At 47.1% G+C, this 103772-nt stretch overlaps 1 protein-coding gene across 1 annotated transcript; it reads left to right on the top strand.

The window, feature by feature from the left end:
- Positions 1-22388: 22388 nt before the first annotated feature.
- On the top strand, positions 22389-84345 carry CCN4 (cellular communication network factor 4). The gene is made up of 5 exons (XM_074985607.1): positions 22389-22581; positions 72080-72359; positions 75692-75949; positions 80332-80525; positions 82895-84345. The coding sequence occupies exons 1-5, from the start codon at positions 22534-22536 to the stop codon at positions 83192-83194; spliced, it is 1080 nt and encodes a 359-aa protein (XP_074841708.1). The 5' UTR covers positions 22389-22533; the 3' UTR covers positions 83195-84345.
- Positions 84346-103772: the final 19427 nt, after the last annotated feature.

The following is a 103772-nucleotide window of genomic DNA, read 5'->3' as shown; positions in this document are numbered from 1 at the left end:
AGAAGGTCACCAACAAGGAATTATACAGGAAGATAGAACCTACTGCAGAAAGTTATACAATTCAAGTTACAGCTACTTGGGCATATCTGCAGAATGAATGCAAAATCAAGACCCTGGTATCTGGCATAAAGGATGGTTCGAATAGGAGAGACAGACCCCCACAGAGAATGGGTAGATGATATAGTAGATCGGTGTGGAGCTAGTCTACAGAAACAAAGCCATTCCATAGTGGACAGGGAAAGATGGAAGGAAATAGTGAGAGAGACATCGGACACCAACCGGCACTGAGTCCATGGATGACTTCAACCAATGGGCTGCTGCTGTATCTCCTCTCTGCACTCCTGCTCCTGAATCTCCACTGGGTCCTCCTGGGCCATGCAGTTTTGGCTCAGTACCCTGACACCAGCAGCCTGTTCACAGCAAATGCCTCATCCTGGCTACACTAGGAGCCCTTTCAGTCCTGAGTCTCTCTGAAGCCCTTTTTTCCAGACCTGTCCAGTCCCTCTCACTGGACACTCACAGGAGTTATTAAATTCACTGCCTACAAAGCAGCAGAGTATCCACCGGCCTTGTTGTTTAGCTGAAGATCTCAGCTTCTGTTTTATGCAACTTGGAGATGATTTTGTGAAAAAACAGGAAAGGAGGCTTAAATGATTGTAAGTCACAGTAAAGAAAGGTGCAGTTACAAGTGAAACAAAACAAAGCACTCTTTCTAGTAACCCAAATGTAACTTCAGCAAGTTACAGTGTTTGGCAGGTAACTGGCTGAAACCCCAAAGCATGAGATTTTAGGAACTGTAGTCGGGCAGCAGCCCCACTCCTCAAAGATGGGGTTCATGGAGGCTGGAGGGAGCCTGTGCAGCACCCCAGCCAATTAGAAATGGACTTGGAAGCAGCCAATGAGAAGTCAGCTTGCTGGAGCAGCCGTAAGTATAAGAAGCTGCTCAGCAGAGCTGAGTTGTTTGGGTTCTGGCTGAGGAAGGTGCAGGACTAGCTCCCAATACGTGTCTGTACCTGAGGTAGAGCAGTGCTGGACAGGCTCAGAGGAGCCAGGGAGAGACTGCAGCCTGACATCTGCCAGGCTTCTGGTGCCAATATAGAGACAGAAAGGTGCAAGAGGCCACAGGGGAAGTGGCCCAGGAAGTAAGAGGTACTAGAGTGCAGGAGGGCAGGACAAAGCTGCTGCCAGAGGGCCCCTGGGCTGGGACTCAGAAGTGGGTGGGCCTGAGTCCCTCTCCTTCCCCTTTGTACCACATCTAAGAGTTGTCAGTATTAACTGTGGCCTGCCCCTGTGATGTGGAGCTAGATGGAGGTTGCAGCTGGCCACAGTGGTGAGCCCATTGGAAGGGGGTGAGGAACTGTAGTGGGTACTGCAGGAGGGCAGGGTCTTGAAGGGGACACTGCAATCCTAGAGTGATAGGGGTTCGGAGATCAGAGTGTGGAGAGAGCAGGAAGGAGGACACAGCAGCCAGAAGGGGGAGCCCTGGTGAGGACCAAGCTAATTCCCTGAGCAACTGGCGGAGGCACCATGGTGGTGAGTTTGCCCTGTGACAGGAACATAAGACACAAACCAGAAAGTACCTCCTCCTTGCCCCCCAGGGCAGCCAACCACTCCCCCCTCCCACATCACAAGCAAGCCCATGCTATAAAATGCTCCTGGCCCCAGACAGACAGCTACCCAACAAACAAATTCAGCCCTGTGATGCAGAGCTGGTCCAAAATCAACTCATTGTCTACATCCCCAATAACCTGAGGACTCTCTATTGCAAGGAGCTCAGTGACATCCAGGTGATGCTGGCTGAGGGCACTTAGCAATTCTCAAAAAGGGCTTAGTTCCTGGCCAGGATGGGCCATCTGGCCCACTAAACATTTCAGTGGGTGATGCTACAAGTGTTATGAGGAAAGGATGCAGAGTCTTCAGCTACAGCAATTTCATTGCAAAACTCATGATAAGTGGGGGTTTTCTTAAAAATACAGGTGAATCAGGTGATTGAGGGCTTCTGTGCTTTCCATGAAAATAAATATACGTCTCTAGCCCTCATGTTTGTGAAGAGAAACTTCAAAACATAAGCCTTAAAAGCCCCAAAACAGAAGGCAAATGAAAAGCCCCTGAAATACTGGGGGTCTGAAGGGGACTGGTTTATTTAGTTTTAACATCTAATGAATTTTAAGCCAGTCTCATGATGTGTTTGGGCCGCACACACAGGCTTTTCAGAATGTTGGGCTTGCAGTTCTGAGGGGATCACAGGGAAACAAGAGTGCCATCCATGAAAGATTCTGGGGTGGGCCTGTTGTGAGGTATACATTCACAAGTGCTTCTTGGAATTTCTGATCCAAATAAGTGAATGTTAAAATGTGAATGAGGCCTGTGGTACAGAGCAATAATGGAGCAATATTTAGCTTTTTAGGCCTGACAGCCATCCTTCTGATATGTGTCTGCACAGTGCCTAGCATGCTCAGGTCTAGGACTGATGCTATTACGCAGGCTAGCGCAACACAAATAATAATTCGTAATAACTGAGCAAAAGGAATTCTCAGGGGGATAGGAAGGAGGAATTCCTGCTCCACAAACCAGAAAGAAAATAGTCCTGCTTTGGTCTGAAAAAACCTTCCCCTGAAAGGGTGTCAGTGAAATAACAAGCTCCGTAATTTGCCCAAATAAATCCAAAAATGGGAGCAATAAGATACGCCACATCCCACACCCACCAAACTATAATCTCACAACAACAAAAGGAAACAAAAGCTGATCGTTAGCTTGTGTGAAGGTTGAGCTAAAGCGGCAATGTGAAAGAGTGTTGGTGGTACCTCCCAGGCTGGGGTTAGTATCCATTGTTCCCAGTGGCTACTCTGAGAAATGCCACTTGTTCACTTTGGGTATAAATACACAGGCAAATGTGCCTCTAAAATGTCACTGATATTGAAAGGCATCGCTCATTTTAGTCTCCTCAGTTTTACTTTAAATGTCAGAAATGCTAACTCAGGCTGAGCTTGTTGGAAGAGTTATTTACAAGGAATGAATCTCACTGAATTCTACATTTTCTGCATTTTTGTTCTCCCTTTTGGTCGGTTGTGACACGTTCCATCCCACTCACAGGCATGCGTGTCTTGGAGGTATGAACACAATCCTTGGGTTCTTTGTGAGCACTGCATGCTTTGTCAGGCAGCTTTAAACCTAATTTGTCAGTCAAAACTCTTTTCACTTTGGAAGGTGCTAAGCACATAGGCCCTGAGCCTGAAAAACATGCAGTTTGTGCACATATCTACTCCGGCTGATTTCAGCTGGGGCTGTACATGCACTTCAAGTTAAGCATGTGTTTGAAGTGTTCTGTTGGTCAGGTCAGTGCTGGAACAAGCCCTTATGGGCTACTTATTTGTAACACCTCTTTACAGTCCAGAATGCAGGATCTCAAACCACGTGATACAGCCAGGCTGCAAAAGGATGTTCAAAGTTTATTACATATGCTGCTGATTTCACTGGTATGATCTGGTTTGGCTTCTTTTAGCCCTTAAAAGGGATGGAAACCTTGCCATAAAATGCCAGTTGAGTAAGAGTAAATATCTTGAAGTACAGTCTCTGGATGTTTGCTGGCCCTTTAAAAAAAAGAAAAAAAGCCTGTAGATTAAGCACAGCCCAGAGCTGAGCTGAGATCAGGCATTCTGGGGACTGTAGTCTGAAGGAAGTAGGGGCAAGTGTAGGCCAGGGGACATGTAACTGAGTGCAGGACTTCATGATGCTCATGTTGAGAGAAGGAAAAGCTAGATAAGGCTTAAGTAGATCGGAAAAAGGGTCTGTAAGGAAGCTGGGGTGAAGGGAGAGCACCCTATGGAGAGCTGAAAGGGACCTGATTGGGGAGCTTGGAAGGAGAGGGAGAATTTTAATATGCAATACTAGGAAGTGACTTAGCAACTGTCAGGCAGGGAAGTCTCGGGTCTAGGATGGGATCCTAAAGTACAGGAGTGCCCTAGGCACCCCTATGATGTTGCCAAGCATGGCCAGATGGAAGGATTGCCTGACTACTTACCCCAGGGTAGATAAACTAGATCACGTGGCAGCCTGGGCTCAAAGAGGTGAAGACGGTCGCTTGGGGTGGACCAAGGAAGGGTGTGGAGACTGGCGAGGGCCAATAACAGAATGATTAAGGAGATGTTTTTTTGTTAGGATGTTGGTGGTACTCTGTAGGCAATAGTCTTTGGCTAGGCTGGAGAGCCAAATGACCACAGAGGGAGAGTAGGACCTGGAAGCAAAACTGAGCGCCAGTGAGGAGACACCAGGGAGCTCAGAGCTCCATTACAAACCCCAGTTCAGGTTTTATTTTTTCATAGTATGTAAATTGAAAGGACAGTGCGCTCTGTTCTATCCGGTGTGCAACAACCGGCATTCTCAATTAACTGGCACTCCATTCCGCCCCAGCCGTCCTTCCGACTCGGGCGGCCGTTAAGCGTGTGTGCGGCTGGCAGCTCCTCTGCTTTCCCACACAGTGTCCGCCACCCAGAGCAGCAGCGTGGCAGTGGCTCCCCAAACTGTGGCATGGCAGCCGTTCCCCACCCACTGCCCACCTCCAGCAGCGGCTCCTCATGCAGCACAGCCATGCCTGAGCCCTGCAAGCAGCTCCCTGCCATCCCCTCCCATCCGCCAGCAACGTAATGGGCCAGCAGTTGAGCAGGAGCCGGCGGTTGGGTGGGCGCGAGGGAGCTGAACTTTGTTATCCGGCATATTTAAACATGCGTCAACCTCCCAGTCCCAGGGCTGCCAGATTTGAAAGAGTTTATTGTAGATCCCCGCCTGCGGCACTTGATGTTCTGTTAGCTCTGCCTCGACGGCTGCAGAACAGAAACATGATTCTGTCACCAGAGCTGTGCTAGTACTTTAGAGCAGAGGCTTGCAACCTTTCCAGACTACCGCACATGCCCCTTTCAGGAGCCCTCCCAAGTTTCACCTCACTTAAAACGTCCTTGCTTACAATATCAAACATGACAATGCAAAAGGTGTTGCAGCACACAGAAAAATTGCCTACTTTTGGGTTTTAGCGTATAATTATAAAATCCATTGGGACATAAATATTGTACTTACCTGTCAGTGTGTAATATATAAAGCAGTGTGAACGAGTCAGTGTCTGTATGAAATATTAGTTTGCGCTGACTTTGCTAGTGTCTCTTATGTAGCCTGTTTGTAAAATGAGGCAAATCTGCGAATGAGGGTTTGTACCCCCGGGAGACCTCCAGAGGTCTGTACCTCTGACTGAGAACCACTGCTTTAGAGCACTTCAAAAATCCAGGCTGAGATTTGACACTTGCAAACAGCCCTGATCTTTTACGTTGACCCGACTCCAGAGCCCATCGCCGAAACCCACTTCCACGGGAAGATCTTAACCATGGTTTCCCACACTGGTGCACGTGCCCCCCTGGGGGATGCGTGAAGAAATTCCAGGGGGGTGCAAGACAACCCAGCCCCCTCCCCGTCATTCCCTCACCCCAAGAAAGAGCTGGCCTTTGCTCTCAGCCCCTGCCATCTCACTTGGGCAGCCCAGTGCAGCTGCTATAAAAAGCAGGCAGGTGGCAAAGGCCCACATGGAGTTAGCTGCCTTCTGCAAAGGTGAGTGAGTGTGGGTTGGGTGGGGGAGGATGGGGTTAGAAGTGGGGCTGGTGGTGTCTGGCTTTGGGAGAAAGGAGGGGCTTGGGCAGGTGGCTCACGGCTGGCAGCTGGGCTGTTTGGGCATCTGGTGGGAGGGCAGGTGGCTAGCCCCAACAGCATGGGATTTTGGTCAGGTTGCTTGGGCAGCTGGCCCCAACAGCACAGGGGCTTGGTCAGGCATTTGGCCCCAGTAGCATGGGGGCTTGGGTGGCTGGCCTGCAGCTTGGTCAGGCAACTACAACAGCACAGGGCTTGGGCAAGCATCTCTGGCAGTGTGGGACTTGGGCGGGTGGTCCAAGCAACATGGGGCTCAGGCAGCTGGCCAGCTTGGGCTGCATCAGGCACCCACAAGGCGGGGCCTGTGCTATAGTCCTGGGTGGACCATAGCCAGTTTTCTAGGATATCCCAGTTTATGAAGAAAATGCAGCAGCATCTTTCACATTAAATTTATTTGTTTCTGTTGTTTTTGGTGTTAAATTTCATTTTTATTAAATTTTTGGGCCAAGAAAAATTACTTGTGCTTATTTTTAATTTTAAATATTTTATGTCAATATTTTGTGTTTATTTTAAATTATGAATTGATTTTCTTTGTTAAAAGGGGGGTTGCCTGATGGTAAAGAAGAAGTGGGGGGGTGTGAGGGTTTCTCAGATATCAAAAGGGGGGCCTGATGCTGAAAAGTTTGGGAACCACTGATCCTAAACAATTGAAGTTGACGTTATATAAGAAAGACCTTATTCAGTACAAAACTCTGGGTGGTTTCCTCCCACAGCTGGGTCTTCCCGTAGGAGCCAAGGACATTTATTAAATTTTGCTCTGAAAGATGATCCCCACAATGTAAAATGTGTCAGCACTGCAAGCTTCACTGTAGGCAGAATATAAATGGAGATTGTCCCCTGTTTGGGAAACAGCTGTGAAATGTTTAAAAATGACAGTTCCATAAAGCTACGCTCCACAGACTAGCTCTGAGCCAATGCTCAGGCCTCTCTTTCAACTCAACAGACCTTCCTTCCTCCTTCTGAGAATAGTTTCCAAAGCCCTTTGCTAAAGAATGAAGAGGGAAAGAGAAGAAAATAGTTTACAAATATGCTGGGGTTGGTAGCTACAAAGGAAGAACTTGAATTACACATTCTGAGCTGCACCATCTTCTCGGTGGCTTTCCTGAGTGACGCACTCTTTTACACCCCTCATTGGATCTGCTGTTGGCCAGCTGCCTTCCATTTGTCATACATCTTGTAAATATGCAGCCCTTGGATTCCTATAGAATGACATTTGGTTTCTGACAAAATGAGCTTCCTGGATTCACAAGCGTCTGTGTCTCCCCTGACCCTTTTGAGTCAAGTCTCTGATGAAAATCACAGAATCACAGGGCTGGAAGAGACCTCGGGAGGTCATCTAGTCCAGCCCCCTGCTTCAAGCAGGATCAACCCCTACTAAGTCATCCCTGCCAGGACCTTGTCCAGCCGGGACTTAAAAACCTCAAGGGATGGAGAATCCACCACCTCTCTAGGCAACGCATTCCAATGCTTCACCACCCACCTGGTGAACTAGTTTTTGCTAATATCTAACCTACACCTCTCCCTCTTCAACTGCAGACCATTAGTCCTTGTTCTGCCATCTGACACCACTGAGAACAGTTTCTCACCCTCCTTTTTAGAGCTCCCTTTCAGGAAGTTGAAGGCTGCTATTAAATCACCTCTAAGTCTTCTCTTCTGTAAACTAAAAACTGAGACAGTGGATAGACTTTGGGCACAGTGAGGATGCTTAAAATTAGGCTTGGGAGTAGGGTCTGGAGGTAGTGTTTGGAGGTGTGTATGATGTGATGGTTCGGCTACTAGAGCGAGAGAGAGAGAGAGAGAGAGACCCCGTTTGTCTAAAAACAAATCTCTGTGGGTATTGCCTAACGCAGTCTCTTCCTGTGGTGTGATGTAGCCTTTGTTTGTTTATTAATCATTTTATTAGTGGGGTACTATAGCTTGAATAAGAGATCAGAGCCTAACAAAACTTAGACGTGGAAGGGACATATTCATGAACTCCGTTTTTTGGTGTGAGTATCAGAAAGGCTCCTATGGTGTCTTTGCCAGTGCTTTTACCAAAGAAGGGCAATGTGTCTCATTAACCATTCAAACGTCTCTCTGTGTAGCGAATGATGTCCTAGAAACCTCCCATCAAGTGCCCTGCTTTCCAAGAAGAACTTGCCTTACCCAAAAGCACACTGGAAATAATACAGGTTGAACCTCTCTAATCCAGAATACTCACCCGGCAACATCCATAGTCTGGCATGATTTCAGTTAGTTGGATGACCACTTATGGGTCTAGTTAAGTTTCCTGCGGTGCCATAATGTTTGTTTATAGCCACCAGTCCTGGCTCTGAGTGTTCTGTGCTGTTCTTTAGCTGTAATTTTCCCCTAAATATCTTTACCAATACTTCCAAGGTTTACTGGGTTTGGAGATTGCCTAGACAATACTGACTTCCCACGGTCTGGCAAACTTTCTTGTTTGGCGATGGTCAGGTCCCAAGGGTGCTGGAGAAGAGATGTTTGACCTGGAGAAAGGTCCATACTCCTGCCGAAAGCAGGCTGCCAATCTAAGGTGTTATATTTTGAGGCCAGAAAGCTGTAGGACACTACCTTTCAACACTCCACTTGGGATAACACATAAAGGCTAGGGTTAAACTGACCCGAACCACCACCAGCAGTATGCAAATGGCTGCTCATTTGCATATTTCCTCACCAGCAGACACTGCAGCTGGGAGAAAAATGCTGTGCAAATGTGGTTCTGCTGGCCAATCCTCCACTTTGTCAGCAGCCTATTGTGCCTGATTTTTTCCGAAGGGGGTGGTTTCGCTGGCAGAACCATGTTTACACGCCTATTGTTAGCATTGGCAGCAGCATTTGCTGGTGAGTAAATATGCAAATGAGCAGCCATTTGTATTTTTGAGACCACCCATTTATATACTGCTGCTGGCGGTTCAGGTCAGTGTAACCACAGCCAAAGAGTTCTTCTCTTGTTAGTATTTGACCAGAGTTATGGGTGAGGACCCGATTTTGCTGGGAGCTGTATAATACAGAACACAAGGATGGCCGCTGAGCTATAGAGCTTGCAAATGAAGGTAAGGTACATCCTGCTTTTATCAGCCTGATCTGATACTGATTGGGGGAAATGAAAAGATTCCCCTATAAATATCATATTGAGGAAAACACACTCTGGGTACTTGTACTGCTCCTGTTACCAGCACCTCATAATCCCTGAGTTTATATTCATAACATCCCTATAGGCAGAGAAGCATCATCATTCCCATTTTGTGGAACTGAGGCAGGAAGACTGTGCATATGTCTACATGGCAGCTGGGAGCATGGTTCCCAGGGGGAGCAGACAGATGCCTTAACTCTGCTTGATCTAGCACCCCTAAAATAGCAGGGTGACGTGGGGTAGCATGGACAGCTGCTCAAGCAAGCTGCTTGAAGTACAACCTGCCCAGACCTGAACTTGGGTAGCTCACCCAAGAGCAGAGGGGAGCACATGGCAGAGCTACACATTCAATCCATGGAACCTATGTTCCCATCCAATGCCTTAACCAAGAGACCATCATCTTTTCTCTCATTATCTAACCAGTGAGACAAACAACCAAAAAAGGGCCAAATAAATTCACTAAATAACTTCCCCTCTTTATCCCTTCTCCTTTGCTATTTTTAATATCACAACTAAAACAAACTCAGTTTAAACCACACAAAAAGCAGTGTTCAAAGAGCATGAAGGGTTTGATGTAAACCCACAGGAGTAATAAAACTTGGGATGTTAAGATTAACTCTGCTCTTAACTGGCTTTCAAGCAGAGAGTAAGGGCAAAATCCTCTCAAAGACCACAATAAAGCAGTAGATCTTTCAGCAAGGTTTTATATTCATCCTTGTTGGGATCACCATGACCCTAGACACCCAGGAACTTTTAACTTTAGGTCTCATCCCTTCCTCCCAGAATGTTCTCATTTTTTTTTATTCCAATTCCTGATGTCGGCTTTGTGTCCATTCCGCCTTTTGGCGTAGGGCTTGTCCACTGTACACAGCAGAAGTGCATTGCTGGCACATTATGGCGCATGTCACATTGGTGGAAGTGCAGATATATGAGCCTCTGATGGTGTGGCTGACTTGGTTTGGTCCAGTGATGGTGTCTCTAGTATAGCTATGTGGACAGAGTTGGCAACAAGGTTTGTTGCAAGGAAAGGTTCCCGAGTTAGTATGTTTAGTGTGTTAGTATGTTCCAGAGTTAGTATGTTAGTGTGTGGCTGCTAGTGACTATTTTCTTGAGGATGGGTAGCAGTCTGTAGGAAGAACAGGCCTGTCACCCAGGGTACATGAGAATGAGTGACGATGTTCCAGTATAGGGGTTGTCAATATTGCGCTGAAGGGGTGTAAGTTAGGGCTTATAGGTGATGACCAAGTGGTGTTCTGCTCTTTTTCCTCTTGCGCCCACCTCTCTCTCACATGGCCTGGGTGATAGAGCTGTTCTTTCCAAAGGATGAATGGATACAAATCAGACATCAGGAATTTGAATACACACAAACCTGTAAGAAGTAGGTCTGTCCCACAAAAGCTCACCTAATAAATTATTTTGTTAGTCTTTAAAGTGCTACTTGACTGCTTTTCTGTTTTGACAGTACATAGACTAGCATGTCTCTCTCTGTCTGTTACTATTCAAACCTGTAAGTGAGCACTTCAGTCTCACAGGACACTCTATAAAGGGCCTTAAGGTATGTGCTTTACTACAAAGAGATTTTAACACCAGATTACAAAGGGGGTCATCTGAACTGGAATTCATTTGCCAGTGTGATACCTTTAACCTGGGACTCAGCAGGGATCTCAATTATCATACTCATTACAAGAACAACAAGAAGTCCTGTGGCACCTTATAACTAGCTGTTAGTCTATAAGGTGCCACAGCACTTCTTGTTGGTTTTTGAAGACACAGACTAACTCCGCTACCTCTCTGATACTCATTACAAGGACAACTTCGCTGCCTTTGATATCCTCAGGAATGGCTCAGATCCCACTTAATTTACTCCCTCCACAGGCCCTGTTAATGATAGGTGACTTCCCCTCTCCCCATGTTCTTTTCTCCCTTCTTCCTACCCCACCTCCTGATATAGGCTCTATATTATCATTTTTGTTCCAGATCTAGTGAAGTGGGTCTTACCCACAAAAGCTCATTGCCTAATAAATAAAATGTTAGTCTTTTAAGGTGCTACAGAACAGCTTGTTTTTGTTTTACCCTAATGCCACCTTGGTCCCTGTCTACAGTAGTGTTTCCAGTGCCAAAGTTCATCTAATGATAAACATTTCTCACTTTGGCTGTTGGAAAAAATTCAAGTTAGATGTCGTCATAAGGTCAGACAGATTGTACAGTGGACAGATGTTTGCACCCACGTGCAGCCCTATGGAAAATGATGAGATTCTATGTATTTAAGGATTCTCCTCCCATGCTAAGGGTAAGGACCTTAGTGAGAACACTCCTCTGAGCAGTTGGGGTCTTAATGAGAGTGGCAAATGAAACATTTCTTATATGCCTGCATAAGCAGCACAAAAGCCTATGCTCACTGAGTCTGCAGCTCAGCAAAACACTCGAGCAAATTTATAAGTCCTGCTCAAGACACAAGCTCATACTGAATGAAATACCTTGCTGAATTTGGGCCTTGCATTTTACAAAGTTTCCATGATGTCACCTTTTGTTTTCCGATGAAAAGTGTTTATGCAAAAGATGCAAAAGAGATCTCTGCATCTCAGCAATTTCTATCCCACTTCTCTGTTAATCTGGATGTCTGGGTAGTCTTGGGAATGATGGCCAAGGTTCTTGCCAATAGCATGACAATATGATGTAGTACATTTTTCTGTGGTTCTAACGTGCTAATGCACATGCTATGCAGTCATGCCATTTTTGTGGGAGAATAACCATGCATTAATCCTTCCTATGCTGGAAGTGTTTTACAGCTCGTGCTGAGGTCCAAGTTCTTACTACATCTTTCAAGCAGTGTTTCTCTAACCTCATGATTATTAGGGGGAACTGCTGCAAGGAATGATTAGGGTTTATAGCCACTAGTACCAAAACATTCATCCTGTTAAACGTGGCAGCCAAACTGCATATAAAGTAGGTCTAAAAATAAATGGATAATTCCCATTCAAATACAGGATTTGCCCTACTCGATCAGATCTTTAGTTTATCTAGTGTGGTTTCTCACCTCTGACTCTTCCTTCTATAGGATACTGCAGCAAGCTGCCAACCTTCTCTCCCCAAAATCAGGTCAATCGGACAAGGAAGGAAATGAGTGTTAATGACGGAAACTTCTGTGTTTAGATTTTTTCCTCTAGCCAGCTCGTGTTCTGAAATGAGTGATATTTTTTATTACCTTCATTAACTTAACTTGCACAGCTGCAAAAAACATACTGCATGTACATGTAATTGTAGAGATAGATGGAAGAGGGGATTATACCGCAAATCAGCATGGCTATGTCTACCCTAGCCCCAGAACTTCGAAAGGGGCATGATAATGAACTTAATCCAAAGATGCCAATGAGGTGCTTCCATGAATATGCAGTGCCTCATTAGCATAACAGCAGCTGCAGCACTTTGAAAGTGCCGCGTTCAATAGCCTTTCCAAAAGGACCCCGTGTAGACGAGCCGTGCGCGATTGAACGCAGCACTTTCGAAGTGCTGTGGCTGCTATTATGCTAATGAGGCACTGCATATTCAGACATATTCAGTTGTGTACAGACAATGTTGCAGGGGCAAATCATTTGCATGCCATGATTTTTATGCATTTTGTGCAAAATGTAGTTGCTGGCCAGATTCAGCAGGGTATTCTAGCTACTTGGCGCTGCTCTGACATAAAGCAACTGCAAGTGCAGTTTAATGGGCCACTTAAACAATCTTTCTATGTCACTCAAGCAGTGTTGCTGGTACACAGCGATGGCTATGGGCTCGCATGTCCCAAACACTCACAAATAGATTTTGCAAGAGTGAATACTGCTGGGTGTGAATAATACACACAAACATTCAAACACATGAAACTACCATGATTTGGACCCATGGTACAGAGACTCTAGAAGAATTCCACAGAGACTCTAACAATCTGCACCCCACCATCAACTTATGCCTCGATTACTCCACACAAGAGATACATTTCCTGGACACTACAGTACAAATCAAGGGTGGCCTGATCAGTACCACACTGGACCAGAAACCCACTGATCGCTATACTTACCTACACCCTTCTAGCTTCCATCCTGCACAAATAACTAGATCCATTGTTTATAGTCAAGCTCTTAGATACAATCACATTTGCTCTGATCCAACTGACAGAGACCAAAAACTACACCATTTTTACCAAATATTCATAAACCTGAATTACCCACCAGGAGAAGTAAAAAAAACAAATTGACAGGGCCAGACGAATACCCAGAGACCAGCTACTCCAAGATCGGCCCAAAAAAGCCAAGAACAGAACACCACTGGTCATCACCCGCAGCCCCCAACTCAAACCACTGCAACAAATTATTAAAGATTTACAGCCTAGCCTTAATCAGGATGCCACACTCCAGAAGGCCCTGGGTGACATGCCTGTTCTCTCCTACAGGCAACCTCCCAACTATATGAGGATCCTCACCAACAGCCACAGTCTATACCCCAGGAATACCAGTCCTGGAACCTTTTCTTGCAACAAAGCCCACTTCCAGCTTTGTCCACATATCTTCTCTGGAAATACCATCACTGGACCTAACCTGGTTATTCACAGAATCACAGGCATATTCTCATGCTCCTCAACTATCATATATGCCATCATGTGTCAACAATGCCAAGATGCTTTGTATAATGGATAGACTTCTAACTCCCTTAGACAAAGGGTTAAAGTGCACAAAACAGACATCAAAACACTCCAGATCCACAAACCAGTTAGTCAACATTTCAATGGAGTGGGCCATTCTGTTCATGACTTACGAGTATGCGTTACTGAAAAAAAAATTTTGCACCAGTATTGAAAGGGAAACAGCTGAGCTGTCTTTTATATTCAAATTCAGCACATTAACACATGGTTTGAACTGGGATGGGAATTTTCTGAGTCACTATAGGGGCTCGTTTGCATACTTAGTTTAATCTAATTCTTGACCTTCTCCCCCCACCCCTCCACTCTCTGATTTGCTCACCTTGATCCTTTTTTTTTCTGATTTGTCCTCCTTGCTTACTGTTTTTGGTTCTCTGTGCCTTAAATATGGAGTCTGTTCTGGTCTGGCTATGGTCTGAAGAAGTGGGTCTGTCCCATGAAAGCTCACCTAATAAATTATTTTGCTAGTCTTTTAAGTGCTACTTGACTACTTTTTGTTATGAAACTACCAGTAATTCAATGCTGAGTGCTTAGATGGCCATGGAAGGAGTCAAACGGTGTGGGAATTTATTTTTGACATGTAAATTTTCCAAATAATTTGCCAAATGTCTCACTTTTTGCTAAGGATGGGTAAACAAATGTGGGGTGTGTGGCGGGGGGGGGCATGGAAAGATTCACATATGTGCAGTTTAAAGGTCATGCTCTGGAACAAATTATCTCACCAGGGCTAGATTTGGGGCCTGTATGCCCAGTACAACTTCTTGTTCCATCTGGTATTTGGATCTTACATTTTGTTGCCAGCCCACGAAGGACTGAGAAATGTTCACGCAAGCGAAACATCCTTCATCATAGTAGCTCACAATAGGTAACCTACTCAGGCTCAATCCTGGCTGCTATTGGGAGCAGGGAAATATACTGGCATTGACATCTCTTCAGTATCCTATAATATCCCAGGAGCACTGGGGGGATCCAGGGCTGTACCGCAGAAGTACACACACTGGGCACAGTGGTGAAGCTACTATCCATTTTGATGTGTGATGGAGCTGCGCTGCTGCATGAGAATCCATGGGGGTAAGAGACACGAGAGCTGAAGGCAACTAAATAAACAGAAGGGTCAGTTTCAGCACAGCAATTATTTCTATTGCAGTACTGGCTTAAAGCCCTGATAAAGAATTCAGGAGCCAGCAGGGCGCTGACAGACCCGGTCTGTTGGGCAAGGTGGGCGGGAGAGGGGAGAGCTCTGTTCCTAGAAGGGGATGTGGCCTCTGGCAGAAGGGGTGGGGCTAGGACAGCTAGCCTTCAGTGCCACCCTGAGTGCATTGTCTCTCTCTTTCTCAGTCTCTCTCCCTTGCCCTCATAGCCACCCAGAGCTCACTGCATAGAGCTCCAGCAGCGATTTCAAGGCCCCCATGCTCTGGCAGCTGCTGCTCCTGTAGCAGCTGGGAGCCCCAGGTCCTTTAGAAGCAGTGGACCCTAGGGTAACTGCCCCCTTTACCCCACCCTGGCTGTGTCTACACGTGCCCCAAACTTCGAAATGGCCATGCAAATGGCCATTTCGAAGTTTACTAATGAAGCGCTGAAATGCATATTCAGCGCTTCATTAGCATGCGGGCGGCAACAGCGCTTCGAAATTGACGAGCCTTGCCGCCGCGCGTCGCGTCCAGACGGGGCTCCTTTTCGAAAGGACGCCACCTTCTTCGAAGCCCCCTTATTAAGTCCCCTTATTATTCGTCAATTTCGAAGCGCCGCTGCCGCCCGCATGCTAATGAAGCGCTGAATATGCATTTCAGCGCTTCATTAGTAAACTTCGAAATGGCCATGCAAATGGCCATTTCGAAGTTTGGGGCACGTGTAGACACAGCCCCTGTTGGCAGGCCTGGGTCCCATTGTGCTGGGTGCTCTACAAACAGATAGTAGTTCCTGGCCCAAAGAGTTTTTCATCATTACATATGACGTGAGAGCAGCAGGTGGAGAAAACAAAGGCATGGAGGACCTGATAATCAGTGAAACAATCCAAATTAATGGAAGAAGTTGGTGTCAGGATATCAAATGACCAGGCAGCAGGGAGAGGGTCATGGATGCCATGACAAAGGTGCACTTTAAACAGGCATTTGAAAGAGGCTGAGGTAATGGCTTTGCAAACTTTTTAGAGTTGTTTGGCTCCTTCCTCCTCAGGTATTACAGTAAAGGAGTCATGACCGGCTTCTTTGCAGCTATTTTATGAACATGAGAGGGTTTTCTAAATCCAGAGCATGGCGGAAGGTGGGGCGGGGCGGGGCTGTCATTGTGCAATCAGTTCCATCAAACTGGGAACTTGCATAGACTGGTTTATGTGCAATTTAGTTTTATCCCATTTTATTAACTTTTAAAGGAAAAAAAATGACAAATTACATTCTCTGCAACTGGAATGATTTCAGCGTCATGCCTCAGCATCAGTGCTTGAGCCCTAGACTTTCAACATTGCAACACTTCAGCTACAGAACTTGCAATGTTAGGTATTAATGGTAGAAGGCTGTTATTTCCGAAATGAGGAAGTGGAATGCTGGGTCTGCAATTGCTGCAGGTTGTGAGGGAGGCAAGAATTTCCCTTCCGCATGAATTTAGTGCCTGAGAATAGGCAGTGCTGAAAGCACTGCCAAGAGACAAGCACAGGGTAGGCAGGGGTTCGTATCTTTCATAGCCTGTGGCGGGGGGGGGGGATTGTACCTGAATCATCACCAGCAACAGCCTAGGAATCCAATCTCCTCTATTCCATTTGTACCGAATACTGTGAAGGGTTACCCATTGCTAGGGGACACTCATTTAGAAATGATTAAAGGGAGACAGACTGAAGCCAGGTTTCCATCAAACAGTAGAACTGCTGCCAGACCCAGTGACCCAGATTTTCCACTTCCGAGCTGTGAAAATGACCATTGCCTGCTCTTGCAAAGAAATCTGCCTGTGGCCATGAGCCGACTTTCCTTCTGAGAGACTCTGCTTCTGGAAGGATTCCAGTTTGTCCATTTCTTCCCCATCGTTGCCTCAGATTGAAAATAAACACCAGGGCCTTCTGCTCCCTTCTGCTTCAAGTGCTGGTGGGAGGAAAGGAAAGGAAAAATACTTCCAATGGGAAGTGTGGTGCTTCCTTGCCCTGCACTGCTTACTCCCTGAGAGACTGTGGAAACTTCTCTTGCCGGGACAAGGCTCCACATGCCGAGTAGGAGGCTGGCAGGCCAGGAGGCGTTAGGGCTGGAGAGCAGCCAGCCATCCTTTGGTTCGCCTCATGCTAGCCAGGGAGACGTTCAGATGGGACTGTTAGCTCTCTCAGACCCTAGTTCTACCACACACCACGTGAGAGGTAGCACGGCCCGGAGACCAGACGTTTCACTCCACTTCTAGTCATCTTGGAGTCTCCCTCAGCGCTCCCCATGATCTGATGTGAGACCATGAACATGTCACTTTGCCACTCTTTTTACCTTTGTTCCCTTCCTCACCCTCACTATGTAATTATACGGTGCCTAACACAACAAAGCCCCAGAATGAATCAGGCTGCCAAGGTGCTACCACAAGGCAAAATCATTCATCTGAATAGACATGGTGCTCGGCACTGAACAAAGCACAGAAAAGTGCCGTCTTCGTTCTCACCTAATTAAAGAGAAATACATGTAACTATTAAGCACTGGTGGTAGAAAGCTTCCCAGACTCCCCTTTGCTTAGGGTGATGTTGTATGGCATTTAACCAGTGGAATGATGCCCAAATAACAAGAGGTTAGAGTTCAGAGTAGGTGAGTCCTTTTTGCGTGCCAGGTCCCACAAGGCAATCTCTGGACTGGAAGGTGGAGCTCATGGTTGAGCGCCTAACCTGGGATTCAGACTTCAATTCCCGGTGCTGTTGTAACTCTTTCTGTGCCCTGATCCTGCCATGTAAGCCCAGATCCAAAAGGATGTTGATGTGCCCAACTGCTTTGACTGCTGAGATTTAGGTGTGTAAGCACTTCTGAAGATCAGGGCCCAAGTCTCTGTGCTTCACCTCTCCAGTTCTTGTCTTTCTACACCTTGTTTCTGTCTGTCTGCTCAGATTATTCCTTGTCCATAAAGAGAAGACATCTCAGTATGCCTTGCAGGACCCTAAGACAACAGGCCCCTTATCACAGGTGAGGCATCTAGGAGCTACTGCAGTATAAGGAAATAATTATACCCCTTGCCTGGTTTGTATGAATTTGCCTTCTGGTGGCAAAACCAAAGCACATCCCCTGAGAGATGTCCGTTTATTCCTTCATTTTTAAAAGACATCAAGTAATAATGTGCTGACTCTGCCTGGCTGCATTACATCATGTTCAGCAGCCACAACTGTTTGCATTTGTACAATTTTTGCTTTTTCTTTCTCAGCCATTGCATGAAAATAGAGGCTTTTGCTTTATTTGCTTCTACAACCAGAACTAAATTCAATACCCATGTTGATAAGGATGGGCTATTAAAAAGAGATTATGCAGATTAGGGGGTGTTTTGATGTAGCATGCAGATAAGACAGCTGCACTAGGGGCAGGGGCACTTACTGGAAAAGAAGGTACCAGAACTAGAAGGTAGAACTGGAACAATGAATTGCAGCACATCCTGGAAGGGTGAATAGGTAGGGAAAGGGAATAGTCACTGAATAATCACACTTAAAATTGAGGTGGATTATCTCTGGGTTCCTCTTCCAGTTCTGATGAGCAATCCAATGGGAAGGCTATAATGTTGCTTGCATTCCACTGTGTTATGTTACTTTGAAGATATGTAGCTACAAAGCTTTTTTTGGCATATTGTCCCTTTACCATTCTAAGAATTCCCTTAATTTGCTGAAAACTCCAATTTGTTGTAACCTTTCAGAGGAAACATACACACTGTGCTCTCGTGCACATTTTGCATTTCTTACTTATCTTCCTTAATACACAAAATGACACATCATTTTAGATAAGGGCATGCGTGCTCTTTGCATACGAAACTAAAACACAAGTAATAATGATATTTTTCTATTTTATAGGGCTTGTCATCAGTAGACCTCCATTATCCCCATCTTCCAGATATGGAAACTGAAGCACAGAGAGGCAATACGATTTACCCGAGATTATTGACAGCATCAGAGTCCCAATCCAGGCTCAATCCACTAGGTTACATTGCCTCACAGTAAGCTCTGTGAGATCACAGCTTGCTTTTGCTGTTTCTTCCAGCCCTAGTTTTTCTACTCTGTGATGGAGTATCCAGCCCACATAAGCCCCGGGTGGATTAATGTGGGCCAGGAGGGACCTATTTGCCTTATGTCCTGCACATAAAGTGGAACTAGAGATTGGTGGGGCTTAATGGTGGGTCAAATCCACCTGGAATAAGCATAAAACCCTGGAAATGAGAGCAGGAAGGGACTGCAGAGAAGTTATAAGTCACCAACGAGAGGGAAAGGGAGTTGGTCAGAGACAGGGAGGAAAGTGAGCCCATAGACTTGAATCAGCATGGTGCTGCCCTGTCTTTGACTGGACTGGGGAGTCTTACAAAAGGCCTTGAAGAGTGAAGTAGCTGCAGGGAGCAGAAGTGGGATGTGAAGGAGCCCAGAAAAGTATCAACAGGGTGTGAGACTGAGCAGACCTAAATTGTTAGACACTGAGCAGAATCCAGAGTAGAGAACCTGGGCCCCTCTGCTACCAGACACTGGGAAGAGCCACAGAACCTGGTGATGTGGAGTGGGAGATCATCTAAGGTAGCATCTGCACAGCTCTGCCGGAGGGACCTTTTTAGCTTGGAAGGGGAGGGACTTCACAGTGGGAGAAAGAGAGGGGCACCAGATGGGGTGAGTGCTAATTCCCAGACCTACCTTCGAGAAGGCCCACCTGCAGCATGAGGACCCCTTCATATACTTTTTATGCTATTTTGCAGGCATTTCTTGGATAAAACTGCGTGGGAGATAATATTGTCTTTGTAGCTACACTGACAGACCTACCGACCAATCCTCATTTTGTCACAGCTGCATCTGTGATAATCACACCATAATACTGGGAAGCATTTGAAAACAGTGCCAGACTGATCACATCTGAGGTAAACCAGGAGCAATTGTGCTGAAGCCTGTAGAATTCTGCCAGTGTGGATGAGATCGTAGTTTTGTGGGATCAGAATCCAGCCTAGAGAACATTCCAAAGTTAGAGTCTGGGAAATGTAGGAAATGAACTAACACATTCTGTGGTTGCTGCTCTGCAAAATGGCTAATACCAGGGGATGTGTGTTACACATTCCAGACGATGACTTCACCCACACTGGGTGCCTTAGAATTTCTTTCTCAAGGGGAGTAGGATTCTGCAGTGTGATAGTATTTCTGTGGAGTGACCTGGCCCAGCCGTGGAAATGTGTGTCCATGGGCATTCTTCAGGCTCCCAGCTGAAAACACTCTATTAGTCCACGTTTTTTCCCTACCCTTTCATAGGAGAAGAGAAACAATTTCATAGGAGATAAACTCAAAGTGTAATTCCTGTCCCACATGTCTGATCTGTTGGGTTGAATTATTCATGAGGAATAATGGACCCAATCTTTAGGCGGTGTAAATAGAAGCCAGTGGAATGCCATCTGACAGGCTGTGTCCCTGTATGCCAGCTGAGGAGCTTACTCAATATTTCTGATAGAACTATTAGGTTAGATAGGACCACAAGAGTCATCTAGTCTAACCCCCTTCTAGTCCCTTTTTTGGCTAGTAAATACTCTGGCACTTAAATTGGAATATGCCAATTTTTTGCCTGAATTAACTAATTAAATAATGAGGGCCCAGTGACCATGAGGAGGGAATCAGGTCATGACTGGGTGGATAGGATTACTGATTCTAAGGCTGAATGCCCTCTCACCCTGTGGTGGGGTGGGGGTCAGGTGGCTGCTAAAATGAGCTTTGAGTGACAGCACTCTTCAGGTCTTCTGCAGGATGTACCATGGCCTTCCCGAAAAGAGAGGCAAGTGAGAATTTGATGTGGAAAAAACAAGTGGAACATTTTATTAAACAAAACCAAGCTTTGAGGCCATCATTGGACATGACAAAACACTCAAGGACAATGTGTGGCCTCCACGTACCATGGCAGTCCTGGACAAAATGCCTGGTAACTTCAATAGAATCAGGCTTTAAACATATATATTGCTTTAAAGTTCAGCTTTTCAGTAACAAGGTGCAGGCCATGAAGAGACCCCATGTGTTAGCCTGGGTTGGCAGGCATGAGTTCATGGTTAGCAGCCCATAAAACCATCTTGGCACCATTTTTTCCTCAAGAAATAGCTGCTTACAAGGCAGATGAGTCCTCATGCTATATTTCGCCTTTCTGTGGGACAAATTCTTATTGGCAGGGATCACGACTGGTCCTAGGGCGATTAAATGAATTATGTGCTAGAGCAGGGGTTTCTCTCAGGTCCTTTTGGCACCTCTAAGGGCAAGGGCTCATGTTACCCTGTTTGCCATTACATCATTATATTTGCCAGGACCCCTGCATTAATTAGCCTGGGACAAGCCTCTAGGATCCCCTTGTTGCTTCACTTCCAGCAGCCTGGAAGGAGATTGCACCACTCCCATCTCCAGGAACTTTATCTAGCTGCAAGAAATTCTCTGGCTGCTGCCTGCAGAGCTCAGTGCAGAAGTGAGGGCAGCAATCCTGTGACCATCCTACAAGAACTTGGCTACTCCCCGCACCACAGGACCCCCATGGTTACCACACCCTGCAGTTTCAGTTGCTAACATCTAAGATCATGAAACCAACCAATTTTCAAACCCTCCGTGAAACTGACCAAAATGATCCATTAATTTGGTAAGGCCCTAATCATAATGGCCTCTGCTGGCCTGAAGGTCTATGAAAGCTCTGAATGGCTCTTGGCAGCGAGTGACAAATTATGAACAGTTGCAGATTGTGTTTAAATGAGAACTTGAATTTCCTAATTATCTGTTTTTAATGGACAAACATAACCAGTCACTGTGCATGTTTACTAAACTAAGCATTCACACACAGAGAGCAGTATGTTGAAAATATTAACAAGAGGACTGGGTGCCCCAGGGAGTTTGCAGTGGGGCTACAGACCCACTCACCATCTCTAATCCTAGCCAAATCAATAGAGACTGAAAGCCATTACTGAACTGTGGTTACCACAGGGTGACCATCCACCAGGCCAAGGCTGCTGAGCTGTTGAGTGGACACGAGTCCCCATCACAAAAGTCTCAGCAGAGATACAAATTAATGAATGAGTGTGGAGGATGAAACGCTTGGGATGAATGGACAGAGATAAATGGAATGGCCAAATGCCCTGGAAAACCCAGGGTTCAGTGTCCAGGATCTGTCCTAACCAACTGGTTACATTTGCAAAAATGGACAGGCAATAAAATGACAGGTATAAACGGGGCCCAGATCACTGCTTGAAATCAATGAAGTGACACCAACATATAACCATGTGGAGGATCAGCCCTTGCCTCTCTTTTGCTTTCACACATGAGTTACTGTGCAGGGCAGTAGTCCCATCAAACTTGGCTGGTCTCCTCCCAGGTATGTCTGCTAGCTGGAAGACCAGAACTTCTGCTTGTCTCACAAATGAAAACAAACCCAATTTTTTTAAAAGGCATTTTACACTGGAAGGGGCCAGGGTTGGTTTACTGCAGTCAGTGAGACTGTGGTGCAGATGCTTATGGCCATCCCACCTCGCCTGCAAACCTGCAAAAGCCATAAAAATGATCCACCATTTAAACTCAGTGTTAACATAATAGCTAGATACACCACTGCATTGTAACTTTCCCTTTAAGAATCTTCTGGCTAAAGGCAATATAGTGAAATGCAGGAGGTGGGACAAAAAAAAAAAAAAGAAGACGACGTGAAGGCAAGGAAAGTTTCTTCAGAGGAAAAATGCAGGGTTTGTCCTCTGCCCTGACGTCAGATCTGTCTTTAATAAAATCTCCGACGAGCCAAGAGAAAAAGGCAGATCTGCCTGAGCTAGGCTGCATTCCTAAGGTCGTGTTTTTGTTCAAAACAGCTGTTAATCTGGGTTCAATCAATGTATTTAATCCTGGCTTCCAGTGATGAGGTGGCTTCTGCCCTGGCTCCTAGCAGCAAGCAGCATTTTGCAGGTGAGTTGGCAAACTGGAGGACAGAAATGTCTCCTGCAAATTTATTATTGGGAAGACATTTGGGTTCATAAATTGGTGCATGCTGGAAAATACAAGAGCCACCTGATAAAGAAATTGGATAGATAGGATCTGAGAGTGTCAGGGGTGAAGGTGAAGTGAGGCAGGAGAGGAAATATCTAGAGAAGAACAGTGTTGTCCATCTGACCCTAATCTTTCACCCCAAAATTTGGGACCAGTTTTTGACGAAAGAAAAACCATAGCAAATGGAGATTGCTCAACCCTGTTGCACAGGATGAATGAATTCCTGTTGGACAGCTTACATGTGCCAGTGGAACATCATTATGCAAAGGAACTGGATCATTCAGCAGCCGGTTGAGAACTAAGATTTAGCTGAAAATGGGTCAGAGGGAATCTGTGTCTTTGGAGAGGTCCAGCAGCAGCATTTAAGGGGGTGGAGAGGAAGAGCCTGCAGAGTAAATAAACGGCTCAGAACACATCACACGTGGCAGCAGCTCCCTGCACACAGCAGAGCAGAAGAGATAGGGAACAGGGGGAGGGGGACCAGGACCAGACGGCAAGCCCTGCTGGAGGGGTGTGGGAGGTGGAAGGAGAGCCACTAGCAGAGATCATACAAGTTTGCAGAGCAGTGCAAAGTGCTTAAAGGTGCAGGGTCCGGCCTGTGCATTCCTCAAAAGCCACCTGCCTGGCAATGAGTGGGATAGACAACCACTGAGGGAGTGAGACGGCTTTGAAGGGCAGCCCTCGCTATTTACAGGTGTGCTGGGAGGGGATCTCATTCAAGTGTGTATCTGATCTCTTCAGCTGTTGGGTTGTTTTTAAGCATCTTTCCATACCTGGACAATCAGCTGACTTGCTCCCTCCCCTCCAGTGGGGCAGGGGGGAATTGAAAATGGCGTTTCTGTAGCTGCTTGTGGCATTGTCTGAAAAAGGCAGGGTTCTTCTTGTGTATTTGTAGTGGCTGATGGATCATCCCCACGAAAAGAGCAGTTGTGGTTACAAAGGTGAAAATTAAGGCTCCTGGGCACAGAGTGAATGGGTTCAGGTCTCGCCTGTCTCTTTACTTTCAGTATTTAGGCATGTTGAGCCCACAACCATCATCCTGCTTCTTCATTTCCATGTCCCAGAAGAGCAGGACCTGGAAGGTTGGTGGAGGGGAGAAAAGTGGGCTTGCAAGAAATCTCTATAGGGACCCTGAAAAGAATGGGGCAGGGGCAGGCCACGGAGGACTTTGGAATGGCTGAGTAACATGTATGAAGCAGTCACATAGAAGTGCTGTTGATACACAGAAAATCAGCCCCTCTGGTTATAGGGGTTTGTTTCTGTGAGGGACTAACCATACCCCTGGTTGGCGTATTAGTAATTGGGTTCAGTCTTCCAGTCTAGCAATGAATTGTGGAGGGAAAAGCAACATGTTACCTAGAGAAGAATACGGAAACAGAGGCTGGTGAGCTGCAAGTGGCTCTTTCATGTGTCTTCCACGGTTCTTTGCGATGCATGATATTAAAGTTATTAACCAATCAGGATGCTTTTGCAGTGTTAGCCAATTATGTTATCGACTTGCACTAAGTTGTTAACTTATTTGCTGTGAGAATAATGTAGAGATAAGAAGAATACATTCCTTCTGCCAGGCTATTGAAATAGGAATAGTGCTATAGTACATGAAACAATGGATTCACATGCCTGTTGTTCTTTGGGTAATGCAGATTGCTAATTGAGCTCTTGAAGGTGAGGTCTGAGTATCACTGATCCAGTGTGTCCATTGTGCCTATGAGACCACACACCAAAGTGATATGTGTGGTTTAAAAATGGGCTGATATGAGGTCCACCTTAGGAAAAAAAAATCCACTTGCGTATTTATCAAAGGCAAGTGACTTGTTCTGATGGGCAGGTGCCATAGCAATGTGGGTATTTCCACTCCCAGACTCATGGTAAATATGGCTGAGGACAATAGGTTTTCTACTTGCTCTAATCCACTTTCTTGATGTAGAAACGGGAGTGTGGAGCAGGCTGGTGATGAATGTGTGAATGCTGGCAGTGTGTTTGGGTCTGATTAGCCTGCAAAAGCAAAGCCAGTCCCTGGTCAGGAAATCTCCCTACTCAGTACTCCTGAGCCTTCCAGTCAGACACAGGCAAATGGAACCCATGTCTGTGGAGAGTTCCACCGAGATCTGTGGGACTCTATGTGGGTTTAATTGTGTGGCTCTGATTGGGCCCTAAAAGACAGACCCATCAAAGATAGTTCTTGTGGATAGTTCTCTGAAAACGTCCACGTACCGTGCAGTGGCAGTCAAAAAAGCAAATAGGATGCTAGGAATTATTTAAAAAGGGATAGAAAATAAGACAAAAACTTTTTTACTGCCCCTTTATAAAACTATGGTATGCCCACATCTTGAATACTGCATATGTTTTGGCATAAGAAAAGGTTCAGAAAAGGGCAACTGAAATGATTAGGGGTTTGGAATGTATCCCATATGAGGAGAGGTTAAAGAGACTGGGACTTTTCAGTTTAGAAAAGAGGAGACTGAGGGGGGATATGATAGAGGTGTATAAAATCATGAGCGGTGTGGAGAGGGTGATTAAGAAAAGTTATTTATTTGTTCTCATAATATAAGAGCTAGAGGACACCCAGTGAAATCAATAGTTAGCAGGTTTAAAACTAATAAAATAAGGTTTTTTCACACAGAGCATAGTCAACCTGTGGAACTCCTTGCCAGAGGAGGCCGTGAAGGCTAGGGCTATAAAAGAGTTCAAAGAAGAGCTAGATTAATTCATAGAGGTTAGGTCAATAAAAAGGTTTTAGCCAGGGGGTAGGATTCGTGTCCCTGGCCTCTGTTTGTCAGAGGCTGGAGACGGATGGCAGGAGACAAGTCTCTTGATCGTTGTCTTCGGTCCACCCCCTCTGGGTCACTGGCCACCGTCAGCAGACAAAATGTTGGGCTAGATGGACCTTTGGTCTGTCCCGGTAATGGCCATTCTTATGTTCTAAAGACACAGAAATCCAGAGTGAGGGAGGGACTCCTTTTCATCACTACTACTTTCACAATGGCTTTGGCTGTTGTGGGCCTTCTCCGCAGAGAGGGTCTCCAGCCAAAGAGGAAAGGGTATGGCAGAGTGTGACAAGAAAGATGTTCCCTGCATAGGGGCAGCCTGGTAAAATGCAAGGAGAGTAGTGAAACAGCAAGGCTGCATTGCTGACAAAGCACAGGACATGGGAGGGGACTAACGGGTTTTGAAGGAGTGGAGTGTTTAAAGGGGGAGACAGGGAGGTAGTTGGGGACGAGTGGGACATGGTCTGATCAGGCTAGAGAGGTGGCTGGTTCTGAAAGCTGGGCAGACTGGAGATGGTGGGATATGCAAATCAGTGTTATGTAAACATATGAGAATGCAGAGAATTATGTGGGGTTGCAATGGAGCGCTGATGGGCAGCGCCACTCAAGCCAGAAAGGCTGGCCCAAATGAGTTGTAATGAACCCATCACACTGCACCACCCTGGATCTTAGTACAGATTGACCCTCCCTGATCCAGCAACCTCTGGACCAGACCAGTGCTGAATGAGAGAATTTACCGGACCACAGGAGGTCAATCTCAGCTAGCAGCAGTACGAACGCTTCTCCTGCTTACTGGGCTCTTGGAAGACATTTGGGGGTAAATGGCAGCTAACTAACAGCACAGAATGCTGAGAGCCAGGACTTGTGGCTGTAAACAAACTTTATGGGACCATGGGAAGCTTGGCCACACCCATGATAAGTGATCATCCGGCTAACTAAAATCATGCCGGTTATGGATGTTGCCAGATGAAAAAGGTTCAACCCATATATTTTTACCACGGATGGTCAAGGTACATAAAGAAAGTAAGTCTTGGCCCCAAGTTACCTGCCGTGTAAGTTACTGGGCCTACAGGGTGGACTGCTGCACCCACATGCAGAACCTGATTGCTTTCACTAGCACCGTGCTGAAGACCAGCAGACTGTCCACATCTCAGTTGCAGGATGTGGCCTAAAGAATAGAGAGAGAGGTGCCCTGACAAAGCCCAAGGCAAGCATGACTTTGTTTTTAATCACCTGAACCAGACTAAATTTGCTTGTATTGGGCAGTGTGGAGAAGTGCTTCTAAGGACCGGCATCCCCTGCATGCCATGCGTAAGTCACAGTGGCTGTATTCAGTAGAATGTGATATATTTAGAGCATCTTATCAATGTTCTAGTGAGTTCTTTACATTGTATTGGGATTACCCTTTTTCCTGCTTCCACTCCTAAGATGAAACTGTCCTCATAGAGGAAAAAATGGGCTTCCTTCAACACTTCTAAGCATTTCCTAAAACCAATTTTTGTAGAAATAAGCTAAAACTTTGACGTATGATTAATGTCACCCCTTCCAGGCCTGGATGTAAATGCTGTGCATCTCACCAGTTGACCAAGCACCCTCCCTTTTCCCCCGTTCTAGCCCTGATGGGCCATGAGATTTGAAACTTGTCATTCCCACAGGGCTGAATATGTCCTGTCTTGGACCTTGCAGCAGGGTAATTTTGGCGGGGGGAGGAAGTTCCACACATAAGAAGAATTAAAGAAATCAAAATTTAAGGGGGAGAAGGAGAAAGCTCTTTGAAGTAGCTCAGAGGGTTGGAATGCTGAATGTGTTTTTTCTGGAGATGGGTAGCTGTCAAAGTGCAATAGAGTGTGGTCCTTGCAGTTGAATGTATGGATATCGCCACCAACTACAGGTGTGTATGCTTGGGTTTCCTTTCTCAAATCACATTGGTAAACACATCCTGCAGCAAAGAGTAACCAATGCATTGCCTGCTAAGCAAACAGGCAGTTATGCCAGCCGCAAAAATAAGAGGTGTGTTTTGTGTCATCCTCACTCACATCTGATGTGAACAGCAGAAAAAGCACTAACCAAACAATAGCTGTGTGGTTACTGTTTGTGGAGAGTGGATCTGTGTATGCTAATACAGACCAGAAAAATCTCCCTTTATTTTTTCTAGATCTACATAGCTAAGGGTGTCCTGAGACCTTTGGGTGGGATGGATTGAGAAGAATGAAGTTTAGCTTTTCCTTCTCCTTTTCATATGATTTACCACCAGGGGTTTGGGCCCAAAAAATTTTTATTTGTGAAATATTTGGAACCAGTGGCAGAAAAAACTGATTTTGATTTCTTTGACCCTTTCTCTGAAGGAAACCACATTTGTGACCAATCCTGAAAAAAAAAGCAACATGGATTTATTTTATTTTATTTTGTTTTGTTTAATTCACAGGCAGCTTGTCTGGTGTTCAAATATTTCATGAGTGCCAGGGACCTGGCGAAGCACAGATCTTAGCAGGTGAACTCAGGTTTGGTCACCAATAACTATGTGTCTGGAGCTTACAGTCTGATGGTTCCTGGGGCATGGATAATCCTGGGGAGTGTACATTCAAAGTGAGGGCAGTTTGACTTTCCTCATTCACTCCACTGACACTGTGTCAGGGACCATCGTTTGGTTTGTGTTTGTACAGCACCTCACACCGTCGTCTGCTAGGTATTGCTGCAGTGCAAATATTACTTCAACAAAATAATTCATTAGGGGATGAACTTTCGTGGGACAAACCCACCTCTTCAGATCATAGCCGTACCAGAACAGACTCAGTATTTAAGTATTGAGTCTGTTCTGATATGGCTATGATCTGAAGAAGTGGGTCTGTCCCATGAGAGCTCATCACCTAATAAACTATTTTGTTAGTCTTTGAAGTGCTACTGGACTGCTTTTTGTTTTGATAGTATATAGACTAGCACAGCTTTCTCCCTGTTACTACTTCAACAGTGACTGCTCCTTGGGGAAATATGGTAGTTCTGTGCCACCTCTTGACAATGGACCTTATTCTCAGTTGGTATAAACTGACAAAGCACCATTGGGAACTATGCTGATATACACCAGCCGAGAATCCACCCCAGTTTATTCAGCCACCTTTAAAACGTACATTCTATAGTGGAAACCTGGTAAACGACTTCCCAAAAGTACACCTGTCAACAGTCCTTTTTATTGCTTTGAATTAAATAGCTTTTGATTCAGGGTCTCTCAAGGCTATAACCTATGTCAGCATCATTTATGTCATTCAGGGCTGTGAATAAATCACACCCTCCCCCCATAAGCACCAGTGTGCGGCCAGTGCTGTGTTGACAGGAGAGTGTCTCCCACCAGCATATCTCTCAGGGGCTAGAGTCCTTAAGTTGATGGGTAAACTCTCTCCTGTCATCTTGAGCAGCGACATTAGAAAGCTTAGAGTGTTTGGTGCAGCTGCAGCACTGTACACCCTCAGGTGTCACAATAGCCTTTCACACTCCCCTTTTGCACACACACACATGCACAAGCAAGTACTTGCCCAGCCAAACACAAAGTCCTAGAAGTGTCACAATGTGGAGATGGTTCCTTGAAGCTCATTTAGGACCCACTCCTGTCACTACTGAGACCATTCACCAAACTCTGATTTCAGCAGTAGCATAGCTGCTTTGTACTTTTTATAACCTCTGCCATCCATCTCTACAGTTGGGCTTGTGCTGATTGCCTTCAGCTTTGTTCTGTAACAGCTGTATCTCTGAGAGAGGGTAGGGTGGCCTGGAAGCCAAGACTCCTTGGTTCTCCTCCCAGCTCTGCCTTTGACTCTTTGGACATGGTAAGTAACTTGTTTCCCAGGTGGTCATAATAGTCTCTGACAGGTACTGGGTGAGTGAGTGGTATTAGTAATCCTACTTATGCAGGGTGTTCATGGGAAGGTCTCAAGGGCATTTTCCTAGCTACGATGCCCATTTTACATGTGGGGTAACATGGTTGCAGAGAAGTTAAGGATAACAGCAATAGCAGTGGTTACTGATTTGGGGAGCCTCTGGCTTTGGGAGCCCACCCTGGGAGACGTGGAACAGAACTTTTTAAAGGGGCCTGTGGCTGGGGTCTAACTTTTTCGAGGGGGGAGGGGAGAAGGAAAAGAAACAAGCTCCCATTTAGGGATCCCAAAAAAAAGTCAGATTTTCCAAAAAACGGAAAACAAAAGCACTCAGCAATTTGAGCACTGATGTTATTGGAGAATCCATCTCTCCGTATCCAACGGGAGCAGTGGGGTACTGAGCATTCTTGTCTGGCTGTCCCTTATTTTGGCTTTGTCTACACTAGTACTTTTGTCAATAAAAATTTGGTAGTCAGGAACATGCAAACCCCCCCCCCCCCAACCAACATATTTCATCAACAAACAGTGTGGAGGGCTCTATATTAGTGGTAGACACTCTCCCACCAGCATAGCTCTCTCTTCTTGGTATGGGTGCTTTAATTACACTCGCAGGAGAGCTCTCCTGCTGGAGTAGAAGGGCTACCCAGGAGACCTTCCAGTGGCACAGCTGCAGTGGTGCGTTGTGCTGCTGGTAGGTCTGGAGTGTAGACATTGCCTTAGATACCTTCGGGGGGGCTGCACTCCTTTGCAAAAATTGGTACTGAGCACTTGAAAATCTATCCCCTGGGCCTGAATCTTTTCCAGGAAAGCTGAGCCCTCCCAGCTTCCATTACAGACAGGGGGTGTTCAGCACTTCTGAAAATCAGGCCCTCTCTGTAGTTTGCGCTCGGTGCACAAAACCGGGCTCCTGGGAGCGGGGGAAGTGCCTGTAAGTGCCTTGGCTCAGGTCATGCAGTGAGGCAGTAACAGGGCTAGGAATACAATGCCGGTCTCCTGAGACACAGCCTCTGCTTCCTGAAAGTACGCCTGGCTCTCCGCTTGCGCCCCCTGCCCCACTCCCTGCAGGTTTAACTTATAAGCAAAAATGGAAGGTCTGGGTGGTAGCCCATCATGGGTGACCTGTAAAGATACACTGCTGAGTGGGATTTATGAGCCACTGCTGCAATATCCAGGGGTGATTTGTTCTCCTGGCTAGTTTTGGGTTGATCCTGATCTATCCTCCCAGCCCCAAAACTATCAAAAAACCTCTGCCTCTACCTCTTGCAGATGCTGCCACCGCCGCCACCTCTACCTATTCAAAAGTCCTAGAAGTCTCCCCTTAGATGTGCTAGGTGCTGCTATTCCTGGTGTGGGGATAACACTTCCAGGGTTCTCTATCCCCCTTGTGCACTGTATTATTTTTACTAGACCCATGTTGGGATATTACTGAGTCTGAGCCTCACTTCTGTCCCAGGCACCAGGTAGGGAAGGAGGACTTCCAGATGTTAACAGTCTGTATGAATAGAAAGGGGAAGGGAGTGCTCTGGCTGGAACAACTTCAGGAGAAAAACTAATATTAAGGACCAGCTTTGCAACAGAAACAAAACACTGACAGTTGTATAATCAGGTTGTAAGTACATTTCAGCCCCATGTGGTCATTTGTATGTAAAGCTGATGGAGTCTGGTCACCAGCAGGTGGGGTTGAACCTTGGACCTTTGGGGTTGAAGACATCAGCATCTACTGGATGAATTAAAATCCAAATGCCTCTTACATACAGCTGAAAAACAGACTTGAGTCTCTGGTCTCCGTGCCCCTGGGTTACATGCACCTCAGTTCCTGCTGTTTCACTAGCTCTCCTCATTAGTCTGCATGACAGCTGCTCTTCTGTTAGGCTGGGTCTGGCATTATTCATAACCTAGAAGGAGAATGAAAATGGGAGATGAGTAGGGGAGGACGCCTATTATTCAACTCCCATGGGATGTCTTGTGGCAAGGCCAAAGAGCTACTCCAAAAGTGTGTGCAAAAAAACTACAGGCTCTCAAGTGCCTCAGGGACTGAGTCATCCCAGCACCCAAAGTCTCTCAATGTTGCACTGAGTCTGATGCAGGGTCCATGCCTGGCTTTTAACCTAAGAGCTTATTGTTTTGGAGAAGTCATACGAGAGAGTGATTTCCAGCCATTCAGTGCCAGGATGCATGGCAGAGCAATCCAATGCAATTTACATTCAAGTGGATGAGGTTTATAGCAACAGGAATGCTTTGTCTGGCTTTTGTAAGTAACAAGTTTCTGCTCCTGCCTTTCACTAAATTGCCACAAATATTATAGGTGAGGTTTGTCTTTATTTTCTTGGTTTAGAAGCCATTCATCACAGATTAAGAAACCAGAGTGGAGCAACCATGCAAATATATAACCTAGCTGTATTTGCCCAGTTAAGAATTCAATGTACAAGACGAATGCATACTGAATTTAATAAGTTACTTGGTGCTTAGATCTGTAGGAAACCCCTCAGAAAACATGTTCCTGGCTGCCAGGGGTGTTACAATTTAAGCAGACCAAACAATTTTGACACAAACTGCACTGAACGATTAGGAGTGGGTCAAATGTAACAACTTTTTAATGAGCCATGTATGTGAGACAGCACTTCTGCCTTCTCCAGCAGTTGCGTCAACAAATCAGACTTGATTTGCTCTTTTGTGTCAGGTCTTGATTCCTTTATGTACTGTACCACTATATGGATGCGCCTATTTATTTCATGTTTTCACAACACTCCTCTCTGAGTAAAAGTCTGTGTAGAGCTCGGAGAAAAGGGGTGAAGAAAATTTCTTCAAAATCTGAAAAAGGGTCCCCAGCTCTATGCCTAGAGGATTCTAGGGAAAAGGGAAAACACAATACCTGTCATGTGTAACTAGGTGGACAAAATTCCTCTTTGCTTGTCACTAAAATGATTGTGTAACAAGCTGGCTAACGTTTGTGTACCAACGCCTCAAATCAGAACTGCTCAACTGCAAGCCATCGTCCTATACAGCTGCTGACAACTAAGAAACAATCTGCTTTACCTTAAATGGTGGAGTTGTCTACATTTATAGCAGGAACATCAGAATTCTAACACCAGCATGATTAAAATATTCTAAGAGGTCTTTGCTTTTGTCATTATTATTACCATGATATACTAGGTTGCCATAAATGTATTAGAAAATTGACTGGCTATTTTGAGTGCGATGGTAACAGCTTGTTCTGAGGCTAGTAACAGAGAGGTAGCTGTGTTCTGAGGCGGTCTGTGCTACCACAGCGTTTTTAAATCCTTCTGGATGTAAATCATAACTAATTAAGTGCTATCTTGGGTTTGTATTGTGGTTGGCAAAAGCAGATCTCCTACGGCACTGAGGCGTTTTCTGCACTCTCTAGGCTGAATTTCTGGTTTGATAAGCTGGCAGAGAAATCAGAATTCATAGGGGAAAAATTAAGTGCTGTTGAAGAAAGCTGGTACATGAGCTTGGCTGGCTGTGGGGGAAAAAGAGGTCCAGGTTTGACAGAGTAACAGCTGTGGAATTTTAGCTGCTGCAAGGATGGAGTATTGCACAGCATTTCAGCCAGCGCTACAGTGCCTGGAGTCCTCGAATGGATTACACTTTAAATTTATTGGCTTCCACTCCAGTGAGTTAAACAGTGGAAAATCAGCAAGGAAAATAGCCCTATTCCATTAATCAAAGCTTGGCCATTAGCAAATGAGATATTGGCGCTACCAGCAAACTTCTTGAAAGTTAACTAGCTTGTTAGTGAGAATTTGGCTAGTCACCCCAGGCCAGACTGTACCGTGGGCTCAGGAGTGACAGGTGCTGAGCATGAAGCACTACCTCCTCCACCCCACCCCAGCTTGACATAGTTTCCATCATATACAAAGCTTACAATTTGGTTCAATGACTTTCTCTCCCAGTCTTCGTAAAAATTGTTCTAATGCCATGGCTCACTGGATCATACCTTCAGCCCCTGGGCATGATATGGATGGAGCTTGAGCGTGTGCGATTCACGGCCAGTTCAGCCATTTTTGTAGCGGTGTCTTTTTTGTCTTCACTCCTGGAAAATGCAGAAAGCTTAAGGAAAAGACCTATGTAATTGAATCTAAAATATCCCTTCTGTTAAAAGCTATAAGATTTAATATCATTTTCTATTAGCTTTTGTTGGCCTTTAGAGTAATATCCTGTGGCTATATCTACCCTAGAAGCATGTGTCTAGAGAAGTGACTGTTGGAAGAGATGTTCCTACAAAACTTCTGTCAATAAATCGTGTCTACACATAAAAGTGGATTGATCTTTTGATCCACTCTGTCAACAAAAGGGCCTCCCGGAGTGTCTACACAACTTTTTTTGTTGACAGTTTTTGTAGACAAAACACATTTTGAGTGTAGACGCTCCATGAGTTTTGCCTACAAAATCCCGGTTTGGCTACGTCTACATTAGGGAGTTTTGTAGACAATCTGTCAACAGAAGTTTTGCCAGGACATCCCTTCCGACAGTAACTTCTGTCAACGGATGCTTCTTGTGTAGGTGTAGCCACAGGCATCTGTTGACAGAAGTTACCGTCAGAAGAGATGTTCCTTCAAAACTTCTGTTGACAGATCACGTCTATACATAAAAGCAGATAGATCTTTTGATCAGCTTTGTTAAGAAAAGCCACCCCCTCCCCACCCCCCCACCAAGCATCTACACAGCTTTTTTATCAACGGTTTCTGTCAACAAAATGCATTTTGTGTGTAGACGCGCCAGAAGTTTTGTATACAAAATCCCAGTTTGGTCTAACAAAACTCCCTAGTGTATCCTACTACAGTCTATAGGGCTTTTCTATAAGGGACTGCTCTCTATGGATCTGAAGGCACGAGAAATTGGTGTCATGATGACAAGCGTGCAGGACTCTTTGTGCCTCACCCAAACAAAACATAACCCCAAAGTCTGTATTTAATTTCTGCAGCAGTGTCCCCTTCACAATGAGAAGGGAAATTCCAAGGTGTTCCATCAAGTTGTTGGATGCTTGCCCATGAAGAACGTCATTGAACCTAGACTGACTTCTGAGTTTGTGATGTGTTTTGCGATACACATCTGGTTTCCAATTCAGATAGAAAAGTTTCTGCTTCTCACATGTGAGATGCTTCACGAGCAGCTATGTTGAAAGGGCCTTTATCTAAACCTAAAATAAAAAAATAGCTTTTCAGCAAAGTCACTGTTCGTGGCATGTGTTTTGGTTGTGTGTGTTCTGAGGTAGATCAGAATCTTCTCCATTCTGACATGTGAAGGTCTTTGCTCCTGATTGAGGGAACCTGCAGCATCTAATTAGGTGAACGAAAGGAACATGTAGGCTGCACAGACAAAATCTCTTGTTTTTCCTCTTGCTTATGCTGGAAAGTTGTACCACTTTATCTGTACAGAGACAGTTGAAGCAATTCAACCCCTTGCTTGCAGCATGGACTCCATTATACCAGTATAAAGGTGTTTGTTTATGTTGGTATTTTATTCTCATATGAGAAGGGCAATAAGCTATACAAGCATAACCACATCCTCAGCCAGGGTTGTGCAGGTGTTAATACTTCTGTACATGAGCACACCCCTCAGTGACGTCGTTATATTTGTACAATTTTTGAAGGTAGCCCAGGCCTTAAGTCTCTATATCAGTGATGGATAACCTACACTAGTGAGTGGGCCACAAGAAGGGCTCTTCTTCATCTCAGGGGGCTTCAAGATTGTTGTAACCAAGACCATTTCTCAGGATAGGGTGGTGTTGCTAATGGAGCTTGCAAGGGGCCTCGACTGAACTGTAGCAGTGTTTTGATTAGATGCAGAGGGAGTGCACAACCCTCACAATGTCATGTGCAATCAGCTTAGTCTCCCTTCACCTGCTGTGTGCCCGCGCCACTTTGGTAATACCGGTAGGAAAAATCCTGCGCTGACAGAAACCAGCAGACTCCAGTAATCCTGAATGTGGATAACAGGAACCAAAATGACTCCCAGGCCACATGTGGCCTATGGGCCACAGGGCTCCCACCACTGCTGTGACCTGTTAGCTGGGAAGAAACAATTCAGCATTCTCTCATTCCTACCTCAATATTGCCCCCTTGTGTTTAGATGTGCAATCAAGAAACCTCGACTCCTGGTATAATCAAAGGCATCTGTTCGTAGATGCTCTGTTTATAATTGTGGCTGTAAGGTGAACTGCTGGCGGCTGACAGCCAGCCATAGCCAGTGATGCAATAACATTCCAGGTTAAAAAAAGAAAAATCTCCCTGCCTGTGTAATAGAGAAGTTTTCCTTACTGGGCTACGGCTAAAGAGCAGGCAGCCAGCATGGCCAGTCGGCCCCTTGGGAAGCAGTCTCTGAGGGGTAGCTGTGTTAGTCTGTAGCTTCACAAAAAACAATCAGTCCTCTAGCACATTTATTTATTTATTAGGTAACCCATGAAAGTTCATTACCTAACAAATTGTTGGGCCCCTTGGGAAAGTTGAGAGCCCATTAACCATTTAAATATTGAGCTATTTCCTTTCACTTGGATGTGGCTATATGGGGCAGTGGGGAAATGATAACAATGGAAATGGACTGCTTGTTAGACCTGCCAGCTTAGCAGTCTGAAGACCTCTGTTCACAGCACAGCTGATCCATGTGACCCACCAATGTGCTTAAGTTCTGTTCTGTAGGGGCCACTTAACTCCAGAGGCCAGGTCTTTGGCTGCTGTAAATTGGCACCTATTCTTTGAACTCAGTGGAACTCTTCCTAGCCTTGGGTTTAATGCCATGCTCATCCCCATTCCATCAGAGTACCTCCCATACTGGGAGGGGGATTGGTCTCAAGGGCCCCTCTGCAGAGTATGGTGGACATAAGTCGAACAGGAAATGGACAAAGATATCCTTCAGCCCCATTTCACACAGCCAGTGGGATACAAACCTTTTTTTTGCCAATTTGCGTTGGCAAAAAAATTTGCCAATTTGTGCCACCAGTGTCTTGGTGCTGAATGACTTTAATCCCTTCCCCATTCAAGCTTTCCTGTGCTGTTTATTTACAAGATGCAAGAGGAAAGCAATTTTCCCATTATTCTGCACATAACATTTGAGAGGATTAACTGAGTCGATCTTTTTTCTGTAACTAGTAGAACTCAGCAATTTAGTGTATTAACTGTGTTAGGGCAGAAGGCTGGTATTTTGGGCAAGGCGTGAGTGAAAAATCTAGGCTCTGATACATCTTGTCAGACTTCACTGCTCTGTGCCTCAGTTTCCCCACCCTTAAACTTATTTAACCCCCTCAAAGTCAAGAGTGACAGATCTGGGAAATGTTTATGGAGTGATTTGAATTCCTCTAATGAGAAGGCACTAGTAAAAATGTGAAGCGTTTTGATATACGTTAGTCATTCTTTCAGATAAGTCAGGCAGAGACCTCTGTCTAGCTTGAACTTCATTTTGGTGCGATTGCATTTTATTTCAGACTGTCTGATATCTGGCATCTTTTTATTTAAGCATCTCATTTCAGTTTTGTTTCCACTTGACTTCATTGGTAGTGGAATCAGGTCTCCAATGCCGTTTGCAACTTTCCAGCTTTGCTCCTGTGTCATGAATTTGTTCTAGGAGTTATTCTTGTTTCCATTGTATTTAATCGGAAAGCAACAGTTTTGTCCCAAAAACCACACACAATTCAAAGGCTAATCTGCAGTTATATTTTTCCTCTGTATGTCAGCTTCCATTTGTTTGGCTGCATACAGGAATGGCATCCAAATTCAAAACAGCTCTGGAATCCCATTTGTCCTGAACCTTTGCATTTGAAAGTAAAGGATGCCTTGACAGCATAATCTGGCCTCTCCTCCTCCCCTGTGCTCGAGTTTATTCCTTTGCTGTTTCTGCACCAACTTTTCAGGGACAGTCTGTTCTGTCTCCGCCATGGTCTCTTCACCGACTTTATTTTTCAGCACACAATTCCATGCTGTCAGCAGCCACCCAAGTGATCACTTCCATGGGGCATGTGGGGAGAGCTGTAAGAATAGCCTGGACTGGGAGACTGATTCTGTCTCAGCAGCGAGAGGGGAATCCTGAGCTTTAAGCACCACAAGTGCTTACTGGGAAAGTCTGTGTGTGATGGGAGGGTAATAACCTGGACCTACACAGGTGCTTAGCAAACATTATTTAAGCTTCATGGCAAATAGAGAAGGTAGGTTTTATTAGGGGCCAAATCCTGCTTGTCTTTATGAATTAGGTTCAGCTGGACTACCTACAAAGGTTGCCAACTCTCCACGACGGTCTTGGAATCTCCAAGAATTAGAGTGTTATGTGATGAAACCTCGGGGAATACGTCCAACCAAAACTGGCCTCAACTTGCAAGACAAATGGGATTCAACTCAAAATATCTCTTAAAGATGCCTAAACTGAGGCAAGGAGAAGTTGCTTTGCCCAAGAAAACACAATAAAAGGGGAATAGAGATCCCATGAAAGAACAGACACGTTGACAGGACACCCAGTCTTTTCTCATTCACATACCAAGATCTGTTTTCTGCACACCATGGCTACATGTACACTAGCAAGTTTTTTTCAAAAAAGCCAGGGCTATTTTAAAAAATCCCTCAGAGTATCTACACACAATGCATTTCTTTTGACGTTAAATTGGAAGAACGTGGCGCTTTTTCCAGAGGCCCTTTTCCTCTTCCAGAAGAGGCGGAGAACCTTTTTCCAAAAGATTGTTTTGGGGAAAAGAATGTGGGTAGATGCCCCAGGAGCTCTTTTTTTCAAAAGACCAGCCCTCCATGGCACCAGATTTTTCAACCTGTGGCTTTTCTTGGCTCGTTCTTTCGAAAGAGTGACCAGGGTGTGGCCACTCTCTGCTGAAAGAGTGGAGCAATCTCGCAAGCCACCTTTTTTTTGTGCGTGTGGGGTCATGAACTTTCAAAAGATGACTTTTCGAAAGAGATCTTACGAAAGAACTTCTTTCGAAGGCCTGCTGTAGCGTAGACATAGCCAGTGACTGTGCATTCTGCTAACGTGAACTCTGATCCTTCTCCCCAGGGAGGCAAACACAAAGATCCCCTTGATGTGTAACCAATTTGAAATCATGAATTGTGAAGGCAAGAGAGACACAGTTATGTATTTTAACATTGAAACTAATCTAATTTTTAATATTGGTACTTTTGTAAAACCATTTCTTCTCCTGGGAGGGCTGAGTGGGAAATAGATTCTAAGGCTACGTCTACACTAGTACATTACGTCGCAGTAGCCTATTTTGAAGTAAGAACATCGAAATAGGCTACTTCGACGATTATCGTTTACACGTCCTCCAGGGCTGGCAACGTCGACGTTCAACGTCGAAGTAGTGACAGGGAACGTCGAAAGGAGCAGCCCTGGAAGGAAACGCAGACCGTCCACACACACAAGCAGCCTCTTTCGAAATAAGAGGCCAGGAAAGACCGCGGACCGGGTCACAGAGCACACTAGCCCTTCCGGGGCAGCTGCAAGCCACTCCTTTAAAGGGCCCCTCCCAGACACACCCGGCCTGCACAGCACGAGATCTGCAGAGCAGTAGCCACTCTTTCGCAGACCAAGTCACAGCAGGGTATGGACACCCAGCAGCAGCTGCAGCAGCATCAGCAGGAAGCGGAGGCCCTCCAGGTAGTCATCCAGGGAGCAAGCACCCTGCTAGGTGCTGCCCGGGAGGCCACCCAGTGGCTTCTGCCAGAGGAGCCTACCCTGGAGGCAGACAGGGACGCCCCTGACCACCAGGCTCCCCTCTTCCTCCCTCACCAGCTGCTGCCCTGCCTCTGGAGCTACCCCACTAGCTCCGAGTGGTGGGAGCAGCTCGTCATGCGGGAGTGGGACGACGATATGTGGCTCTGGAACTTCCGCATGCACCAGCAGACCTTTCTTGAGCTCTGCCAGTGGCTCACCCCAGCACTGAGGCACCATGACACCCGGATGCGGCGCGCCCTCCCCGTCGAGAGGAGGGTCGCAATAGCCATCTGGAAGCTGGCCACTCCAGACAGCTATCGCTCCATGGGACACCAGTTTGGAGTGGGAAAGGTCATGGTTGGAGCTGTCATCATGGAGGTGAGGAGGCCCGGGCACGCACCCACTGGGGGGCAGGGGGGCCGGGTGTGGGCTTGGGGAGGGAGGGAGGAAAGGAGGGGCCAGGTGTGGGGCTGGAAAGGGACGGGTACCGGGGAGGGACAGGCTGGGCAAGTGGGGTACCCGGGGAGGTGCCTGGGAGGGGGGCCTGGGAGAAGGGCCCTGGGGCACCCTGCACAGCCTTATGCGCACCTGTGTTCCCTCCCAACAGGTGGTCCATGCGCTTAATGCCATGTTGCTCCAGAGGGTCGTCCGACTTGGTGACCTGGACACAGCATTCGCCGGATTCGCCTCCATGGGGTTCCCGAACTGCTTCAGGGCCCTGGATGGGACCCACATCCCCATCTGCACACCAGACCACAGCAGAGGAAGATACATCAACCGCAGGGGCTACCACTCCGTCATCCTGCAGGCCATGGTGGACAGCCGGGGCCGCTTCCAGGACGTGTACGTGGACTGGCCCAGATGCACACACGATGCCCGTGTTTTTAGGAACTCAGGCCTGTGCCGCTGGCTGGAGGCAGGGACCTACACCACCAGAGGGAGATCCCTCTGGGGGACACCACCATGCCCCTTTGCCTCGTGGCGGACGCAGCCTACCCCCTCCAGCCCTGGATCATGTGCCCATACACTGGCCACCTCAACGCCAGCCAGGAGCGGTTCAATGCCCACCTGAACCACGCCCACCAGGTGATGGAGAGAACATTTGGCCATCTGAAGGGCTGCTGGCGGTGCCTCCTTGCCCAACTGGACATCAGCCTCCAGAACATCCCCCAGGTTGTGGGCGCATGCTGCACGCTCCACAACATCGTTGAGAGCTAGGGGGAGGCTTTCGTCCACGGGTGGGAGGTTGACGCCGGCACGGGCTTCCCCCAGCTGGCCACTGCACCCAGCCGCCAGGCCCACCATGAAGGGGTACGGGTCCGCAAGGCCCTGCGGGCCCACTTCACTCAGGCAGACCCCTGAGCACCTCTCTGGCCTTCCCCAGAAGACCCCCCACACACACAGCCCGCACACCGCCCCCAACACCCACACGCCACGCCCCCAACAAGCACACGCCTCCAGCTTTTCGGAAAATACAACCTTTCTTTTTTAACCAGATAACTTGTTTGATTCAACAAAGAAACTGCAACTAATCTACAGAAAGGGAGACAACTATATACAAAAGTGGGACACCTATGTACATGGGCCAACAGCCGAGCCATCCGCTGGCCCCCATCAGTCTGGGGTGGGGGTAGAGGGGCACGAGCCCCAGCGGGTACGGCTTGCAAACCCCCGTCCCCGTGTCCGCGGTCCCCGGCGTGGCCAGCTGGGGGCTGGGAGGACCGGCAGGTATGGCCAGGATGCCTCCACTGGCCGGTCTTCAGCCCCAGTGGGCTCTGTGGAGCTTGCCGGTGGTGAGGCGGGTGGGGCGGTAGGTGGGGCAGCAGGCGGTGAGGTGTGTGGAGTGGCAGGTGGGGCAGCAGGCAGTGAGGCGGGTGGGGTGGCGGAGAGGGCGTCCAGGGGGGCAGCGGGGGGTGGGAGCCGGGCAACGGCCTCCTGGATCGACCCAGCTATGTCCCTGAAAACCCCCATAAAGTCCTCCCATGCCGCCCACCGCCGGGTGGACTCCTCCCGCTTGAAATGGAGTCTTTCCTCCGCCACCTCCGTCTGCCGCCAGAGAGCTTCCAGAAGTTGAGGGTCCACCAGGGCCATCCCCAGAGTCCAGCGGTGGCGGGATCGTCCTGCTGACCTTGGGGGTGTCTCCAGTGCTGGCGGTGGCTGGCCTCCAGTGGGCTGTTGGGGACAACAGAGGGTGCCTGGCTGCGTAGGGCGTCAGATGCTGCAGCTGGAGAGAGGGAGAGAGGGAGGGGAAGGCTGTTAGTACAGTGCCCTGGACCGTGGCCCGTTCTCCCCACCCCCTCTTGGGTGCTGGGTCTCCGTCGCCGTTGGTGGGTTTGATGTCCCTGTTGGCTGTGGCCATGGCATTGTCCCCCCACCCCCGGGGTCAAGACTGAGTTCTGTCCATGGGTACGGGTGCTGATGGGCACTGATGGCCGTGCTGCCGTCCAGGGACTGTACTGTGGCTGGGCATTCACAGGTTGGGGTCCGCTGGGGGTGTGTGAGCTCACGATCGTGGCTGGTGCCCCCGCCCTGTGGCCCATGGGTGTGTGCTCTATGGGGTACATACCTGACCGTCCATTGCCATGGTCGGGGGAAGCCCGGTGGGCAGATGCCCAGCTGGTGCTCCGGGAGGGGAGGTCAATGAGGAGCCCCCCCCCTTGCTGCTGGACCCCTCCTCCACTGTCCCTGGGGGGGGATCCTCTGGTGGGCCCTGGGGTGCGGGGCTGGCCTCCGGGCCGGACTCTGGCTCCGAGGCCTGCTGGGGCTCGTCGGCCGTGGTGTCAAGGGTGGCCGGGGGGGGAGGAGGTGTCCCGGGGGCCCAGGATGGCCCTGAGCTCCCTGTAATAGGGGCAAGTGGCAGGGGCAGCCCCAGACCAGCTGTCCAAGTCCCGGGCCCAGGCGTACCCCTGCTGCAGCTCCTTCACCTTACTCCGGACATGATCTGGAGTGCGGGCAGGGTGGCCCCAGGCGGCCAGGCCCTTGGCCAGTAGGGCAAACGCTTCTGCATTCCGCCGCTTGTGCCCCATCATGTGGAGCACTTCCTTTTCGCCCCAGAGCCCCAGCAGGTCTCGGAGCTTGGCCTCCGACCAGGAGGGGCCCCACATCTTTTTGGCCCCCCCCGCCTGGCTGCTGGGGGTGCGTGGGTCCCCTCAGGAGGGGAGCCCTGGGGGCGCTCGGGAGGCTGGCTTGAGGCCATGGGTGAAGGCAGCGGGCATCGGGGCCTCTGAGAAGCGTGCAGGGCTATAACATGCCTGTGCTGCTACCTGCACGCTCTCAGCTTCCTGCCACAGGAAATCTGGGTCCGTGGTGCCTTTAAGGCTGCTGCGCGTGGGGACCATAGAGCCCTGCAGGGGCTGGACAGAGTGTCTCTCAACCCCTCAGCTGATGGCTGCCATGGAGGACCCCGCAATTTCGAAGTAGTGGGACGCAGATTGTCTACACACACCCTACTTCGACATTGAATGTCGAAGTAGGGTGCTATTCCCATCCTCGGATGGGAATAGCAACTTCGATGTCTCGCCTTCTAACGTCGATTTCAATGTCGAAATAGCACCTGGCGCATGTAGACACGACGGGTGCTATTTTGACATTGTGCTGGCTACTTTGAAATAGCCGGCTAGTGTAGACGCACCCTAAGTGAGATGCAGTAGAGAAAGATAATCCCTGTTTGATACTGCCTTCACAATAAATCCAACAATAGTCCAGCACATCTTGCCTTTCACTAAAATGTTCCTGGGATGTATAGATTTTAAAGAAAGTGTGAATAATTATTCGTGCCTTAACCACAATACTAACCTTCTTCCTGCACATCAGTTAATTTATCCTTTGCACAAGCATGCAGGAAGCAGTATCTATGACTGGCCCAAGAAGTAACTTCCAACAGAAAAGCAGAAAAAGACCTGTGTACTTTGGAAGCTGGTGAATTGTAAATAAATTTACTAATAAATTTGTTAGTCTTTAAGGTGCTACAGGACTGCTTGTTTTTTTGTTGTTTTTTTTTGCAAATAAAGATAAGCTGAATTTAGGCCATCTTTCTGGGAAGCTAATGGAAGCTTATAACAGAGAATAAATATAACAAAATAATGGGTGAATTTAGGCAAGGAGGAACAGAGATCATGGTCCTAAGGTCAGAAGGTGTGTGGGGTGGGGTGCCATTTTTATGCTGAATAAAATTTTTGTTTGACTGGCATATTGCAGGAGCCATGGGGGAGAAGTGGATCACAGTGAGTAGAAGGCAGCACACTTCAATAATGCCATACCACATGTTAGGGGAAAGGTCCAAAGGTGTCTGAGCAAGACCAGGAGAAATGGGTTCTTGTAACTAGCAGAGCTGATGGGCAGTGATGCAGTAGGGTATACGGGCACTGCAGCTGGCAGCAAACCTGTGAGCCTGGCCAGACAGCCTCATGCTAGTGGATCTTGAGCTTGTGCCTAAAAACAGCAGTGTGGGCAGAGATTAGAGCTGTGACAGAGGGGGTTGGGTGGGCTTGAGAGCCTGAGCTGCTGCTGCAACCACCTCAATATTCGTTAGCTGAAGTCCTATGACTGTCTGCCCCTGCTGGGAGGCTCCTCACCAGCCAACGTGTGGATGTACCTGAGGAGTCCTGGCAGACTGGTGCGTTCTTTGCTATGGATGGGACAGAATGCTTGGCTTTAACCTAAGCGTTCATGATGTGTCTGTTCTGGGCAGATGCCAAGCCTTGCAAACTCTACTCTAGTGATCTTTTCCCTTCTCCTTTCAGGGACTGGGAAACATTCACATGGCACCCTGCAAATATGATGGGGGAGCCAACAGAGAAGTACTAATCTACTGCCTAAGCTAGTGCCAGGCCAGTCAGCCTCCAGTGGCAGGTGACAGTCACCAGGGCAATAAATTCCCATTGTGCATTCTCCTGACCGTTAGTTATAAAGGTCCCTTTCTTAGCTAAGATCTAGAAAACAGAATCCAGTGTTGAAGAGCTGAGTCCAAAAGCCACAACTCTGAACCTTGGCCTCCACCCCCTCAGAGCAACCTCCAGCCCAGTCAGTATTGCTGCTGAGATTCCTTTTGAATATCTTGGTTTTAAATCTCCACTGTTAATTTTTTTAAAGGGGAAAAACAAAGACAATTTTTAAAATGTGGGTTTGACTCCAGAATCCATCTTCCTGTTGATACAGCTGCAAGTTCTAATTCATATCTTAGCAAACGTGAAACAGATCAGAAAAGGGGAATTTAGGTCTTAATTCCTCTGTTTTTGCTACGTCCCTACGGTGGGACTGTCTCATTAGAGTAAGTATTTCTCCTCCATCCCTCTTCCCCTGCTTGCATGTCCCCATGCCTTTTACGTCATGTTGCAGCTCACTTTTGGTGTAACCTGCTCCAAAGGGACAGGGTTTTCTCTTGAAGCTGATAACAATGTCTCAGTCCTTTGATGAAAACAGTGGCAGTTCTTGTTCTCTGGTGTCTTGCTCCTTGAAGAAAAATTTAATTAAATCCCATTTGCCCTTCCAACACTTCACTCCTGGGTGGGGGCGTGGAGCTAGTTAAGTTGATCTGGAGACATGTGAGGGCTTAAACCATATTTTGAGGGCTTAAGAGTTGCATAGGTCTTATAGGCTGCGTCTACACGTGCACGCTACTTCGAAGTAGCGGCAGTAACTTCGAAATAGCGCCCGTCACGTCTACACGTATTGGGCGCTATTTCGAAGTTGAAATCGACGTTAGGCGGCGAGACGTCGAAGTCGCTAACCCCATGAGCGGATGGGAATAGCGCCCTACTTCGACGTTCAACATCGAAGTAGGGACGTGTAGACGATCCGCGTCCCGCAACATCGAAATAGCGGGGTCCTCCATGGCGGCCATCAGCTGGGGGGTTGAGAGATACTCTCTCTCCAGCCCTTGCGGGGCTCTATGGTCACCGTGGGCAGCAGCCCTTAGCCCAGGGCTTCTGGCTGCTGCTGCTGCAGCTGGGGGTCCATGCTGCATATACAGGGTCTGCAACTAGTTGTTGGCTCTGTGTATCTTGCACTGTTTAATGAAAGTGTGTCTGGGAGGGGCCCTTTAAGGGAGCGACTTGCTGTTGAGTCCGCCCCGTGACCCTGTCTGCAGCTGTGCCTGGCTCCCTTATTTCGATGTGTGCTACTTTGGCGTGTAGACGTTCCCTCGCTGTGCCTATTTCGATGTAGGGCTGAGCAACGTCGAAGTTGAACATCGACGTTGCCAGCCCTGGAGGACGTGTAGACGTTATTCATCGAAATAGCCTATTTCGATGTCGCAACATCGAAATAAGCTATTTCGAAGTTGGGTGCACGTGTAGACGTAGCCATACTGATTTTAGTAAGGGGTGGGTTTCAGACAAAAGGAAGCTCTAAGGGGCTAAGTACTCCATACCCATTCATCATACTAAAAGGAACTGAATTAAGGTGGTTAAGCCCTGGGACCCAACTCTAAATGTTGAGTGTGGGTCAGGTAGTACAAGAATTGGAAAACAAGAAGGGCACATGGCCAATGCCATGCCAAGCCCCTGGGCCGGGAGTGATCCCAGTTCCAGAGGAGGTGGCAGGGGGAGAAGGGGGTTGGGTTGGATATGGTGGGCTTGGGTCTGGTTCTGGCCTAAAAAGCAGACTTCTGTATGGCTGTGCCTGGTTCCATGGACAGTTCCGGTGCCTCAGATTTCTCAGGAAGAAGGGTTCTTTAGAAAACTGGGCTTGTTTGAGAAGAAATCCCATCTACACTGCTTTTTTTTTCTGAAAACAGCACTTCAGGAACAGCAAGTGGCTTCCATTATGCAAACGAGATGTGTGATATGTAAATCAGCTCCTCATTTGCATTTTTGATTGGCCACATTTGCATTCCCCTTCAGAAAGGGGATTGTAGTGCAGCCGCAGCCGAGCAGCAGTTCTCCAACTGCAGGGAGGACACCAAAGTGGTTGCAACCCTACTTCAGTGGGGTGAGTGGGGCTGGTATTAGACATGCTAAGGCCCAGGGGTGAAGCCAAACCTGAGCTCTGCTGCCCTGGGTGGCAGGGCTTAGTTTACAGCCCTCCCCTAACCCCCCACTGGGGAGCAGGGAGACATGGGCTTTGGCCAAGTCCCCCCACCAGGCTCAAGCTTTGGCCCCTCCTGGAGTCACATAGCAATTTTTGTGCCAGGAGGCACTTGCAGGGCAATGAAGTTTGAGAACCCCTGTTCTAGAGCCACAACCTCTGTTCTAGAGCCACACAGGGGAGGTCTCTTCATCAGAGCACTAGGCTGCCTCTGTTCTGCTACCTTCTTCTAGTGGGATGGTACCTAATATCTGGATATGCCTGTCTCTGCTAAGAGGGTGAATCTATAAACGGGAATTATCAAGGAGGAGCAGAGTGGTGGCCTTATCTCTGTGTATGACATTAGCTAGTAAATAACTGAATTTTTTTCAGTTCAAAACAAAAAAGCAGTCCAGTAGCACTTTAAAGACTAACAAAATAATTTGTTAGCTGATGACCTTTCGTGAGACAGACCCACTTCTTCAGATCCGATCTGAAGAAGTGGGTCCGTCCCACGAAAGCTCATCACCTAATAAATTATTTTGTGAGTCTTTAAAGTGCTACTTGACTGCCTTTTTGTTTTGATACAATACAGACTAACACAGCTATCTCTCTCACTTTTTCAGTTCAGTGACTGATCCCTCCACCTCAGCTCCCTTGCCCCTCAAATCAGGTCGTTTTTAGCTAAAAGTGAACTTTTAAAGTTTTTTTCTCACTAAAATGAAAAAAAAAGTAATCGTTCAAGTCAAGTGTTACTTCAAAAGCACATTTTAAAAACAAAATGTCAGTTCAGAATGGTTCCTCTCAGAAATGTTGAAATGAAATACTTTTGACACGTCAAAACAAAAGCAGTTCTTTTTCGACTGAAACTATTCACTGAATTTGACCCCAGCTGGCCGCTGCTACTCTTGGTTCTGCCCATCTCTGTCACATGTTGCAATGCCTCTGGCTATCAACAGCTGAATTTTTGCTAGCCAGAAAGTGCCTGTAAGCACTGTGTGTCTGAGATAAACTGAATGCTTTCTACATAATCTAGTTAGCACATAAAATCACATTGACTCCCATGGATGCCAGGGAAGCACTGTGTATGTGTGCACAGAAATTAAAGCCTTTTGCATAACACAGGAAAATGGTTCATGACTTTGCATGGGAAATATTCAGGGTCATTTTGTGTCTCTCATGTTCCTGGATTTATCTGTCGGCCAGTGCAAGATTTATGTCACCTTATAAATTAGATTTTATTAGCACCAGTATTTGATATGCTTGTGTTGTAACCATGCTGTTAATGTATCAGGATGCTGTTTATACCTGCCTTAACTAAACCTCTGTATTCCTTGTGTAACCCTTCTGTTAATGCCAGATGCCTGCCAGAAGGGCCGGGTTCAACTCCTGTGGGGTTCTCCTATCAAGCATACAACCAACCGGCTCGAGCCCCCACCCAGTGGCCTGGGACAATTTCACCCCCATGCTGGGTGCCTGTAAGGCGGTTCTCCCCCCGCCCTCGCAAGCACAGAGTCTGAGATAGAAATGGCTTGTTTAATGACTGTAACCTACCCCAAGGTTACAGCGACAGATGCAGTATATCTCAGCACAGAAGAGACAAAACCCCTTTTACCCAGATACCATCCCCATATGTAGTAGAACCCAGTCTCTTGCTGGGGCTCTTGGCCCTTTTCCACGCACACACAGTTACAGGGTGTACCCTCTGCGGTGCAGTCCCAAACTCAAAGCCCACAGATACATCACCAGGGCAATACTAGCTGTCCACTTGTTTGTAGCCTCCCCTTGCTGTCACCAGCCATCTGCCAGTCGCCGTCTTCCGCTGCCGCTCCTACCGGCCGCCCGCCAGCGCTGTCGTCTGCCGCCGCTCCTACCGGCCGCCCGCTGGTCCTGCTGTTCTCCGCTGGTCCTAACCCCACTGCTTGGGACTGCCCTAAGGCAGAACCCAGTGATTTCAGCTCTGTGTGGCCTCAGCTGCCACTCTATAATTGCAGCTCTATAGTATTGCCAGTGTGGGGTTTCACAAACACCCTAGTATCCAGCTCTATCTTTTAACAGGTGGGGAGGGTTAGTCAAGCCAGGCTTATAGCTATATGGCCAAGGCATAGACAGGACCAAGACACTCAGCAAGCTGGCTCAACCAGTACCCCTCCCCTGTCTCTCACAATGCTTTAAACCAGGGAGCCCTGTGTAATCAATGTCTTACACAGCTAAGGCAACTGCCCTGTCCCCCACAACAACCCAGAGCATTGGTGAGATCTCACAACTCCCGCATTAAGTGTCAGCTTAAATTGTGATTTTTACAACTACATGTTTACAATAGACCAAATCTAATGGCTTACTTGCTACCCATTAGGCTTTGCCTGAAAAGGTATCACACATGCACACCTTTTGCATTCTTATGCAGATGACCTCTGGGAAACTCATTCCTCCCAGCCTTCAGCAGCACTGCATTCCTTCTGCCACATTCCCTACACTTGCAACACATGTGGGAAAGACCGAAGACTCAGCCCATATGAAAGGCTGACAGACCTGTGTTGTCACAGGAGGGAATGAACCTCTGAACTTAGGGGCTAAAGCCTCTATAGCATGAGCTAAAAGTTAGCTGGCTCTTAGCTAAGGCTGTAGAGAAGAGACATCTGTAGGGAATGTGGCAGAAGAAATGCAGTGCTGCTGAAGGCTGGGAGGAATGTGTCTCCCAGAGATCATTTGCGTGAGAATGCAAAGGTGTGCATGTGTGATACCTTTTCAGGCAAAGCCTAATGGGTAGCAAGTAAGCCATTAGATTTGGTCTATTGTAAACATGTAGTTGTAAAATCACAATTTAAGCTGACACTTAGTGCGGGAGTTGTGAGATCTCACCAATACTCTGGGTTGTTGTCGGGGACAGGGCAGTGACCATAGCTGCATAAGACATTGATTACACAGGGCTCCCTGGTTTAAAGCATTGTAAAAGAGGAGGGGAGGGGTACTGGTTGAGCTAGCTTGCTGAGTGCCTTGGCCCTGCCTGTGCCTTGGTCCTATAGCTATAAGAGTGGCTTGACTAACCCTCCCCACCTGTTCAAAGATAGAGCTGGATACTAGTGTTTGTGAAACCCCACACTAGAGCTATCAAGTGCTGAAATCACAGAGTGGCAGCTGAGGCCATGCGGAGCTGAAATCACAGGGTTCTCCCTCAGGGTGATCCCAAGCAGTGGGGTTGGGAGTGACAATGGCGACCGGCAAGGGGCTGGTAGGAGGAGCGGCAGACGATGGTGACTGGTGGGCGGCCGGTAGGAAGGGCGGCAGACTGGCAGGCGGACGGTAGAAGGAGCAGCGGACTGGTGGACAGCGACCGGTGGGTGGCCGGTAGGAGGAGCAGCGGATGACGGCGACTGGCGGGCGGCTGGTGGCAGCAAGGGGAGGCTGCAGACAAGTGGACAGCTAGTACTGCCCTGGTGATGTATCTGTGGGCTCTGGGTTTGGGACTGCACTGCAGGAGGTACACCCTATAACTGTGTGTGGGGTAAAGGGCCAAGAGCCCCAGCAGGAGACTTGGTTCTACTACATATGGGGATGGTATCTTGGTAAAGGGGTTTGTCTCTTCTTTGCTTAGATATACTGCATCTGTCACTGTAACCTTGGGGTAGGTTATGGTTGTTAAACAAGCCATTTCTATCTCAGACTCTGTGCTTGTGAGGGGGGGAGAACCACCTTACAGGCACCCAGCACAGGGGTAAAATTGTCCCAGGCCACTGGGTGGGGGCTCGAGCCGGTTGGTTGTATCCTTGGCAGGAAAACCCCACAGGAGTTGAACCCGGCCCTTCTGGCAGGCATCTGGCATTAATAGAAGGGTTACACGTCACTCTCCCTTGTCAGTGGTCTTAGTGCCTCTGGGGTTACACATGTAAAACTACAGCGTGTTTGTGTGATCCTCATTAGAACTGAGCCTCACTAACTGGTTGCAGTAGTAGGCTAAAGAACAGGGAGTGTTTTGCATGGGCTTACCTTGCTTCTTTTCTAGGTGCTCATGGGACAGCACATGTGGACCACAATCAAAGTCCCCATTGTGCTAATGGGTGGGAAAACCATTAACTTTCATAAGAGGGTTTTGTCAATGTCACAGATCTTGCTGCTTGAGTGAGTTATAAACTGGGGGTGATTTCACAGAGAGTATCAGATGTAGCATGAAGAGTGGAGAGCTTACATCTCGCAGACTGGAAAGCGGAAATTTGTTTTCTTACCCCAGTGATGAAACAAATTGCACTGCAGAACACTCTGTGATCCAAAGGCTTTGCTTTTCCAAACAGTTCCCTCATAATTAAGTGCCCTGTGCCATTTGAGATGTGGAGGCGTTTTCTTTTTAACTTAGAGACAGCCAGTACTGACATTCAGAAGTTTCATAGGAAAAAAATGGAACTCAATATTCTTTCCCTACTGTCAGCACTGTCCTGACAGTTGTTCTTTCCAGGTGCTGTTTTTGCAAAACGGTGACTCCACAGGGCCTTGAAAAAGGAACAGGAATAGGTACTCCACTACCAGGACATGTCAGAGATAGATCAGTCCTGGACCAGCCTTCCAACTGGAATAGTGGGGACAAAAAAGCTACCTAGTTTTAGAAAGCAGTGTGGTCAATTTAAAGACAAGATTATACAGCGTGGCTGCCTGTGATAGCAGGATGCGAGACTTACTGACCCAACAGGTCTCTTCCAGGCCTACGTTCTTATGTCAAGAGGCTCCTATTGGCCTGGTATTTGAGTGGTCTGGATAAAGAGCCTAGTTCTCCCATAGACTTCCTATCACTATGGGCCAGTCATTTAGTATCTCTGTGCCTCAGTTGCCCTGGTGGTGAGCTGAGACAGAGCCACTCAGGCCCAGGCTACACTAGACCTTAAATTCAATTGTAGATAAGCAATTCCAGCTATGGCAATTGTGTAGTTGGAATCGACTTATCTACAATTGACTTACCTGGCCATCTTCACTGAGAAACTCTCCTATTGACCTCCTTACTCCTTATGACATTGAGGAGTACACAAGTTGACTGTTGAGCCCTGATTGTTCAATTTTGTGTGTCCCCACTAGGTGTGCAAAATTGAATCCCATAAAATCAACCCTGACCCAGTTGAACTTCTGGGTAGTGAAGATATACCTAAGTGGCTGTCCCACCGTGACAAGAAGTCCATGGTAGAGCCATAACATTTCCCTCTCCCTCCTTCTTCCTGTCTCGTCTGTTAGTCTGTATGTTCTTTGGGCCAGCACCTGTTTCTTAAGATAACACTCAGTAATACAGGCCTCTCTCTCCTTTTGCCTGTATTGTCTATTTAGACTGTAAATTCTTTGGGCCAGTACCTGTCTCTTACTACAAATCCTTACAATGCCTTGCACAATGGGATGCTGAATGTGGTTGGCCTCAACACATTCCTCACAATCACCCTCTTTTGTTTACAAAACCAAACTGTGAACAGCTCGAGGGTGGTGCTTTTGATTGCACCATTTCCTGACAGAAAATTCCTGCCGGTATCAATTTAACCCACATGACTTCCACCATAGCATATATGGCCACACCTTGTGCAGACAGCAGGCGGTGCAGAACTCCTGACCCACTTTAGTAAAGCTGTTTTAGTTTTAAAAAGTAGGAACAGATCAGCTCCAGGGAGAGAAGTAGAACCACGTGGGAGGTGGTTTCCAGTTTGTCACAAAAGCCACATCAAAGTTAGTGGGCTAGTTTCAAAATCAGCTATGTTTGGCTCTCATTTTAATTTCGAACTTGTTCTAGCAACTATTCAGTGTTTCCATTGTTGTCTTGCCAGTGTGGGCAGGAGGAATATTTTGGTGGGTTTGATTTCTGATGTACCTGCTGAAAGTGAGAACAGAATGTGACACAATCCAGTTTTGAATAATAACTGGGACAGCAGATGTCAAAGTGCCCTAATTCCACCACTACACCATGGAAGGAATAAGCAGTACAGCAAAAAGGCAGGGGCAGAGGAGGTGTCTTACCTCACCCAGTGCTTACAGTAACATTTTCAGTGGAACTTCAAATCAGAACATCTAGCCAGTTTCCATTGACTTGGACTCATTTTGTTTTCTTGTGACAAATGCAAAGAACTCAGCGGACTACACATTCTACAGTGTGCTTTACTTTCTGGTTTTCTGCTCCCCTCTAATATCAAAGATTGGGGTCACATTGGGCTTCATATAGTATTTCCCTTTTAACTCCTTATTTTGGCATGTATTAAAACATGGTGACAACTGATGTAATCAAATGAGCAGCCGAGCTTTTGATAGTGGTTTGACGTCTGTATCCTTGTAGCACAACAAAAGGCTTGTTATGATCTCTCACAGCACAGCACATTGAGAAGATATGTCTGGAGGGAATCAAACCATGCATGTTTTCAAGGAAGTGATCAAAGCAGCATTCACTTCATGCTACATTTCTCTGTGCTGTTTTACCAATCACTGAATCTTCAGTGCATTCTTCTAATGTAGCGTAGGCACAGGGATGGACACAAACTGGGAAATAGGCTAGAAATACTCAGCAAGGCTCTGAAAGCTGGAGGTAGAAGTTGCCTGTTAGAAAAACGTGCAAGCAGAAGGAAATTTAGAATGTGGAGCCTTATGGCACTTGAATAGAACACCCAGAAGATAATCAGAAGTCAAGTGTAGGGTGCATCCATTTTTCTGCCATAACATATAAATGAACATCTGTATTAGTCTGTATTGATCATACTGCCCATGACAACTCAGTAATTTTGCTCTCATTGGGTTTGATGAAAACCCTAAACCCCTTTTTTCTCTGTTACCTGATATGTGTACTTATTAAGGGATTTCTCATGACAGAACTATCTGTATTTTTTACTTTCTAATATCTATTTTGATCATGTATTCCACTACCTAGTATTCCCAATGCCTGGAAGTATTTTATAGTTTTCAGCCCACATTCTTTCTTTGATTAATGTAATCCCATCGCTCCTATTTATGCAGCCTTTTAACACCCTACCTGCTTCCTCTCCCTCCCTGGGCTTTCTCCTTCCAAGTTAAGGTAGACAGGGCTGCATAGTTATTGTTGAGCCAAAGCTGTATACCGTCTACATAACTTTTAATCTTCCTCATCAATTTCCTCCAGCCAATCACTTGCTTGGACTGGTTTTCACTAAATCCTTCTCGTAGACCTGATTTGAACTCCTGTACCTGATTTAGATACAATGTGAGGCCCCTTTACATTGTGAGGACAGCGTAAGTGAGAATCAGACTAAACATGTTTGCAACTGATTGTATGTATTCATTACACAGTCTTGCTTCTCCACTGCCCTCCAATTTGCATAGTCACTTCTACCTGGGCACGCTGAACAATTTTGGATTTGATAGCATGCTACAGTGTCTTTGCCCTGGTGTATATGGCTACATAAAGTGCAAGATAATGGAGAATCAAGCCCGGGGTCTCCGGAGTTGATGTCCATAGAATCATAGAACACTAGAACTTGAAGGGACCTTCAGAGGTCATCAAGTCCAGTCCCCTGCCCTCAGGACAGGACCAAGCACCATCTACATCATACCCACTAGATGTCCATCTAACCTGATCTTATATATTTCCAGTCCTGGAGATTACACAATCTCCCTAGGCAATTTATTCCAGTTTTTAACCACCCTGACAGAAATTTTTTCCTGATGTCCAACTTACGCCTCCCTTGCTGCCTTTTAAACCCATTGCTTCTTGTCCTATCCTCAGAGGTCAAAGAGAACATTTTTTTCTCTCTCCTCCTTGTAATGCTCTTTTAGGTACTTGAAAACCCTGTCATGTCCCCTCTTGGACTTTTCTTTTTAAAACTAAACAATCTCAGTTCTTTCAGCCTTCTGTCATAGCTCATGTTCTCTAGACCTTTAATCATTCCTGTTGCTCTTTTCTGGACCTTCTATAATTTCTCCACATCTTTCCTGAAACTGGGTGCCCAGAACTGGGCACAATACTGCAGTTGAGCCCTACTCAGTGCAGAGTAGAGTGGAAGACTGACTTCCTATGCCTTGTTCACACCACTCCTGTTAATTTGCCTGTCTAATCCTTTTATGGGCTCTAGACACAATCTGCGATCACTCATCTCCTCCTCCTCCTCTCTTTTCAGATTCTTTATGTTGTTTATGTTGTCCTAGTAGCCTAAAATTCCAGCTGGATGCTGGTTTCATATTTGACTTCCATGTTTCTGTGATAAAAATGGCTTTCACTATGGGACAGGCTACAGCCAGATCACATGTCTGAGCTGGTGTAGCAGTCTATGTAGATGCCTTGTGGTTTGTCTTGTTTCAGACATGTTAAAGCTGTTTTATGGATCTTTCTGCACACGCACAGCTAATAGAAGTCATCTGCTTTGAGAAACAGCTGTCACCTCTCTGCTGCACGCTGGAATGAGCCAGGGAACTTCAATCTGGGTCTTGTGGGACCAGATTCTGGGTTAGTTTTGGGGCCTTTTGATTGTACTGTCTGGAGTACAGATATTTTGGTAACCTGCCTGTCCTTTTCCTGCCCCTCCTCACTTCCTCCAGCTATAAAATATACCTCAGCTTGACTGATGCTTGAGTTACAGATACCAAAACATGTGAAGTTCAATGGAACTGAATATCACAGTTCAGGGCACTTGCTCCTCTGTTCTCCCTCAGTTGTCCAGCAAAGGCTCTCACTGTAGGCTCCTGGCTCCCCAGCTGTAGCTTCTCTTTGTGCAGACACACATCTCTTTTCCTTCTAGTCGGGGTATTTCTAGGCTGTTTGGCCTCATGATTAAACTGTGTTATCCCAGCAAATGACTGACTCTCTTGCCTTTTCTTCAGAGATAGCATACAGTGTAATTGCCATAATTAACCTACACAGTTACTTCTAAGCAAGCACATTTTATTCTGAAGGTAAAAGCAATACAGAGAAATATAAAAACTATATAAGACCCTACATGCATACTAATAAACTTAGCAGAGATCATCCCAACTTCAACATGGGCTGTGGGTGGTGATAAGTCTTTCAAACCCCATTCGGGGGTGTTTCCTGTGGTCAGTATCAGAGAGGTAGCCGTGTTAGCGTGTAGCTTCGAGAACAACAAGAAGTCTTGTGGCACCTTATAGACTAACATATTTTGGAGCATAAGTGTTTGTGGGCAAAGACCCGCTGATGAAGCTTATGCTCCAAAATATCTGTTAGTGTATAAGGTGCCCCAAGACTTCTTGTTGTTCCTGTGGTCAGGACACTCATGACTCTGAGGCACTCTTTTAACCTGGGTCTTTGAAGATGTCATGCATAGGTAAGCAGCCAGCTGGTGGTATTCTGCACAAAGTGAAAATTCAGAAAGGATTTCGTTCACTTGCATTCCCTTCACTCCAGTTATTGCCTGAGTAGGGAATCCACTTCACATATATTGTCTCCAAGGACCTTTGAAGTTCCTAACACTTCCCAGAGATTGCATTAATCACGTATCCTAAAGATGTTCCATTCAATTCTGCAGTGCTGGTAGACCAAGTGTCAGACCATGCCTAGCCCTCCAGGCCCACTGAACAATGAAAGGTGCACAGCTGGAAACCAGTCTGCCTTACATGTGCTGATATTACTTACATAATATGCCATATGCCTCTGTTCCTGGCAGTGTTCTGGGGGGGTCTGTAACCTGACAGTCTAGTCAAAGGCTGGGGATGGAAGGAATCTTTGAGGCTGTTTGGATTGCTATGCTATTTGCAAAATGAGAGCAAATAGCCATGAACAGAGCTGGTAATCTCATATAGAGATGACATATAGGCAGTTACAAAGCAACATGGGACAAGTCCAGAGACCAAAGCTGAAATAAACTGAACTGTGGTGGAAACATGGAGAAAGATTAAAAGATGGTGCCTTGTTGATTTACTACCTTGACAGGGTGATCTGGAGGAATAGCTCCTCTGGCTTGTTGAAATTGGAGAGGGGCCTACGGTTGAAATACAAAAGGAGAAAGAAGTAAGTGAAGCACACAGATACTGTGCAAAGAATCCCCAGGCACTAATGAACTAGTGTGGTCTAGTTGTGGAGTTGGAATGAGGAGTGAAACCCAGCATCTGCCACTGACTCATTCATCTGCTGGTTCTTCTTGGCAGGTTTAAGGTGGACATTTGTAACTATTCATAATACGGGTTGAATCTCTCTATTCCAGAACTCTTGTCTGGCAACATCCACAATCCAGCAGGATTCTAGTTAGCCAGCTGACCCCTTCCCATGGGTGTGGCCAAGTTTCCTGTGGTCCCATAAAGTTTGTTTACAGCCACTAGTTCTGGCTTTCAGAGTTCTGTGCTGTTATTTAGCTTCAATTTACCCCTAAATGTCTTCTGTAAGAGCCCAGTAAGCAGTGGAAGTGTTGGTAATGCTGCTAGGCAATACTGACCTCCAGTAATCTGGCAAATTCTCTCATCTGGCACTGGTCAGGTCCTGAGGGCACTAGACAAGAGAGGTACAACCTGAACTTGAATTGCCAAAGGGCACCAAAGTTTGTGCTGCTCTCCACATTTCATTTGTGATTCACCCATCCCTACTGGAGACTTTTCTTTGCAGCTGCTTTGACTTTCCAAATTGACTTGTCTCTGTCAAAGTCGTTCTGGTAATAAACAGTGCAAAGCAAATATTTTTATCATCTCTATTGATTTTCACCAAGTGAGCTCATAATCCACAGAAAAACTGAAGAAATAGAAACTTACATCTTATAGCACATAAAATATTCCATGTTCTGTGGATATTAGATGTGTCCTTACGGCTGTCAATATACCACAGAATTTTAGGTAACCCTCATCTAAGAAAATGGTGTTCTTTATTGGGAAAACCTGTACGATGCACCACTTTTCCTTTTTACTGGCCAACTTCTTTCTTTCTAAACAAGTAGAAAAATAAGCAAGAGAACGTTTTCTGGGAAAATGTGAAAGAATTTTAAGGCCATAGTGCTTGTGCCAGTATAAGCAAAATTTCTGGCAAAGAGTTAGACATATGTAAACCTTGCTCTTTAAATAGATGAGCTCCCACAGGAGGGAATGCTCCCCTACAACAGTATGCATTTTTCACAGAGCTATCTTTCCCTGCTCATGCAATTCAAAATTAATTGTGCATTGCTGTCAAAGCCACTCAAATGCAAACGATTGGGTTGATAAGCAACTTTTTTTTGTCTACCTAGTAAGCATTTCATTTCAATAAAGACAGATGCTGCTGCTTCTTTTCACACCTTCTGCTTAGCTGCATCTAGTGAGGAGATAAGACAAATCTCTTACCATCTAAAGTTGGCTGACTCTATATGACTGTTTTCTACTTACTGGCTGACTGCCTTTAGCATATTCCAAATTACAGTCTGTTAAGGGTCTGGGGTTTCTTGTCTAGATCCCTTTGTATAAGGTTCTCAGCGTCTCACATTTGTGGGATGTGTGTCTAGAGAAGAATGAAATCCCTCTATCAATATTTGCTGGTTACAGTTCTATATTCTTTGTATCTGATCAAGATCTCTTGAAAGCCTGTCGTTTGCAATGCTTGTGCATGTGCAGCAAGCAAGCTGCCCTGCATTCAGTGTTGCCAACATGTTGATTGGGCCAAACAGCTCAAGGGATTGGTAATTCACATGGTTGCTCTGGTTAACAACAGCTCGTTAGCAGGTCTGCTGATGCCACTGCCTGTCTTCTTGACAAATGTTGCCTTACTGTTTCCATGTGTTCCCTGTCTATACATAGCCATCCATTGTCTTTTAGTCTTATATTGTAAGTTCTTTGGGGCAGAGACCTTTTTATTTGATCTGTGTTAGCCCAGCACTTAGAACTATGCAATCCCAGGGCATGACCGGGCTCCTCGGTGATGCAAATGATAAATAATGTTCGCTCTAAGTCACAGACCAGTAGAAAACATTGTACATTAAGAGCCGAATTCAGTGCTTGCTGAAGAGGGCAGATTCTTTGAAATCAATATTAAAGCTCGATCTAGAAATGCTCTAGAAAACATCTAGACATGCCTCTAGAACAGTGTTTCTCAAATTTGTTAATAAAGTACCCCTTTTTAAAAAATATATAAGTAAACCTGATACCTACACTTTTCAGATACAAATTTTTTTTCTACCATTATAACATATTTGTTTAAACAACTCTTTGTAACTGGTTGTTTGGAAGGAATTCCCTGTAGGAAATAAACTTGCCATCATACTTACGTTTGTGCAAAAAGGGTAAATTAAAAAAATAGATGACCATAAAATAAGCCCAATTTTTTATTCATAAAAAGGTTGAGAAACATCGAGGTAAGGTTCCTTCTAGAAGAACTCTGAGTACCTCCGAGGTATGGATACTCCTGGCTGAGAACCACTGCTCTAAAAAAGAGCTAGAGATATTTTGCAAGCCACCCTGGCTCCCCAGTGCCAGAACCTCTTCTGTACACCTACAGAAACACACTGCTGTGCCTTTTCTCCTAGCTGCAGCACCCTTCTCTTTGCCCTCTAAAATGCTGGTCAGTCCACCTTTCTGCTTAGCTCACAGGGTGTACCCTGCCTTCCCCCATGCAGAACTGTTCCTTTTCCATTTCTACTTGGCAATCCGTTTCCTGTATATGATAGCAGAAGAAAATGCAGACCTGTCCCCGCCTGTTCTGAATACAGTAAAATTCCTTTAATCTGGCCTCTGATGATTAGGAAATCCTGATGGTCGGGCATGTGGCAAAAATAGTCCAATTTACAGAGATAATCTGGCAAAATTTGATAGTCAGGCATATGCAACCCTTGTGTACCTTGAAATTCATGTAAATTGGGGGGCTTGGGTGGTGGGTAGGGGCCATGGGAGTGGGGTAAGGGCTTAAGCGTGGCGTGGGTTAGGGCTGCAGGTGGGCTGGGGGGGTGGAGTTGAGCTGGGGCATGTGGAGGTTGGAGTTGGGGTGTGCAGGGGTGGTGAAGCAGGAGGAGCACCGGGGTGGTGACGTCCAATAGTGCGGAAATTTGGTAATCTGGCACCTCTCTGGTCCCGGACATGCCGAATTAAAGGCATTTCACTGTATATTCCCAGCCCTAGTGCTGGGAGTCGTTTTCCTGGAAACTGGTGAGCGCTAGGGGTGAAGTTTCCACAATAAAAACACGATGGAGTTCAGCAGATCTGACACACTGGAGGAGGTCTGAGCAGCTACCAGAAACATCGATCTGCCCAAAGTCACCACAAGCTCCAGTGGGTGAACAGCTTGGTAGGGAGGGAGGAGGCCGGGCAGCGGAGATGGTTTGGCTGGCCGTGCATGGCAGAGTCGCGGCAAAGGAGATTGCATCTCAACTGCTGCCTTCCAAACCCTGGGAGAACTAAGGCCTTCCAGTATGTGTGGGTTCCCCCTCACATACACCCAGCCCTGCTCCCCACCCCCTGTTCCATCTCCCTCCACCCCCATTCGGGAGAGACTCCCTCACTCAAATGGTGTGCTGGCTAACCCTCACTCATCGAGGGGAGAGAGATTCCTCTCATATGAGAAGGGCACTTACTGCAGCCCTCTGACATGTTCCCTCATGTAGGTTACAATAGTGACATCTAGCGACATTTCAGGGTCTCTCTCGCAACATCCTGCTGGGCCGAATTGGCCTCTCCCTACATCAGCCTTCAGGATGTGCTTCTTCATAATGTGTCACACTTTGTTTTACCTTTTGTTCTTTTGAAACCACTGAGGTGCTCTGCGGCATTCATATGACGGGAGCTCTGGTTTAGGTACAGTTGAATTAAACTGACCATGTGATACCTGCTTCATGGAACACTACTCAGTGTCTTCATCCCCCAGTGAGAAACGGGGTCTGTTTAAGTTTGCTGTAAACACTGACGCAGCAGGTCAGCCGTGGTTGTGTTGTACTCATTTCTTCAGTCTGACCCTTCATTATGGGTGAAGCTGATGAGTTCTTCTAGTTAACAGCTTGGGTTGGGATCAGTGTTCCCCCTAATTTTTTTTTTCCATCTATGGGTGGGATAAATTTTGTTATGGGCACCAAGGCACAAGTCGGTGTGCACTACCAACAGAAACACATGCTGCCCACGGTGGGTAGCTGGGGTGCTTTGCTAGTCAGCCACCCAAGCGCTCAGCACCCTGGGAACACTGCTGGGAATGAGGGATTGATGGGATTATTTTAGTTTTGTTTTTGTCACACTCAACCCCATTTTCTGCTTTAAAATAATCCTTGGTCAGATTTTAACTAACCCTAACGAATTTGTTATTTTAGATTATTAGGTTTACATAAACATATTTCAGGTTCTAAGATTTGCAATGAACTTGCTATGATTGATTAGAGTTGTCGCTATTATTCATAATGTGTGGTTCATCGGCTAAGTCACATGGTATCACTTCTGCTCCTTGATTTTGGGAGCAGACACAAGTGTTGATCATTTACAAGTAAAACAAGAGGACAATAATCAAGTCCCCACTATACTATCTAGAGAGGGCCTTCGATAGCAATACTCATCTACTTAATTATTTTTCACACCTAGCACAGATTTTCATGACGCTTCAACCAAACCAAAACAAATATGCAAAATATAGGATCAGTCAGTGCCAGCTTTAAAAAAACCTGTGAGCACACAAGGGGTGCTATGCATCATACCATGAAGACATGCTTGCAGTATTACAGATGGTTCAATTAACCCTTCAGTGTATATATTTTAGGATATTTCATGCCACTAGGTGGAAGCAGTAGAAAAGAGATCTACTAGAATCTCAGAGTTTGGAGCTTCAAAGTTATGAACTGAGCAGCCAGCCACACACCTAATTTGAAACTGGAAGTGCACATTCAGGCAGCAGCAAAGATAGGAGGTGGGGGCTGAGAAGCAAATACAGTACATACAATACCGGGTTTAAATGTAAACTACCAAAAAAAAAAGGGGGGTGGGGGGGAGCACACAATTTTTTTCTGCATAGTAAATTTCTAAGCTGTGTTCAGTTAATGTTCAGCTGAAATTTACTGAAAGAACAGCCGGTGTGTTTTGTTCAGAGTTACACTCGATCTCCATTCCCATCCTGAGATGATTGTAACTCTGAGCTTCTAATATGCATGGTAACTGGTGGATAAAGAGCTTGAAAACACAGAACCTTCATTGGAGGTTTCACTTGCCTCACTACCTTGAATGAGTTGAAATCGTATACTTATTTTCTTCATAATGGCTGTGTCTACACTACAAAATAACTTCGAAGTTGCTTACTTCGAAGTAAAACTTGGAAGTAAGCGATTTCAAAGTGGAGCATCTACACAACCCTACTTCGAAGTTAAACGTTGAAGAAGAGCTCTACTCCATTCCCAGGAATTTGAAGCTGGGCTCCCTACTTCGAAGTTAACTTCAAAGTAAGGGAAAATATGTGTAGACTCTCTGCTGGCTACTTCAATCTAATACTTAACTTCGAAGTTAGTTCTTAGTGTAAATGTACCCAATGACTTAGGACAGCTAATTTGGAGGAATACAGAGTGATTTCTTAACCAATAATAGGTCTGATTGTGCGTGTCCTTGGCAAATGCTCCTCCTCTTAGGAGTTCTATAGGTTATAGGACTAGTAGGATCTAACCCCACAGCAATCCAATTGAATGAATAGTCTCTGCCAGCACATTTCAAAGTCCCATATAATGGGACCCACTTTTTACTAGAGACCTTGGTATTTACCATTTCTACTTGTGATTGCCCTGACCATCTCCTCTAGCAGTCCTCTGTCAACTGTCATAGTGTAACCCTTCTGGCAGGTGGAGTGAGCAGCAGGTAGGATTGGGTTCTGTATCTAGACATGCCTCTATATTCATCCAACTCAGAACCAGCTCAAGGCCCCACCCAGTAACGGGAAATTCATGCACCATTGCTAGTGCCTCTGAGAGGCAATGCTTCCCTACTCTCAGGCACAGCGTCTGAGTGTAGAAAAGAAACATTTAGTAAGAGGGAGAGAAGAAACTTGGCACTAATTTGGGGAAACACCATAAACAAGGTTCATAAACATAAACTATGAGTAAAAGTCCCACCCCAGTAGGTTGGGCAATATCCTATTTCCTCTCAGGTTCCCCAGTCCAGCAATCTAAATGTCCCCTTCACATGCCCAACCCTAGCCCAATCCTTCCCTGTGCCCCACTCACAGCTGCTGCCCTGGGTCAGGGAAGACTCAGAGTTCAGAGGTGCATCTGCAGAGTTCACTTCCCATCCTGGATGCAGGGAGGTAAGGAGGCATCTTACACACTCTGCTGGTTACTTGCCATCTGCCTGCTTGCTGCCAACACTCTCCTGGCTGCTTGTTGCACCTCTCTACCACCACCCTGCTGGCCACTCATCACATCTCTCCAGCACCCCGCTACTGGCTGTCAGTCACCATCCACTTCCTCATGGTGATTGCTGCCCATAAGTCTCAAGTGAGTTCAGTTCTTAGCAAGCAAGATAGAAGAAACACAGCTAATGTAAGAAAGGGGCTCTTAATGACAACTAGCTCTGTTCTCCGAAGTGGAGGACAACAGGTCAAACCAGTCCAGGCAGGGCTGGATATTTAGCCTCCTGACCAGAATAACCTCCCTTCTCCCCTCTTACCCTTCTAGAGCTCTGAAAGTCAAGCCCCTGCTTAGCAATGTTCTCTCCACTTCTGTCAACCCTTTCCTTTGGGACAGATTTATCAGCATCCTGTTTTCTGGATTCCCACAAAATTACAAACTTTGGAAACTGTATTTCAGCCCTCCCTGCATTTAATACAAACGTAGCTGCCGTTGAGCCACAAATCGAGTTGATTACAATGAGCAAAATATCACGCTAGCTGCTGAATATCCAACAAATCTAAGCAAAGCAGGAACAAACTCTGTTGACATGGACGCACTCGGGGTTTTATAGGCCTTGATGTCCTACATACATATGGCATCCTTCTTCCTTCCTTTACCTTATCTTAACTTGTCCACCTTTGTTCCATAGCTTAGCATATTAATTATGTTATGGTTATTAATATAGGTGTCAACTGGATTACCAGAGTTACCTGCGGTTGAACATCTGCTAATATTCCCCTCCAAAAATACTCCAGACTGGTGTAACTTCCTGTTTCCTATCAGCAGTTTGCAACACTTGTGATTATTACAATCAATAAACAAACTCGGATGCCAGCTTGTGACTCAGGGTCACTGTTGATTCGCTTACCCATGCTAAATTGTTGAGAAACTACAGGTGCTCAGGTTATAAGGCCTTATAAGCTATTCTTATAGATCTACTCTGGCTGATATCTTGAGTTCCCACCATCAGTTTTCTACCCTTTTTTTTTGAATTCCTACTATTACTACCGCCAAGCTGTAGCTGGAGATGCATGCATAACTAACTCTGCACAGACCAGCAGCAAGTGCTGCATGGACAATAGTTTGGCGGGGTAGCTTGGTGGTTTGAGCATTGGTCTCCTAAAGCCAGGGTTGTGAGCCCAATCCTTGTTGGGGGCGGCCATTTAGGGAGGTGGGGCAAATAGATTTTTAAAAATATGGTGCATGGTCCTGCCAAGAGGGCAGGTACTGGACTCGATGACCTCCCGAGGTCCCTTCCACTTCTGTGAAATGTGTGTGTAACCTCTGTCTACGCTTTACAAAATTAACAATTGGCTCTGACTACATGCTCCTGTTAAAGCCCAATCCCAATTCCTGGATCCTAGTCTCAGCTCTGTCAATGACCAGTGAATATAATCTCGGGCTAGTCATGCTAACATTTCTGTGCTTCCTTTTCCCCAGCTGAAAAATGGAAATAAAAAGACTTGCTTTTCTCCAGTTGCATTACAAGGCTGAATTATTGCACATAAAGTGTTTGGAGATCTCCCCATGTAGGTTTGCCCACTTTACTGCAGCAGAGGATTTTGCCCAGTAGGTGCAAAGTATTAATGTTCTTCATGTAAACAGCAATTCCTTGTTAACATGATTTAGAGGCGCAGCAGATAATTAGTTATATCTCGTTGGTCTCCCATGTGATTCAGGGTTTGGTCTAGGCTTATCTCTAGGAAAAAGAACATGAAAGAAGAACACTTTAAAAGGGAGGTCTTGCAACCTGGGGCCAAATGGGTGAATAAACTTGTTTTAAAAGGTCATCACAACTGAAAGCAAAATGCTTGATTTACACGGCAGTAAACCTGGGACTTTGCTACTGAAGAAAGAAGTCTGGAGATTCCTTTATGTTTAGTGTAAAACCCACCTGTTATTGCTGTGACTGGCTTATGAGCCAAGCTATGCAGCATGTTCTGCACAATAACTTAGACCAGAGGTGAGCAAACTGTTTATGTGGGGCCCCACTTTTTGTCCCTGCAGTTAGTAGGGTCCTCTCATTCTGTCTAATGTAATCCAAACCAACAGAAATTTTGGTTGTGTTTAAAAGGGGAAAAACCCCAAAAACCTCTTGGCACGTGTTAAGAAAATAAATCTGTAGAGTGTAAAAATGTTATTAATCTGTATATAAATGTGAATACACAGACATAAAAACAGTAACATATTTCAATATTTTTAATGAGATGGATGAGCCTGAAACTCAGTCGATCCTGCTGCACTACCCTTATGAACTGTAATGCACCCCAAAGGGGCCCATCCCCCCACTTTGTACACCCCTGACCTAAACCTTCAATGTTTCAAAAACAGAGCTAACTTACAAGAATAGTGCTTCCCAGGAAACTGATAAAAACAATGCTGGTATGCATGACATACCCCTGAACTCTTGCCATCTGCTTCATTCCTTTGCATAAGACTTGTGCATAAGACTTGTACATAAGAATACTTGACCATTATAAACAGTGAGGTTGTGGCCATGTTATGCTATCATTTGTCATCTTCTCTTTCTTCCCTCCTGGAATGAGTACATATTAACAAGCTGGCTGTTGGCTGGAGATGTGTTACTCTCTGCAGGTGCAAAAGGCATTGCAGTTTGGTCTGCCAAAAAGGAGTCACAAGTGACCTTAACTGAGAATTATTGGCCATAAGAGGGTGAGAGGGACCTTGTGTTTTCTTTCAGGCAGGTAACTTGGAATGCATAAAAATCAAAAGTTGTAATCAGTAACTAGTGTTGAAATATTTTCTCCGGTGGCTCCAAGATGGTGTATACCCAAACTGGAGAATAATCATACAAAATAATTACTGAAAGCTGAAAAAAGGTTCCAAACCAGCAATTGCTTTTGTTGTTCTTGGGGTTCCTGAATATACTTGACTTTGGGATTTTGGAGTAAACCTTATCCCATAACCTGCCTCTTTGAATCTCTCTGTACTCCAATCTTATGGACACCACATGTATTGCTGTTCTAATGGAGGGAGCTCGACTAGAAGCTGAAAAGTGCTTTGCTTTTTAAATCAACACACATCAGTGAATGAAAGGCCAAACCACCATGTTGCCTGTTGGATGAAAGTTCTCTCTGCTGAGCTGTTTATGAAGTGTCACTACTCACAGGATCTAGCCACAGCAGCTATTTGTGGGTCCCTGTCTGAATCACAAAATGTTTCTCTCCAGTGCGGTGTTAGGTTCTCACCTGATCCAGGGATGGTTACTGGAATAAAAGTTTAAATGTATTGTAGATCACTTGGGTGGAGGCTGAGCTCTGCTCTGGTCCCCAGAGCTGGTTTTTCCATGGGAAAGTGGAGATGTGTTTGTGGGCCTTGTGAGGAAAATACTTGCACTGTTGTCTGACATCAGTCTCTGGAGAGAGAAGGTGGGGGAGAGACTATATTTTACTGGACACCTTCTGCTGTTGAGAAGTTGAGACAATCTTTTGAGTTACAGAGAGCGCTGCTTCAGGTTGGGGAAGATACTTGGTGTCATGGCTGCTGTAAAACTTTGGAGATATGAGCACCTTGGGACTGGAAGTTTTTTGTCACTCTGAAATGTGGAAAAGTTGGTAACTGAATAAAAGGCTATGGCTGCTCTTTCAAAAGTTTACAACTGAACATTGACTTACAGCTTTGAAACTTTACTATGCAGAATAAAAACGCTGCTTTCACTTTATTTTTAATATAATCCTCTACTGTGTTGGCTTTCTTTTTCTAATCTTTGCTGATGCCTGATTATGTACTTCCAGTCCTAAATGAAGCATGGAGTTGACTGGTCAGTTCATAACTCTGGTGTTTATAACTCTGAGATTCTATTGTAAACTCAAGGATGAGTTAAGTACATCTGTCTATAAAGACAATGATTTGGAAAAGTCACAGGACTAGGACAAGAGAGGTTGCAAGTTTTCTGCCTGATCTTGAGCCAGTCACTTCCATCTCTGCCGTGGCTCCCTCTCTGTAAATAATGATGAGCCAATAACTCTCTAGTTTATTGTGAAGATAAATGAATTAATTCATGTGAGGTGCTGATGTAACCCCTATTAATGCAGTGAGGCTCTGGCTAAACCACAAATAGAGCTTTGAGTCTGCTAATGTCCCTGAGGTTTTGTCTCTCATGGTAAGGAACCGCAACAGTAGAAGACACAGCTCCCTGGTTGCATCTTAGGATATGTCTGCATTACTGTGGCTTTTTGACAAAACTTACACTGGTGCTCAAAAGTCGACAAAACAAAAATTGCCTGCAGGTGTTCACACTTGTTCCCTCTGTTGACCAATCATAGGGGGGACACCATCATCGACAGTGTGAGCAATGCACTGGGGGGGTATGTATCCTACAGTGCAGTGTTGTGGGTAGGCACAGATGATCTCTGCACACCTTGGGATTCCTTCTGAGATCTCCCACGGCATCCTCAGCTGATGGGTGCGGCACCATGAATAACTCTGTGAACTCTCTCTCTGCTTAGGAATGTCAATGCAGGGATCTGTCACCCTCCCCCTGAAACAGCAGTCTGCCCACCACTGTGTTCCTAGTGCAGAGTCGCAAAGGAATGTTCCAATGATTTGTTCTTTGTTCCCTCATGCAGCTGTCAGATGCTTCCCAGAACTTTGAAGGGGCTGCGGCCCTGGCCTGTGGGGCAGCAGAAATCAAAACACTCAGCACAGCCATCAGGTTAGGCATTGTGGGATACTGGCAGAGACCAGTTCTGTTGATGAAACAAATAGCAGTTGTTTACACTGGTTCTTTTATAAATATGGAGATACATATCTCATAGAACTGGAAGGGACCTCGGGAAGTTATCTAGTTTTTGTCAACAACAAAGGAATTGCAAAAGAAAAAAGTCTCTGGTAAGGGTAGAAGTTTTTTGTTTTCAAACATGCATATTTTGCTGGACAAAAGTCATATTGCAGTGTGAATGTTCAGTGTGAATTGCAGCAATTTACTCACGTCTGATGAGTTCCAGTACTGACGAAACCGATCACGTGCTAATGTGGTTTCTTCGGAACCTTATTCTAATGTTCACGCTGTTTTGGCATCAAAAAGCAGTGTTTGGTGACAAAACTTGGCAGTGTAGATATACCCTTAGATTCCTAGGCTAAGGTTAAACTACAGCCATCTGTTTACAGAAGTCACTGTTGGAAGAGATTTCCTGAAAAAAATTCTGTTGCCAGAGTGCGGCCACACACAAAAGTCAAGTGGAAGAGTGCTTTGCTCTGTCAACTGCTCCGCTGTTCTCTGGACAAAACAGGCACTCAGAAGCACGGCAGACAAGGCTGCCCATTGTCCTGGACTCCCTGTCTGTTGAGAGAAGGTCCCCCCCAAGAGTGTTCACACAAATTTTTGGTTGACAGAACCTGCCAACAAAAGGCGCTGTTCCTCATCTGAGAGAGGCAGAAGGTTGTCAGAGGAAGAGCCGACTTTTGTTGACATACTGTCATTAAAATGCATTTTGCGTGTGGCCATTCCACCAGTTTTGTCAACAAAACTCGCTAGTGTAACCGTAGCCCTGGAGTTTAAGGCCAGAGGGAACCATAATCTGAATAATGCCACAGACTTTCACCCTGTCAGCAGGTTGACTTACAGGGCATTCATCTAACAAGTTCTTCGAACTGTGAAGGAAGTCCAGCGTGATCTGTATTTTGCTGATGGCATCTCAGCAAACACTGATATCAGAAAGATGGCCCAAAACTGTGATGGCCCAGTGTGATATCTGTTGTCAGAGGTGAGGAGCAAAGAAAGAGAGTGTGCACAAAGTGTAAAGTAAAAATTATCTTCTACGAAGTAAAAACAGAAGGTGTTTGGTTTGAAGATTTTTCATTGTTTTCACCTTTGCTACTTAGGTTGATTGATCTGTAGTTTAACTAGCTGCACAGGATGAAACCTTTACCAGCTAATCTGTTTGCTCACGCTTGTCTAAACCAGTCACTGCAATTTCATTTGCTTATAGGGCTGTGCCATGATAATGCACTGGTTACATTGCTGTACAATCTCTCCTTGTATCTGGATTTGCTCATTAAACAATTCTAATGATTAACAGCAATACAAATAAACTTCTCTCCATAGAAACGATTTTCTCTCCTTAGGTGATTGTTCATTCTACACATTGAAACTATGCAGTGGGAAAGAGCAATATTAAAATAAAGGGCCAGTGTTGTTTTTTCATTTTTATTTTGATGCAGCCTTTTATTTACTATTTTTATAGTTTATTTACTATTTTATTTGCATGGGTTTAAATGTAATTTATACTAACTTTCAGAGCAGTGTAATGGGATCTTAGCAGAAATGAGAATGGGGCCCAGGGTAAATACATTGCATATACGGACAGTGATTAGTGATTTGTTAACTGTTTTGGTTTCTACATAAAGTGTAGCTAACTTCCAAGGTTCTTATGTATATATTTGCATGCATATGCAACAGATTTATAAGTGCACTTAATAAATCCTTTGATAACAAACAGGTTATCCTGGCAAACAAATTACCCCAAGGAGAGAAAGGAATTGCTCAGGGTAGGCCAAATCCCATAACATAGAGTAGTGAGATGCAAAGTGGAGTTTGGTGCCACTTGTATGGAAACACTCCTACACAGCAAGAAGCCTTTAGCTGTGAGATTATCTGTCTCTCTACAGGAGCAGTGGAAAGTCCAGTACCTAAACCTAGTGTTGTGTGGGAAATAGTTTTCACCTCCCATGAAAATTCTGGGGATTTTAAAAATTTCCCCATTTCAAATTCAGATGAAAAGTCAAACCATCAAACATCAGCGAATTGAAAGTCTATGGGTTAAAAAAAGTAGTTCTGGTCAATGGAATGGTTGTTTTTTGGTTGGTTGGTTGTTCCACCTTGCCCATTTTAAAAGCCTCACTGGTTTAACTTAAATCTATTACATGTTTGAGAGAGTTTGTCAGGCTGTGTGCTGTCTGTCTGTTCAAGAACACCTCCTTAATGGTAAGAAATGGACCCACCAAACTAGGTATGCAGCTTTCTCTTACCAGAACTTAAAGCAAGACTGGGGAGGTGGGGAGATTGGACAATAGAACCCTAGCAGCACCTACCCCTGTTCCGTCAGCATGCCCCATTCTGGGAGATCCATGTAGGCCTGGTAACTGGGGAGCTTCCAAAGAATGGTACTTGTCTATTCCAACGTGAAGGGTACTGATCTATGTGCCAGGAGACACAGGGGTTGAAGCTCAAGGTTTTAATGTCCCAGTGGCTGTTTGTGAAGCCCTCAGGAGGAAAAGAAAAAAAAAAAACAAGGGAATACCAAGTGCAGTGTGACTACACAAAAGCCCATCAAAGAGAGCTATGCAGCCATGACAGTAACCTGAGTTCACTGAGAATCTAGGCAGACATGTCCGCACTACAGATATGGTATTTTTGACACTGAAAAAGGATGTAAGTCACTCAAACCCAGATCCACAAAAGGAATTAGGCATCATAGCACTTAACTTGTAGGGGCCTAGAAAATCACAGGAAACCACTGTGGTCTACAAAGCCTGAGTCAGGCACATAGCCTCCCTATGCAGTGAATGGGGAAAGGTAGGCACCTCAGATGGTGCTCAAGGAAGCCATTAAGTGTACTAAGGCGCCTCTCTGCCTGAGAAGGGTGGGGCTAAGTGCAGGCTGTAGGGCAGTGCCTCCCCTGCACTGGGAAAAGACAGGGACTTGGCCGTCCAAGTTATGCGAGGGACCCAAAACAAAATGCTGAGTGCAGTGGACAGGATCTGCTCTAGCCTTTACCTGGGGGTAAGGTACTCGCCTAGGATGTGGGAGGATCCTGGTTCTGCAGTTTCTCCTCCAGGAACAAAGGGAGTTGAACAAGGAACTAACACCTGTTGGGTGAGCGCTCTAACCACTGGCCAGTACAATCATTCTCTTTCACTGGCCCAAATGATATGTAACTATTGTCGTGGTAAGCTAAAGTGGATCCACTTCAATAGGAGAGACTGAGGAAGCCCTATGCACAAGAATGTCCCAGAGCTCTGGTGGCCAAGGCACCCTCCATGAGATGTGGGGGAGCCTAATTTAAACCCCCTTTCCCTTTCCAGGAGTGAGGAGAGAAGAACGGGGGAGGCTCTGCCATGGCCTGGCTGAGTACCATACCCTCAGGGCTACAGGCTCTGAGAGAGGCTGGTGGCAGAATTCCCTGTAAGGTGGGTGCTTGGGTGGCCACCGAGGAGAGATTCAAATGCCACCTGCCTGATTAGCGGAGTGCCCACAGCCAGGTTTTATTTCTACTGGTGGTGCACATTCACACATGCCTCCGTGAACACAGAAAATTTATTCTGCACCTGGACGAGAAAAAAATCTGCACATGGATGGAAAATATTAGTGGCAACACTGACCGATGACCTAGCAGGCAGGGTCCCTGTGTGTGACTTCTCAGGCCAAAGGCCCATCCTTCCCAGCTTGTGAATAGCTCTGGGGCAGAGGTGAAAGAGACTGTGAATGCCTAGGCAGAGGCAGCAGGGTACGTGCGCAGGCAGGAGATAGGCACCCAGCCATGCCTGGAGGCAACACCTTAAGTGCTGAATGGCATCCCGAACAAAGTTTTGCCAGTCACAGTGGAGCCTGTCAGTGGGATTTACAACAACTGTTATGGAGCTCACCTGCAGGGCTGAGGGTACATGTGATGGCATGAGTAAATTAAAGCTGCACAGACGTGGGAGGTTGCCAAGGAATTGGAGTGTCTCAGGCTCCTGGCCCATGGGCCATCCCCAGCTGGAGCAATTGTGCAATCTGGTTCAGGAGCCTCAGCAGGTCAGGGGAGTGGGTGTTCATTACTGTTCCCCAAGCCCCAGTTCTTCCCACCATCACCCTGCCCTCTTCCCACCATGGCACCCTGTCCCCCAAAGACATGGCTTCGGAGATTACTGGGGGTCTGGCATGGGGCAACAGCTGGAGCTGGCCCCCCCACATCCCACAGAGGGAGGGTTTGAGGGGAAGTGAAGGTGCCTCAGCAGGCATGGCTGCTCCACTTCCCTGTGGCTCCTACTGCCATGGGGCTTGCGGGAGGGCTTGACTGCTGCTGCCACCCACACCAGGTCCCCCTGGTAATCCCTGAAGCCATGTCCTTGGGGGACAGAGTACCATGGGGGAAGAGAGTGGGGCAGTGGCAGGCAGGGGCAGGGCTTGAGGATGGTAATGGACAGGCTCCACCTCTTTGGCCCACCAGGACTCCTGGGCCAGATTACACAATTGTTCAGGCTGGCGATGGCCTGCGGGCTGAGAGTTTGGGACCCCTTGTTTTACAATGGGGACTTAGGGGAGCTGAGAATTCATGAACCAGTATGAGTGAACCAGCTTAGTAAAGGTCTGAACAACGGAGAATGAATGAACGTATCTCTCCCTCTCACTAGCCAATGCCCTTCTCACAGCTGGTCAGAATTGGAGACCAACATCTTGAAATAGTGTGCAAGAGGCAATTTGTTGTCTTACTGTAAATAAGAACTAGCAGGGGTCTCAGGAGGCCAGCCTGTCCTCACTGGCACCCCCAGCTCAGGGGGACGGCCTCAGGAATTTCAGATAAGCCAGGGCTTCTTAACCTTCATGTAGTGGTGTCGGGAGGGGTCACAACATCTTTGCCTTCCCCCAGTCGCTAAATGGAGAGATGTCTCAGCCGGGCAGGGTAGGAGAAGGATCTGAGAAGGATCTGACAAGGCCTTGCAAGCTGGGTGCTTCTCTGAACAGCTGGCTGTCTACCTCAGTCTGATGATGGAGGTGATTCTACAAAAGGGAGCTGGGTGCTCTTCAGATGAAATCCACTTCCATAGCTCTTTGCTGTGAGCCCTCCATGCTTTCTCAGTCACTTTGAACTTGAAATGGGTTACATGTTGGATAAGCATTTGAAAGCCCTTCCAGAAAGGACTGTGAGCCTTATTTGTTCGTTTGTAGGCCACGCCCCAGGACGCCACCACCTTGCCCCCTCCCAGCACCGTCGTGACTGAGGGCTACACACGGACTCAGTACTGTAAGTGGCCATGCGAGTGTCCCCAGTCGCCACCTCATTGTCCAGCAGGGGTGAGCCTGATCACCGACGGCTGCGAGTGCTGCAAGGCGTGTGCCAAACAGATTGGAGAGAACTGCACGGAGGCTGATATCTGCGACTTCCACAGGGGCCTGTACTGTGACTACAGTGGAGACAGACCTAGGTACGAAATAGGAGTATGTGCACGTAAGTGATGTACATATATTTTTGGCTTAGATACACAGCATTGACTTGTCCTGTTGCTCTGAACATGCCTGAATTTGTCTATTAGTGTAGGATCATAGAAGTGTAGCTCTGGAAGGGACCTGAACAGGTCACTTAATCCTGTCCAATGCGTGCAAGGCAAGACTACATAATACCTAGACTGGACCTTTCCTGACAAATGGTTCATAGACTCATGGAATCCTCAGGCTGAAAGAGACCTCAGGAGGTCATCGAGCCCAACCAAGGTTCGTCTACCCCTCTCCTAAAAACGTTCAGTGACAGAGATTGCACAGCTTCCCTAAGCAATTTGTCCCAGTGCTTACCAATCCTGACAGTTAAGATTTTCCTAATGTTTAGCCATGCTGCAGTTTAAGCCCATTGCTTCTTGTCCTGTCCTCCGAGGTTAATGAGAACAATGTTCACCCTCCTTCTTGTAACAACCTTTAGTGCACTTGAAAACGAAAATTGTTGTGCTCAGTCTTCTCTTCTCTGACTGCACAGGCCCATTTTTTCCATCTTTCCTTGTAGCCTTTTAAGCATTTCCCCTGCCCCACCAGATTTTCTCCAATCTGTTCATACCTTTCCTGAAGCGTGGTGCCGAGAAGTGGACACAATACTCCAGATGAGGCCTAATCAGTTTGCAGTACAGTGCAAGAATTACTTCTCATGTCTTGCTTACAACATTTCTGCTAGTACACTCCAGAATGTTTGCCTTTTATTTGTTCATCAGCGTTACACTGTAGACTTATGTTTAGTTTGTCATCTACTGTGACTGCCAGATGCCTTTCCACTATACTCCTTCCTAGATAGTCATTTGCTTATTTTATATGTGTGCAACTTGTTGTTCCTTTCCAAGTGAAGTCCTTTGCATTTATCCTTATTGAATTTCATCCTATTGACTTCAGACCATTTCTCCAGTTTGTCCAGATCATTTTGAGTTTTAATTCTACCCTCAGATGCACTTGCAATCCCTCCCAGTTTTGTATCGTCCACAACTTTACAAGTTCTGCATGCTATTATCCAGATCACTCATGAAGACATTGAACAGAACTAGATCCCAAACCTGGACTCCTCTCGATATGGCCCTCAAACTTGACTGTGAATCATGGATGACAACTCTCTGGGGATGGTTTTCCAGCCAATTATTAGTTTCATTTAGGCTGCATTTCCCTAGTTTGTTTACAAGTAGGCCATGGGAGACTGTATTGAAAGCCTTACTAAAGTCAAGATCTACTTGACTGTAAACCTTCCACTGCCCCCGGCATCTAAAAAGATCTACTGGTTTGCCAGCATGTTGGCCAGCTGAGAGATAACTGTAAGGGTCTCGCTCTTTGAGCTGCTTGTGTCCAAAAGTAGGAAGGAAACAGCATTTTGAGGCCCAGTCCTACCCTCTGATTTGCAGCCGTGTGCTCCTGGAAGAGCAGATGATGATCCAGTGTGTTGAGGAGGTGGGGAAGATGACCTGGCTGGTTTCAAACCAAAGCAATACAGGCATGCATTTGGGACCTTGGATCAGAGGGAGACCTACTGCTCCTCCCTACCAGTGGGACCCAAAGGAGCACACAGCCTGGCAGGAGGACCGGAGAGGCTAGGAGGACCAGTCATCTGTTGACCTGATTCCTCACACTTACCAGCTTGAGGCCCCAGATCAAGTTTCAAATGCGAATCTGCAAACTCAGGTGTCTCCTGCTGACCCAGGAGATTAGGACACCACTATTTCTCATGCAGCAATTCCCTTAAGGCCTTCAGCCTCCTTCCCTGATCCCAGAGCACAGGCTTCCTTATTTGGAATTGTGTACCCAACTGCCAGGCATTTCAGTGAACATACACTTAGGAACCAGTCCTGCGGAGGACTGGAGACCCTTGGGACTGAATGCATACGGCACGTTCCAGAAATTGGCCCTTATATACAAAGGCCCTGCACGATTCCTTATTCAGCTGAAGCACCTCTGCTTGCCCATTGAGAGCATTATGCATCTGGTCCGTAGTATCCATCCAAGGTACAACACCTGAAGGAGCCTTCAGCTTCCTGAAGGGGTGCTCTAGAGGGGATGGACAGAGGCTGTTCTCAGTACAGGTGGCTGAACAAGGAGCAATGGTCTCAAGTTGCAGAGGGAGAGGTGTAGTTTGGATATTAGGAAAAACTCTTTCACTAGGAGGGTGGTGAAGCACTGGAATGTGTTACCAAGAGGGGTGATCTCCATCCCTAGAGGTTTGTAAGTCCCGCTTGACAAAGTCCTGGCTGGGATGACTTAGTTGGGCGTCTTCCCAGCTCGCTCGTTACCATGCCTCTTCTGAAAGGCAGGGGCTGGTGTAGACGTAGCCTTTGAGAGCCCCTGTGTTGCGATTTGGGTGAAATGTATATGTATTGGGACAGGGTCCAGCTAGCAGACCCCAGGTGGAAGGCAGCTCAGGACCCAGCCTGGGCTAGGGGAAGAGGAGAACAAGCTAATTAAGCTCCCAGGTGGAGACAATAAGGAGTGGTGGCAGGCAATCAATTAACGAGAGCCAGCGGATCCGACTGCAGGCAGGCTTAAAAGCAGCCCAAGCAAACAGGGAAGGGGAGAGTATGAGAGATGAGGCTGAACAACCATTGTAAAGGAGAGGAGAGCATGCTCATAGGGAGCTGGGGAGAGAGGAGTGGCAGGGCTCCCCTCCCCTCCAGCCAGGCTGACGGCCCTGGCTGTGAGACAAGTAGGGAAGAAGGTCAGCCAGCCGACCCAAAGAGCAGAGGTAGCTGCAGCCTAGACCCTACTGTTAGGGGTAGAAGCAGGGGACCCATGCCAAACCCAGGGGCACCTTGCCACAGTATATGCATGAAATATTCATCAGGCCAGCTAAAAGTCAGTTGTTCTATTGTTTCAAACTCTCAGTCTGGGAAGTATTCAACCTCTATACAACAATGGAGCAATCAACAATCATAGCCTGGAATTTTGCAGTGGCATTGGTGTGAGCTGCCATTTTCTGGCTTCTGACTGCCGTCTCTTTGTGCCTGGTGGCTTGTGTGTAAGGAGACCTTGAAACTCCTATCAAGAACTCAGTGCAGCATGTGTAACTTCTGGCAGATCCGACGAGGAATAAAACATATTGCTGAGACCTCTGAGGGGAACACTGCACATTCATGCTTCATAAGGGGGGGCGACCCTAATGGGGATAGTAAAGCCTAAAATTGTATGGATCTGCTTTGTTGTGGACCACAGTGTTGCTGGCTCTTCAATTTTGTCAGTGGGAGGAGCTACTCATTAAGGAAGCTTATTATTCCGAAGAACGTTCCTGACTTTTATGGTGTGTGCCTCTCTCTCTCTCCCGTTTAGAAATTGTGGGTGTGGGCTGTGTCCTGAATGGAATCCGGTATAAGAACGGAGAGACCTTCCAGCCCAATTGCAAGTACAACTGCACATGCATCAACGGGGCCGTGGGCTGTATGTCATTGTGCACCAAATCACGCCCCCCACTTGTCTGGTGCTCAAACCCAAAGCAGATTAAGATAGTGGGCAAGTGCTGCGAGCAGTGGATCTGTGATGACGCAAAGAAGATCAGGAAGACATCCGCACGACATATCTCCTCGGCAGGTAAAAGAGCACGTATGTGTAATGGACATCACCTTGGGTGTCGGGGGGAATCAAACTCAGAACTACAGGTTGAACCTCTCTAGTCTGGCAAACTCTGCAAGCTGGCATGCTTTTAGTTAGCTGGTTAGCCACTTATCATGGGTGTGGCCAAGTTTCCTGTGGTCCCATAAAGTTTGTTTACAACCACCAGGCATGGATCTCAGTGTTCTGTGCTGTTATTTTGTTGTCATTTACCCCTAAATGTCTTCTAAGAGCCCTGTAAGCAGTGGAAGTGTTGATAATGTGCTAGACACTATTGACCTCCCACGGTTTGTCAAATTCTCTGGTTCGGCACCAGTCAGATCCCAAGGTCGCCAGACTAGAGACGTTCAAACTGTACTGGAGCTAAAAGATCGGTCTCTGCAGCCTGCTCGAAAAATTTAAGTACCCTAGCTGGCAGCTGCCTCACACTTCTATTCTATGTCTCAGAGGTAGCAGTGTTAGTCTGTGTCTTCACAAAACAAAAAACCAGTCCCGTAGCCCTTTAAAGACTAACCAAGTAATTTAAGCTCATCACCTAATATATTATTGTGTTAGTATTTAAAGTGCTACAGGATTGCTTTTTTAATTTATTAGATGATGAGCTTTCGTGGGACAGACAGTTATTCCCCAGATCTGGAGAAGTGGGTCTGTCCCATGAAAGTTCATCACCTCATAAATATTTTTAGTCTTTAAAGTTCTGCAGGACTATTGGGTTTTTTTTAATCCTCTGCAAGTCAGGCAGAGAAAGTACTGTGTAAACACACTGCAGAGTGTGCTACGTGCAGGCCTCTGCTGTGTTCACGCCCTGCAGCACAGCTACTGGACAGGTTGCAAAATGCTCAAGGGCTACTGACAATTGCATTAACCACAGCAAAAGAGGCAGGAGGGGAGGAAGGCGTGGTGCTAGTACGGCTAACCCTGGGAGAGTGCGATAGGCCTCTGCCTTCTTTAGCTCTGCCCATGTCACATTCAGGCATCTGAATCTAAGAGTAGGTCAGCGCCGGAGCTGTCACTCCCAGGGTCCTGGGTCTCAGACCAGACCATATTTGAGCAGCTACTCCCTCCTGCCATTCACACTGCCCTGCCTCCACTTCAGTTCCTAGCACACTAGCTGGATCAGAAATTACCCTCCCACTCCAGTGTAAAGAGACACAGAAGCAGGCTGAAGCCCTGCAGCCCGGGATGCTGAGCCAATCCTCACTGGGATTAGCACCCTAACATGCACCCCATAAACTGAGCTTTGGCACAGCTTGGCTCCAAACAGCAGTGCTGGGCCCCTCCCTCCAGTTAGCCCTCGCAACACTGCATTCTGCTGCTGAGACCTGCCACAGCATACTGGTGCTGCAGGCCCCGTGCACTGGCCCAGCACCATTTCAGACCAACCTGCCAGCGAGAGTGTATGGAGCATCCTGCTGTGAAAGGTTGGATTGCACGAGGCCCAGCTAATGCAGGTTAGCTGAGAAAATAGGCAGAGCAGTGGCAGCACAAAGCTACCTTAAGTACTGATAATGCCTCATAGTTTTTAGTCTATTTATCCTCTTGACTCCCAGGTGAGGTAAGATAGTGCTAGTCTCTCCATTGTACAGATGGGAAACTGAGGCACAGAGAGACTTGCTCAAGGTTACACAGTAAGTCTGCAGCAAAGGAAAGACTTCACTCCAAGTTTCCTATGCCCTAGACTTGTGTACTAACGACCAGGAAACCCTTTGGCTATGGCCACACAAGGTAATGAGATACTTTGGCAGATGCTAATGAGGCGCTAATTAGCATAATGGCAGCCATGCGCACTTTGACAGTGCCACTTGTGGAACGCACATTGCCCATGTAGCCCAGGGCCTTTCAAAACCAAATGGGAATAAGGGCTTTTGAAATCAGGGGGTCATTTCAAAAGGCCCCCAGCTGCACGAGCGCAGTACATTTTGAAAGCGGCACTTTCAACTTGCTGCGGCAGCCATTATGCTAATGAGGCACTGCATATTCATGTCAACACCTCATTAGCATCTGCCAAAATCCCTTATTACTATGCCCCTTCCAAAAGGAGGGGCTAGTGTGGCCACAGCCTTTGTGCTCATCAAACAACCCTGGAGCACAGTAAAGTGTGGCTAAGATCTTGGATGGGTCTCTGGATCTGGGTTCAGACTCTGGCTCTGTCCAAGTCCTTGTGTGACCTTAGGCAAGTCATTTAGTTCTGCAAATATAGCCTTTGTCTGTCTTGTCCATTTAGAAAAAACATTCTTCAGGGAAGGGACTGTTTCTTACTCTGTGTTTGTACAGGACCAAGCACAATGTGTCTTCTCTCTTCGTTGGGGCCCATAGGCTGTGCTGTATTACCAGCCCAAGTGCTGCAAACTGCGTTTATAAATACATTAATCCCTGACCCCACTGAGAATTTGGGTGTCGCCTAAGTTCTCAGCTCCAGGCCTTCTTCCCCTCTTGCCTCTTCTGCTGTGGTTAATGCAATTTCCTCACTCTCACTAGCAATGAAAGGCTCTGGCTTACTGCAGCCCTGCACAGAGTCTGTGGGCCATTCTGTGTGAAAATGAGTCAGCCGAATCAGTACAGAATTACGTCTTCACAATAAGCTGAAATCTCATCTCATGCCAATGCTGACTGGCGCCTGTTTCCATTGTTACACTATGGCTGTGTCTATCCTGGCACAAAACTTTAAAATGGCCATGCAAATGGCCAAATTGAAGATTACTAATGAGGCGCTGAAATGCATATTCAGCGCCTCATTAGCATGCCGGCGGCCATGGCTGTTTGAAATTGCCTCATTTCGCTCCCATGCAGCTCGTCCAGATGGGGGTTCTTTGCAAAAGAACCCCGCCAACTTCGAAATCTCCTTATTCCTCACAGCGGAGGGGAATAAGGGGATTTCGAAATGTGTGGGGTCCATTTGAAAAGGACCCCTGTGTAGCCGCACCGAGCCGCAAGCGTTCAAAAGCGGCGCTTTCGAAGCGGTGTGGCTGGAAACATGCGAATGCTGATGAAGTGCTGAATATTCAGTTCAGCACCTCATTAGCAATGTAGCTATTAGTATGGCCATTTTGAACTTTTGGCCAAGTGTGGCCACAGCTGATCTGTATTAGGAGAGCTTTTGGGAGCCCCTGTCTAGGACAAGGGCTCCCTTAGGCCAGGTACTATTGTGAGCCAATGCCCAGGTGCCAGCTAAAGGGTCTGGTGGGGCAAAGGGGTGATGCCACACCAGCAGCTACGCTAAGCAGCCAGGGCAGGCTGGGTTCTTTGGTTTGTGTTTAGTTCGGGTACAGCAGCGAGAGGAAAATTACACTTAGAGAGGCTTTAACAGTTACTTTTTATTTATACAAAGATAGAAACAATTTAACTAAGACAAATGATTAAAGTACAAGTTAGTACTCATGGTTTTTAAAGGGGAGACAACACAATTTAACTTAAGAAAAGTTTTAGACAAACTAGCTAGCTTAAACTAATACAATTAATGTGTACACAAGAAAGGCACGTTGCAGGTGTGATTTTCACCCCTGCCTCTTAGACCTGGTGGAACCAGAGTCTTTCCCTCAATTCCTATAGGAAAGAAGTGTAATATAGGTGTAATTCTTACCCCTGCCTCCTAGATCCAGTGTGACCCAGAATCTTTCTCTCAATCCCTTGGGAAGAAGTAGATACGAACCAGGTGTCCCCAGTCTCGGGAGTTAATTCCAGACCTGACCAGCAGGTGTAGGTGATTGAAACTCAACGGGGGGGGTGGTCTGCCAAGCCCCTTTATACTGCTTTTGTCACGTACGCTTCTTCCTGGTCTTAAGTGGCCAATCGGGAGGAATGTGTTTTGAACCTCAGGTTTCCCAGGGAAGGTGCAAGGCTCAATTCGCACCTGTGAATTGTGGACAATTGGGCACCTTTGGAGGTGATGGGCAGGGGTTCCCCATTCTTCCTGGGGACGTGATCAAGGCATGTCAATTACCCAGATCAGCCAGAAGGGCGGCCATTAGCTAGCCCATTCACTGTCTGGTTTTTGTGTATAGCAGAGAGGCTGGGCGAGACAGCACACCTGCGTTCCCAGGACATCAAAGGCTACCTGTCTCCCCTGCTTATTTCTCTCTCTGTCTCTCCCAGTGGGGGGAGGAGAGGAAGAAAAGGCCAAGTGGGGGGTTCATGTCTGGCTACATTTATCCACAAAAAGTAGGCACAATCTAGGTGTCAGACAGAGTACCACAGCCCCCCATACCATGGGATGGTAACATTACAAAACAAAGAGCAGAGCATTAAACAGATCCCTTTCCATTCAATTTCATTGTCGTTCAGCGTGTCGGCCCAGCAGTTAGAATGAACTTTAGAAAGGGCGTTTGTGTGATAAAATAATGTCCCGGGAATTTGGTCTGTAGCTTACGGAGGAGAGAACGAAGCCTGGCAGAAGAACTGCATCAGTCACACCTCACCCTGGAGCCTCTGCTCAAAAACCTGCGGGCTGGGGATCTCGACGCGCATTTCCAATGACAACAACCAATGCCGGTTCGTAAAAGAGAGTCGTCTCTGTAACATGCGGCCCTGTGAGGTGGATATAACCAAACACATTAAGGTGGGCCCTTTTTACAGCTTGCCTTTTAGATCGCTGGTTGGCTGCCCCTCCTCGCCCATGTGCAGGGGATTGAGAGCTCCCTCTTGGAGAATGAAAGAAGTTGGATCTTCTGACAATGAATGGGAGAGGGAATAAGGACACACAGACTTACTGATTAGCAGTTACAGCTTGTGGCCTCGATGCACTCTGGCTGGTGCTGATAGGTGTAATTTCTCCTCCCTGGACCACTGGGGTCCTTCTTCTTTCGTTTCAGGGTGTAAATAGCTCCCATTACAGGAAGATTACAGTAATTTCTGCCAGGAGCTCCCTGCAGATAACCACAGCATGCCAGAGGCTTGGAATAGCTCAGTGGTTTGAGCATTGCCCTCGTAAATCCGGGGTTGTGAGTGTAATCCTTGAGGAGGCCATTTAGGGATCTGGGAAAAAATAGATTTTTAAAACAAAAAAAAAAAAAAAAAAAGGATGGTGCTTGGTCCTGCCAAGAGGGCAGGGGCCTGGACTCAATGGCCTCCCAAGGTCCCTTTCAGCTCTATGAGGTATGTATCTCCGTATATTTAAGATGTGCCCTTAGACTGGGCTAGTAGAAAAGCCCCCAGAAAAGAGGTGATATTGAACGCTCCATAGGTGTAAATGTAAACTCTGCCATTTGGGAGCCCCTGGCCTGTCACAAGGGAGCTGGCAAGCCCACACATGTAAACAGAGGCAGCACATCCCTAGGCTGAGGCAGAGCGTCTGCTCCAGGACCCAGCTATGGCCGGGAAGGGGAGGACTCCCTGGAGCAGGGTGCACTTGGCAGTGGAGGTAGCAGTGTGGGGGGGCCTCCCCCACGACGCCCTAGACTCACTATGTGGTACCAGCAGCAGCCTGCTCAGCCACGCCATGCTGTGCCCTCCTGGTCTGCTGAGTCCTGCTTCTCCTCCACCGTTCACTGCTGCCACCCGCCACCCTGCCCGAGGTAAACCCTGGCCTGGTTGGTTGGGTCAGCAGGCAGGCTGCCGGGGTGGAGCAGGGGAGCGGCAGGGCCTACGGTGAGGGAAGTTGCCCTGGGCTTTCAGCCTGGAGTTTTGGACGGTGGGGGTTGTCCTGGGCCTCACACCCTCCATCCCACCCGGAGCAGCCCTTCATATAAATCTGCAGTACCTGCAGGAGAGAGGCTGTGGGCAATATTCTGTGAGAACAGGAGTGTTGGAAGGCGGGGGGCGGGGGTTAAAAGTCCCTGAAACTGGAGGGGATTTTGCATTTTATTTTTGACTTTTGAGAAAGTGGATCAGTGTTGTACAAATCAAAACAAGCTGTGAATATTTTTTTTCCGCCCTCTGAACCCGAGTTTTCTGCAGAACACATCCGCATTTTCTCACAGATGGCTTTCCTTTTCATTTACCTTTGCAATGACACATGGAAGGCTTTTATGCATGGAGGACAAACTGCCATTTTGTGAACAGCTTCTGAACTGCGAGATTTCAGGGTCTTAAAATGGGTGGAAAGAAAAAGTATATTTCTTTTTTGAGAGCTGTTGCAAAAAGCATGCAACTGTTAGCAAGTTCCTACATTCGTATGTTGAAAAGAGGGCTTATGCTGGGCTCAAAGTGTGCAAGCTCTCTGTAACGGCTGTATTTGGTGTAAAAATACTAACCTCACATGGCAGGTAGTGACTGCTGATTAGAGATGATTGAAATTTATCAGTAGACGTTTTCCCATTGCATTTTATCAAGCACTAGGTTTTTTTCATGAGAAAAGATAATTTGACTAAATGTTTCAGTCATTTTCTGTGGGACAATTTGAAATGGAAAAAAAAATCAATGTTTCATTTTGAATCAAAATTTGTTTTTCCAAAGATGAAAAATTTTCCAAGTGAGGAGTGGTGAGGTGTTGGGTTTCTTTTTTGGTCTTTGTGTGTTTCCTGTTTTCCTTGTCCTATTCTAATTTTTTAAAATGTCTCCAACTTTGGAAACATGGTGAGTAAAAGAGAGAGAGAGAAAACGAAGATATCTGGTCTTCCAAAGTTGAAGGAGTTTTGAAAAATTAGAAAGCAAACAGAAAGATGGGGTGGGGAGCGAGGGAAAAATGTATTGAGGGCAGTGGGGAGATTGAACCCTAGACATTATTGATTTTATCACTCTCTGACAAGTGACAGGAAAAAAGATTTTAAAAATTGGATTTTTAAAACTTCATTTTGAAAAAATAGACTTTTAAATGCAAATGTGTTCTGTGAAGTGGAAGCCATTTGGAAATGTCAATATTTTACACTGTTTTCTATTGTTGACCACTTTGGCAGCTGCTCTCCTCTGAGAATTGCAACATGCAAGGGACATGGGAGTATCAAGCAATAAAAATTAACATGCCTCTCTTTTTCCTGTCTCCTAATCTAGCCTGGGAAGAGATGCTTGGCTGTGTATAGAGCAGAGGAAGCAATGAACTACACCATATCAGGCTGTGTGAGCAAAAGCACATACAGGCCAAAATATTGTGGTGTTTGCACAGACAATAGGTGCTGCAGCCCATACAAGTCAAAGACTATTGAGGTGAAGTTTGAGTGCCCGGATGGAAATGGATTTTCCTGGAAAGTCATGTGGATCAACGCCTGCTTTTGCAACCTGAGTTGCAAGAACCCCAATGACATCTTTGCTGACTTGGCACATTACCATGATTACTCGGAAATAGCAAATTAAATTGGCTGAATGTTGGAGCAAACCACGGCTCTGACTTTAGAGAGGTTTTAAAATAAAGGAAAGCCTTTCATCCTCTGCCAACGTGGCATTTGTTTCTCAGAGTCAGGATTAAGTCCCCTTTGTTTACCCCACTATTTTTAGAGACTTTGAAACAGGCAGGATTTTCCACAATAGCAGATATCCGTCCATTAACGAAGGCTGGGATTCCTGTTCATTATTAGCACCCAGATGATCACTTGTCTACTGAGCCATATTGTTTAGATACCATGATGTAAATGACATGCCTGTTGGCTTTGGTGCACCATGGATGGTGAACATATTAAAAGACATGCAATGTGCTAGCAGTTTAACGCCCAAAGAGGGCCTTATATTTTAGGAAAATTAGTATGTACTAATTCAGCAATGGTGTGACCACAATGTGACTACCAATGGCTTAGGCACAGGCCTAGACACAGTTCAGGAATTTTCGTTCTTCGAGCTGCAAAATGGGTACTGATTTTTCTTGTGTCGCTACAACCACAGGGTCATGTCCAATGTTCCCAGTAAGCTGAGTGCTTGGGTAACCACCCAGGAGAGATTCAGGGACTATCCTGCTGATTAGCTGAGCACCCACAGCCAGCAGAGTGTGTTTCTACACCTCTGCAACTGCTGTGGTGCACAAAACAAAATTTATTCCACCCATGGATGGAAGATATATAGGGAGCAATGGTCATGTCCCTTGATAGGTCTCTAGGCCAAATTTTGGTCATGGTTCTTCCAAAGTTAGACCACAGTCCCTTCACTAAAGTCATCACTGCAGCTGAGATCTTGCATCACACTCTGTGGTAAAATCTAGCCGGGGAGAAGGCAGGATAGGAGGGGTTTACAGGGAAGAGAATTTCTATAGAACTCTCCTCATGTCATTCCACTCGTCTGGACCCAAACATCCCCATGCGATACTCACCAGGCCTGTCCAGAGCTCTTGGGGATTCCTAGGGATCTAGGCCAGGAACGTTCCTCTTTCATCCCTCTATCTTTGCTGCAGCTCGGATGCTATCTCTGGAACCTTGGCAGATTCCCACCACAGCACGGTTCTGCAGCCAAACTAATACAGCCCCACGCTTCACTGTTGTTTCCAAATAAGCCCCACAGGCCTGGAGAAAGAAAGGTTACTCACCGTAGTAACGGTGGTTCTTCGAGATGTGTCCCCGTGGGTGCTCCACATTAGGTGTCGGGCTCACCCGGCGCCGCAGATTGGATCTTCCAAGCAGTTTCTGCCGGACCGCGCATGCGCCGGCGCGCGCCGCTCCCTTGCACGCTCCTGGCCACGTGCGCGATCCGGTCCCCGCCAGTTCCTTGACCAACCACCTTGGATGCTCCTGCAAAACACTAAGTAGAGATCCGAAGCGGGGAGGATGGGCAGGTAGTGGAGCACCCACGGGGACACATCTCGAAGAACCACCATTACTACGGTGAGTAACCTTTCTTTCTTCTTCGAGTGTCCCCGTGGGTGCTCCACATTAGGTGACTACCCAGCAGTAACCCAAGATAGGAGGAGGGTAATCGGATTATGTGCAGCTTGTCCCCGAGAGGACCGCTGTCGAGAGACGGGTATCCTCTTGGAATACCCTGTGAAGGGCGTAATGTTTGGCGAAGGTGTCATAGGATGACCAGGTTGCCGCTCTGCAAATGTCTTTTAGCGCAACGCCCTTGAAAAAGGCTGTTGATGCCGCCACCGCCCGAGTGGAATGAGCCCTGGGCGTGGCCAGTAAAGGAGTCTTTTTGAGTTCGTAGCACATTTTTATGCAGGATATGATGTGCTTCGAGATTCTCTGCGAGGAGAGACCTTCTCCTTTCGATTTGGGAGCGAGAGAGACCAGGAGTCTATCCATTTTCCGGAAGGACTTGGTCCTGTCTATATAGAAGGCTAGCTCCCTCCTCACATCCAGGAGGTGTAGGCACGCTCTTTATTAGAGTTATGAGGCTTTGGATAAAACAAGGGTAAAACAATAGGTTCGTTAATATGAAACTCAGAAGAAACTTTAGGAACAAAGGCTTGATGCAGCCGTATGGTTACCGCCTCCTTGGAAAAAACAGTGCAGGGTGGCGTTGCCATAACTGCCGCAAGCTCACTCACCCTATGAGCTGACGTGATTGCGAGAAGAAAGGTCGTCTTTATCGTAAGGAGGCAGAGGGAAACCGTGGCCAAAGGCTCGAACGGTGGTCCCGTTAGTGCATTAAGCATCAGGTCCAAGTTCCATGAAGGTGGAAGCGGTTTCCGAGGGGGGTATAGGTTTCCCAACCCTTTGAGGAACCTGGTAACCATGGGATGGGCGAACACCATGTGCCCTTCCTCTTCGTGTCTGAACGCCGAAATGGTGGCAAGGTGGACCTTTAACGAGGGTAGTGAGAGTCCTCCTCTCTTGAGGTCCAGTAAATACTCTAATATTACAGGTATAGGCACCGAAAGGGGGGCTAGCTGTTTGGTAGAACACCATGCCGTGAAGCGAGTCCATTTCTGCTTGTAGGTCTTCCTGGTGGAAGTCCTCCTGCTGCTTTCTAGGACTTGTTGCACTTCCTCCGTACATGTGCTCTCTAGGGAGCTAAGCCATGGATTAACCACGCTTGTAGTCGCAGGCCTTGCGGGTGCGGATGCACTATGGACCCCTGGACTTGCGTGAGCAGATCCAGCGCCACCGGAAGGGGCATCGGTGGACGGTCCGACATGCGCAGGAGTAGGGGGAACCATTGCTGTCGATCCCACGTTGGGACTATCAGGATCATTCGGGCTCCTTCCCTCCTGGCTTTCTGCAAGACTTTGTGGATCAGCACTGTGGGAGGAAAAGCGTATAGCAGGGGACCCCTCCAGGAGATCGTGAATGCATCCCCCAGGGATCCCCGTCCCAGGCCTGCCCTGGTGCAGAATCGTGGGCACTTCTTGTTGTGTTGAGTGGCAAACAGGTCTATCTGGGGAAAGCCCCATGCGTGAAAAATCGGTCGTAGCAGATCGGGACGGATCTGCCACTCGTGCGTGAGTGCGAAACGCCTGCTCAGCTGGTCTGCCTTCACATTGTGAGCACCTGGTAAGTACGAGGCTTTCAAGGTTATATTGTTGGCGATGCACCAGTTCCACAATCGGACTGCTTCCGCACATAAGGCACGGGACCGAGCTCCTCCTTGCCGATTTATATAAAACATGGTGGAGGTATTGTCTGTACTGATCCCGACTACTTTGCCTTGTATATGGTCTCGAAAGTGTCTGCAGGCGTTGAACACTGCTCTGAGCTCCAGTATATTTATGTGCAGTGACTGCTCTGTGGAGGACCACAGCCCTTGCGTCACCTCTTCGCCCATGTGTGCTCCCCACCCTATGAGGGAGGCATCTGAAGGAAGAAAAACTGATATTTGTGGTTGGTGGAAGGGTACCCCTGTTAGCAAGTTCTTGGGGTTTACCCACCATTGCAGGGATTTGCGCACCTCTTTTGTGGGCGACACCACCCTGTGAACGGTGTGTGCTGCCGGTTTGTATACGCTCGCCAGCCAGTGCTGCATGCTGCGCATGTGTAACCTGGCGTTCTGTACTACGAACGTCGCAGCTGCCATGTGGCCCAGCAGCTGTAAGCACGTCAGAACCGGCACCGTAGGGCTGAAGGTGATGACTTGCACGAGGGAGCCGATGGCCCGAAAGCGTGTCTCTGGTAGATACACTCTCGCTGTAATAGAATTTATGCGTGCCCCTATGAACTCTATGTCCTGTGTGGGGTCTATCTTTGATTTTGCCAGATTGATAACCAGGCCGAGTGAAGAGAACGTGCCTGCTATGACGCGTATCATGCGTAGTACCTCCTCCTTCGAGGCCCCTTTGAGTAAGCAGTCGTCCAGATACGGGAATATAAATACCCCCTGTCTGTGCAGGTAGGCTGACACCACTGCCAAGGTCTTGGTGAAGACTCTGGGGGCCGAGGAGAGGCCAAATGGTAGGACCTTGTATTGAAAATGTTCTTTGCCTACCATGAACTGGAGGAATCGTCGGTGAGCCAGATGGATAGTTATGTGAAAATATGCGTCTTGTAAGTCAAGGGCTGCGAACCAATCTCCATCGTCTAGTGCTGTAAGGATGGAGGCGATTGTGATCATCCGAAAGCGTTGCTTGAGCAGGTACTGGTTGAGGCCTCGAAGATCTAAGATGGGCCTCCAGCCTCCTGTCTTTTTCTCCGTGAGGAAGTACCTCGAGTAGAACCCTTTTCCTTGCAGTTGCTCCGGCACTCTTTCCACTGCCCCTATGAGCATGAGATGGTCTACCTCCTGCTTGAGCCTCGCTATGTGGGAGGCCTCCTGGAGGTGGGGCCTGGGTGGAGGTCGTGGCGGTGGGAGCGACTGGAAGGGGATGGCGTACCCCGTGGCTATGATCTCCAGCACCCATTTGTCTGTGGTGATCCTTTGCCACTGGTCGTAGAATGGTCGGAGGCGATGGTGGAATAACCGCTTCGGATGACCTTGTGTGATGGTAGTGATGGTGCAGCCCTGGATCTGTGTGTCAAACTTGTGGCCTTTGGCCCTGCCCCGAGCACGCATGGCTCTGTTGTGAACGTCGCCTGGGAGTTCTGTACTGCTGGTGCTGTTGATGTTGCCCTTGCTCGTAACCCCTGTGGTACTGGGGACGCTGTTGCTGGTACTGGTACCATCTTTGTTGAGGGTAGTACTTTTTCCTTCTGTATGGAGGGGTGTAAATCCCCAGGGTCCTAAGTGTGGCTCTTGAATCTTTACTGGAATGAAGGACCGAGTCAGTTGATTCAGCAAACAGCTTCTGCAAGTCGAAGGGAAGATCGACGATCTTTGCCTGCAGATCCTTCGGTATACCCGAAGTCTGGAGCCAGGACTCCATTTGCATCACCACTGCCGTAGCTGTGGAGCATGCTGCTGTGTCCGCAACATCCAGGGCGATCTGAACACCCGTCCTCGAGGCTGCGTAGCCTTCTTGCACGATGGCCTTGAGCACCGGTTTCTTGTCCTCTGGAAGCGAGTCCATGAGGGAGGTTAACCTAGTGTAGTTGTTGAAATTGTGGTTCGTTAGATGCGCTGCGTAATTTGCCATTCGCAACAGTAGTGTGGAGGAGGAGTAGACCTTTCTGCCGAACAGCTCTAGCTTCTTGGCATGTTTGTCTGTTCCCCCTGTCTTGAATTGAGATGTCTTTGATCTTTGTTGCGACGACTCTACCACCAAGGAATTTGGCTGTGGGTGGCTGAACAGGAACTCCATGCCCTTCGCCGGCACGAAGTATTTCTTGTCCGCTCTCTTGTGGACAGGCGGAATAGTCGCAGGGGTCTGCCATATCGTAGTGGCGGACTCCAAGATTGCTTCATCAAGCGGTATTGCTATTTTGGAGGAGGCCGGAGGTCTCAGATTTTTGAGGAGCTTATAGTGTTTCTCTTGCACCTCTGCTGTCTGGATGCCTTGCGTGAAAGCCACCCTTTTAAACAGCTCTTGAAACTGTTTGAGAGCGTCCGGAGGATGGACGTCCCCCGGAGCCTTAGCCTCGTCCAGGGAGGAGAGCGAGGAACCACTAGGATACGCCTCTCTGGACCCTTCCAGTTCCTGTTGGCGATGGTACATCCACTCGCTGGAAGCTTGCAAGGGAAAATCTCGGGGTTCCATAACCAGTTCCCCCTGAGATACTTGAGTCTCTGTCCCCGTTCGCGATTGCCCTCGGGGATACGAGACCATCTGTGGGGATCTTTCCCTGGTAGACTGCCAGTGACCGCGTGATAGGGACGACCATGGCAGCATGGGCACTGTTCTTGGGAAGGTGACCTAGACCACTCCCTTGGTGCATACCCTCTGCGTCTGGGGGAGCGAGATCGTCGAGAGACCTGGGACACTGGAGAGAGCGATTTTGGATAGTATTCCAGCGGCTCAAACCCCAGGAAGGGTGAAGGTGGTCCCAGCCAGGGCGAGGCTGGTTGTAAAAATGGAGACGGGGGCTCCAGGTAGGCTGGGGGGACCCCTGCCTTCTAGTTGGAGTCTGCAGCATGAGCGGAGGGCTGAGAGAAAGAAGCTCTGCAGCCCTGTCTGGAGAGGGGCTGCGGTGCCTTGTTTTCTGTGCAGCCTTCCCCTTCCCTTGAGGGGGCGGCTCCACCCCCTGACGTGCAGGGGCTCTCGGCCCTGTCCGCACCGCGCTTGGCACGCTCATGGGCGGTACCGCACGGGCGGTGTCCTCCGGTGCCTGCAGGCTGCCTGCCTGCGCACTCTGCACCGCCGGTTCCCCGGGGGTCGGTGCCGCTGCCTGCGGTGCAGTCGGTACCGGCGCTTGTTTAGCCACCGCCCTGCCTGCGGTACAGGGCGGCTGTTTGATCATCGGAGGCTGAGCCGCCTCCACGTGGCTCTCCGTACCGCCACCAATCAGCTGTTGCTGTGGCTGGGGGCTGTGCGCTCCTCCCGTCCCGCTCACTGTTGCTGCCGGCAGGGATCGGGTTGGGGAGACTTTCCTCCGTTTTTGCGCTGATGGGGTGAGGGAGGCAGCTTTCCTTTTATGGGCCCCAGAGGGTCCCTCCTGCTGCGGCCGCTCCGGCACGTCTGGCTGGAGGGCCTTGTCGAATAGCAGCATTTTAAGCCGCATCTCCCTGTCCTTCCTTGCTCTGGCTGTTAATTTTGCACAGAAGGAGCATTTCTGCGTGACATGGGACTCCCCAAGGCACCTTATACAGCGACTGTGCCCATCAGACGCTGGCATTGCCTCTCGGCAAGACTCACATTTCTTGAATCCTGAAGAGGACATTGTTGGTGAGTCTTTTAGTTGTTAATGGGGTACTTAGCACCTTCTCTGTGCTGTTTTCCCTCTCTCTGATAGTCTGCCGCGGCAGGAGGGCTAATGGCCCTAGGCTCCTGGCCTCCGGTGCTCTGCTTGTTACTAGGACTGGACTGAAATCCGTCCCGCTTGTTGTTTCTTGGTTTTTTTTTGAAAATAACAACTGGCTAACTTAACAATAGACTAAGAACTTGAAAACTTTAAAGAAAACAGCGAAAACCATTCAATACGCTAACGTGGCCATAGCCTAGTCGGATTCCGTCTGCAGCCGACGGCGGTTAAGAGGAACTGGCAGGGACCGGATTGCGCACGTGGCCAGGAGCGCGCAAGGGAGCGGCGCGCACCGACACATGCGCAGTCCGGCAGAAACTGCTTGGAAGATCCGATCTGCGCCACCGGGCGAGCCCGACACCTAATGTGGAGCACCCACGGGGACACTTGAAGAAGAAGGCAGGTTGTGCTGCTTCTCTTCACCTCTCCCTGAGAGCCATGGAGCAATTCCATAAGGAATGGACAAGAGATGACGAATGGGGCCAGGGAGGTAGCTGATCCATCCCTACCTTCCACCAACATGAAGTCAGATCCACACCTGGAGGGGCCCTTCATGCACAGTCATGAAGCCATGATGCCCCTCTCTGTACTGTCACAAAAGGCTATGCTAAACTCTTCCCACCCTGCTCTTGTTTACACTAAGGGCTCTTGCTGCAGCTCTGAGTAAACGTAATCGACTACATGGTGCTGGAAGTGTAAAATGGGAAAGACAGCATAGTCTATGGGAAAAGCTGGTTCATCACATTATTATCTGTGCCACTGATGAGGCTACCTGAGTGGAGTGGAAAATTGTGGGGCCCAGATTTCCTTGCTGCATTGGCTCTTGCTTGCAAATTTTAAATTAAAAAAGCGCTTTTCAATTTTACAAAAGGGATATAAACCAAATTCTGCCTGAGCAAAGCCAGGGTCTGTCCCTCACATTTCAGGCAGTAATGTCTGTGCCCACAGCATGCTCTACACCTGCCTTTCCCTCCTGAAACAAGAGGGATTTTTTAAAGGACTCTGGTAGGTTGCATCAGGTCATTTCTTTTGCATTAGGTTCTCTACATCCTCTCTGCCTTGGATGTAAGTGATAGTGTGTATGTCTATAGGAGTTTAGTATGCCAGATCTGTAAATCTGACCAGTGGGGTCCCGTTCTTGGTAAAAATATAATTTATAACTAGTAGTAAATTGCACATAGGAAAAAAATACCCTGTGGCCACAAATTAAAATTAGCCTTGAATATTGCTCTTGGAAGCCATTCGGAAGGGAGCTTTGCTGAGGTCTCCGAAGCATCTCATTTCAAAACATACTACTCCAACCTTGATCTCTGTCTCAGTGCCACACTGTTGTCCTTCTGCTGGGGAGCTGTCTCTGTTGCCTCCTGCAGGGTTTTCTCCAGCTTTTTTGCTACAGCACCAAGGTTATTTATTATTCCCGGCCCTCCTAGGCAGGCAGAGCTCCTGACAGCCACTCTCTACTTGAAGAGATAACGTCCCAGGGCCAGGTTTTTTTAAAGGTATTTAGGGGTCTAATTCCCAATGAGATCAGCTCACTACTTTTAAACATAATCTTCCTCTACCCAAATACTGCAAATCCTAGCCAGAGAGCGTGGAGCAGAACGTACAGCCTGACTGGTACAGCTACAGCAAACATCACTAGCTGAAGTGCTGCTGCTGGCTTTTTACTTACTAGTGGGCTAAATCCTGCAGCGCTCACTTTTCCTTAAGCCTTGTTGTGGGAAAGCTCTCAGTGTGGCACAATAGGAGCATGGCCGGGTTAAAGCGTTAAGGCTCTGGTCCACACATGTATTGGGAGGCGTGGTTAACACTGTTCTTCTCTGTCAGATGTGCCTTCATTTATAGACCCCACTGAGACTTCATCGAGGCCTGGTCAATGCTAGAAAATTGTCAGCTGAATGATGGTGCTCAGGGCTTTGAAAAATCCCTCCCCCAGGGTAGACAGCATGAGGTTGACAAAAGACACCATCCGTTCTTCCAAACATCAGCTGTGAGGGCGTTGGATTCCCTACGGTGATGGGAGACCCACCCTGCTGCTAACGGCACAGGCAGTGCTTGTAGCAGTGCATATTGCAGTCACTGTAGCATTTCTAGCGCCAGCCAGCACTAGTCCCAGAAAACTCACCAGCTTGCACCTGACGCCCACATGAGCAAACTAGCTGGGGAGCAGCTGCAAAGAGCCCTGCCTTCCCTTCCCTATAAACCCTCCCAGAGCCAATGAGCAACAGAGACCTAGAACACACTGACTACTGGAACTGCTGGCTGGGAGAGCTGGGAGCCAGGGGTGGGGTTTGCAGCTCATCCCACATCGGTGCTCAGGCACCTTCATGGCACACCCACACAACCATGCCCTTTTTCCATTTCAAGTGCCATACTGAACCATAAGAGCTTGAGGGCATTGTAACACAGAGAGGCCAGAGCCAAGAAGTGGGCAGAGGTCTGTGTCTGGGTGTCAGACCACGCTCATGTGAGCTGTACCTGAGCTATGAGGGGACGCTCTCATTCTACACTGCCTCAAAGTTTGGGAGAGTTTGAGTCCAGTGTTTTGCTTCATGGCAACCCATACAACCATGTACGTACCCCTCTGAAACTGTGCATCTGTAGCCACACCCACATACAGGGACCAAACTTTCACAGCCTCTTACAGGGCGAAGAGAGCTGCCAGGCAAAAATGCTCCAAGGATGTAACATAATCAGCCTCACGCTGTCGAGTGGATTTGTCAAACTTTTCTGTGTGTTGTGATTTGCAGAACACTGGCAGTGCTGTATTGAATCGTTAGCTGTGGATGGCACCCATAGCCTCCATCCGGGGCTGAAAGAAGCCATCGTGACCTGCTACGGGGTCAGCGTCTCCAGGCTGTGGCTGCTCTCAAGCAACGTGCTGCCACAGAACTTTTGTCAAGACAAGCCTGTGTTTCATATGAGCCAGGCCTCTGACTCAGAGCCTAACCATGAGGGGGGCATGGCAACTCCATCTGTGGGATGAGATGCAGCCCCCTCCCGCTCCCGTGCAGAGACTGTGAGCAGCTGAGTTCGTGTCCTGCCTCTGTCACAAGCTGCATTTGACAAGTCACCCCATTGCTCTGTGTCTTAGTTCCCCCAGCTGTGACACGAGGACAATACGAATCTTTTTCTCCGTGCTTTGTTGACTTGCTTTAAGCCCCTCACTGCAGGATTGTCTCTTGCTAGCTGTTTACACAGCGCCCAATGGGACACTGGGCTCGGGTGAGACTGAGACAATAATAATGCTAAGGAGGCAATGCCAGTCTCTAGACAGGTGTTGTGTTCTACAGCAAAGCTAACTCTAAATTGCAGTACTCTGTGATTTGGTGGGAGGGGGGCAAAGACCGTGCCTTTTGGCTCAAACACTGCGTACATGATCCTATGGATGTTCACGCACTCATATGAGAAAAGGTGTGGGTGGGATGTGCGGCCATATTCCTGCTTCCATCAGCAGCAAAACTCAAGTTGGCGACATGGGCGTCATATTGTGCTGTCTCACTCTCTGGGAGCCCTTTACCGCTGCAAGCACTGAAGGCTCAAGCCTCAGTGGTTAGGATGCATTTCATCCCATAGTTACCCCGGTGCAAAATTTAAAACACCAACCCTGTCACTCAAACGAGGCACCTTTGCACTGAGTCAATTGTAGCTTAAAACCACTGAGCGACATATATGAGCCAGTAACGCCGGCTTACTGGCTGTGGCAAACTGTCACCCTCTAGGGGTGACTAGGTCCCTTAGGGCTTCATGAGCCTGTCACTACCTTGGCTAACAGACACATGTTGTTTAGCTCCAGAAGGCCCAGGTTTGAGCACCAATGCCGCAGTATGGGTTGGTGTTAGGTAATTAACATACAAGTACATTGCAGTCTGGTTGGTACTGTTGATAACATGATCATTAGCATTGTATTATGCAGAGTGGGGGAATGCTACAGAACTCATGAACACGACAGAATCTTTCAAATTAAGCCCCTCACACGCCCTCCCCTCTTTGTATGTTTTGTTTTGCTCTGGAAGACAAACCAGTGCAAGGTGCTATAAAACGAGCAGCACAGAATGCTCAGTGTTGTAAATGAAATCTAAGCACAGCTTTGGCCATAAGCCTGTGTCACGTCGCACTGTGATTCCATTATTTATATACCTTCCAGAGCTGTAGGAGCAAGTAGCATTTTCCAAGGTCCATAGAAATGTGCTGGGAAGGTGCAATAGGCTGGGATCAAGAAGCCCTTGCATTGCATTGGCTTTATGAGGACTGTCAGTAGAGGACTTGGCTGCCCAACATGGATGTGGGGGTTTTCCCAGCTGAAATGCTACAGCTGTGCTACAGCAGTGTTTCTCAACCAGTAGTATGAGTACCCTTGGGGAGTACGCCGAGGGCTTCCAGGGGCTACTTCAACTAGATGATTACCTAGTTTTACAACAGGATACATAAAAAAGAGGCATCAAGTCAGCACAATCTAAAAGTTCATTCAGACAATGACTTGTTTCTACTGCTTCTTAGGCCTTAAGCTGAAATGTAAGTACAGTCTTTCTATTCCAGTTCATTTACTTGGCAATGACATCGCAGAATGTCAGCAAGTTTTCAGTAGTAGTCTCCTGTGATATTTTCGCATGTTTTTGTAAGTAGTTTTTTAAGTGATGTGTGACTTGGTGGGATGCAAAATAAATCTGACACCTGAACAGGGAACAGTGATCTGGGAAGGTTTAGTGGAAATTTGTTTCAAGATCTCAGATTACCTTAGGACCATGTTTCTCAACTGGTGGTACGTGTACCCCTTAGGGGCATGTGAGAGCCATCTGGGGGGTCCTTATGGTTTTTTAATAAAAAGGTTGCAAAACACTGCGCTGGTGGAATAACTGCAAAAATAAATACACTATTGCCTCCTTATTTAACAGCTTTCAGAAAAGTGTGTGTGTGTTTTTGTGTGTGATGGTCCTCTCTGCTTTTCTGTACTTCTTAATCAGCAGTGCCCCACTGTGACATGTCATGTGGGACTATGCGTCAAAAGCCCCAAATGAAAGGCAGATGACCAATTATTCATTCAGGAAACTGAAAATGCTGTGAATACCTTTCCTTTAGCAACACACCCTATAGAAATAGAAGTGGTGGCAACCTGGGCTTCAGCGACCATGAGATGGTAGATTTCAGGATCCTGACAAAAGAAAGAAAGGTGAGCACTAAAATACAGACCCTTGAGTTCAAAAGAGCAGACTTTGACTCCCTGAGAGAACTGACCGGCAGGATCCCTTAGGAAATGAAGATGCAGGGAGAAAGATTTCAGGAGAACTGGCAGTATTTTAAAGAAGTCTTACTGAAGTCAGAGGAATAAACCATCCCGCTGCATCGTAAGAAATGCAAATATGGCAGGCAACCACCTCGGCTTAACAGGGAAATCCTTGGTCAGCTTAAACTCAAAAAGGACGCATATAAGAAGTGGAAATGTGGACAGGTGACTAAGAAGGAGTATAAATATATGGCTGGAGAATTCCGGGCAGTAATCAGGAAAGTGAAAGCACAATTGGAAGTGCAGCTACCAAGGGATGTGAAAGGTAACAAGAAGGGTTTCTACTGCCATGTTAACAATAAGAGGGTTATCAGGGAAGGTGTGAGGCCGTTACTGGATGAGAGATGTAACCTAGTCTCAGATGATGTAAGAAAAGATGTAGTACTCAATGCTTTTTTTTGCCTCAGTTGCCATGGACAAGGACAGCTCCTACACTACGGTGTGAGACAATGCGGTATGGGAAGGTGGAGCGCAGCCCTCAGTGGGGAAGGAATGAGTTAAGAGCTACCTAAAAAAACTAGATGGATACAAATCCCTGGGTCTGGATTTAATGCACCCAAGAGTACTGGGAGAACTGGCAGATGTCATTTCTGAGCCTTTGGCCATTATCTTTGAAGACTTTTGGAGATCGGGACAGATCCCGGATGATGAGAAAAAGGCAAACGTAGTGCCCATCTTTTAAAAAGGAAAGAAGGGCAAAACAGTGAACTATAGACCGGTCAGCCTTACCTCAATCCCTGGGAAAATGATGGAGGGGTTCCTCAAGGAAGCCATTTTGGAGCACTTGGAAGAGGGGAAAGTGATCAAAAGTAGTCAACATGGATTCACCATGGGCAAGTCCTGCCTCACCAATCTGATTAGCTTCTATGATGAGGTAACAGGCTGCGTGGACAGGGGGAAGTCAGTGGATGTGATATACCCTGACTTCAGCAAAGCTTTTGATACAGTCTCCCACAACATTCTTTGTCCGTAGGTTAAGGAACTATGGATTGGATACATGGACTATAAGGTGGATAGAAAGCTGGCTTGATGTTTGGGCCCAATGGGCAGTGATCATTGGCACAATATCTGGATGGCGGGCAGTTTCAAGTGGAGTGCCCCAAAGCTCAGTTCTGGGGCCGGTGTTGTTCAACAGCTTTATTGATGACCTGGATGAGGGAATGGATTGCACCCTCAGCAAGTTTGTGGATAACATTAAGCTAAGGGGAAAGATAGATACATTGGAGGGTAGAAGTTGGATCCAGCATGACCAGGATAAACTGGAGGACTGGACCAAAAGAAAGCTGACGCAGTGCAACAAGAAGTGTAGAGCCCTGCACTTGGGGTGGAAGAATCCCAAGCATTGTTGTAGGCTGGGGACTGACTGGCTAAGCAGCAGTACAGTGGAAAGGGACCTAGGGATTATGTTGGATGGAAGGCTGGATACGAGTAAACAGCATGCCCTTGTAGCTAAGAAGGCTAACAGCATATTGGGGTGCATTAGGAGCATTTCGAGCAGATCTAGAGAAGCTGGTGTTCCCCTCTATTCGGCACTGGTGAGACCACATCTGGAATATTGTGTCCAGTTCCCACCCCCCTCCGAGTATAGAAGGGATGTGGATGTGCTAAAGCAGGTTCAGCAGACGGCAACAAACATGATTAAGGGGCTGGAGCACATGACCTATGAGGAAAAGCTGAGGGATTTGGGTTTATTTAGTTTGCAGAAGAGAAGACTGAGGGGTGATTTAATAACAGCCTTCAAATTCCTGAAGGGGAGCTCTAAAGAGGATGGAGAGAGACTGTTCTCAGTGGTAACAGATGGTAGAACAAGGAGTAATGATCTGAAGTTACAGAAGGAGATGTATAGGTTGGATATTAGGAAAAACTGCTTTACCAGGATAGCGGTGAAGCACTGGAATGCATTGCCCAAAGGGGGTGAAATCTCCATCCCTTGAGGTTTTTAAGTCCCAGCTTGACAAGGTCCTGGCTGGGATGGTTTAGCTGGGGGTTGATCCTGGCTGAAGCAGGGGTCTGAACTCAAGGACCTCCTGAGGTCTCTTCCAGCCCTGGGATTCTATGATAAGCCAGCTAACCTTTCACTGATGCCTCTTTGTCCCTTCCCTTGTACATTACATCCCTCTGGGCCAGGACAAACCTGGGGCTGCCCTTTGCCCAAGTGAACTCTTCCACAATTGAGGTATGTTTTAATTTTGGTGGTCCCAGGATCTGAGAGAGACAAGGTGGGGGAAGTAATAGCCTTAATTACCATGCCTTGAGGCATACGGGACCCCCTCCCCCTACTTTCTAAGCCCAGAGTATAGAACACTGTTGGGACACAAACACAGAACAGGCATAAACCAGCTCCAAATGAGGGGGGCTCCCTCATTCAGAGCATTAGCAGCACCCCAGGTGTCACCATCAGTCCTAGGTGGTGCCAATGCAGCACTCAGAGCACACCATGGCAGCAGTGTCAGTTGCAGCTGTGGGTGGGGGTTGCTCAGCAGCCTGGATTGCAATAGACATGCCAGTTCATGTGACCAGATGGCCTGATGGTCATCCAACCTTTCAAAATTCAGCAAGTTGGTGTCCCACCCAAAGGGCCAAGATCATTCCCAAAGCATCCTGTAGGTCTGCCCTCTGTGCCTTCGGTGGGTTGCAGCCCAGCCTCTCAGTTGTGGCCAACCCTTGCAGGTTCACCAAACAGAAAGGCAGGTCCAATGTTACAGGCGGCCCAGCTGCACAGTGACAGAAATTTCCCCTCTCCTCATCTCTAGTGGAGAGGAGTAGGGACCCTTCCTTTCCTGAGCACTTTCTAGCCTCCTTCCCTAGGCTGCCCTGCACTTCCTCCCTTCCTGGCTCTTAGTCAGTTTCCCTTTTGCTGCTCTACCACCTCCTGTCCCACTTGCTCCCATATACTGAGCAACTCCAGATTTTTCCCTCCCTCAGGTGCCTCCTCCAGGCTGTGTGTAAATTGCTGAGAAATGTCAGCACAAGATATGCAAATTGCACAATGCATTTGTGTATCACCTGCTGACAGTTCTGCCACCAGAGGCTTTCCTGAGATTTGGCCCATCTGCATGGAGCCAAATGTCAGGAAAACCCCTCTGCCGACACATCTTCTTCCTCATGGAAAGAGGATGCTCAGGATGTCAGAGGGCTCCCAGAGCAGCAGACATCTGTCAGAAGACCTTCACACTACTTTCCATCTTCAAGACCTGACTTCCTCTCCACCCCTTCCAAGGTTGTTGCTGGGGCTGAGGGACAGCTGCCAAACCCAGGGCTCCAGGTTTCTCGGATTGCATGCAACGAGTGGCCCAAAACTCAGCAAATGTCAGTTGCTTCCAAAAGGCCAAATTTTTGCCCTTTGGCATGAACTTGGCTCAGTGGGCAATGCCGTACAGCTGCAACCACCCACGTAAGCTGCTTCTGGGTTTCTATCAGCCCTCTTCCCTGCTGACTACCTTCCCATCCAAGTGGCCACATCCTGCAGCCAAGAGGCTGCTTCACTTGGGCAGAGGTCCTCTGTCACCAGCAATGTATGTCCTCTAGGACGTCTGCTGTCTGCAGGAGGTGGAGCTGATGCAGCTGCATATGCACCATCATGGCTGTTCATTCATATGGCCACCAGGTGGCAGCAAAGAGACAGCCACAATGGAGCTGTCAAAACAAAAAGCAGTCAAGTAGCACTTTAAAGACTAGCAAAATGGTTTATTAGGTGAGCTTTCGTGGGACAGACCCACTTCTTCAGACCATGGCCAGACCAGAACAGACTCAATATTTAAGGCACAGAGAACCAAAAACAGTAAGCAAGGAGGACAAATCAGAAAAAGATAATCAAGGTGAGCAAATCAGAGAGTGGAGGGTTTGCGGGGACAGGGGGAAGATCAAGAATTAGATTGAGCCAAGTATGCAGACGAGCCCCTATAGTGACTCAGAAAGTTCCCATCATGATTTCACCACAAGTGGTAGCCAAAGTCATGGCTTCAAGATGGGTTATGGCCAAGGCATTTTAAAAGTCGTTGAGACAGCAAAAAATCCTACTGGGCAGCAACCTGAGATGACCCTGCCCTTCTCCCATTGCTGCTTCCCACCTAGCAACAGGTCTGTCCCCTCCTTTAAAGGCCTTGACCCACCTCTGCAAGCCATTGCACTGCAAACAATGGCAGGGCTCCAGGGGCTGTTTCTCAACTGTGCGTGGTGCTGGGAGGAGGCATATAGACCAAAAGATGTTGAAATGCACTGATTACACTGAGAAAGTTGCACTACCCCTGTTCTATCCCTTCGGCTCAGGATGGGTTAGGTTTAACCTGAGGTAAGTGCTCCATCAACAGCCCCCCCACCCCCAAACTCTCAAAAGCTGCAGGGGGGGAGGGAAGCTTCCTTGATCATACTCCAAAAGACTCAGCAGGTTTCCTCCTTGGTCCAGTTGGCTCTGGGCAGGTCAGACAGCCCCTGGGCCCACTTGCAGTAAACTGACTTAGGCTGTGCAGCAGATGAGGCAAAAAAAAGCATTTGGTGCTATTGCTAGTCAGCAATTTTGTGTGTGTGGGCGCTGAGGGGTGGCGGGGAGGCTGTATGTTCTACATTAACTATTAGGTATAAGGGACACTATTTACCAACCCTATATAGGGCTCATTGACAATCCACATAATATAACCTTGCTTATTATAGCTCACAGCTGGACACACATACAAGACCAGGGCTGTAGAGAAACCATCAGGCACACTATCTTAGGTGATGCCAGGAAAGTAGATGATGAGACCTGGCCAAGTTACAATTTATACTGGAGTCAGTGTCACAGGACAGTCTGGCTGAAAGCATGGCATTAAAACCTGTCAAATGCTGCAACAGCTGCTCGTTGCTTGAGCATCACTGGACAGACATGAAGAGGAGGCCAAGTCAGAAGCAGAAAAATAGGCAGCTTTACTGAAAACTGCTTCTCCTACTAGACCCATCACTTGCAGCAACATGTGACGCTAGTGAAAAAAATAATCACATCTAGGTTATCTATCTGGAACTGGAGCTCTCCAGCTGGGTGACCTGCAGCAATATGTACCTGAACTGTGCAGCACGCACCTCCCACTGCGTCAACAGCAGTCAGGGAGCAGCTCATTCCCTCCCATCCCTGTTCTGCATTTAGAAGGACAAGGGAAAAATCTCAGCCACTCAGGACTGTCTGGAGGGGATGGCTTCAGAAGGGGGAAGGGGCCTGGACAGGAACACTCTTCTGCAGGATTTCAGAGTATTTCCCCTTTCCTGAGTGTGGAGAGAGAGTGATGTCCTAGCTGGCCTACTAGTGATACCCCTCAGGTACCCCACTTTAAGGCAACATCTAGGAACTAACATCATGCCCGAGATCCATGTTCACCTTTGGTGCGGTCTGGTATTGGGTAAGGAATAGCGCATCAGAAGTTTTTACTGCTACGTTTCAGGTAGCATCCTGCCACTGTGATTCCCAAGAGCCAGTACAGTTCATTTCTTTTGCACAGAGACTGGCCCTGAAGAATAGAGCACTGTGAATAGCAAACCTCAGTACCAGTGTCTAAGCCAGCCTAATCACTAGGCAACACAGTGCACATCTTCTGAGCTCCGAATAGGGGCCTTAAAAAGATTTTTAAACGCATCCAAAGCCACCTCCTTAGCTGCAGCTGGAGAAAACACAAGTCATTGAAGACTGGCACAGGGAACTGTTACATCTACCCTTTGTTTGTATCCCCTTAGTCTCAGCTGGCTACATACCTGTCCTGCCTCAGAGCCACCCCAGATCTTCCTGCTTTGGGCCCTGAAATTTCTTGCAGTTCAGAGGAAAGTGGTCACTTCTCAGGCAGTGAATCAGATCCAGCCCACCTCCATAGATTCACACTACAAAAGCCCGCTGAAGGATAAGTTCACTGAATTCACCTGAGTCGTCATTGGTCCTTATTTGAGCTAGAGGCTTACTTCTTAAATCAGCACTAGCAGCCCTCTGAAACCTGTTACCTTTAACAGGTAAATTCCACAATTTGCCAATTAGATGCAAGTCATTCTCCCAGTAACTTTTCTGAAGCATGGTGTGGGGAAATACACTACTTTGTACACATGCAGTATCAAACCATGCTCTTATTAGAAGAAAGTCTGTAATCTTGGCTAACGTGCCCATTTAAAACTATACCCCTACCAGACCTGGCCTCAGTGTCTGAGACACGCACTAAAAGCCTCAGTAAGGCTGCGTGACAGATCACTAGCATCTTATAATCAGGTGTAGCTGTGCTAGTCCATATCCACAAACACATTTTATTGGCGCATCAGCTTCCGGAGCTAATGCACATGACCAAGTGGTTCTTTGCCCCTGAATGCTTATGCTCCACTAAATGTTTGTCTAAGTTTGGATGCCCAAATTTAAACAGGGTGTCTCAAGCATCCAAAATCCTGACATTTTCCAAATCTTTGTACAGGCCTCTAACTGTTGAGCCACATAATTTACCTATCACCGTAAGATACTAGAAGTCCTGTAGCACCCTAGTACAGATGAGCAGATTTATTGGAGCATAAGCTTTCATGGGCATATGCATCTGACAGATTAGGTCTTTTCCCACATAAGCTTATGCTCCAATAAATCTGTTAGTTTATAATAGGGTGCCATAGGACTTCTATTATCTTTACAGTGATAGGTATGGGTCTGCTGTAGCTCAAACAGTTAAAGAGGCCTGTGGCTAAGACTTGGAAAACTGAGGGATTTCAGATGCTGGAGGCAGCCTCTTTAAATCTGAGCATCCAAAATTAGATACTCAGAAAGCTCGATTCCTGCCTGTGCAGCATTTTAGTTCTGCACATACTGAACAAAAACTGATGCTAGCAACACAATTTGTAAAATCAGGAGACGAAAGCAGGACCCAACTCCCAGCTACACAGACTGCATACAAGATCATGAATTACTTAAGGACATTGGGAAGAAACAGTATGTTGACTCAGATTTTGATCAAAATGTCTGTAAGTCGTCCTCACAAGATGAGTGCAAACTCAGGCTAAAAGCAACAGCTAGTAGCATCAAGCCTAGCTGTTTGTATAGCTCAGCACTGTTCCTTGCTGAATGAGTGCTATTGTCACTCACTTTTCATTTGGCATAGAAGCCCTAAGCAGCAGGTCTCTTTTGCTATAGAGTTTGGATAACTGCCTGCTTATTTTGGAATTCAGCAGTTTATTTTTATTTCAGCAGGCAGCCCAGGGTCCCTAGTAGGAATGTTTACCCATTGCGGGATTAGTTCACAGAAGAGTATGTTTGTACCCTTCTTTCAGAGGAGGGGTTGGCCCATAAATCAACAGGTTTACGCTGGTATTTAAAAATAAAACAAATGCAGCTCTTCAGGCAGCCATGATTAGACAGGTCTAAACTACACTACTGGACTTAACTTTTAAATGAGTGACACTTACGGAAAGGAAAAAATGGGATCAAACTAAAGTCAGAGCAAATATGAAAAATCTACCTATTCTTGAAAATCCTGATCCCTTAAATCACTACCCCTGTGAGGACAGTTGATTTATCCAGCACATACTTGCTAAGCTCTCTTTATCCAACAGCCACATCTGTGCCCTTGTTCCATTAACCTACTTCAGCTCTCCACAGAGCCTTCACACACTGAACTTGATCAAGATTTTGCCAGCTCTATGTCAATCACTCCCTCAACATAGGTTTTTGAGCTTCACTGTAAACTAAGGCTCACACGGGCTGCTCCTCAGTAGAATGTGAAGGCCACTGGTGGCACAAGGTGAATGACTGCAGTTCAGGCTTCATGTGACTTATTCTATGGTGGAATGACAAAACAAGGCTTTGGCAGCAAACACTCAACATCTGCAATAGCCTATGCCCTGAAAAATAAAAATACAGTTGTGATTTATTTTAAAATGGAGTTGGTGTAAAATGGCCTAACAGACCTTTGGTTTCGGATGTTAAAGGGATAGAGGAAAAGAGCAGTGATTCAGACAGTCCACAGGCCCCCTCCCCACCTCCTCTGTCTCTACAGGCATATCTTCTCCAAGGAAATTCAAAGCCAGACTCCTGTATTCCACTCCCAGCTTCACTTCTACTGTTACTATAACCTAGTGAAAGTAACTGGCCAATTTAGAAAATGGGGATAATGGCTAGTTTACCAAGAGTGTTATGGAATTCAACATCTGCTCAACACTTCATAGGATTGCAAATTCAAATTGGAAATTCCAAGTTTTATTTATGCTTGAGTTCTAGTTTCAAGCTCCCCACTATGCCCACACATAGGAAAACAAATGGCTGCACTGAACAGCTTACAATGATGGCAGACAAATGGAAGAGGATTCAATACTAGAGCAGTCAGTCCTGCTCCTTTCACTCGGGCTACATGTGCACTGCACCCATAACTTGAAATATGCAATTTGTACCATGCAAAGTGCTTAGCTTATTTTGAAATTAACTCAAAATAGGATATTTCAGAAGTGTCAAAATACTGCAATATTCTTAGGCATCCTT

The sequence above is a fragment of the Carettochelys insculpta genome, chromosome 2, assembly GCF_033958435.1.
Source record: "Carettochelys insculpta isolate YL-2023 chromosome 2, ASM3395843v1, whole genome shotgun sequence".
NCBI classification, from domain to species: Eukaryota; Metazoa; Chordata; order Testudines; family Carettochelyidae; genus Carettochelys; species Carettochelys insculpta.
The sequence above is the reverse complement of the archived record's forward strand: the minus strand, read 5'-3'. Positions and strand labels throughout refer to the sequence as shown.

Coding starts and splice junctions, on each gene's coding strand:
- CCN4 (XM_074985607.1), top strand. CDS start 22,534: ATGAGGTGGCTTCTGCCCTGGCTCCTAGCAGCAAGCAGCATTTTGCAG. Junction 72,360..75,691: donor CGAAATAGGAGTATGTGCAC/GTAAGTGATGTA, acceptor TCTCCCGTTTAG/AAATTGTGGGTGTGGGCTGT. Junction 80,526..82,894: donor ATATAACCAAACACATTAAG/GTGGGCCCTTTT, acceptor CTCCTAATCTAG/CCTGGGAAGAGATGCTTGGC.